Source organism: Quercus robur, chromosome 9, assembly GCF_932294415.1.
Source record: "Quercus robur chromosome 9, dhQueRobu3.1, whole genome shotgun sequence".
NCBI lineage: Eukaryota > Viridiplantae > Streptophyta > Magnoliopsida > Fagales > Fagaceae > Quercus > Quercus robur.
The window spans coordinates 42,062,203-42,206,381 of NC_065542.1; the positions used below are offsets into that span (position 1 = coordinate 42,062,203).

At 36.5% G+C, this 144,179-nt stretch overlaps 4 protein-coding genes across 15 annotated transcripts in view; all 4 read left to right on the top strand.

Moving 5' to 3' along the window:
* The first annotated feature begins 57,185 nt into the window (after positions 1 to 57,185).
* On the top strand, positions 57,186 to 97,836 carry LOC126698470 (putative E3 ubiquitin-protein ligase XBAT35). Of its 6 annotated transcripts, XM_050395719.1 has the most exons (10): positions 57,186 to 57,418; positions 58,546 to 58,660; positions 58,958 to 59,038; positions 59,162 to 59,250; positions 59,356 to 59,447; positions 59,681 to 59,762; positions 61,299 to 61,401; positions 62,317 to 62,402; positions 63,311 to 63,449; positions 63,490 to 63,739. In XM_050395719.1, exons 1-10 carry the CDS (start codon positions 57,296 to 57,298, stop codon positions 63,627 to 63,629), a joined length of 1,050 nt encoding a protein of 349 aa, XP_050251676.1. In that variant the 5' UTR covers positions 57,186 to 57,295; the 3' UTR covers positions 63,630 to 63,739. The 6 variants fall into 6 exon arrangements, with proteins under 6 accessions (XP_050251676.1, XP_050251678.1, XP_050251677.1 ...); XM_050395721.1 differs by lacking the exons at positions 63,311 to 63,449; positions 63,490 to 63,739 and adding an exon at positions 65,175 to 65,538; XM_050395720.1 differs by having other exon boundaries at positions 63,311 to 63,739.
* On the top strand, positions 84,899 to 116,415 carry LOC126698469 (putative E3 ubiquitin-protein ligase XBAT34). 2 transcript variants are annotated; one of them, XM_050395716.1, is made up of 9 exons: positions 84,899 to 85,057; positions 108,435 to 108,549; positions 108,850 to 108,930; positions 109,030 to 109,118; positions 109,221 to 109,306; positions 109,542 to 109,623; positions 112,021 to 112,123; positions 113,123 to 113,208; positions 115,522 to 116,415. In XM_050395716.1, exons 2-9 carry the CDS (start codon positions 108,477 to 108,479, stop codon positions 116,233 to 116,235), a joined length of 1,314 nt encoding a protein of 437 aa, XP_050251673.1. In that variant the 5' UTR covers positions 84,899 to 85,057; positions 108,435 to 108,476; the 3' UTR covers positions 116,236 to 116,415. The 2 variants fall into 2 exon arrangements, with proteins under 2 accessions (XP_050251673.1, XP_050251672.1); XM_050395715.1 differs by lacking the exon at positions 84,899 to 85,057 and adding an exon at positions 106,725 to 107,080.
* A 6,682-nt stretch (positions 116,416 to 123,097) lies between these two features.
* LOC126698468 (U-box domain-containing protein 3) lies at positions 123,098 to 129,353 on the top strand. 4 transcript variants are annotated; one of them, XM_050395712.1, is made up of 6 exons: positions 123,101 to 123,299; positions 124,785 to 125,003; positions 125,516 to 125,801; positions 126,321 to 126,437; positions 126,600 to 128,504; positions 128,828 to 129,353. In XM_050395712.1, exons 3-6 carry the CDS (start codon positions 125,526 to 125,528, stop codon positions 128,891 to 128,893), a joined length of 2,364 nt encoding a protein of 787 aa, XP_050251669.1. In that variant the 5' UTR covers positions 123,101 to 123,299; positions 124,785 to 125,003; positions 125,516 to 125,525; the 3' UTR covers positions 128,894 to 129,353. The 4 variants fall into 4 exon arrangements, with proteins under 4 accessions (XP_050251671.1, XP_050251668.1, XP_050251669.1 ...); XM_050395713.1 differs by having other exon boundaries at positions 125,521 to 125,801; XM_050395714.1 differs by lacking the exon at positions 124,785 to 125,003 and having other exon boundaries at positions 123,098 to 123,299.
* A 13,393-nt stretch (positions 129,354 to 142,746) lies between these two features.
* LOC126698472 (uncharacterized) overlaps positions 142,747 to 144,179 on the top strand; it is a 4,967-nt gene continuing 3,534 nt past the window's right edge. For all 3 annotated transcript variants that reach the window (XM_050395725.1, XM_050395726.1, XM_050395727.1), the window contains exons 1-3: positions 142,747 to 143,137; positions 143,812 to 143,860; positions 144,168 to 144,179. The exon at positions 144,168 to 144,179 is cut by the window's right edge and continues 86 nt beyond it. In XM_050395725.1, the coding sequence (XP_050251682.1) occupies positions 143,075 to 143,137; positions 143,812 to 143,860; positions 144,168 to 144,179 (124 nt within the window). In that variant the 5' untranslated portion in view covers positions 142,747 to 143,074. The remainder of the gene's footprint in view (positions 143,138 to 143,811; positions 143,861 to 144,167) is intronic.

Sequence of the window (144,179 nt, forward strand, 5' to 3'; positions counted from 1 at the left end):
AAGGCTCACATTCCCGGACCAAGCATTGGTGTATCTCAAATTCTAAGTGATGAAGCTGTAGAAATTGATCGTTTCACTTCAATACCGGATGATACTCCACAACCTTCTTCTCAAGCACAAGCAAGAGCACCCGACCACCTTGATTTTTACTTGGAAGGGTTGAAGAGTTGCATGCCATGTTGACTTCACATATGACTACTCCACGAAGCAGTTCACATACCTTCAAGGCCAAATCACTGCCCTTTCTTTTCAGATTCAAGACACGGTGGAGAAATCAGAATCGGAGTCCGACACATTTTAGGACCTTTGGCCATTCCGGTCAAAAATGGGGAGTATATTAGCTTGAGGGGAGTACAGCCTAAGGGGGAATAGTAACATCATTGGTTTATTTTGGTGGCTTTTTTTTTTATTTTTTATTTTTTTTAGTTTTTGTTATTTATAGTGCTTTATTTAAAGCTTTAAGTTATGAGAGACCAGGAACTTAGGTACTCTCAAAACAAGAGATTCGGGTACTTTAAGGCACCTCTCTTTTGGGTAAGTGGTGTGGAATCGCCACTTATTTTTTTATACAAAAAAATAAGAAAAAATAAATACAATTACATATTTAGAATATGTCAAATGTCATTGATTGAATAAAAAAAAGCACAATTTGGTTGATTAACCTTACAGGGCTTTAGTCCTAGTTACAAATCTATGCCCAAAAAAAAAAAAAAAAAAAATACAAAACTTTGATCCTAGTTACATTCTACCAAAATTAAAGATAAAGCACTAGTCTACCTATCCAAAATTCTAAGTTCGGGGGCTAGGTTACAGAATGGGAAAGTGTTAGGCACCCATTCTGCCTAGATGGAGTCTGGTCTTGTAGACTCTAATGACCATTATATACCATTTTTGTACGATTTTGAATGATATGTTATAATACACATGACAAACACTTGATAAAGATTAATTTAAACAAATTTGTCTTATGGATATGTCCTCTTTTAAAAACAAATCAGATTTGTCTTGAAAATTAAAAAATGAGACTTTATTTGTAAAAATCAGATTTATTTTTGTAAAGGAAAAGAAATGAGATTTGATTAAGAAAAATCAGATCTGGTTTTTTTGTAAATTTAAGAAAATGAGACTCGATTTGTAAAAATCTGATCTGTTTTCTTAAAGAATAATTAAAAAAAAAAAGAGAGATTTTGTTAAAAAGAATCAGATTTGTTTTGAAAAGTTAAAAAAAAAAATGAGATTTGATTTGTAAAAATTAGATATGTTTTTAGAAGTAAATAAATAAGACTTTTAAAAGAGGATTCACATTTATGAGACAAACTTACTATGTATTTGGTATCAGAGCCATATGACGTTTTCATCTCCTTTGATTAGTATACTTGGATTATTGTCTTGATTAGTATGCTTTGTGATTTATAGTTGCCACAATACATGGATCCTCTGTACTAATCACATCAAGACACTAGACTATATAATCAACTAGAACACTATGGAGTTTGTTTCTAGTGAACCAAAGAAGCTAGTTTTCCATAATCACCTTGTGGACCCTTTAGCCAGAGTTGGTAGTGTTGTCCTGTTAGGTTTGTGGAAAAGAAATCTTTCTATCAAAAACCATTATGGCTAATACATCTTTTGTAGAGATTGATAACTTTAAATTCCCTTTTGATCCTTCCCTTCGTAGATCCACAGCAAATAGACTAGACTATTTATATGAAATCTCCCATGTACCTAAAGATAGTAAAATCCCTATTACTGATTTCCCCATTGTAAATACTTACACTATATTTAATAAACCCCAGTTTTCTCTAAAAAAAAAACCATAAAAAAAAAATTGGCACTTCTCAACCTTCTACTGTAAAAGAATATGTCCAAGCCTCAAAATTTGACCAGTTCAATATTCCAGCAAATGATGGTGAAAACTTCATTACTCTTTTCCTCCCTAGGGAATTTGTCAACCCATGGCAAAAGCAAGGGTACGCTCATCTCCACTTTGGTGCTGTAAGGTTGGCATTAAACTCCCATGGAAGAAAGGGACTCCCTGTAGTCTCCAGAATGGCACTCCTTGACTCTAGATTTTTGGAGTATCAACATGCAATTATAGGAATTGTCCAAATAATTTTGAATGCTGGAACTGTTTTTGTCACATTTTCCCAAATTTCAATATACCTTTAAAAGATCCCCATCTTTGTGATGCTCTCAAAGTTCAAGTCCAAATTACTGGAGCTTCTCAAGTACAAAATACTTATGTAGACACACTCCATTACCAACTTGATTATAGGCTCCAAAATCATGCCTTTGATATGGCAGTTCCAGAAATGGCTCAAACTGATGATGCATTCCTTATTCAAGTTGACTCGGGATTAACTCTAATGTGTGCATTTGTCCCTAGACTACTTACAAGGGACCAGATGATTTCCCTTTTCCCAGAATCATGGATCACGAAGGTTGAGTCACTTCACCAAGTAGTCCAGCCGATCCAGTCTTACAATCCTTTCTTTATCAGGAAAGAAAATGGAGAAGTGAAGACAAGATTCTTGAAGGCCCCACCAGAAAAGAAGGATGTAACAGTCTTTCCAACCTAGATGGTAATGCTGCAACCCGTACCACATGTTGCTGAAAAATGTCTAGTAATTAAAGCATTTTGTGAAGATGGAAAACCTTGTTATGAAGGAAAATCATCCTCTGGCCATATATGGTGGGATATTTGTGATTGTGATGAATGCAAAGAAGAATCAATTGATGATGATGATCAACCAAGAAGAAGAAAGAAAAAATCGCCCCAACAAAGCTTGAAAGAGAGATATGAAGCAGGAGATCCTGAAGTAGATCTCTTGGGAGAACCTTCTAGAAAATTTGACTATTGTGTCTTTTAACCCAAAACCAGAAAGCAGAAACTTTAATCTCCTCCTCCATGCAAAGAAACCAAGCCAAAACAAGATAATAACCATGAGCCTAAACCTACATTAATCCCATACTTCCAGAATATCCTCTCCTAATTACATAAATATCATCTTGGTCCTTTCATACAAACCCAAACACAAAAACCTTTACCCTGCTACATGTTTGATAGAACTTCACCCTCTTATGCTCAAGATTTTCCTCCATTAGCAAACTTTGAACACCCCCAAGCCAACACAAAACATGTTTGGAAAATCAAAACTCTTGTTGGAACCAATTCAAATGGAACTCAAAAACAAGTTTCGTCAGCAGAAGTAGCTTTAAATTGGCAAGCAGAAAATGTTGTGGCCCAAAACCAAGCTCTTTTAGAGATTCTTGACAATTAGCAAAAATTGGTAGAAGTAGTGACATAGACATTTTCATCATCCGAATCTCTTACCAATGACTTGAAGAAGAAAATTAAGAAAGTAGAACAAAAGCTTGCAACAATCACATCCACAATCAAAGATATGTCAGTTTCCATCCCCCTTTTGGGATAGAAAGAAAAAGAAAGAAAACATCTGTTGACACAACTCCAGTTTATAGAGAAATCCCAGAAGACAGAAAAATAAGCTTGCCCAATGTTTGTCTATACCCCTCACCAATCCAAACAATCATTGTATAAAGATCTGTCTATACCCTTAACCTCTTCATTTTTATTCAACTCCACAAGTCAAAACTTCTAGCCCTTAACCACAATACACCCTGATCATAACCCTTTCAAGAGCAGTGGAATCCTTCCAGCCATAACATATCCACTACAATCCAAAACAGAGTCTCAAAGCCAATCACAAATTAAACCCTCCCCTGACAAATACCCACTATCCCAGCCCCTAGACCTAATCATTGGTGTATCCTCAAAACCTCCAGATATGAACATGTTGACCATAGACCCTGATCCTCCGAACTCGATTTCATCTTTTCTAAAGGCCATCACTTTAGAAGACTTAAATACCCCACCTGTGCTCCAAATCATTGCTGATACTAATTTGGATCTTTTTGACCTTGGTCTTGATGGTATATTTATGTATCAACAAGATGACCAACCAATAGTAGAAGAAGATGATGTTCTTCATCCTCCACCTCCACCACCAATCTTTCCACCTCCACCTTTTGTCCCTGACAACCAGACTCGTCTCACTTATTCATCAATGACAGATTTGAAGCATTTATTCACCATTGATAATGCTCCTCCTTCCAAGTGGCATGAAATTTTTTTTTGACATGTACTCATGGTGCACTGCAGAACTTCATGTTTCAAATTTCACAGTTGCCCAAGTAATTGCTATATTCATTGCAAGGCTTACAGGAAGAATAAGAGAAGGGTGGATTTCCCTAGGAGAATTTCGGCAAAGGCATGCAACCCAATCTCAAACACTAGAAGATTTCTTTACAATCATTCATAATGAATTCCTTGGAGCTCCAACACATTATACAGAGGTTGCACAAGAAGAATTTCTTGCCATGAAATGTTGTTCATTTGAAAGGCAAGATTTAGAAAGACACTTTGATCACATGTTAAGGCGATTTTATACCATCAATGGCATGGATGATGTGAATATCAAGTGGACCTTCCTCAATTCTCTTCCAAAACCATTGGGAGACGAAACCCTTTGAATGATGAATATCCAAAGAATAACTTTGAACCAAGCCTCATTGGGAGAAATTTATCAACATATGCTTATTGCCCTTGAAAAGCTCTGTAATCAAAGGAAATTCTTTTCAGAAATGGGGAAGATTCACAATAAACTCAAGGATGGCTGCAAGAGGAAAGATTTACAAATAAAATGCCCTGAAAAAATTTGTGATTGTTCGGGAAAAAAAAGAAAAAGAAACCACTTCAAGAAGTATTCTTTAAAAAAAAAAATACCATGCAGAACCAAATAAAAAGTTTCTCAGGAAAAAGAAATGGAGAATCCTCAAGAAAAAGCAATTCATAGGAAAGACTTCCAAAGTCTGCTTTGTATGCAGAAAACCAGGACATTTGGCAAAAAATTGCTAAAGAGAGAAAAGGCAACAAAGCTCCTTGAGCAAGCCCAGATTCATGCAAAAGACACTCCTTTCTCTGATGTAGAATCACTTGATCTTATGATATCTTTTAATTCGACGGTCCGATTCAAGAATTGGACATATCGTTGTGACCGTTAGAATTTCAAGATCATTTTTATGATATGCAATGAATGAATTAATGCATGTAATGCAACCGTAAATTTTGGGTATATGAATGGTCACTCTAGCCATCTTCCAAGATTAAATTATGGGTGCAAAATCGAGTGTCTACAGAATGCCCCTCATTGACAAAGCTTGGAAAGTGAATGTCAATGTAAAACAAAGACATTGATTTTAGCAGCCATGATTTAATCTAGGTTGACTTTTCAAAGATTATCTAGCCCTAGAACCTAAAACCTTGGAGCATAGAACTAGTGTTTTATTGTTTTTAAAAAATGAAAACTATGAATACTTGACCTACTTGACAACTAATAAACTTGAATTGAATCTTGAAATCTAAGGTGACTGAGAGGCTTCTTTATCTCAATCTAGAACTGTGGTGACCAAGGGGCTTCTCTACCTTGATCTGAATGGGAGGTAACCAAGAGGTTTCTCTATCTTGGAACCTAGGGCTATTGAGAGGCTTCTCTATCTCAATCTTGAACTATGACAACCAAGGGGTTTCTCTACCTTGATCTGAATGGGGGGTAACCAAGAGGCTTCTCTATCTTGGAACTTGGGGCGATTGAGAGGCTTTTCTATCTTAGTCTTGAACTATGACGACTAAGGGGCTTCTCTACTTTGATCTGAATGGGAGGTAACCAAAAGGCTTCTCTATCTTGAAACTTGAGGTGATTGAGAGGTTTCTCTATCTCAATCTTGAATTGTGATGACCAAAAGGCTTCTCTACCTTGATTTGAATGGGAGGTAACCAAGAGGCTTCTCTATCTTGGAACCTGGGGCGATTGAGAGGCTTCTGTATCTCAATCTAGAACTATGGCGACCAATGGGTTTCTCTACCTTGAACTGAATGGGAGGTAACCAAGAGGCTGCTCTATCTTGGAACCTGGGGTGATTGAGAGGCTTCTCTATCTCAATCTTGAACTGTGACGACCAAGGGGCTTCTCTACCATGATCTAAATGGGAGGTAACCAAGAGGTTTCTCTATCTTGGAACCTGGGGCGATTGAGAGGCTTTTCTATCTTAATCTTGAATTGTGATGACCAAGGGGCTTCTCTACCTTGATCTGAATGGGAGGTAACCAAGAGGCTTCCCTATCTTGGAACTTGGGTGATTGAGAGGCTTTTCTATGATAGGGCAAAAATGTATTGACCCTTTGCAAATTAATTAATTATCCAAGTTAATCAATTAGACACAATTACATGCAATGGCGTGGTAGCACAAACAAATCACCAACTAAACTAAATGCAGTGGAAATTAAATTTGACATGGTGATTTGTTTACAAATGGGGAAAACCACCAAGACAAAAACCCCACCGTGTGATATTAAGGTCACCACTTCCAAGAATCCACTATTATCAATCACAAGCGGTTATAAGTAAAAGGAATACCAGTACCCAATACCAACTTACAGTTGAACTCTTACCCCAATACCCAATTGGACTTATATTGTAGCGGCAATCTCTTTGTTCAATGCACAAATCCAGTATGTGACTAACCAATGATGCACGGATCCCAGTACATTACTAACACACCAACTTTAGGAAGATTGTTGGCTACAAAGTTCTTCAGTTTATCAACAGTGAAGATCAAGAAGCTCCTTGGTCACAAAACCCTTAGCGTAAAGACGCAGTAGCTTCTACACAGAATATGATGAATTAGGGCAATTTTTGCCTCCGGTCACAATATTTATGGATTATTCTTTTGCAACACCTTGCATCACCTTGTGACAACTCTTAAAATAATCCTTATATATGTTTAGGGTTATGAGAAAAGAAACCCTAAACAAATACTTAAGGATATGCATGTAATCAGATCTGGAAAACTTGATTTCGTAATTCTCAACAGGTACAGCTTGTGTCGAGCTTCAGCAGTAATTCTCGATAGAAAGGATTTTGTTGAGACTTCTGTTGAGGTTTAATGAATAACACTTCCTTCACTTGTTTCTTGGTCAGAGTTGCATGGCTTTAATACGAAACTTGAACACTTTTCTTGAAGTACTAAACCCATACTAAATCTACCCAATTACAAGTAAAGTGCGTTTTGTCAAAGGATTAGCCAATTACATAATTATGTCCTTAACAATCTCCCTATTTGGCAATCCATGACAAAACCACGACAAAAAAATGAATCATGAGAGGAGTCTTAAATCACTAAACTCATAATCACTTGTTGAAATACAAAATAAATCTAACCCTAACATAAACTCTTGAAAAACTTTGCAAGAAGAGAGTTCATGGCATGGTAGACTTTCACAACTTGTCTTTCTGAAACACTTAAACAAAACTCATCAAGGCATCGTGTGTGAAACAGAAATACAGATTGCATACATAAAGAAAAATGTGTATAAAGGGAGAAAAGAAACAACACATAGAGATAGGTGAATAAAAACATACATCATCATATATATGAAAAGAGAAGTACAATGTATGTCATAAATAAATGGTCACAAGACCAGTATATAAAAGGTTAATGTAAAGAAAGAAAAGATAAATACATGTAAACCTCATTACTTCCCTCAAGATCTATAAACACTCCCCCTAACAAAAAATGTCCTATACTAACTCTCCCCCTAAGTACAAGACTATTCTCAAACCTAAAACTACTCCCCCTTTTTGTCACGAATGACAAAGGGTAAGTCACTAAAAGGTCGTCATCTCGCCATCACTAGAAGAGCTAGCATCATCCTCATCATCATCACCAGCATCACCATCATCATTAGTCGAAGCCTCTAGAGAAGGAGATGAAGAAGCAGCGAAACCACCAAGAAGAGCCTATCAACGGGCGATGCAACCAACTCGGGTTTTTATTTGACACATCTCATCGGTGAGATAGTCAAGACTACCACTAAAGTCAGCCTTCATCCACTGAAACTGCGCCATGATGGCCTCCATTGTCACATTAGCTGCCGAAGAAGAAGGAGTAAAGGTGGAAGGAGCCGAAGAAGAGGGAGGAACAGCAGAAGTCGCAGGATCATCCATCTCCACACGTGGCCACTTCGGTAGAAGCTAGGCCTCGCTCTGTCGAATGGAACCAATGCTGATGGCACCCATGGTGGTGAAGTAAAGAGAATCAGGAATAGGAATGGAGAAGTGTCGGAGGATACGCGTGATAGCCGAAGGAAAGATGAGCTTATCACATGTAGTCGTATCCTGATACACATCGAGGGTAAACGTGATGAAGTGAGAAAGGAAGTCAATAGAGAGGTCCTCAAGAAGAGACAAAAGAAAACGAGCACGAGGCTCAGTGATAGGGTTATAGTGAGACAATGGTGTAAAAGTAAATGTCATCACCATATTAAGGAACCTTAGGCCTTTGACAAAGCCCGAGCATAGGGTGTTTTGCTTACCATCCCATATGGAAAGTGTCTCACAAAAGTGAGACAGAAGCTCGTCTCTGGACACAATTCGAAGATGCTCACGACCGAGGTAGTTAGGATGCATTACCCTCAAAATGTGTACTACCTCAGATATAAGATCTAGGGTAAGTACGATACGTGTACCTCGGAATGTCATGGCAAAACGAGGTACAAAGCTATCGATACCGTGTATATTGGAGTAAAACTTCTGTATAAACACAATGGGACACCTTATGGGTCTCTCAAGTAGAGATTCCCAACCTTAAGTCCGAATGACAGAGGGGAGAGGAGTGTTGGAAAAGTCCGACAGGATAACTTGGCACTTCAAATGAATGCCACATTTTTGAAAGTTCTCAAAGAAGTCCTTTTGGGCCTTTTCATCATGGAACCGAAAGTGGAGGGGAGGGATAGGATCAAAAGAAGGAGACCCGAAACCAAGAGGATTCCAAGCCAGAGTGGATTTACGCGCTTTGGGTGCCATGACATGGTTTATCCGAGAGAGAGAGAGAGAGAGAGAGAGAGAGAGAGAGAGAGAGAGAGAGAGAGAAGAAAAAGAACACATCACAACCAGAAACAAAGAATAGGAAGGAAAAGATACGTATGCATGAAATATGTACGAACATGTGACGTGCAAAATTTTAAAAAGCATCGTGGGTACAAACCCAATCCAAACCAACAAGCACACAATCTAAAATGCTACAATGCAATAAGAATGCAATGCATGAGCATATAACATCAAATCAACAACACCCAACCCAAAAATTTCACAATAATCTCAAAAACCCCAAAAATTTTCCAAAAACCCAAAACCTAGGTCTAAAATGCATGAAGGCATGTAAAATGAGGGTTTAAGAACACATACCAAGTGATTGAGGCTTGATCTAGGTCGAATATCACGTGGGTAGAGAGATTTTAGTGAGAAAAGAGTGTTTGGGGCGAGAGAGAAAAGATTTAGTCGAGAGAGAAATGAAAAAGTGAAATTTGATACACGCCTCAGCTTTAAATATAAAATGCAGCTCGATGGATCGAAGTATCTATCGAGATCTGTCTGGCACTAAATCTCGACAAAAATGAATCTGTCGAGGATCTGTCGATGACAAAACTCACCTCAATGGATCGAGAATCTTTCGAGAATCTATCAGGCAGACAGAGAGCTCAGAAATTTGGCTCGATGGATCGAAGAAGCTGTTGAGAATCGATCGAGGAAAAACCCAGAAATCTCGATGGATCGAGATTCTGTCAAGATCTTTTGAGAAAAGGAGAAAGAAGGGCTCAATAGAAGAGAATCTGTCAAGCTTGAAGAAAGAAGGCTTTTCAAAGAAGGGAAAAACACATAGAGATGAATGCAACAAGCAAGCTACTTAACAAAGAGCCAATCAACATGTTAAGCTCTCAAAACATCTCTTTACAAATATGCAAAGCATTCATAGATCCAAAACACACGCACACTAAACATGTCTAACCAATTTTATATTTCAAGAACAAGTTAAGACAGTTTAGTAATCATATATTAACACATGTATTCCTTGTGATGATCAAATCAAATTGTACCTGCACATGTATTAAAAGTAGCAAAGAGTTTGCGTGTTGTGTATGAAACATAGCAAGAGTGCATAAGTGTCTCATATTATGAAGATTTGAAATATGAGAAAATCAAATACACTCACACACAATCATAACTGGTAGATGAGGACTATCATCTTCGAGATACATCCTATAACTACCACATCTCCTAGAAACATGCTTGCAACCATATTTAAAAGCAATTTGATTCTTTTTGCTTTTATTTTTCTTTGCATATTTTCTTTTTGAACAAATCATGTATGAGCATATAAGAGAGAGAAGAAGTACCCAATTCTGTAAGCCAAAACATCACAATTTTGCTATACCAAAGCACACAGATGTTATTCATGATTGGCGGGCTTTAGTGGTGAGATAGTTATTTATGCATTTCTCTTAGGATTTTCTAGTCCTTCCCATAAAAAAGAGTGATTTAAGTGTTAAGTATAGAAGGTTACTTAATTGTACTCATCACAAACACGAGCCACAAAGTTTACTTGCTTAGTTGTGCATTAAGATGCTCATCTAAGCTACAAAAGATACAAAGTTTAGAAAACTTTGTTTCAATGGCCATTCAAGGTACACAAGTACCAATATACACATACACACACTGTTTTTGTATTTTTCTGATTTTTCAATTTTTTATTTTTTATTTTTATTAAAAGAAAAATAAACAAAAATTGAAAAACAACCAAACAAAAACATAAAGAAACACACAAAGCATAAAACTAGACTGACTCAAAACAAGAAAGCAAAACACACAAGTAATGCATAACCATAAGGAGAGAGAGAAAAAGTGATTGAATCACCTTAAGCCTTTTTCCTTCCACACTTTGAAGAACCTTTCCTTTGCGTGAACCTTTGATCTAGAGGTAAGGGGGAAGAATTGAAACCGTTCAAGTTCGAAAGGAACATGAGGGCCTTGAGAAGATCTCCAAGAGGGGCAAGAGATGATGGAAACTGACTTTGGTTTCCGAACGAGAGCATACTATTGCTCTGTTGAGTGGCTAACCACTTATAGCAATTTGGATGAGTATGCCCTGAAGCTCCACAGTGATGACAGAAATGCGGCTTCTTTTGTTGAGACTTTTTGTTGTTTTCCCTTTTTGTCCTAGGGTTTCTAGCCTCTTTCTTTTAAATCTTAGGGGGTGCTTCTAAAATAGATTTGCCTTTATCTAAGTTCTCACTAGCTATTTCAGTTTTAGTTTCATCATTCTTAGAATTAGCATTATCAGCAGGTGAGACAAAAACAGTTGTACTAGATGAGGCAATATTAGGAGAATAGAAATCATACCCTAAACTGGTTTTATCAAAAGCATCTTTTTGAAAACTTAGCATCTCATCGAGTTTTGCACTGGAAGTCCTCTCTAATTGAGCTCTAACTTGGAATAGTTCCGCTTCAAGCTTCTTTGTCCTCTCAGCAAGGAAGTTGTTCTCGAATCACAAAACTCCAATTGTTTGATTTGCTTCATCAACCTTTGTAGAGAGCTCCTTTCAATCTAGCTCCATATCACTTAGCTTCTTGGTGTTCAACCTATACAGTTTTTTATGCTTCTCGGAAATCTTGTACAACTTAGTATAGGTTGTATGGATGTCATCTTGATCGTCCATTTTCTCAAATTTTGATTCCACCAAGTCTTCTTCTTCATCTACTGCTTCTACGATCCCCTCAGTAGGATCCACTGTGGCAATGAAGGCACTTAAGATTCCCTTGTCATCACTGTATCTGACTCAATCTCAGACTCGGTGTCACTCAAGGTAGCAGGAAGAGCCTTGCTTTTCCAAATAGACTTGAGATATGTTGGACATTCTTGTTTCATGTGTCCAAAACCTTGACATCCAAAGCACTTTGGTCCGGAGGGAATAGTGTACTGACCATCATCCTTAGCATCCTTCTTTCCTCTGTCTTAGCTTTTGAATTGAGAAGAACTAGATTGTTTGTGTAAGTTCAAAAACGTGTACAAAAACACTTTTGAACGTTTAGACCCCCAAAAACCAATTTAATCAACACACGCAATATGTTAAACAATAGTGTGCGGAAACTTAACATATGCTATAACATGGTATTGATTAAACAACTATCTAAGCCACAACAAAATAAACCACAGCAGATAATGTAAAGGCAGAGATAGAGAGGAAGGAAGATGCAAACACAGCGATAACACCAGATATGTTATCGAAGAGGAAACCGAAGACCTCGGCGAAAAACCTCTCCGCCGCCCTCCAAGCGGTAATCAATCCACTAGAAAATACAGTTGGGATACAAGGACAGCAATAGACCCTCCAAGCCTAATCTACCCAATGCACCTAAGCCCTCCAAGCTTCTTGCTCCAACGAGGTTGCGCCGAACCTTTTTCTTTTCTAGCTTTCCGGATTCCGCTACTTCACCGTAGCATCAACCAATGAATATTGGCTCCTTCCTAACTGCTTCCCAGAACTCCAAACGTCTGTCTCACAGAGATGATAATGGTGAGAACCAGGTTTGGTATAAAGGCCTCTCAAGGATTTGACAATGGAGAGGAAGAGAGTGAGGGATTTTGATGAGACTCTAAGGTAGAGATTGTGGGTAAAACAATCTGGTTTTTCTTTAGGGTTTCTCTCTCAAAATTCTCTCTGGAAGCTCTCTTTCAATCGTGGGTTAAAAGGGTATTTATACTGAAGAGGAGTGGAATGCGAAACGTCAGGTTTTTCCAAAACAGGGGTGGCTCGCGGCTTGACCTCGCGGCTTGACTAAGTCGCGAGTTCCAGTCGCGAGTTAACCGTATGGCCAGTTGTCCTGTTTTGTCCTGTAGTGATCCAGCTAGCATGACTGTTCATCTTCCAGCATGCTTGGCACGTGTGCATCTTCTGGCGGGTTGAAGCCGCGAGTCCAGTCGCGAGTCCCAGCCGCGACACTCTGTTTTCTTGCACACTCTTGAGCAATCTTCACACTATCTCACTCACTACCCTTACAACAATCCCACCTAAATACAGGGTTACTAAATGCTGAATTACAAGCAAATTTGGCACGGAATAAAGCCAATTAGATGGTTGAATAAATTCAACCTTACAGTTTGCAGTCCTTATCAAATCCTTTCGCATTGGCATTATTCATGAACTTCTTGTACTACCTAGTGATGTAGGATTTCATCTTGGAATCTTCATCATCTAAAGACTCATCAGTTTCGTTACTTTTGGCCTTTAGTGCCGTGCTCTTACTTTTGCTTCCTTTCCCAATTCTAGTCAAACCTAATTCATAGGTTTGCAAGTTGCCAACTAGCTCCATTAAAGGAATTTTGCCAGTGTTCTTTGATTCTTCAATGGCAGTGATCTTGGCATGGAATCCTCAAGTAGAGATCTGAGCACCTTTTTCACAATCTTGGGTTTGGGAATCTGTTTTCCAAGATTAAATGTTGAGTTGACTATGTCCTTCAGCTTTGCATAGAACTCATTGAATGACTCATTCTCCTCCATCTTGATCTCCTCAAAGCTTGTAGTAAGCCTTTGGAGCTTAGAATCCTTGATGGCTTTAGTTCCTTCATAGGTAGTTTGAAGAATGGTCCATGCTTCCTTAGAAGTTTCAGTTGAGGATATTTTCTTGAACTCCTCATTAGTCATCGCACCAAATAGGGCATTCAACGCTCTGCTGTTGAAATTTGCCGCTTTGGTCTTAGCCTCATCCCCGTTAGCTGGCGCTTCCTTTGGCTTAGTCCAACCAATCTCCACAGCTTGCCACACCTTCTCATCTAAAGGCTACAAGAAAGCTCTCATGCGTACTTTACAGTATGCATAGTTAGTGTCATCAAATAAAGGAGGTATAATAAGAGATTGTACTCTATCCATGACGAACAGGGGTCAATGGATCACACAGCAAAGATTAAACTTAATCAGAGTGTGCTTGCTCTAATACCACTTTTTGGGTTAAAATGAATTGACCCCTTACAAATTAATTAATGACCCAAGTTAATTAATTAGGTTCAATTATATGTAATGGTGTGGTAGCACAAACAAATCATCAACTAAACTAAATGCAACGGAAATTAAATTTGACACGGTGATTTGTTTATGAATGGGGAAAACCACCAAGGTAAAAACCCCACCGGATGATTTTAAGGTCACCACTCCTAAGAATCCACTATTATCAATTACAAGCAGTTACAAGTAAAAGGAATCCCAGTACCCAATACCAACCTACAGTTGAAACCTTACCCCAATACCCAATTGGATTTGCATTATAGCGGCAATTTCTCCGTTCAATGCACGAATCCCAGTACGTGACTAACCAATGATGCATAGATCCCAGTACGTGACTAACACACCAACTTTAGGAAGATTGTTGGCTGAAAAGTTCTTCAGTTCATCAACAGTGAAGATCATGAAGTTTTTTGGTCACAAAACCCTTAGTGTAAAGACATAGTAGCTTCTATGGAGAATTTAATGAATTAGAGCAATTTTTGCCTCTGGTTACAATATGCATGGATTATTCTTTTACAACACCATACTTCACCTTGTGACAGCTCTTAAAATAATCCTTATATATGTCTAGGATTGTGAGAAAGAAACCCTACACAAATACTCAAGGATGTGCGAGTAATCAGTTCTGGAAAACTTGATTTCGTAATTCTCGACAGATACAACTTGTGTCAAGCTTCTGTCAGGCTTCAACAGTAATTCTCAATAGAAAGGATTCTGTCGAGACTTTCGTTGAGCTTTAATGAACAACACTTTCTTCACTTGTTTCTTGGTCTGATTTGCATGACTTCAATACTAAATTTGAACACTTGTTTCTTGAAATACTAAACCCATCCTAGATCTACCTAATTACAAGTAAAGTGCATTTTGTCAAAGGATTAGCCATTTACATAATTATGTCCCTAACACTCTATCTCAATTTTGAACTATGACGACCAAGGGGCTTCTCTACCTTGATCTGAATGGGAGGTAACCAAGAGGCTTCTCTATCTCAATCTTGAACTGTGACGACCAAGGGGCTTCTCTACCTTGATCTGAATGGGAGGTAACCAAGAGGCTTCTCTATCTTGGAACCTGGGGTTTTGCCTGCAAAAAAGCAAAATTAGGGATTAGATTTTAAATGATGGGTGCCCTATTGTTCGACTATTTTGAGATGTGTGATTTTCCTTTCTCTCTTTTTCTTTGACTTGAATTTCCTCTTTAGAAGGAAAACCTTGATTGATTTTTGTAGTCTTTGAAAAAAAAAATTCATCTTAAAAAAAAAAAAACAAAATAAAAACAAAACAATTTTTTTTTGGGTGAGTTGACTCAGCAATCAGGAGTGTTTAAAAAAAGGGGGAATGAATTTTCGGCCCCCTTTTGTGCTTGTTTCCATCATTTTTTTTTCACTTCCCCTTCTTCACTCTCTCTTCTTCCTCCATTGTTACTATTCACAAGCTTCTTCCACTTGCATTTTCTTCTTTCTCACACCATTTCTTCCTTAGAAAATCACTTCCTTAGACTTCTAAACTTGCTTTCATTCATTTCCCTTAATATCTCTTCAAATCTTTGTGTTCCTGACCACCTTTGCAACAAACCCATTTTCTTGAAACCCATCTCCACTTCTCCATTTTTTGCATCTTCAATGGTATCTTCTAAGGGACCAACTTTTCTTACTTTCAATGGGAAGAAATATCATCCATCCCTTGAATGGAATGAGGAAGAGGGGCTCCTTCAAGACCCTAAGACCTATGCTCCACACTCCAAAAAGGACTTCAAGGTGAGCACATTTTTTCTTTGTTGGCAAATTTGTTGATTTCATGTTTTGTTGAGAGCTTGATGGTAGGACATTGTCATTTTTTTGTTGTTTGTTCTTGTTGAAATTTTGAACATTGTATGATTTGGTTGGAAATCCTTGTGTGATCATGTTGTGCTCTTTGTTTTGGGGCATTTTTGAATTGTTGAGTTATTTGGTATCATGAAATTTGGACAATGTTGATGAACCATGACGTTTGGCATTGTATGTAGCTTGTGGTATTGTTGAATGAATTTTGACTTGAATGTTGTGGATATTGGAATCATGAGAATTTGATGTGTGGGCTTGATTGAACAAACTCATTTTTTATGAGTGTGGGATTTTGTTAGGATGTGTAGGTCTTATTTCATGAGCATGGAAATTTTTATGGGTATGGGTATGGAAAATTTTTGTGGTGGTATGGATTTTTTTTTTTTTTTTTTTTTTTTTTTTTTGTGTTGGACATGAGATTTTTTGGACACAGAATTTTTTTGACATGGGATTTTGGAATGAGTATTTTGGGACATGGTGTTTTGTGAACATCTCAATGATTGGCTAAACTTTGTTTTACAGAGCCTCAAGAGTCAAGGTAGCCTCTAGATGTTGAAAGGCATGTGGGAGATATTATCCCTGGACATTAAGAACATCATTAATGAAGCCGGCTTCTAGACCTTTTTCCAAGCTCTCTTGGATCATGATACCAATGAGTATAAGGACCTCCAATTACTCTTTGCTTTGTCAGAGCGATTTTGGGACACTACTTGCACTTTCCATTTTCCAGGCATTGGTGACACCCTATGACTTCTTAGCCATTACTGGCTTAAAATTGGGTGGTGAAAGAATTAAAGTTAATGATTTCATCACCTCAGCAGAGATTAAAAGTCTTTTGGGTGTGATGCCTTCAAAAATTAGGAGCAAAAATGTATCCTTGATGTGGCTGTACACTAATATTGAGAGCTGTAAGATTGTAGCAACTGGCACTTGTATGTTCATGCTTCTCTTCATTGGAACTCTCTTATGTCCAGACTTAGGTAGTACTGTGAGCTTGAGCTATTTATGGAGTCTGAGGGATATTGGTCAAATCAAACATTATGATTGGGGTGGCATGGCTTACGCAACCCTTTTGCACTTCATGACTCAACTTTCTCGCATAGCCTCTCAAGCTTGGAGGTACACCATTTTTTTGGTAGGTGAGGTTTTGAATCTTTGGTTATGTGTGTTTTGGAAGGTTATTTTGGTTGTGGTGTCGTTAATGATGTGTTGATTTTTTCAGGTCTAGATGTATGAATATTTTTGAGTTGGCCCTTAAGTTTTAGAAGACGTTGGTGACATGTATCCAAGGTTTCTTCGTTGGTTGCCTAAGTACCATTTGTCAACGCCTCCTAAGCGTTCTTTGCAAGTTTGGCGTATGGTGATTGATAACTTGATTGCCGATGATGTGAGTTTTTTTTTTTTTTTTTTTTGGTTCTAAGGGTTTTGCGTTTGGTTGAGAGTTTTTTGTATTGTGTTGTGTTGTATTATGTGTGTGTGTGTGTGTGTGTGTTTTTTTTTTTTTTTTTTTTTTTTTTTTTTGTGGTTTGGCTTCCTTTCATTCTAGGTTTTTTTGTGATTTTCAGATGTCTTTAGATCCTTGGCTTGGCTTTGAGGAGCGTGCTGAGTGTGAATGGGCTTAAGAGTTGAACGGCTGTCAAGTACTATTTGAGTGTGGCCATGGGAGATATTGGTATCTTGGTGACCGGGTGTTGGCTCAAGTTCGACATATGTACCCTCCTGAGACGATTCCAGTTCATCCTTGTCCCTCCATCAGGTTGGTAGAGCTCTTAGCTAATGAAGCAATTGCTCGTGCCCGAGTCGGCCATGTTGTTTCTAGGACACCAGGAGACTATCTTGAATTTGTCCAGACTCAATTGCATGGTTGTTTAGCTAGCATTCCTATTACCTCGGTAACTTTCTTTCCTCCCAAAGTCAATTTGCATCTCATATTGCATCTCTTATATTCTTTGTTTCAACTCTTGCAAAAATATATGCATGTTGCACTTTTAGGCTTCATCATCTGAAGAAGAGGAGAGTCCCTCTCTTAACCATGCTGACGGCTCTTCTAGTTCTTTCATGGAGACATATCCTCATTTTTCCGCATGACAATATGAAGTGATGAACCTTGATAGGTCATACAGCTCTGTGAATTTAGATCAGCCAGAGTATACCTTAAATGTCCCCTGGAATGACCCGGTATATTCCTGAATCCTTTAGTCTTCTGTCCTCATGTTTGCTCATTGAATTATTTTGAACTTGTGGATTTGTGCTTCAGGTCGGTGTCGATCTTGTGGAAGAAAGCATACAGATGATTGGAGGTTTGCAGCTTGTGGCACACAATCTTCTCAATTTGTGCTCAATGAAATGAAGTGGGTAAAAATGCTTCTTCCTTAATGCTCTTTGATAGGCCACAAACTGAATGACCCCTTGCGATAGAAATTAATTAATTAATTAGCCAAGTTATTAATTAATCAATTTATCATGCAAACGCGTGGTAGCACAAACAAATCACCAATAAACTAATTATGCAGTTGAAAATAAATAACATAGTGATTTGTTTATGAATGGGGAAAACTTAACGGCAAAAACCCCACCGGGTGATTTTCAGGTCACCACTCCCGAAACTCCACTATTATCACAACAAGCGGTTACAAGTAAAGGAATCTCAAGTACCTTACCAACCTACAGTTGAACCTTTACCCTAATACCCAATTGGACTTGTTCTGTAGTGACAGTTCCCCTTTCAAATGCACGACTCCCAAGTACGTGACTAACCAATTGGGCGGATCCCAGTTCGCGACTTCAATCACCAACTAAGAAAGTTGTTGGTTGCAAAGTTCTTCAGTTCATCCACACAATGAAGATCAAGAAGATGCTTGGTCACAAAACCCTATGGTGCACATACACAGCAACTCAAGAGAAAGAGATGAACTAGGGCAAGAACTTCGTCTCTGGTCACAATTTGCTTGAACAGAGTTTGCTCAAAGCTTGTGTAACTTGTGAACTGTTTGATGGCCCTTAAAACAATCCTTTTATATGTCTAGGGTTAGGAGAAAAGAAGGCCTAAAGACATATTCACGAATCCCAAGAAAATCATATTTGAATTCTAAAAATCTTAAAACTCGACAGATAGAAGGTGTCGAGAAGCTGTCGAGCAGGTGTTGAGCACACCGAATCTAGAACAGCTTTCTTAAGCTCGATAGATACAGCTATCGAGCTAGCTGTCGAGCTTTAATGAATTTGCACTATCAACTTGTTTTCTTGGACAGACTTGAAGGCTTCAACACTTGATCTTGAAACATGGTTTCTTGAAGTATTTAAACACATCCTAAATCTACCCAAATACAAGTAAAGTGCGTTTTGTCAAAGGATAAGCCAATTACATAAAATCATGATATATGTTCTTAACATGTGAAACACATATGTCCTAACACTCTTTGTTTAAATCTCCATGATAATGGATCTAACACTTGTCTTTGTTGATTTTTCAGAACAAACGAATAGAAATGGCCGATGTCAACACAAGATCCTTGTAGGAGAGGATAAAAAATCTTGAACTTCAAAACCAACAACAAGAATCTTGATTTTATGCAAGTCAAGTAGGAGACACTGAAGGTGGCTCCTCCAGGGGTGGGTCTAGGAGATCTTCCCACAGGCGGACGCAAAGTCCAAATGATGCTTGACTTGTATCTTAATTTTCCTGCAAGGATAAGAAAAAGTGTTCCTTAGAGAATTTGTATTAATTTCAACTGTTAGCTCTTTATCTTTGGATTGTTCTTAATCTTGCTGAAACTCAGATGAGACAAGTTTAGAATTCACTTGATGAAGTGTTGTAGTAAACAATTTGAACTTCTTTGATCACCTTTGATGTGATTTATACTAAATGAGGCAAGGCCGAATGCCCCTAGTTTAGAAACCTTATGCATGATGACCTTTTATTTTTTGAAAAGGGTTTCTTTCTTTCTTTCTTTCTTTTATTTCTTTTTTTTTTTAAAAGGGGTGAGTGATTTTTACTTGTTCCAGAGTGAGGGGATAAGGCATAGTTGAATGCCCCTAGTTTAGAGTATAGATGTATGACTTCGGAAAATCTTGATTTGGTTAATTTTCTTTTCTTTTTTTTTTTGAAACAAGTGACGCAAGTGATTTATTTTAAAAAACAAATGGACAAGGCATGCCTAAATGCCCCAGTGTGACAATCCATGCAAATTTTGAGAAACTTTATTGCACAACTTTTTTTTTTTTTTTTGAGTGAAAAATAGAAGTACCCGAAAACACAAAACAGGGTAATTGGGCCATGGTTGAGCTGGGTGTTAATCGGCACTCTTAAAGTGCCGACTGGCACTTTGGGGTGCTGCCAGGAGCACCCAATTTTGTCCCGATTCCTCTCGTTTTTCCCATACATTTTTTGTGTTTTTGAGCTTTTTTGAAAAATATTTTCTCCATTTGGGTCTATGAAAGACTTTCCCAGCTAACTACAAACTCTTGAAACCTATTTAAACCTGGTTAGGGACTGAGGTAGTTGCCTTAGCATTTCACTTGCAAACAAATCTCTGAATCAAAGTTATCAAGAAACAACAATCACATGCAAGAGTTATATATGGCTAATAATCATAATTTTCCTTGTTCAACCATTCATGAGATCAATAGATGGGTTCATAGTTTTGATTTTAGCACTAAGACCAATTTTATAGCCTACAAACTAGAGGGAATCAAGGCTTTGAGGAATGACAAGATCAAGTGGGATTTTCTCCTTGCCGTCGTGAAGTTCTGGGATATTGAAGACCACGTGTTCCAGTTTAAAACTATTGAACTTTGTCCTATAATTAAAGAATTTTCAGCTATTCTAGGTTATGATCCCAGCAAAAAATCTGTAGCAGTTTCTTGTGATCCCAAACATAGGGAGATTTTATCTAGTGCTTTAGGACTTTCTACTTCAATTACCAGTAGCGTGATTGAAGGTCACATGGTGAATTTTCATGTAGTTGTTTCAAGACTAATTAACAAATGTACTCATGGGTTGATTGATAACATGTAGAAAAATTTTGGCTTAACTCTTTGCTTCGTGGGAGAATTTTTGCTTTGCTTTGGGAGGCCTAGTTTTGTGGATGCTCGAGCCTAGGCTTTATGAGTCAAGTTAAGGATGGTGACAATCCTGCTTCTCTGATCTTGGCGGAAACTCTCTTAAGGCTGGACTCTATATTTCTTAGTGGAGAGTCATAACACTTTCTTAGGAGTCCCTTAACTTTGCAAATATGGTTGATGGAAAGACTGGACATGATTGCCACACCTACTGCTGCTGATTATGGTCCTAGCAATTTCCTCAGAAGGACTGTCCTTTAAACCGAGTGTCAAACTGAAAGCAGTTGGGTGAAATTTTTGAACAAGAAATCTAGTATCTCAATTCGATGGAATTGTTATTGGTGGAACTGCCCACCCCCTTTGTTGTGATCCCCAGGATCAGATCACATCTTCATAGTTGGATTACTAAGGGCTACTTTCTATAAGGCTGATAGACTCTTGAGACAATTCCAATATGAGAAAGGAATGCCTAGTGGAAAAGGAATAAAACCTTTAACTCCTATGGACACAAATCCTACTTCTACAAGGAAAATGTTGTTGGGCTTGGAGATGGCATACCAAGTGGATCAATCTTTTGTCCAACTCTTTCACTCCAAGACCTAAGGCCGCTTGTAACTCCATAATGCAAGCCTCATATTCAGTGGCATTACAGGAAAGTTAAGCCTACTAGAGAATGGGGTGTGTGTCCCTTTTGGAGAAATTAGGAGAACTCCAATGCCACTTCCATTTTGATTAGTTGCCCCATCAAAATACATCTTCCATGGTTCTAACTCTATCCCCATAATATCCTCATTCAGAAAGTCTCCTTGGATTTCTTCAGCTTCTTCAGGTGAACAGTAGGCCAAGTGATCAGCAATTGCTCTTCCCTTCACATACTTTTGAGTCACATATTTAATATCAAATTTTGACAAAAGCAGAACCCATTTTGCTGTCTTCCCATCTTGCACAAGCTTTTCCATCAAGTATTTCAAAAGGTCCATTCTTTCAATCAGCAAGACCTTAAAAGCAAGCATATAATGTCTGAGTTTGCGGGTTGCCTATACAAGTGCTACACATGTCTTCTCAAGTGGTGAATACTTCTCTTCATAAGCCAACATCTTGCTAATGTAATAAATCACATTCTCCTTCCTAGACTCCTTTAGGTATTGAGCAAGCAAATCTCCCATCACTATATCTGTAGTTGTGAGATACAACAATACTGGCTTTTCAGGTACCGGTGAAACCAATATTGGTGGCTTCATCAGATAATTCTTAATCTTCTTAAAAGCTTCTTGACATTGTTCATTCCATATTGTGGGAACTTCTTTCTTGAGCAGTCAGAACAGTGGCTCACATGTCATGGTGAGCTGAGCTATGAACCTGTTGATGTATTGTATCCTCCCTAAAAACCCTTGGATCTCCTTCTCTATCCTGGGAGGCTTCATCTCCATGATTGCTTTGATTTTGTTAGGATCTACTTCAATTCCCCTTTGACTTACCATAAACCCCAACAGTTTTCCAGATGTTACGCCAAAAGTGCACTTCTTTGGATTCAACTGTAACTTATAGAATTGGATTCTTTCAAAGAACTTCCGTAAAGCTGGTATGTACCTTTCACAGCCTTCGGACTTCACTATCATGTCATTAACATAAACTTCTACTTCTTTATGGATCAAATCATGCAAAAGAGTAGTGGCTGCATGTTGGTAAGTAGCACTAGCATTCTTAAGGCCAAATGGCATAACCTTGTAGCAATACATCCCCCGTGGAGTAATGAAGGAGGTCTTCTCCATATCTTCCGGAGCCATCTTTATCTTATTGTATCCCAAAAAACCATCCATAAATGATAGCAAGGCATGTCCTACCGTGTTATCGACCAAGATATAAATGTGAGGCAAGGGAAAATCATCTTTCGAGCTAGCCTAATTAAGATCTCGGAAATCTACACACATTCTCACTTTCCCATCCTTCTTTGGCACTGGAACCACATTAGCTAACCATTCTAGGTAGTTAACCACCTTCAAAAATCCCACATTATACTATTTCTCAACTTCTTCCTTGATCTTAATAGTCCATTCTGGCTTCATTCTTCTCAACTTTTGCTTGACCAGCTTCATGGTTGGATTTGTTGAAATGTAGTGTTGTACTATATTTGTGTCAATGCTAGGCATGTCTTTGTATGGCCATGCAAATACCTCTTTGAATTCTATCAATAAGAACAATAACAGACTCAATAGGGATAGAAACAATGTTTTTGGTAGGAGTGATTAGCCCAACATTCTTGATCTTCTCCACAGAGTCTTCCATAGGGTGGGCGGCTCCTTCCCATGCCCAATTCTTCAACTCGGTTATGGTTTCAACAATGGTGGGTGGCTCCCAATGAGTTCCTTCTTCCCTCAACATTAGTACCATGCAATCTTCATCCATATAATTCGTGTCTTCACCATCAATCTCCATATCTGTGGGCTTGTCAGTCACATAAGCATCCAGACGCTCTATACTGTCCATCCACTCACCAAATAGATCTTGCTTTCCTTTGTTACTTTGGTGGATGTATTGGGGGAGGTATTCTGACTTATTCCCTTCCACCTTCCCATCTTCATCTTCAAGATTCTCTAGTGTCAAGTTTTTGAAATCACTGATCATCAGCTTTCTGTCTAGGGTGACCAATCTAGCATCTAGGTCATCTTCTTCCTCAGTGTATGGGGTTAGTGAGCCAAATTCTAAATTGTGGAATGACCCTAACTCAGGAATTTCTCTACCATGCTTGTCATATCGAGGACCGGACCTTGAACTAACATCAGTAATGCAGCTCCAATCCGAGGGCCGCCCATAGAGGTAATCATCATAATCTATATCATCAGCCTCTTCATCTTCAACGTCCACCTCATCTCCTACAGCTTCCAGCACATTTTCTAGCTCATTTTCTTCACTTTCAGCACCATTCTCCATATCTATAGGTTCAGCTTCAACATCATCCTCTATATCTCCATCATAGCAGTCCACGTCATCATCAAAGTGGTCTTCGTAGAAAGGTCTTACATCTTCCTCCTCTCCATCACTAGGGGGTTCACTCCAATCATTGCCATTATATTAGCTATCATAGTATTCACTATTGTTGCTTTCATTATCACTGTTCTTATCATCCTTACTATTTCCATTGTCATTGCTGCTACTATCACTACTATTATCACTCTTGCTGTTGCTACCTTCATCATCATCACTAAGGGCTTCTCCCCTTTCCTCATCTTCATCACTTGTTCTTGCTTCATATGGGCTCTTCAATGCATGTTGGCAAGCCTCCCAGTACTCTTCTTATTTTATATTGCAAATGGCATCTCTTAGAAGTGTAGTCATTACATCAAGATCCATATAATCAGCCCAATCAGTAGGGACCCAATTTGTGTCTCCCTTCTTCAACTCTGGAAGCTTGTTGTTACAATCAAATAATAGCTTAAATCTAGGCACCATTGTTCTTGACTTAGGATCGAATCTCGGTTCATGGAATCCCCAATAGCGTTGACTATCTCCAGCTTTGACAAATTTTCCATTCAATGTGGGAGTATAGGGCTTTAGGGGTTCTGGGGGACAAGGAAGTCCCTTTGCCTTGGCCTTTGCATGGGCCATTCTTCTCACCTCCATCTCTAGCAAGTCATCATTAGTGGGCTTATAACCTAGCCCAAAATGAGGTGTGACGGTAGGAATTATTGGGACTTGAGCAGTTGCCTTCTTCATAGTCTTCCCTAAGTTCATTCTCGAAAGGTAATTCATTCTTCTCATCATTGTCACCACATTATTGTTGCTATAGGGAGCAAAGTCCATGAGGATCTTCTCCACATCTTATTCTCTTCTTCCAAAACTAGGCTTCTTAATTTTAAAGCCATCCAAGGACAATGGCTCATTTTCAGAATCAATACCAAAAATGGGCTTTGGTATGGTCAAAGTATCGCCATATATGGTAACTATGGCTCCTTTATGTGGAAATCGAACCTTTTGGTATAGGGATGAAGGTACAGCCTCTGTATCATGGATCCATGGTCGCCCAAGGAGCATATTTAAGCACAAGGATATACTTAGGACTTGAAATTCCTCATTCTTGATCATTGGCCCTATAGTGAGCTCCAATGTCTCGGTTCCTAAGACCTTTCTTCTACTATTGTCATATGCCCTCACATGCTGATTAGTCGGCACAAAATTTTCAATACTTAGGCCCAAGCAACTTGCAATCTTTAAAGGACACACATTTAAGGCACTTCCATCATCAATTAGAACCATTGGAATCCTTTTCCCTTTGGCATCTACAGTAATGTGCAATGGATCATTATGATGCTTCCCCTTGTTCATTAAATCTTTGTCAAAGTAGGAAATAGTGAGTCCCTACTTATAGACCCAATCATGGCATTCAAATCTTGAGGAGTAGTAGTTATGGGAACTTGGATTTGATTAAGAAGGTCTACCAAATTCTGGTGGTGCTTGTATGAAGCCATGAGTAAACCCCATAAAGATATATTGGCTTGTGTCTTCTATAGTTGCTTGAGGACCTCATCCTCTTCAGTGGGTGATTGTTGGGTAGATTTGTTCATGGCTTCTATTGGGTTGTCTGTCTCCAGTTGTGGAGGTTTGAAGTGTCTCCCCATTTTGTGATGTGGACAATTTTTGATAGATCATTTAGATCAGTATCTTGGGGTTTGAAGTGTCTTCCCTCGTATGTGGGTGATGGGTTGTTTGATTGGGGTTTAAAGTGCTTCCCCCCATATGTAGCTGTTGGGTTGTTTGACTGGGGTTCGAAGTGTCTCCCCCTATATGTCGGTGCTTGGTAACTCGCTTGGGGTTTGAAGTGTCTCCCACCATTTGTGGATGTTTGAAGTTTTTGTAACATCTTCACTCCATATATCATACCTTGCAGTGGATGTCATAACCATCAACTCTTCCCATGTCATCATAAAGCACTTGGGTATGTCATAAATCAACTCAGACGGGTCCTTTTCTCCTTCCTCTTCAATCATCAAGCAATTAATCCTCGGTCCTCTCCCAAAATTGTGGTTAGACAAGGGGTTATTAGTGATGCTAGGCCTTGTAGGCGGTGTAATCACCTTAGTGTCTATTAGATCTTGAATTGCATAACGAAGACCAAAACATTTTTCAGTGTCGTGGCTAGGGCTTTGATGGTAGGCATATCTCTTACTCACATTAAATCTTGCAAGGAATGGGTTTGGGATTGATCTTGGATCTAAGGGTTTTAGCAACCCCTTTCCTTTTAGTTTTTCAAACACTTGACTTACGGGCATATATAACTCATGAAATTCCCTCCTAGGCCTTAGAGGTGGCCCTTGTGATATTGGCATGGGGGTAATAGGGGTAATAAGTTGGTAAGGATCATTTTTGTATATATTAGAAACTTCCGCAGTTTTAGAACTAGATCCTAAATTCTTTTTAAACTTTGGTGGGTCCTCATTCTTTATAGTGCCATTAATTATTGCATCCTCAATTTGGGTTCCAGCAGCAATCAAAGCTTTAAAATTAGTAAAATATATAGCAAACAAATACTTATGGTATACAGGCAATAAGTTTTTTACAACCATGGTTAATTGTTCTTCTTCACTTGGCCTATTCATCATCTATGCAGCTTTGGACCTCCACTTGGTAATGAAGGTAGAGAAAGATTCTTTCGGCTCTTGCTTAGTGGTCTCCAAATCCCTCCTCATCACATCCACTTCTATGTTGTACTTGTAGTGATTGTGAAACTCATGGCAAATGTCCTCCCAACTCCTTGCTCTAGCATCATCTAAGTTGAGGAACCACCTAAGAGTAGCACCAGTCAAGGTATTTTGAAACATTTGAGCAAGTAGTTCTTCGGTTGCTCCTAGGGGCTGCATGGCCCTTATGTACATCTTCAAATGGGACTTTGGATAGCCAATCCCATCGAACTTGTCCAAGGTTGGCATCTTAAACTTGGGAGGCAATCTGACATTTGGGAAAAGTGAGAGTGATTGGTAGTCCATAAGGTCTTCCATCTTGCAAGCTCTTTTGATCATCTATTCCACCTTGTTTATCCTCTTATTGACCTTCTTCTCTGCCTCCATGGTTGGGGAATTATGATCAGTCTTGTTCTCCTCTTGGCCACCCTTCAGTTTCGGCTACTTGCCAAAAATTTTATCTTTGCACAATGGTGTGTTGTTGCAAGCAACCAAAAATAAAACCTATACTCCTAAAAATATATGTAGTGGTGTGAGTAAGGATCGTTCCCATGGAGAGTATCTAGCCTAGTTTTATGCTACGTGAACAAGGATGAGGGGGGGGGTGTTTTGAGTATAAGGCAAAGAATTTTAAGAAAAACAATTAAGGAACAATTTAAATCAAAGTATCAAAATCAATCAAAAGAACAAACCTTGGTCTAAGTCAATATCCACCATCGGAATTTTACAACTGATCATCGATGCAAGTATATATCAATTCACACTTTGAATATTCACCATTGGAACTATTTTCCTATCTCTCCTTAGTCGCAGTTAATTAGAAAACAAGTGATCTAATAAACCCTAACTACTAAACAACACAAGACAAGCACTAAAGGTTTAATCTAGTAGCAGCCTTAAGAATTAGAGAGATTGATGAAGCTAAACAACACAAGCACAAGCGGTTGCATTTAACATAGTTGAGTGTTCTTCCTAAGATCTAATAATTTATGATGCAGAAAATCATTAAATCTTGGTTGCTTCACAAATTAAAGAGATTAAACAATTACAGATTTGATATCTAACCTAGTAGTAGATTGCAACGAATAATAAACTAGTAGGCCTCCTAATAATTAAACGAGACAATCATGAAAATAGGCATAGAAGAACATCCGATATTCAAAGCATAAATTTAACAAAAAAAACAAATTAGATCTCACAGTTTTATTGATTCCGAGGCTTCAGTTTCCTTCGACCAAGTATAAAAGTTTAGCCAAGTAGAGCCATGATGAAAACTTGAAGGATAAATTAGAGAAGAGGGGAGAGAGAGGCATGTGTGTCCAATCTGATTTCTCCTCCCCCTTTTACACGTTAATTCCCCCTTTCCCAAGCCTACAAAATCTCCTAAAAATATTCTAAATAATAATATCCAAATCTAACTAATTAAGGAAAAATACTAAAAATAAAACAAAGTCCTAATATAATTAGGAAAGTGGTGTTTTTTCAGCTTAAATTTTCGTGCACCAGATCTGGAAGTTTCTGAAAATAAATCGCATCAGATCCGCATATTAGAATTTCGGGCAAAGGAACATTCCAGAACGTCAGCAGTGCAGGTGCAGCAACTTCAAGCCCGATTTTGACCTTGATGCGGCCCATATCTCTCAAAACTCAAAAAATGAAAGCTGTAGATTTTTTTCTTGGCGTTCCACATCATCTTGAATCATCTCAATCGGAGCTCTGATGAGAGAGTTATGCCCAGATTACGAAGCAATGTCAAAGCTGTCTAGAATCGCCCAATTAACTACGTTTCACACTTAATGCCTCCATTTGCATCCTAAATCAAAATATAAGAATAATGAGTACATTTAGGCTCCAAATAAGTATAAAATACTAAACATTAAGGGAGAAAAATATGACAATTTGCATTCTTATCACACAATTAGGTGATAGGACCATTTAGTGTATGCATGAATGCCCGTGTAGGGTTGTAACCCCTTAGGGATAGGGTATGATCTAGCATGTACAAGCAACAAGGTTGCTTTCCCTAGGGGTTTAATAATGGATGTTGTGTGAATAGGATAGAAAGAACCTAGAGTAGAGCACAATTTCTTTGACGTAAACAAAAAGGGCGCACCTGTTACAAGACATTTTCCCCAGACCTCTAGTCGTATGAGGGTATCCTTTCCTAGACTCGGATGTTCACACTTTGGGCTTCACCTAGTCTTGATGGGCTCTAGTTTAATCTAGTCCTCACAGGTTTGACATAACTAGGCCAACTGTATGCAAAGGCTTAACTAGTAGGCTATTCCTATCCTAGGGTACTCAATCACCATACTCGTCTCTTCATGGAAGTTGTGGGGTAGGAAGGATCGAGGAAGGATCTAGAAGTGCCTACAACATCAGTCCCAAATCTAACTATGGGTAACATTGCTGATGTTTTCGTCTGGGCATCTGTAAATGGGGCTAATGAAATCCCCAAGGAGATGTGACTATGCCAGCAATACAGAGCCCAAGTTCAACTCAAAAAGGGTGTATATGTCTTGCAATCCTTAATGAAGGGGAAAGACTTTTCCAAAGTACAGTAGATATATATATATATATATATATATATATATAAATGAAAGTGGATAAAGGGGTAGCGGAAATTAAATTTTGCTACCCTATGTTTGCATTGAAGGAAAGTTGTAAAGCATGTGAGGAAAGCGGTAAAGCATGTGAGGAAAGTGGAAAAGCCCCATGTAAAAATACCTCAAAGCCTCCTTTTTCAGGAAAAAGGATTTTGGAATTTTTTTTTTTTTTTTCTCTTTTGAAAATAGTCTACTAGGATATAGTAAAAGCCTTTTTCAAAAGGAAAGCCCTGGAGGCCAATGCCAATTTCTATGTTTTTGAAAGCTAATGTCCAAAGATTATGGTTTTATCAAAAGCTCTAAAGGCTAAACTCTCATCGATCCTTAGTGGAGTCGCCAGTTTGTTGACGCCCAGCCTCGAAAAGTGGTAGCGAAAAAACCACCGCCGTTGTTCCACCACTCGTCGTGGGGACGCTCCCACGCACACGGGGGGCCTGTTGGAGGCCCTTCCCAATTGAATGATGCTGCAAGTGTGCATGTGTGTGGTGTGTGGCGTGGTTTGCGCAGGGCTTCGGGTGCTCTCTCTCTCGGTGGAGGAAGGTAGGTCTACCTTAGTGTTATGGCAGGAATCTAGGCCAAATTTTAAGGGATTACCAAAGGTAAGTGGAGTCGCCACCGATCATTGGGTTTTTCTAAGGTGTGATTGGTCACCTGTTTCTAGTTGATTTTATTACCAATCCTAGGCTAAGAAAAAGGGCATTTTTCCTAATCTAATTTGGATGGAAAAAAAATCTTGATTCTTAGGTCTAGAAGTTTGGTTACGTGTGGGGAAGATGTTAGGCACTCTACAATGCCTGTCCAAAGACAGTCCTTTGTTTTGATAAAACCTTAGGTTATGTTTGGTAACAATTTTTGTTTTATATTTTCAAAAACTTGTTTTTGAGAATATAAATAAAAAACAATTTTCTTGTATTTTTGAAATCAAAAACATGTTTGGTTAGTTGAAATTAAATAGATAGTTTTTTGAAGAAAAAAAATAGAAAATACTAAAATATATTGTTATTAAGATTTGAACTCTAATGCTAACTCATTAAATGAGTTAGATTCATTAAATTAAATGCGTGTTTTCATTGACTTTTGAAAATTAGAAATTGAAAACAACCTTTTGCATGTTTTCAGTTTCCATCACAAATTGAGTTTTGAGAATAGTTTTTGTTTTCTATATATTTTGGGTTGCCAAAAAAAAAATTTAGTTTTAAAAATAGAAAATTGTTTTTGAAAACATAAAATAAGGGGAAAAAATAGTTACCAAACATACCTTTAATTTTCGAAGATTGCCAGTGAAGACATGATTTTGGCATTGGCTTTTGGGGTTTTGCATGCATGGGGGCTTTGAGGTTTGGCTTTTGAATGGGTGTGGTCCCAATCTATGCTTTCCTAAGGCATTCGAGCAAAGTGCCAGATTTCCACAGTGAAAATCTGGCGACAGGTCACCTTACTTTTGCGGCAGAGATTAGGCATCGCTTGCCTTAAATGACACGGACTGTGACAATCACACCAAAAAGGGCGAGCAGATATATATATACATACATCATGCACAATGCTAGCACACAGAGCGGGAAAGTAAATGCCTACATCCTTAGAGCATGGCCCAAAATTTAGGTGCTGGAAAATAAACAGGGGTTGCCATACTCTAGAGATGAGGACGAATGGTACACAGCATGATATACCTAATACAACCCATCTAAGAGGGAAAGGGAGGAGGAAGGAAGGGATTTTAAAGAGTACAAAACCAAATGGGAGGGCTAGACCCCTAAACCTATGGAACATAACCACTTGGCTTATATCCACATTCTTGCATCCTTGCCCTTTTTGCTTACGCTTGGAGACTGTGCCCTAGCTCCATGCGTCCTCGCTCCATGTGTGTACATGCAAAGGCAGAGACAAGAAATCAGCAAACAAGCAATGAAAAGAAAGAGATGTGTAGATAAGGCGCAATGGTTATAAAGCAAACAAGCGTACAAGCGAAGGCAAACAAGCAAGAAAGTAAACAAAAGGTGGTGTCCACAGGGGATAAATGTAGGTTTGGATTGGATGTCCATTGCTTCATTGTGTTGAAGCATGGACAACACACTAGCAAGCAAGACTCATGCATGGACATGTAAGCAAGCGTGTAAAAATGCATAGAAAGGCAACAGGTGGCACAAGCAAGCATGATAAGCATATCATTGCACAGAGCGAAAAAGGGGAAAAGTATGCATGAAGCAACCGGCATCATGGTGATGCATCCCAAAAGGTTACATTTAAACAAGGCCTCATGGGCGTCAGATGTAATCACACAACCATAAACCCACTAAGGGCATCAAGAGTGGCAAAGCTTAGAAAAAGAGAGGCTAGTACAAGCATAAAACATAAACGTAAGCAAGCATAGACATGCAAATAAGGATGATCCAAACCCTTTGATGTGGGCCAAGGTGTATGGACAGTGACAAAGACCATAAGGTCTAGATCAGGTTCAAACTAATAGGCCAAAACACAAGAAAGAAAGACAAAGCGACAAAAGGGCTACAATAGCACATGGCATGACAAACATAGCCTAGATCTAGGCGTACAAACATGGCATGGAGCGCACAAGCACATGGAAGATAACATAAAGTATGTAGAGAATATAGATCCAAGCACACAAGCATGTGGAAACATATATCTAGACATCTAGGCATAGAAACATGCATATAAACGTGTAAAAGCTTAACACATAATCATGGAAGAACATGGATCCAAGCATATAAGCATGTGAAGACCAAGATCTAACCATATAGCATGGAAATAAACACATGAAACACATAGATCCAAGCAAGGCATAGCCAACAACATCATACAAGCATATGAGCATGTAACCCTAACGTCGACCTAGAACAAAAAGAGGCACAAAACATTGGAAAACATGGCATAAAGCCTAAAGCATGTAGATCTGAACATTTAAGCATGTAAGGATGTAGAACTAAGCATGAAACATGGAAAAAAACATAAAAGCAAAGAGATTTAAGCTAGAAACACAAATAATGCAAGAAACATGCTAGGGAAAGCTATAAATCATGTTATTAAGGCAAAAGAGCAAAATAAATACTACGAAAAGATTTATAAGGTTAGGGGTGTGGATGGTAGCTAAAAAAGCTTCATCCACACCCCTAAGCCCCAAATCCCAAGTGTAGAACCAAGGAAAAGATGATTGGGTATAAGAACAATACCTTGCACTTTTGGTGAAGAGAGAAGAATCAAAAAGCTTTGATGTGTTTTTGGGTGTTTGGAAGAGAGAAAAATGTGTAGAAAAACCAGGTAGAGAGCAAAACTTAGCAAAAAAAAAAAAAAAAAAACATGGTCTCCCCATCTAAGAATTGCCTAAGGCTATTTATAGCCCTAGCACACTTTTCAAGGCGGCAGCCCTACAGCCTCAAACCTCCTTTGATCAGGTTGATCTTGACACCCTTGGAAAGATCTTGACTTCTTAATTCTAAAAAGGTATGGACCTTGAAAATCCAACGGTCGGATCGAAAGTTATGGCTCTCGAAAGTTAGTAGTGCATTGATCGATGTGTCATCCCGGTTTTCGTGATATCTCGGCCATCCTAACTCCGATTTCGACCCATGATCAGTCGTTGGAATGAGAATTTGATAATCTTCGTAATGGCGTTGGTTTCAACCCATTTTGACAACTAGATCAAAATTAGGGTTTTTGGGCCCACCCAAGATCAACTTCGGGTCAAACTTAATCAAAGTTGTTAAAAATATCCGAGAAGCTCGGGTTTGATGTAAAACTATGAAAAATGTTATTTTGTGAGGATTTTGACCTTATTTGACCTTCGGTCAAACCTAGGGTTGACCAAGGGCATTTTAGTCATTTTAGTTGAAAAAGGCATTTCGGGTGCTCCGATGTCCGAACGGGTTACGCCACGTCATTCTGGAAGTTCTTGCAGCCACATGGAGAGAAAATAATATTTTTAGATTTTTTAGGGTCTGGTGCGCAAATCGAGGGCGGACAAAATTCGGTATCAACAATGGTCAAGACAACTCAAGAAGAATGCAGAAGGGAAACCAAGGTAAAGGAGAAAATAAGGAACAAATCATTGGAGATGTTATGGAAATGTTGAAAAACATTTCATTATGCCTAGCTTCATCCTAAGGTTTGAAAGTTATGTCAGTCGTGCCCTTCCTTTTAAGGACCTCATCCAAAACACTCCTACAGTGTGGGTGAAGAAGAGTATTCATGCATGATTACTCATTATGTCCATGCATTAATACTTCCAATGTATTAGGGTCATAGTTTCATGCATCATGGCATATACATTCTTCTAGAGTTGTTGCTTTGTTCCAACATGTTTCTTTTATAGGTCTTTGTTTTGGTTTACCTTATTTTTGTTGATCTTACTTTATTGCATTTTTTAGTGTGTTGAAAAATTTAAAAACTCATAAAAAGTATAAAATCCAAAAAGTTCGATCGCTTGTGTTATGTATATCACATGTTAAAGTTTGGCCTAGTATCTCCATACTAATGGCATAGTGCATTTACGAGTTTAGCTTGTTATGTATGCACATTTTTAAGTGTGTACGAAATCTAGAAATCTACGTTTGATTGTTGTAAATAGATCTTCAAGCTTGTCATGAATGATTAGTTAATAGTCTTGTTTGATCTTGATACATGCGTAGACTTGTGCCTATATATCTCTTCACATTTATTTTTATGTCAAAAGCTCTACAAATGTTAATCTCTAAAAGAGAAAGAGTTGAAAAAGCCTTGCTTTGAAAACTAGTTTGACTAGGAAAAGGTGGAGCAAATATGTTTTCAAATGTATGATGCCAAAGCCAAAGGCTTATTCGTCAGAGAAATATAAAAAATTTCATGGCATCGCTTCTCAAAAAACAATTGAGTTGTATAGAACAAAAAGTATGAAAAATGGAAGCCAAACGAAAAATTTTCAATCAATTGTAAACACGTTGGTGGGGGGTCATATATGTTCAATTCCACTAGTGAGATAGGTCGCTTGACTTTGTGCTAGTTGTGTATGTAAGGTCGAATTTATTCAACCATCTAATTGGCTTTATTCCGTGCCAAATTTGCTTGTAATTCAGCATTTAGTAACCCTGTATTTAGGTGGGATTGTTGTAAGGGTAGTGAGTGAGATAGTGTGAAGATTGCTCAAGAGTGTGCAAGAAAACAGAGTGTCGCGGCTGGGACTCGCGGCTTCAACCCGCCAGAAGATGCACACGTGCCAAGCATGCTGGAAGATGAACAGTCATGCTAGCTGGAGCACTACAGGACAAAACAGGACAACTGGCCATACGGTTAACTCGCGACTGGAACTCGCGACTTGGTCAAGCCGCGAGGTCAAGCTGCGAGCCACCCCTGTTTTGAAAAAACCTGACGTTTCGCATTCCTCTTCACTCCAGTATAAATACCCTTTTAACCCACGATTGAAAGAGAGCTTCCAGAGAGAATTTTGAGAGAGAAACCCTAAAGAAAAACCAGATTGTTTCACCCACAATCTCTACCTTAGAGTCTCATCAAAATCCCTCACTCTCTTCCTCTCCATTGTCAAATCCTTGAGAGGCCATTATACCAAACCTGGTTCTCACCATTATCATCTCTGTGAGACAGTCGTTTGGAGTTCTGGGAAGCAGTTAGGAAGGAGCCAATATTCATTGGTTGATGCTACGGTGTAGTAGCGGAATCCGGAAAGCTAGAAAAGAAAAAGGTTCGGCGCAACCTCGTTGGAGCAAGAAGCTTGGAGGGCTTAGGTGCATTGGGTAGATTAGGCTTGGAGGGTCTATTGCTGTCCTTGTATCCCAACTGTATTTTCTAGTGGATTGATTACCGCTTGGAGGGCGGCGGAGAGGTTTTTCGCCGAGGTCTTCGGTTTCCTCTTCGATAACATATCTGGTGTTATCGCTATGTTTGCATCTTCCTTCCTCTCTATCTCTGCCTTTACATTATCTTCTGTGGTTTATTTTGTTGTGGCTTAGATAGTTGTTTAATCAATTCCATATTATAGCATATGTTAAGTTTCCGCACACTACTTGTTTAACATATTGCTTGTGTTGATTAAATTGGTTTTTGGGGGTCTAAACGTTCAAAAGTGTTTTTGTACACGTTTTTGAACTTTCAATTGGTATCAGAGCAGGTACACTTGTTGTGGTTTAAATACCTAAGTGTGATCCTTGACCCCTTGTGTTTATTTGCCATGGATTGTGCTTTGTATGACTCTTTGCATGATTTGGTTGGTGATGATTGTAATATGCCACGTGTTTGTGAAAATGCCTCTATGAGTGTTAATCCTCATAAGGGTGATGACATGTTATTTGAATCCATGGGTGTTGTTGACAAACTCTTGAAGAAAAATGCTAAGAAGTTTCAAAAGAATTTGAGCAAGTTATTTTGTGAAAAGGATGATTTGATTGCTAAGCTCAATGAATCCAACAAATTGGTTGAGAAATATAAAAAACTTGCTGAAATTTCTCTTGAAAAGCTGAAAGAGTTTGAATGTTTGAATATGGACTTGGATGCTAAACTTATTTTGTCTAACAAACTTGTTGATGATCTTAAATGTGAAAATGAATCTCTTAAGATGCATGCCAAGTGTTTGATTGTTGAACCCATTGATAAAATGGATGATAATATGTGTTGCAATCATGTTGTGGTACCCGATCTTGTGCCTAATGTGTATTCTACCTCTAAGGACAAATCGGTGTACGTTCCTCCACACAAAAGAAATCAAAATGTGGAGAGAAAGACTGTTAAGTCAAAGCCTCTGTTTAGGTCTCAACCTAAGGCTTTGGATGGATCTAAGTTTGTTCCAACTTGCCACCATTGTGGTGTGATTGGTCATATAAGACCTCAATGTCATAAGTTGAAGATGGAACAAAATCATATTGCTAGATCCCTTCCCAAAAGGCCTAGTGGACCTAAACACATTGTGTGTCACCATTGTGGTACCTTTGGTCATCTAAGACCTCAATGCTCTAAGTTTCATGCTTTTAAAAGAATCAAAAGAAAAGAAAAACTTGAGCTTCTTGGAAGTTGTGCTAAAAAGGATAAACCGGATGTTAGTGATAATAGCATGTTGTTAAAGAAAGTGTTTAATGCTCTTAACTCCTTGTCTATGTGCATCTCCGGTTCTCATTCTTCCAACCCTCGTCTCACTTCTCATGAGACACTCATTCCAAACAATTGTTCTGTTTGGATGAGGAAGGGTTCCTATGGTTGAGCTTTTGTTCCTTTGGTCCTTGATCTAATTCTTTCGATCTTTGTAGGACCCTTCATGCATTAGATGCTTCATTGTCATGCATTTGTGCATCATGCATATCTTTATATGCATTGTTTTGTTTTTTGTTTTGATCTTACTTTTATGTCTTTGGTTTGTGTGTGTAAAAATCCAAAACCACATAAAAAGTAGAAAATCAAAAAGTTTGATCGACGTTGTTGAGTTTTGTCTCAAGACTTGTTTTGCCTTGTACCTTTGTGCTAATGGCTTTGTGCATTTTCGAGCATTGCTTGTTTCTTTGCACTCATATCACTGTGGGAGAAATCTTGAAATCTATGTGATTGTTGTAAATAGATCTTCAAACTTGTCATGAATGATTAATGAATGGTTATGTTGATCTTGAAACTTGCATAGACTTGTGTCTATATATCTTCCCACTCTTTATTTTTGTTTTTGCTAAGAAGAGCTCACCAAATGTAAATCTCCAAATGAAAAGAGATATTGAGCTGCAAAAGCCTGTCGCACATTCTAGTATTCGACTAGGAAAAAGGGTAAGCGACCTTATATTAAAGAGAATGTTTATTCAAAAAGCCAAAGGCTTGTTCATTAAAGTGAAATATCAAATATCACTCTCACAATGAGAGGTGATTGTCTCAAGAGATCAAAATGATCAAATGTTATGGAGTCAAATGTAAAGCTCCAAAATATGTTATCAAGTTTTGTGGGAGGTTATATATACATATTTCTATAATTGAGATGGATCACTTGATCTAGTGCTAATTGTGTATGCCTTGGTTGAATTGATCATTGAAGCTTCACATTAGACTAAGGACTATCTCATTGTTGATATCCACACACAACACACAAGTTTATGTTCAATAAATGCCATATTCATTTGTGTGATTGTACTTGATGAAATGTGTTTTCACATGCTCAATCTTTGTTAATTCAAGCGCAAAAAGATTTTTGAGTGTTTTAGGTGTTTTTGGAAAGTTTTTTGTTAAAAAATCTGAAAATTTTCAAGAATCCCAGTTTTGCCCTTTTTTGGCGACTCAGTCGCGGGTAAGTCAAGTCGCGAGACTCAGTCGCGTCTTCGCGGGTCATTTTTGGCAACTTGTTCGCGAGTGGAAGGTCCAGTCGCGAGAGTTACTCAGAGATTTTGGCGGCTCAGCTCGCGACTCTCTCGCGGGTAGACCCTCCAATCGCGAAAAACACTTAGAAAATTTTTCAAAATTTTGTCTTTGAGTGTTTTGGCGGCTTGCCCTGGCGACTTAACTCAGTCGCGAAAATCGCGTGTTTTGCATATTGAGGGTTATTTTCAAAGTTGTTTTCCAAAATTTTTTCATTTTTCCCTCCTGCATCATTCTCTTTGTTCTTACCTTCATCTCTTACCCTCGTTTCTCCTTGACCCTTTGTCTATTCCTGACAAAAAGGGGGAGAGTATACTCTAAAGAGTATGTCGGAGTGTTTTGTCATTTCTATATGACTCTTGTGCACATCCTTAGGGGGAGAAATTCTATTTCTCATGCACATTTGTAGGGGGAGAGATATTCCATAGGGGAGATGCATATACCAAGGGGGAGAAGACATTGTGTTAACTAGAAAACCTTGTTCTGTTTGTTTTCTTGTTGGCTTTATGGTGCTTTGTGTTATGCTTTGGTGTTCTCATTGCATCATGTTTGTGCTTTGGACAAGCATATATCCCTATGTTATTATGCTTCATTGAATGCATGTTCAGATGATCATTTGCTACTTGTTATACTTGTCATTTATTACTTGCTTTACCTTGAGGGTCTAATGTGTTTTGTGCAAGTGTTTCAGGGTACAAGTATATATATGTTCCAAGTGCATCACAGCTTCTCATCACTTTGAAGGGGAGAACCTTTATGCACTTTTAGCTTATATTGTTTAAGTTTTTATTCAGTAATTTTGTTTGTACCCATATGCTTCTGTAAGCTTTTAGGGTTTATTGTTTTATGCATAGTTTGTAGGCCTTGTGGTATGTACCATGCTTAAGTGCAGCCTTTATGCTATGTTGAAATCAGTACTTTAATCTAAATGTTCTGCATTGTGATTGTTGTACTGTCACTCTTGTGCCCTTGTAGGATTGTTCCTAGATGCATATGCCTTGTGTGCTATACATTGGTTGAGTGTTGAGCATACAAGTGTCTTGCCTTGTGCTTGTTAACTTGTATGTCCTTGTGTTCATTCCAAGTGTGAATGAACACTGTGATCACTACTTTATGGTGTTCACTTGGTTGATCAAGCCATGATTTGTTTATTAACTCCATCTTTGCTTGATCTCATATTGCCTGTTTCATATGCATTTATAATTTTCTGCTTACAATGATCATGATGTATTGTTGTGTTTCAGGAGTTTATGTTCATATGATTCAAGTGCTTCACAGCTTCTAAAGTTAGGTGTGAGTGAGTTTTGATCAACTGTTCCCAACTCACATGTTAAGTCTAGAGTCTGTTTTAGGGTTTTGTCACAGAATAGCCAAAGGGGGAGATTGTAAGGTTGAATTTATTCAACCATCTAATTGGCTTTATTCCGTGCCAAATTTGCTTGTAATTCAGCATTTAGTAACCCTGTATTTAGGTGGGATTGTTGTAAGGGTAGTGAGTGAGATAGTGTGAAGATTGCTCAAGAGTGTGCAAGAAAACAGAGTGTCGCGGCTGGGACTCGCGGCTTCAACCCGCCAGAAGATGCACACGTGCCAAGCATGCTGGAAGATGAACAGTCATGCTAGCTGGAGCACTACAGGACAAAACAGGACAACTGGCCATACGGTTAACTCGCGACTGGAACTCGCGACTTGGTCAAGCCGCGAGGTCAAGCCGCGAGCCACCCCTGTTTTGGAAAAACCTGACGTTTCGCATTCCTCTTCACTCCAGTATAAATACCCTTTTAACCCACGATTGAAAGAGAGCTTCCAGAGAGAATTTTGAGAGAGAAACCCTAAAGAAAAATCAGATTGTTTCACCCACAATCTCTACCTTAGAGTCTCATCAAAATCCCTCACTCTCTTCCTCTCCATTGTCAAATCCTTGAGAGGCCATTATACCAAACCTGGTTCTCACCATTATCATCTCTGTGAGACAGTCGTTTGGAGTTCTGGGAAGCAGTTAGGAAGGAGCCAATATTCATTGGTTGATGCTACGGTGTAGTAGCGGAATCCGGAAAGCTAGAAAAGAAAAAGGTTCGGCGCAACCTCGTTGGAGCAAGAAGCTTGGAGGGCTTAGGTGCATTGGGTAGATTAGGCTTGGAGGGTCTATTGCTGTCCTTGTATCCCAACTGTATTTTCTAGTGGATTGATTACCGCTTGGAGGGCGGCGGAGAGGTTTTTCGCCGAGGTCTTCGGTTTCCTCTTCGATAACATATCTGGTGTTATCGCTGTGTTTGCATCTTCCTTCCTCTCTATCTCTGCCTTTACATTATCTGCTGTGGTTTATTTTGTTGTGGCTTAGATAGTTGTTTAATCAATTCCATATTATAGCATATGTTAAGTTTCCGCACACTACTTGTTTAACATATTGCTTGTGTTGATTAAATTGGTTTTTGGGGGTCTAAACGTTCAAAAGTGTTTTTGTACACGTTTTTGAACTTTCAGTGTATGACTTGATTGAATTGATCATTGAAGCTTCATTCTAGACTATGGACTAGTTCATACTTGATTCACACACACAACACACAAGATTAATGTTCAATGAATGCCAATTTCATTTGTGTGATTGTACATGTTCAAATGTGATTTGTGTATACTCAATTGCTTGATGATCAAACCCAAAAATATTTTTGAGTATTTTATTTGTTATTGAAAGTGTTTTTGTGTATCACTTTTGTGTTTTAAGAGTTTTTCCAAGAAGCCAAAACTGTTTTGTTGAAAAACTCCTTCAGAGGTGATAAGACAAAAATGTATTGACCCATTGCAAATTAATTAATTAGGTTCAATTACATGCAATGGCGTTGTAGCACAAACAAATCACCTAAATGCAGTGGAAATTAAATTTGACACGGTGATTTGTTTAAGGTCACCAGGTGATATTAAGGTCACCACTTCCAAGAATCCACTAATCAATAATCATGCGATTACAAGTAAAATGAATCTTACCAACTACCCTTGGCCTATCCCAAATTACCAACGTACAATTGAATCTTCACTCCAATAACCAATTGGACTTGATCTTGTAGTGGTACTATTTCCGTTTAATGCACGACTCCCAGTATGTGACTAACCAATGATGCACGAATCCCAATACGTGACTAACTCTAGCAACTTGAAGAAGGTTGTTGGCTACAAAGTTCTTTACTTCATGCACAATGAAGATCAAGAAGCTCCTTGGTTACAAAACCCTTTGGTGTAAAAACGTGGTAGCTTCTTTCAGAGAGAATAAGGCACTAGGTCACTTAATGCATGTGCTATGGCCTTTAAAATAATCCTTAAATGTCTAGGGTTCTAAGAAAAGAAACCCTACACAAATATATAAGAATCTGCATGCAATTAGATCTGAAAAGTCTGATTTCGTAATTCTTAATAGAAATAGCTTGTGTCAAGCTTATGTCGATCTTCAAAATTAATTCTCAGTAGAAAGGATTTTGTTGAGACTTCTGTTGAGCTTTAGTGAACATCTCTTTCTTCTCTTGTTTCTTGGTCAAATCTTCATGGCTTTAACACTTAACTTGAACTCTTATTTCTTAAAGTACTAAATCCATCCTAGATCTACCAAATTATAAGTAAAGTGCATTTTGTCAAATGATTAGCTAATTACATAAAATATGTCCTTAACAATCTCCCATTTTGGCAATCCGTGACAAAACCACAACAAAACAAATAATCATGAGAGAAGTCTTAAAATCACTAAACTCATAACCACTTGTTGTATTACAAAATAAATCTATCCCTACTACAAACTCTTGAAAAACTTTGCAAGAAGAGAGTTCATGGCAAGATAGACTTTCACAACCTGTCTTTCTAAAACACTTAAACAAAACTCATCAAGGCATCATGTGTGAAACAAAAACAACACATGTAAAGGTAGGTTAAGAGAAACATATATCATCATTATATATGAAAATAAGTACAATGTATGTAAATATAATGGTCACAAAACCAATGTACAGGAGGCTAATGTAATAAAAGAAGAAAATACATAAAGTCTTCACTATATCCCTCAAAAACCATGAACACTCCCCTTATCAAAAAATGTCCTATACTAACTCTCCCCCTAAGTACAAGACTACTCTCAAAACCAAAACAACTCCCCCTTTTTGTCACGAATGACAAAGGGCAAGTCACTGAGAGGTCATCATCTCGTCATCACCAGAAGAGCTAGCATCCTCATCATTGTCCTCAGAAGGAGAAGCTGCGGGACGCTCTGGAGAAGGAGAGGGAGCAAAACCAGCCATGCAAGCCTATCGGTGAGCAATGCGACCTACTCGGGTGTTCATCTAACACGGATCATTAGTGAGATAGTTTGGATGACCATCAAATTTAGCCTGCATCCTTTAGAGCTGCTCCATGATGGCCTCAAGGGTCATACCACCAGTTGCGGAGGTAGAAAGGGTTGAAGAAGACGGAGCCGAAGATGGTGGAGTTGCAAGAGCTGCAGGATCGGTTGTCTCAACATGTGGCCGCTTCGACTGCAAGAGCCTCACTCTACCGGACAAAACCAGCACTGATGGCACCCATGACAATAAAGAGAGGAGAGAGAGGAATAGGAATGGAGAAATGCTGAAAGGTCTGCGTGATAGCCGAAGGAAAGATGGGCTTATCACAAGTAGCGGTATCCTGATAGACATCAATAACAGATGTGATGAAATGAGAGGGAAAATCAATGGTAAGATCCTCCATCAAAGAAAGAAGAAAACGAACACGCAGCTCAATGATGGAGTTATAGTGAGCCAATGGTGTGAGAGTGAATATCATCACCACGTTAAGGAATCTCGGGCCTTTTGCAAAACCCAAGCATGGAGTGTTTAGCTTACCACCCTATATGGAAGGAGTCCCACAAAAATGGGAGATGAGTTCATCTCTAAACACGATTCGAAGATGATTACAACCAGGGTATTCAGGATGCGCTACCCTAGGGACTCGTAGTACCTCAACAACAAGATTTGGGGTAACTACTATACGGGTACCTCTGAATCGCGTAGCAAATTGAGGCACAGAGGTATCAATGCCATGTATGTTGGACTAGAACTCCTGTATAAACATAATGGGACAACACACGAGTTTCTCACATAGAGATTCCCATCCTTGAGTCCGAATGACATCAAGTAGCGAAGTGTCGGAGAAATTTGATAGAATGACCTGGCATTCCGAATGAACACCACGGGCCTAGAAGTTCTCAAAAAAGTTCGTCTTGGCCTTCTTATCACGGAAACGGATGTGAGATGGAACAGAAGGAAGAGATGAAGAGGATGACCTGGAACCTTGAAGAGGGTTTCGAGCCGGAATGGATTTTCTCTGTTTGGGTGCCATCGAGAGGTTCTTTGAGAGAGAGAGAGAGAAAGAGAGAGAAGATAGAACAGAAACACAATCTCAGACCATAAAAGGAGAAAAAGAGAAGTACGTATGCATGAAAAGTGCATGAACATGTGACATGAAAATTTAAGAGCATCATGGGTAAAACCCAATCCAAACCGAACAACACTCACATCAATAATAAAGCACACATCTAACAAATGTATGAAACATTGTTATAATGCTAATGGAATGCAATGCATGATCATATAGCAACAACATCATAACATCCAACCCAAAAATTTCAAGAGAAACTCAAAAACCCCAAAATTTTTGAAAAAGCCCCAAAACCTAGGTCTAAATGCATGAAATGCATGAAAAGAAAGAGGATTAGAACACTTACCAAGTGTTTGGAGCAAGATCTAGGCCGAAAAATACTTGGGTGTGAAGATTTTAGTGAAAGTGAAGAGTTTGGGTCGAGAGAGAGAGTGAAAAAAGAAATCTGAATCGCGCGCCTTTAAATAAAAAATGCAGCTCGATGGATTGAAGTTTCTGTCAAGGATCTATTGAGCTTTAAATCTCGACAGAAGTGAATATGTCGAGGTGCTATCAAGGATCTGTCGACAGCAAAAGAAAGGTCTCGATGGATCTAGAATCTGTCGAGAATCTATCGAGCAGACAAATAGCAAAGAAAATTTGGCTCAATGGATCGAAGAAGCTGTCGAGCTTCTATCGAGATGAAACCCATAATTCTCTTTAGATTGAGAAATTGTTGAACTTCTATCAAGAAGTGATCCAGAAATCTCATCGGATCGAAGATCTGTCAAGATTCTATCGAGAAGGCAGAGAGTACAGGAAAATTCCTCGATGGATTGAAAATCTGTCGAGGTTTCTATTAAGGTTAAAGAAAGAAGCTCGATAGAAATGGAATCTGTCGAGGATTTGTCAAGAAGCTATCAAGCTTGAAGAAAATGAGTTTTTCAATGAGGAAAAACACAAGGAGATAAAAGCACCAAGCAAGCAACTTAACCAAAGATCCAATCAACATGTTAAGCTCTCAAAACATCTCTCAGCATATATGCAAGGCATTCATACATCCAACACACACACACACACAAAACAAGTCTAACCAATTTTTATTTCAAAAACAAGTTAAGACAGTTTAGTGAGCATTTATCAATATATGTATTTCTTGTGATGGCCAAATCACATTGTACTTGCACATGTATCAAGAGTAGTAAAGAATTTACGTGTTGTGTGTGAAACATAGCAAGAGTGCATAAGTGTCTCATATTATGAAGATTTGAGACATGAGAAAAATCAAATTCACTCACACACAATCATAACTGGTTGATGGGGACTATCACCTTCGAGGTACATCTTATAACTCCCACATCTCCTAGAAACACGCTTACAACCATATTAAAAGCATTTTAATCTTTTTGCTTTTATTTTTTTCTTTGCAATTTTTTTTAAGCATAGCATGCATAGGCATATAAGGGAGAGAAGAAATATCCATTTATGTAAGCTAAAACATCCCAATTTTGTTGTGCATAAGTACACAGATGTTATTCATGATTGGTGGATTTTAGTGGTGAAATGGTTATTTATGCATTTCTTTTAGGATTTTCTAGTCCTTCCCATAAAAAAGAGTGATCTGAGCATGAGATATAAGAGATCATCTTAATCGTACTCATCACAAACATGATCCACAAAGCTCACTTGCTTAGTTGTGCATTGAGATGCTCATCTAAGCTACAAGAGATACAAAGTTAAGAAATTTTGTTTCAAAGGCCATCCAAGGTACACAAGTACCAAAATACAAAACACACGCTATTTTTGTATTTTTATGATTTTTTCAATTTTTTTAATTATTTTTATGAAAAACAAATAAAGCAAAACTGAAAACAATCAAAACCAAATCATGAAAGAAAACACACAAAGCATAAAACTAGATGCATATGCCTGAGGAGGAGAGTGAGAGAAAGAGATCACTCCAAGGAGATTGCACCAATGTTTTGGTGTAGAAATTCAAACCGTTTGCTATCCAAGGGCTTAGTGAATAAGTCCACCTTTTGATCATCAATATGAATGAATTCAAGGGTGAAAGTGCCATTGTCAACAAGTTCACGAATGAAATAATGTCTAATCTCTATGTGTTTAGTTCGAGAATGTTGAACATGATTTTTAGAGATATTGATGGCATTGGTATTGTCACAATAAATGGTGAGATGTTCTTGATGAATACCATAATCAGAGAGAAGTTTTTGCATCCATAGAAGTTGGGTACAGTAGCTACCAACAGCAATATATTCAACCTCAGCAGTAGACAAAGAGATGGAATTTTGCTTCTTACTCATCCAGGAGATGAGATTATTACCTACATAGAAATAACCCCCTGATGTGCTCTTTCTATCATCTGCATTCCCAGCCCAGTCGACATCAAAATATCCAGCTAGGACATCATTTGTGTCCTTACTGTACCACACCCCGAAATCAACAGTGGACTTATTTTATGTTTCTTTTTAAAACAATCATATGAGACTCTTTGGGATTAGCCTGATATCTAGCACACACTCCTACATTGTAACTTATGTTAGGTCTACTAGCAATAAGGTACAAAAACTACCTATCATGATTCTATAGAGAGAAGGATCAACACTTTTTCCTAACAAGTCTACAGTGAGTTTAACATTTGGGCTCATAGGAGTTCTAACGGAACTAGCAAATTCCAAACCAAACTTTTTCACACGATTTTTGGCATATTTAGATTGAGAGATGAATATACATGATTCTTGCTATCGAATCTGTAGCCCAAGAAAGTGAGTAAATTCTCTAATCATGCTCATCTCGAATTCAACTTGCATTAGCTTTGAGAAGGTGTGAGCAAGATCATCCTTTGTGGAACCAAAGATAATATCATCAATGTAGACTTGTGCTATTATCAATTCTCCATCCTCCCTTTTGATGAAGAGCGTTTGATCAGCTTGTCCCCTTATGACTCCATGTGAGATCAAGTATTGTGTAAGCCGGTCATACCAAGCTCTAGGTGCTTGCTTCAGTCCATATAAAGCCTTCTTAAGGTACAACACATGATCTGGATAGTGTAGATCAATGAAACCTTTAGGCTGAGCAACATAGACATCTTCTTTCAGGAATCCGTTCAGAAAAGCTGTCTTTACATCCATTTGGTATAGCTTGAATTTCAAGTGACAAGCTAGGGCTAGAAGAACTCGAATGGATTCCATTCTAGCTATTGGAGCAAAGGACTCATCAAAATCCACTCCTTCCACTTGGGAATATCCTTACGCCACAAATCGTGCTTTGTTGCGGATCACATTTCCTTCCTCATCTGTGTTGTTGTGAAATATCCACTTTGTGCCTATGATGTGCTCTCCTTCTGGTCTAGGTACCAAGGTCTAGACATCGTTTCTTTGAAACTGGAGCAATTCATCATGCATGGCTTCTGCCTAGCTCTCATCTTAGAGGGCCTCCTCTACCTTCGTGGGCTCAACTTGCAACAAGTAGCAAGAATAAGATACAAAGTTAGAAACACACTTATCAACTGTACGCTTTCTTAGTGTCAGTTCATTCATGTTTCCAACAATGACTTCTAGAGGATGGTTTAATTTGATTTTGGAAGATGGTCCTTTTCCTTTAGCAGATTCTGGCTTCGGAGATAAGGATTTCTCCATAGGGGCTTTTGCGGTAGATGGGGAGTTTGAAGTATCTGAGACTTCTGCAACACTTGGAGTACTCGATGTACTAAGGGATGAAGGTTCCTTAGCCAACTCTTCATGATTGACTTATGGATCTGAGGTAAAAGTCATCTTGGGTATCTCCTTAACACTTCTAGATAGATCTGATGAAGATGCTTCATCAACAACAACATTGACTGTTTCCATAACCTTCATAGTTCTTTTGTTGAAAACCCTATAGGCTTTGCTTGTAAAGGAGTATCCCAAAAACATCCCTTTATCACTTCGGGAGTCAAACTTTCCCACATTCTCTCTATCTTTGAGAATGAAGCAAGTACTTCCAAATATCTCGAAATACTTCACATTTGGCTTTCTTCCTTTCCACATCTCAGAAGGAGTCTTCTTTGTGCCAGGTCTAAAGTATACCCTATTAACTGTATGATATGTTGTGTTGACTGCTTTTCCCCATAGATTTCTGGCAACATCCTTGTTGTGCAGCATGGCTCTGGCCATCTCTTGAATAAATATGTTTTTCCTTTCTACCACACCATTTTGTTGAGGAGTAATGGGAGTGAAAAATTCTTGAGATGTATCGGTCTTAGTGTATAATGTCTCCATGTAAGAGTTTTCGAATTCTTTACCATGGTCACTGTGAATTCGATCAATCTTCATACCTTTCTCATTTTGCAATCTCGTATATAGTGCTTCAATATGCTCAGGAGCTTCAGACTTGGATCTGAGAAGAACTACCCAAGGGAATCTAATGAAGTCATCTACAACAACCATGATGTATCTCTTTCCTCCAAAAGATTCTGTCCTAGTCAGACCCATGAGATCAATGTGTAGAAGTTCTAGAGGTCTAGATGTGGCTAAAGTCTGAGTACTAGGATGTTTGGCTTTTTTCAGTTTCCCGAATTGACATGGATCACACACAACATTGCTTGTTCTGCTGAGCTTTGGCATTCCTAGAATTGTTTCATGCTTGGACACAATTGACAGATGCTTGTAACTAGCATGTCCCATCCTTTGGTGCCACAATTCTTCATTAGGCAATTGAATACTATTGCACACAATATCTGTATCAGGTACCAAACCGTAGCGGTTGTCCAAAGGGCGAATCCCACTTATGAGATGCTTTCCGGATTCATTTTGTACTATGCACTTCCTTTTGGAGAATAGTATCGTGAAGTCTTGATCACAAATTTGACTTATGCTCAGTAAATTTACTCTCAGACCTTCTACATACAATACATTAGTAATGTTAGGCAGTCTAGACAAGGAGATAGTTCCTTTTCCTTTTATTTGTGATTTGTTGCCATCACCAAAAGTAACATTACCACCCTTCTTAGATTCAAAAACCTTAAAGAGAGAGTGGTCTCCAGTCATATGCCTTGAGCATCCACTGTCAAAATACCATAAACAAGTGTCCATTACTTTGAATGCCGATTTCAACATAAAGCATAATTCATGCTTATTTTAGAGATCACTTGGAATGGTTCTCTCCTTCAATTGCCATCTTCTTGTAAGACCTTTGATTTTCACCTTTCTTCGATGAAAACCTCTACATATGTGCAATCTGAGACAGTCTAGTCTTTTCTAGGTTACACTAAGATCCTCTTCAATAATTAATAAAAGAGCTTTCAAATAACTTTTAGACTTGCATTTTCTAAAACACTTAAGCAAACAAAGGTTAGAAAAGCAAGATGTATTTGAAACATAAGATCTTTTCTTACTAATTAATGCCATGACAATAGGGATCAATGGATCTCACAGCAATGATTAAAACCTAATTAGAGTATGCCTGCTCTGATACCACTTGATAGGGCAAAAATGTATTGACCCCTTGCAAATTAATTAATTACCCTAGTTAATTAATTAATTACATGCAATGGCATGATAGCACAAAAAAATCACCAACTAAACTAAATGCAATGGAAATTAAATTTGACATGGTAATTTGTTTACAAATGGGGAAAATCACCAAGGCAAAAACCCCACCGGGTGATATTAAAGTCACTACTCCCAAGAATCCACTAATCAATAACCAAGCGATTACAAGTAAAAGGAATCTTACCAACTACCCTTGGCCTATCCCAAATTACCAACTGACAGTTAAATCTTCACTCCAATACCCAATTGGACTTGATCTTGTACTGGCACTCTTTCCGTTTAATGCACAAATCCCAGTACATGACTAACCAATGATGCATGGATCCCAGTACATGACTAACCAATGATGCATGGATCCCAATACGTGACTAACTCTAGCAACTTGAAGAAGATTGTTGGCTACAAAGTTCTTCACTTCATGCACAATGAAGATCAAGAAGCTCATTGGTTATAAAACCCTTTGGCGTAAAAACGCAATAGCTTCTTTCAGAGAGAATAAGGCACTAGGTCACTCAATGCATGTCTAGGGTTGTAAGAAAAGAAACCTTACACAAATATACAAGAATCTGCATGCAACCAGATCTGAAATGTCTGATTTCATAATTCTTGACAGAAACAACTTGCGTTGAGCTTCAACATTAATTCTTGATAGAAAGGATTCTATTGAGATTAGGGGTGGCAAAGTAAGCCCAAACCCATTTGCCCACCCAAACCCACCAACTCTAATTGAACCTAAACCTACCCAATTATTAGTTTGGTTGAATGGGCATCAACCCAATTAGACCCAGTGATTATTGGGGTTTAACTAAAAATTCATTGAGCTCCATTTAACCTAAAAACAATGTACCCAAATTCAACCCAACTCTTCCCATAAATTTTTTTTTTAAAAAAAAAACCCTTAGATGTTTCAGTGTTTCAGGGTTTTCATTTTCCTTCATTTTCTCGGCCTCCAAACACTTCTCTCTCTCTCTCTCTCTCTCTCTCTCTCTCTCTCTAGAACAAATGGAATCCATTGGAGTACTCATACTTATCTCGATAAACTCGTACTTGAGCAAAAGCTATGGCTGCTTCAAATCAGATTCAGAGCTCGAAAATCTCAAAGAGAGAGAGAGAGAGAGAGAGAGAGAAAGAAAGAAAGAGTTATGGCTGCTTCAAGAGTATCGTCGTGCATAACAATGGCTGCGGTGGCAGCGGCGTCCTTGTCCACGCTCTCCAACCGTGCCTAGGCCAACGGTCCCTTTAATTCCTATCCTTTCTCTTCATCTTCATCTTCGTCTCTGTCTCCTGAAGGAGACCAAACCTTGAAATCCAAGTCAGATAAGAAAGCCTAGGCCGAAGACTCCTCCAGAAGCTCTGATTTCGATCCCGAATCACTGGAATGAGGCGCCAAAGCTCTTCACGAAATTGACAACTCCCCCTACTCTAAACAAGTTTTTTTTTTTCATTTTTATATAATGAATTTGATTTTTCCTTATGCTTTGTTTGGTTGCCGAGAAAACATGGGAAAATGAAACGAAATTTGATCAATTGAGAGACCATGTGTATATGCCCAACAAAATGTAGCAATAAGATATTAATCCTTTCTTTTTTTGCTTCGAATTTTTTTTTCACTACTTGATATATCAAATGGCTTATTTAAAGTTAATATGGACTAGAAAATTTTCTTATTAATATGGCTTTGGGCAAGTTTTTCAACTAATGAGAAAGCATGAAGATGTTCGCCTTAAGGAGTTGGCTTCAGAGAAGCTTCCTTCTTCTCTATTTATTTCCTGAGAAAATGACAGTCTTTTATTTCTTTTTTACAATTTTGATTCTTTTATGATATGGAACTTAAAATTAATCCTCTTTGTTTTTATACTTGTAGTTGTGAATTTCATATTGTATAATTTTGATAATTGGGTAATTTGGTAAGTTGGGGTTTACCCATAATAATTGGGATGGGTTGGATTTGGGTTAGAAGCAATTAGTTAAATGGGTTTTAATAGGTAAATGGGTTTTATATACCCAACCCAATTATACCCGCCCCAAACCCACCTAAACCCACCCATTTGACACCCCTAGTCGAGACTTCTGTCGAGCTTTAGTGAAGCGCTTTCTTCACTTGTTTCTTGGTAAAATCTTCATGGCTTTAACACTTGACTTGAACTCTTGTTTCTTGAAGTACTAAACCCATCCTAGATCTATCCAATTACAAGTAAAGTGCATTTTCTCAAAGGATTAGCTAATTACATAAAATATGTCCTTTGTTAGGACATATTTGTTTCACATGTTAAGAACATATGTCATGATTTTATGTAATTGGTTTATCCTTTGACAAAACGCACTTTACTTGTATTTGGGTAGATTTAGGATATGTTTAAATACTTCAAGAAACCATGTTTCAAGATCAAGTGTTGAAGTCTTCAAGTCTGTCCAAGAAAACAAGCTAAAAGTGCAGAATTACTAAATCTTGACAGCTAGCATGTGTCGAGGTTTAAGGAAGTTGTTCAGCCTGTGTGCTCGACAGCTGCTCGACACCTCCTATCTGTCGAAGTTTAAGAATTTCAGAATTCTGATCTAATTTTCTTGGAATCCGTGAATGTGTCTTTGGGCTTTCTTTTCTCCCAACCCTGGACATATAAAAGGATTGTTTAAAGGGCCATCAAAGAGTTCACAAGTTGCACAAGCATTGAGAAAACTCCGTTCAACCAAATTGTGATCGAAGATGAAGTTCTTGCCCTAGTTCATCTCTTTCTCTTGAAAAAGTTGCTATATGCACCGTAGGGTTTTATGACCAAGCATCTTCTTGATCTTCATCATGTGGATGAACTAAAGAACTTTGCAGCCAACAACCTTCTTAGTTGGTGATTGAAGTCACGTACTGGGATCCGCGCAATTGGTTAGTCACGTACTTGGGAGCTGTGCATCGAAAGGGGAACTGTCACTACAGAACAAGTCTAATTGGGTATTGGGGTAAGGGTTCAACTGTAGGTTGGTAAGTTACTTAGGATTCCTTTACTTGTAACTGCTTGTTGTGATAATAATGGAATTTCGAGAGTGGTGACCTGAAAATCACCCAGTGGGGTTTTTGCCATTAGGTTTTCCCCATTCGTAAACAAATCATCGTGTTATTTATTTTCCACTGCATAATTAGTTTATTGGTGATTTGTTTGTGCTATCATGCGCTTTGTATGCTAATTTGATTAATTAATAAACTTGGTTAATTAATTAATTAATTTATCACAAGGGGTCAATTCGTTTTTGGCCTATCATCCATAACAAGAGGCATTTTTGCGAGTAAGTCACGAGTAAGTCATCTTGCAGCCTATTCGTGAAAATGAGGAAGTTAATTTTTATTTCTTCCAAAATTTTACACAGAGAGTTTCACAACTCCCTCACGACTCCTTCACGAGATATAACTTCCCGCGAAACTAGCCCTGTACATTTGAGGCATTTCACAAGTACTTTGTGAGTAGCATACCCATGAAACGAGCGGATTTTCAATTTTTAAAGGCCAAAGAGTGACAGTTTTTCAAAAACTTCATTTTTACCACATCCGCGCCTTTCTCAACCCAAAACACCATTTTCTCCAAAATTTCAACCACAACTCAAGGGATTTCAACTCTAAGACTCATCTAAGGAATGTTTTAACACTTTTTAATTTGTAAATCCTTGGATTAAGCCTTAGATTTTAGGATTTCTAGGGTTGGGGTTATTTTGAAAGTGGTTGGGAAAATTTCATTTCCATGCCAAATCTTTTAATTTTTTTTTATTGGGCTGTGTTCCATTGTGTTTGTTTGTGTTTGTGTTGGCCCCAAGTGGCAATTTTAACATGTATTTAGGCAAGTTTTTCATATGTTCATGCATTGTTTATCATACATGTTTTGTGCGTGCACTCTTAAGTGTTTGATAAAATGCCTCTATGGTATTTTTTCACTCTTTTGGGCTCCGATGAGTACCAATTTTTGGGGATTATCGTGATTATGCATACTTGACATGTTTTGATCATTGGTTGTGTGTTTTACACATTTTGCCTCATGAGTGCTTTGTCATGCATTGCTTATGCATCTCACATGCACACCACAAGTACACTTGATGCATACACTCTATCACTTGACATGTTTTGCATTCACTCATGCTATATAAGTCTTTTTAGGACCTTAGCACTTAGAACATGTTCTTATGTATATGTTTTCTTATTTATTTCCATTTTAGAACAATTTGTTCGGGTTTATGGACTAACTTGTATCTAATCAAGTTTGTTACCATGTTTGTTTTTGTTTTGTTTGCTTGTGTGTTATTTTGTAGATGTCTCCTCGTAAGTTAACAGCGAAGAAAATAGCAAAGCATCCTCACTACTTCCCAGATTCATTTAGAAACGATTATGCTAACATGGCATACATTGATCATTACAAGAACGCTTTGATCATCTTGGAAAGGAGGGTGGACATTGAGTCCTTAAAGGACACATTCATTTTGAAAGTGTTCAAGGAAAGGACATGGAGCAAATTGATGAATCCCATGGGTGATGTCTATGATTGCATCATAAGGGAGTTCTTTGCTAATGCTTTTTTGGAATGTGACCACATCAACTGTTGGGTAAGAGGGAGAGAGTTCACAATCTCAAGAGACTCAATTCAAGAGTTGCTAGAGATTCGACTGACGACTTCGGACACCTCTCTACACTATGATGAGAGGAAAGAGAAACTTAAGCCTTTCGTGCAAGTTCTTAGAGGTCAACTCAAGAAGAAGGCCTTGCACACAATTGAGTTTTCTCTGGAGATGCGAGCTTCGGCCTATATCATGATCTTCAACCTTTATCCGATGAAGAATTTGATAACCTTGTCGGGGCCAAGGACCGTCTTCCTACATGATCTCTTTACTCACAAAGAGATTGATATTTGTGGTCAAATCTACCATCTCTTCGTCAAGTGCATTAAGAAGAGAAAGTCAAGGCTAACTCTACCATTCCCAAGCCTTGTCATGTCTCTAATATCAAGGGCAAGGGTGAAGATTCCAAGTGGTCTTCCGGTCATGCAAAGGGAAGAGCCTATTAGTGAGCAAACTATTATTTGGAGTAAAGCTCACATTCCTGGACAAAGCACCGGTGTATCTCAAATTCCAAGAGATGAAGCTGCAGAAATTGATCGTTTCACTTCAATACCGGAGGATACTCCACAGCCTTCTTCTCAAGTACAAGCAAAAGTACCCGACCGCCTTGATTTTTTACTTGGAAGGGTTGAAGAGTTGCATACCATGTTGGCTTCACATATCGACAACTCCATGAGGTAGTTCACATACCTTGAAGGCTAAATCACTGCCCTTTCTCAGATTCAAGACATGGTGGAGAAATCAGAATCGGAGTCCGACACATTTTAGGACCATTGGCCATTCCAGTAAAAAAGGGGGAGTAGATTAGCTTGAGGGGGAGTACAACCTAAAGGGGAGTAGTAACACCATAGGTTCATTTTAGTGGCTTTTGTTTTAATTTTATAGTTTTTGCTATTTACTATGCTTTATTTAAAGCTATCAAGTACTTTAGTTTAAAACATAGTTTTCTTTAGTACTTTATGTATCTTGGTTTTTATAGCAGTTTCTTGATGCTTATAGTTGTCTATTGCTTCTCGTCTTAGTTTCTTTAATGCATCATGTGGTATGTTGGACATGCAATTGATTTTAGCATTGCTCTTAATTGCATTGCATGTTTGGATGATCATTTACTAGTTAACTTTCATTGTGGTCATTTCCTAATGATTGTTCATGTTTGATCAAGTTATGCTTTATGTTTTACGTCTCATGTGGTATTTTGATCGCAATATACTTGTTCTTTATACATGCCTTATGTTCTACTTGTCTCATGCTTAATGAAGTTTATTTTTTATGTGCAAGTGTTTCATGATACAAGTGTATATGGTTCAAGTGCTTCACAGCTTTTAGATTTAGGTGTGAGTGAGTTTTGCCTATGTTCCCAAACTCACGTTTAAGTCTAGAGTCTATTTAGGGGTTTTGTCATGGAATAGCCAAAGGGGGAGATTGTAGAGTTGTGATTTCCAACTAACTTGTGTTGGCTTTAATTTTGTGGTAAATTTGATTGTAAATTTTTCAATTATTTTCCCTGTATGTTTGTGGGTTTATTTGTAAGGGATGAGTGTGAGAGATCGGTGAAGAATTAAGCTTCAAAAGGTGAATCAATGCAATTTACGACTAGCTTGTAAGCAACTCGCAAGAAGCAACCCGCAAAAAGGCCACCTATGAAGCACATGACTAGAAGCTGAAGAGTCATGCCAGGCTATCAAGTTCGTGAGTATTTCGCGAGAAAGGCCATCCCGCGAAGTACTCGCAAAACATTCTATTTGGCAAAAATTTAAATTACTTTACCAAATTCTTTACCCACACTATAAATATCATCATTACCCACGAATTGTAAGGAGTGCTTTTCAAATAGAAAACCATAGCAAATACACTTGAGAGTTAGAGATTGTTATGCCTACAATCATCTACACATTTCCTTGTGGTTTTCATCAACTCCTACCTCTCCATCTTTAGATCCTTAAGAGGTTGTTAGCCCAAACACTTACCAAACTCATTCTGAGTGTTAAGTGAGATTTTGGTGTTGCTGGGAAGCATTGGAAGGAGCCATTTATTGGCAGATGTAATCGGGTTGAATTGCGAGATCTAGAAAGCTAGAGAAGATAAGACTTCGAGAAGTCCATTGGTAGAAAAAGCTTGGAGGGCTCAAGTACATGGGATAGACTAGGCTTAGAAGGTCTTTTGTTATTTGTGTACTCCAATTTTATTCTCTGGTGGATTGATTTCGACTTGGAGGGTCACGGAGAGGTTTTTCGTCGAGTTTTTCGGTTTCCTCTTCGATAACACTTTTTGGTGTTATCTTGTGTTTGCATCTCTCTTCCGTACTCTTTAAACTTTCATTTTATTGTTGATTATGGATGAATATGGCTTAGGGTAGTATTATCGGTTCGTTGCGCTCATTTACTCTTATTCCACACTTATTTTAAGTTAGAGTAAAAGCAATCTAGCCGTAATTTTTAATTGGAGGTCTAAACAAGCTCTTGTGTTTTAGCACAAATCTAAGCTTTCACGTGTGTCCAACTTCTCTTTCCAACTTCTCTCCTTGTAATGTAACTTTGTGAGTAGGCTTTTGAATAATACAATTGATCAATTTCTTCTTTATCTTTATATAAGAGGCATATGAGTGTATAGTGTAGTACAAGACATATGAGTATAGTACAAGTATATATGTAATACAATATAAGAAATAAGTGGGCCTAGACCCCAATGGATTATACATGTTAACATAAGTATATCTCTCTTAGTAAGTTGTAATCTACATTATTCACTTCGTTAAAAAAAAAAAGGCTAAATAACAAATTGAACATTCTAATTTTGCCTAAAATTCAATTTAGTCATCTAACTCACTTTCATACAATTTAGTTATTTAACTTTTAAGTTTGTTTAATTCAATCGTCCTATTAGTCTCTGTCAAATTTGAACGGTTAAGGACCTTCAAAATGATGTAGTTTTGTATTGAACAAAGTTGAGAGTTAATGGTGCAATTCTAACGAAGAGTAACAGGTGACTGAATAGAACAAAATTGAAAGTTAGATGACTAAATTGAATTTTAAACAAAGTTAAAGGGTGTAATTTGTTATATATATATATATATATATAACTTTCAATTTGAGAAAATATTATATTAAGAATATTGGAAGCTTGAAGCTTTGCAATGGTGAGTGCTGAGTAGTTATTGGTTAGAAACATTAAAAATTTGCAACCTCAACCTTTAGGGTATGTTTGGTTGTAGGTCGAATAGGGTTGATGGAAAATAAAAGAAATAAAATGAGTTTGTGTGTTGTTTGGTAAGAAGGGGAAAAATAAATTTGGTAGGATCCAGACATTTTTGACCCAGTCCCATAAAAAATCTGTCTCTCTAAAATGGAGAGAAAACAGGCATGATTGTGCCTATTGTTGGTGAATGACAAAATTGCCACCAACCACTTTTTGTCATTTTCTTCCTTTTGCTTCTCCGTTTCGTTTCTATTTTTTTTTTTTCTTTGTATAAAGGTCTTCCCGTTCTTGCGCATAGTACGTTGGTTTTAGTTTTTTTTTTTTTTTTTTTTTTTTTAATCCTTTTGGCATTTTCTTATTTTATATATAAAAATAATAATTTGAAGTGTCCATTCAAAAAAAAATTTAATTAAAAAATGTGTTACTTTTTGTTTATAAATAAACAAAAATAAGGACATAATGGTAAATTTATATTAACTTTATTTTCCATCTTTTCATTTTTTTTCTCTCAACCAAACAAAAAAATATTTCTATGCCTTCACTTTTCTATCCCTCCAACTAAACACAAACAAAGGAAAACTAAATCTTTTTTATTCTCTCACATTTTCATTCTCGCATAATTTTCTATCCTTCCACTTTTTTATCTCCTGCTTTAGTGTCTATTTGGGAACAACTTATTTAATTGAAACTGAAATATATTTGCTGAAATTAAAGTAGATAAAACTAAAATGTAGCTAAAATAGTACAATAAAACTCATGAATAGTACCAAAAAGGTACAATGAAACTCACAAATAGTAACAAAAATAAACTGAACAGAAAAAATAAATAAATAAATAAATAAAAAGTTAATTTTTTAACCTCTACCCAACACACACTTATTAGTAAAAATAAAAATGTGGTAAAAAAAGGCTATTGGACGAAAGCATTGATCAAAAAGCAAAGTCACTTCATCGTTCTTTCACTACGAAGTTACTGAAACATAGCTTAGTGCTGAGTGAGAGAGCGTATGATTCAAAAGCAAAACCCTTTTATTCTTTTCTTTTTTTTTTCTTCTGTCTTGAGAATCTTTGTTGCTTTGTTGTCTCTCTCATTTTCCTTCTGTTTTTCTTAGTCTTGAATTATGGGCCAAAATCTTGAAGCCATGAACAAACCACGCCCCAGAGCAGAGTTGCTCTATGAACTGGCCAGCACTGGAAACATCGTAGCCATTAAAGCTCTTCGCGAACAAGGTGTTAGCCTTGAGGTAAACCTCACAATGCTCCTCATCGTCTCCACTTAAAAAAAAATAAAATAAAAAAATAAAAAAAAACTATTTAGACCTTCAAATTTACATACTATTCTTGATATTTTATATGTTTGGGACATCCTAGCAAAAGTAATGGGTTTTCACATTGTAATTGGGAATTAAGTGTACAAAAATAAAGGTCATTATAATTAACCAACATTTTGTGTAACAATAAATCAAGAATAAAAAAATTTATCAACTCAGGACAAGCTTTCATCTGGGTCCTTTTTTTTTTTTTGGTGGTAGTTATCAATATTGTTACACTAAAAGCTTAAGCATAGGTATTGTCAATAGCCTTGTAGCTCAGTGACATTGTCTGGTCTCCTTTACGAGGTGAACCAAGGTTCAAATTCTCCTCTATCCCAATTATCATATCAATTGAATTATAAAACGAAGAAGTAGCTAAATCCTAGTTATTAGAAATGGACTGGATATAATATAATGAATATTGATCACATAACTTCGATGCCAAAGTGTGCTATACTCCGTAGGAAGCTTCTTCTATTGAAAATATGGTCTTTCAAAGACTCATATTCACCCATGTCCAGCACTTATTTCTTAGGGAGTGCATCATCTACCCGTAATGAAATAAGAAATTATTCATTAGCTTGGGGGTTACTATTTTTTTTCTTTCACTTATAGACCAAATTATGATCCAAATGGTCCACTTCATGACTGAAGCAATGATAGCTCTGCATGACAAATCTGGAACTTGGGATTTCTGTGTTGTGATAATCTGAGAGATTGAAAAGGCCACTCCTGTCGATTTGATAGGCAACGTTGCTTTGGCCTTTTCATTATTTACTTATCTTCCTCCATTCATAAGAAACTAAGTTGAGACCGTATCTAGTGTATTTCCTCTATGTCAATTACAAAGAAGTGACATCATTCGCTTTGACATTGATAAGAACGAAATGGTGGAAGTTATGTATTATCTTTTCTCAAATTGAATACTTTGTACGTCAAGTATAATGCTTGATAATTTGGTGTGAAGCTGTATACGATTGCTCTATGTGTGTGTGTGTTTACATGGAGACTTGAGTTTTTTTTTTTTTTTTTTTTTTTTTTTTTTTTTTTGGTTACAGTGGGCTGATAGAGAAGGAAAGACCCCCCTCATTGTGGCGTGCATGAATCACGAATTGTTTGATGTTGCCAAAACTCTGATTGAATTGGGTGCCAATATCAATGCTTACAGTCCTGGTATGCTTATGAAAGTACTTACATTATTCAATGGGTCATTGGTTATTATTTTATAAATGGTAGTTGCTATTTGGCTATGTCATTTTTAAAAGTCAGTTATCTCGTTGCATAACATATACAAGGCTATTCATGTTTAATTTGATTCATATTTGAATTATAAACCAGTAATGATTAATTTATATTAATGCTACCAATAACAGAGAAAGGTAATAAGTTAAGCTTGTATGGAAGTTTAGCCAATAATACTACTATGAACATGTAAGTTGATTTCAATCTTCTTTATTATTTTTGTAATAGGGCGTCATGCGGGTACTCCTTTACATCATGCAGCAAAAAGAGGCTTGGCACAGTCTGTTAAGTTACTTCTTTCCCATGGAGGTTTGTAATAAACTAGTAATGTGGGTTATGTCTTTGTTGCTGTAATAAACCTATAAATTATCTACTAGTGTAACAATTATTTGTTGCAAATTGAAAGACCTAGTCTATTGATTCATGTTTTAGCAAAAGCTCTGGTGAGGGACGATGATTCTCAAACTCCACTTGATGTTGCTAGAATAAACGGGCATACCGGTATTGTTCGTGAGATTGAGGTATGCTTGACAGATGTAGAAGTAAAAAATTACTCAAAAGTTTTCTATCTGTATCTGTATGGTTTCATATGGTTAAAGTTTTACTTTTTATTTGTTGCATTTTAGAAAAGCATTTGCTATTTCTCTGGCTGGCTGCGGGAATTTTATGGTCCAGGCTTTCTTGAAGCATTAATGCCTCAACTGTTATCAAGAGAAATGTGTGTATAGTGTTCATTTTTTATTTATTGTTAATTCATTTCATGTTATGCTCATAGAATCATTTTTCTTGTAAAAACAATGTTATGTCATTAATATTCCAGCACCACTGGGACTTTGCCAATGCAAATTATAGATTCAAAATCTACTCTTACTTTCAAAGGGAAATTTGAAGTGTTCTGTTATTATAAACAATGCATATACATATGCACTGATTAGAGTTCATTACTTGCAGTTGGGTTGTTGTTATACCTTGGGGTTCCAGTAATTCTACAATGCCTCGCAAAATGGAGCTCTTCATTTATCCTGATTTGCAGGTACAGCAGAACGTAATTGGGGAGCTTTTTGGTAGTATTATGACCTGAATTTCATTGTTTGTTGAAATATATTGTCTTTTTTGTTGCCAAAACCTGTTATGAAATTGTATGATGATGAAAGAGATTACCACAGTGTGGCTAGCATGATCCCATGTATGGCTTAAAAAGTAGAAGTGTAGTATGATCCTAAGTATTGATAATTCTGTTGACATTCCCTCCTCAAATTGGAGCATAGATGTCCCTTTTGCCTTTCTTGCATGCAATGATAACTGTGAGCATGTGTCTTAGCCTTTCTTTCTAGGTATTCACTTGGTCACTTAGTTGCTCACCTGTTTGTACTTAAAAGGCATGAATTAAATTGAAAATGTTCTATGATAGAAGAAACTAAGAAAGGCTTCTTATCTATTTGCCTTATTAGTCCCTTTTCTTTTTTTAATCTCTTTATTCTATTTTTGTGTCATTTAGGGAGATTTTTTATGGAAAATATTTTTTTATTGGTAAGTAACACACACACTCTGTCGGTCTTGAATGCATGACTTTACCCTTCTTATTATTAAGGGAGGAGGAAATGTCATTTGAGCTAGAGCTCATTGGCAAGTTTTGATGGGAAATCTTGTCTACCATACACATCTCCCTCATCCCTTTATTTTTATTTTTATTTAAAATAAGCAATATTCCTTAATTTCATTTAAACTTAAATTAACTTTTTGGGTAAAGGAAAGGTGGGCTTTGATGGATGGTTTACTCAATTCAGTCTTTGTTCAGTTGCCCAGTCCTCCTCAAGATAGATACCAATAACTATGACGGCATCATGTATTCATACTTATTGTCATTGAAAATGTTGCTATCTATCAGTTATGAGAGAAAAGTCCTGATTTAAGGATCCAATACAACATGCTTATAGGTTCATCTCATGTGTAAAAATTCATGTCCCAAAATGGTCCCTTTCCACTTTTTAATAGTTCCCTTTAAGTAGATAATGACAGTGTTAGTTGAACTAGCATTATCCACCAACGTAGTGAAAATGCCATCAATATTCCTATAGCAGAGAAGGATGAAGCACAAAGATAATTACCCATTCTCATGCCATGTGGCAGTGCCAAAGAACCACATAAATAAGTGAGAAATTTATTTCTGCAGCAACAATAATTAATCAGCCACCAGCCATCAACAGGACTGCTGAGTGTGGCTGTACCAACTCAAACACTACAATTTGGATCCAAGTAAGATTTTTAGAAACCAAATGATGCATTTAAGAAGTAGTTTAAGATCCTTATGGAGGGGAAAATCCTCACTGGGAAAACCATGATGAGCTAGCAAAGCCCCTCTCTGGTGGAAAATCTCGAAAATTTGTTGAGCCATCATTACAACAACCTCAAATACTGGTTGGCTAGAAGCTGAACTTGTAGATTATTTCCTTCTAAGAGTTGCGTAATATGTCTTATGGTTTGTTCTTCAAATTATAGGAACTGTCTTACACTTTCATATGCTACTGTCATTTATTTGTTTCAAACTGTAATTTTGATCAATGAACAGACAGCACAGCCTCGTACAGTTATTGCTCTTTGGAAGGCCAAAATTGAGGAACCCAAGTTTCAGCAAAAGGATCCGGAACTCATTATATTTGACCAGCCTACTAGTAATTTCTTGCTGATGAAACTATTTTCTCTGGATCATTTATAATGGAAATATTTTTTACATAAATAATTAATTTATGTGGACCCTGAAGATTCTCTATTTTTAATGATTTTCTTGTGATATAAATGCTATTATCATGATGTCTTAGTCTAAAACTTTTTTGCTTTCTTTTATGGAGTGGGGGATACCTATCTTTTTAGTAGATATTTTGTAAACATAGAACTGAAGCAAACGGTGCTGTAGTCTTGTGACCTGGTTTGCTCTTAGCATGCCTACCTGCACGGAGAAATGGAACTTTTGAATACTGAATTGGCTGTTTTTATCATTGAAGTGATAATAATCATGTAAGTAGCATGTCACCTCTATAGTGCAGGTAGCAATATCTTAAACCTGGCATACCTTTAAAAGTGAATGTGTCTAACCATTTATTTTGGCATTCTGATGTTCTCACTTTCGTTTTTATTTTTTTACTTTAAATTATTATCATTAAAAATAAATAAGTTGTACTTGGTATCTGCACATGGACACATTTTTGCGCCTCAGAAAAGTGAGAAGCAATATGGTTCCAAAGTTTTAATAAACAATTTTCATACATCTTTACACAAATGTTTAATGTTCTTGTAGACTCTTGCTTTTATAGCTTCCTTTTGTCATTAATTTAATTTAATGAGAAAGGGACATCATGATGGGCTCATTTAGCAACTCTAAATTGATAGAACTGCTCCAGTTAAATTTTTACTTTTTTGAGTTTGTCCCTAAATGATCAATAGTTGAGACTGTGACAACTAAAATATTAACAGTCAGGGCATGTGCTACTGAGCACGGTTTATGCTTCTTGTTTTGAAACAGCATATACTTAATGTCTGTTCCCCTTTCTGAGCTTTTCTTGTCTATTGATCATATCTTTCTTTATCAGGAACTCGGAATACACTTACATCTCCCTTTGAGGGTGATAAACAGCAACTTCAACAACTTTATAGTGCATGCATAGGAATTCCTCAGGTAAATCATCATAAACTGTTCACAGATTGTAGTTCGACTCACTAGTACATGCATGTTGCCTGTATTTTCACATGTCGCACATGATAGTTACATAGGCTTTTGAACTCTGTTGGTATGGATGACCGCTTACAGAAATTGAAACCATGTGCCTCAGTCCTCGCTCTCGATAAAATGTATTCATATTTTCATCAGCAACATGGTGCCTTATGAAGGATAATTTGTCCTGTATACTACCAGGAATATGGTTATTTGTTTTAAGGATTTTTTTTTACCAAGACAAGCAATGATTGCATGATCATGTGGATTTTTAATTAACAAATAGGAATACATGATGGAGTATGTTTAAACATCCTCTTCTAAAACATATTAATGACAGATTAATTTGAATGCAAATTGCTCTCAGTTTTAATTATGAGACAATCTACTTGCACGTTAATAGTAGCTAGTTTTAGGTGAGGATGTTGAATTGATCGTAGATCAGTCAATTGGGTGGGATGGAGGCTTGCCTAAGCTCATCCCAAATAAGTGTCTGCTCATCAAGCTCATCCCAGCCCAAATTCAATTCTAAAGTTTACAGCTTCTGAGCTCAGCCCATTTTGTTTGGGCAAGCTTCTGGCTGAGTTTGGACTGGCCTGTGATTAATACCACTAAAACTTAAGAGCACTAGCAATAGTGGTGTTAAATAGCTATTTTTAGCATCACTAAAACTCAAAATGTACTCTGCAATAGTGGAGCTAAAACAATATTTTTTTTGCTACATAGCTATAGTGCACAACCTAATTTTTTTTTTTTTTTTAATTTTGCATTCACACTACTTTTTTTTATCTTTTATTCTTTATGCATTTCATTTTCCTTTCTCCGTGTGTCTCTCCTCACTGCCTCTCCATCTCTTCTTTCTTCCTCCACAGACCCATTGCCGATCTGCACGAGCCCAGCTGCCACAGACTCATCGCCGCCGAGCTAACCCATTTCAGCCTCTCTTCTCTATTTTCGTCGATTTGGCTTGTGTTTCGGCTTTGTGTTTTGGGCTGTACTTGTGTTTCGGGCCTTTCAGCTTTGTGTTTCGGGCTGTACTTGTGTTTCGGGCCTTTCAGCTTTGTGTTTCGGGCTTTTTTCGGCTTTGTGTTTCGGGCTGTGCTTAGGTTGTGCTGGGTTTTTGTTTTGGGCATGGGTTTCGGTTTGGGTGTGCTGATTTTTTGGCTTTCTCTTTTTGCTCTATTTCACTAGTTTTGATGGGCACGGCGGGATTGTGTTTGTGCAGTGATTTTTATGGGTTTGATGGTGGTTGTGGTTGTGTGTTGGTGGTTGAATGAAATATTATTTTATTGTAGTGTTTATATTATTTTATTGTATTAAAAGCTAAAATAAAACCACTGCGGTAGGATGTGAGAAGGTAAAATAGATAAAGTGACTTTTTGTAGTGCTAAACAGCTAAAAATTTGGCCCTACTGCTGTGGATACTCTAAGATAGATTTAATTCATGAAGTAATTTTAGCAAGGTATTTTGACCCCCAAGACATATGAGTTTGTATTATGTGTCTTGACAAGCAAAAATCTTTTTTGTGATTAATTTATTTAAGGACCATTTTTTGCATGTGTCCTAGAAGTCTTCCATAGACTCCAGTGTTAGACTCCGTTGGTTGAAAAAAGACTTCGAAAAAAACTGTAGTTCCATCTAACTTTCAGCCTTGTATTATTGATCACATTGTTGTAAACATGTCCAATTTGAAAGGGCCTAGTGATGGGGAACCATGTTTCAGTAATACTGGCGCTCCTCAACGAGCATTGTGGAACACATAAATGGTTGCCTTTGAATAGATACCATCATGAAATAAAAAAGAAAAAAGAAGATAAAGACGTTTAAGCACTCTTCCCACACTTCGACAAAGTAAGGACCTTCACTTGCATAGTAGAAATCAAGGAATGCTGTTAGCTTAAAGCATTACAATCAATATCAAGCACCTTGTCAAAATTTGGCAAAGAGAGTGGGATCTTTAATCACCTTTTTCTTGATGATTTCAAAGTTCTTGTCAACTTTATTTGCCTACTTGAACTCCTTTGATGAACCACTGATAGGACGATACAAGACCATGAAAACTTTGAATGTCATAAAATGATTTTGGCGTAGGCCAGCTTGTGATTGATTCAGTTTTTGCTTGGTTCTATTTTTATCCCCTTGTTGGAAATGAAATAGTCCAAAAATACAAGGCGGCGGTAGAGAAGTGGCACTACTTCAAGTTGCTGAACAACTCTTGTTCCTTTAAAAGTTTGAATACTTATTGAAGGGGCACTAATTGTAGATTTTCCTTTAAAGAACATAACAGTTACCATATTATGCACAGCTAGGATCATATTGAAGTTTGCATCTCAATTATCTTCCTGTAAGTAGAAATCTTGAACGCATTGTTTTACTTTCAATTATCAAATTCACCTTTGGTTTAGAAGTTCTAAAAACTTCAGGATTTTCTTGATTTAGAACTGTGGAAGAGGTTCTCCATGAGGGGAAATTAGGCTTTGGAAGAGCCTGAAAAGCTAGTCATCCTTGCAAATGCGTCAAATGATGGATTAAATTTGAAAAGTTATCTGGTATCTTGTGCTTTCTTAATGTATATTTCCAAAAGAGTTGTGAGTGATATTAAAGGAAAGCAGGCTTCAATTGGATCTTGGAAAGGATGAAGAAAAATAAAAGGAAATCATTGAATTGCTGAGTTTCACTAAACATTTCATGAGATTACCACTTGTGTGTTATTACTAAACTCTTCATTTTTCAAGTTACTGAAAGCCATGGCAGTACTGGAGGTCCAGCACATTCAAATCATGAGGAAGAAGAAGAAGAAGAAGCTCCAACGGCTAATCCTATCAAAACGGTGTCGTGTATAAGGCTGGGAAAACATAAAGGAAAATTAAAACAAAATGTCACCGTTTCTCATTAAAAGGAACGGTGACGTTTTGGTGTGTTTGTAATATTATTAAACTGTCAGTTGGTTAGTTCTGGTAGTGCACGTGTGTGGCAGTTATCAATCTCCCTCGTCCTCTCTCTCTCTCAGTCTGTATGTATAAATATAGGTTGTGGCCTCCATTGTTATTGTATTGTGAAATGTATTCAATGAGATAATTCTTGAAGAATTTTTCAGCTTCTTTTCTCTGTTTTTCTTCTCAAAGTTTCTGTGATAGAAATTATAGATTTGAGAGAAGTTTTCAGTTACGCCTCCCCCAGTGCCTACCCAAACCTCAACTCCAGAAGCTGCACCTCAAACTGATGAGAGTGGCACTTATAATGGGTGTGGTGTACCTGACTCTGGCCCAGTTGGCAATCCAACTCAACATGCCCAAACCAGTGATAACATTTCCCCATCTGCTCCACCTCTTCCTGAGGATTTGGATGGAGCTTCTGTAACAAATGATATGAAAGATGAGGGCAGTTCTTCCTCATGTGCGATATGTTTTGAAGCTCCAATAGAGGGAGCTTGCATTCCCTGTGGCCACATGGCGGTTGCATGGCTTGTTTGAATGAGATCAAAGCCAAGAAAGGGGTTTGCCCTGTATGCCGAGGCAAGCTAAATCGGGTTGTCAAGCTTTATGCCGTCTGATAGGTGAATAGATTATGATTGGAGCTGGCCAGGTGGGATTGATTCAAGGTTTTCACATATTCATCTTAATATATGTGGATTTATCATGAGCTTGTAGCATGAATTTAATGAGGCTATGTATATAAATATGTACAGGGCAACAGGGCCATTGTTGGGCAGTCTGCATGGTTATAAGACAAGGCAGAGTTTTTATTTATTTATTTATTTTGTGAGTTTGTAACATCCATTTAATGGGGCACTGTGGATATAAGTGTAAGCCACAAGACCCATGCTGCGAATGTACGGTATAGCTAGGGAGGAACTTCCCCATACTACAACAAGCAGCGAACGTAGGCCTAAATTTTATTGCGCTAAAGTTAATTTATTAAATAAAGTTTTTCTACCTTAAAGAGGTCAGGGTGGGGACGGGTTCTACTTGCCCGGCCCTGCCTCGCCTTGAAAATATATATAATTTAGAGTTTTATATTCATACTTTAGTTATAACTAGTCAATACGTGGAAATATATAACTATTATGTAATGAAGTGGAATATATAAAAAGTGTTGAGAGCCATTTGTGAAAGCTCAGGCAGACAGAAAGAAAGCCCAATAATAAGGGCAACAAAGAATTTATAAAATAGATGGTAAAAAACCATTAGCCCAAGCGGCAGGAATAATGGATCACAGGCCCAACAAATAAACGAATGGGTCTTGAAGAAGTAAGCAGGTTCAAAGAAGCCAGGAAAAAAAGAAATAGCATCCCATGGGCAGTGTATGAGGTAGAAAAGCGAGAAAGGGCCACCGCAGGCCCAAGACAATGCAAACTAAGAGCGTAAGGGGTTTATGACAGGCCCATGAACCCCAAGGATGAGAATAAGGTTATTGAGCCGGGAAAGCCCAATGAAGTTAGTAAAAAGCCCATGGGAGTGTGGAATTAAGCAAACAAGCCAAGGAAGCCCAAAGAAAGTGATTGGGCCATGGATGCCCAAAGGGACATAGGAGCCCATAAGTAAAAGTAAAACAGTGCCCATGACAGACCACTGAGAAAAGGAATAAACAGCTGGTCTAAAAGAGGTCCAACAGGATTAAGTTATTACGGCAGGAATAACAGTTCAACGTTCCAAGAAATAAAGAAAATCAAGAGTGGATCAAAGAAATGTAAGGCCCATCATCAGACAAAGCCCAGCTCTTGAATGGAGCGGGAAACCAAAGAAAAGCCCACATAAAAGGTCAAAAAACACAGACGGAGAGTCTCCAGATCACGGCAGACGCATGAGCAGTAGGCAGACTCTTGGACATATCTGAAAGGAAAGCACGCGCAAGGCCCAGGCACCACCAGCCTGTATCCAGCCAATATAGGACGTGGTGGGGCCATGGGCCAAAGGTAAGAGGTAAAGGGAGTATGGTTTGGTGGTGGGAAGAGGGGAAAAGATCTATTTTACGGCTCCTGCCCAAGCCCTTTTGGAAGGTACGTCCTGCTGGGATGACAGACCACCCAAAAGATGCAAGTTTGAGGGGGAACCGTTGGGTGCATGCCTTGAGAATAGAGAGAGAAAGCATTTATACCGTGGCAGGAAAGAAGTGTTACGGTAGACTGAGGAACGAAACAAACCTGCCTTTGTCTGGCAATCGCATAGACTTAGTGGTCGGCAAGTACGCTCAGACCAGACAAAGGCGGTTAAGGGGCAAAGTGGTAAAACATTGGTCACGACAGGCACTATAAAAGGGCCCTTGCCGTGCCCTGAAAGGGCGATCGAAAAACAGAGCATTCACGGAGTAAAAAGAAGAAAAAAAAAAAGATAAGAAAGAAAACAGAGAAGAAAAGAGAGAAAATTAAGGAAAAATGAAAGGTAATACAGTGGGCATGCACCAATAGATTGGTTTCCCTCTCTCCCCCTTCAAATCCTGCTCTCTTCCAAAACGTAACAAGGACTCCTTTTGGGCAATAACCATTCAAGTCCGACTCCCTCAAAGCCATTAATCCCCACAGCAGGATCTTTTCCTGGGAGATTATTTGCATTGAGAAGAGGTGTTCTCCCCTCTTTGGCTTTGCTTTAGCAGACTAAATTTAAAACTTGATTTATGCTCATTCTTGATTAGTTCATATTATTTTCTTTCTCCTTTACTTTCTCTGTGAATGACATTATCACAATTGTAATCATGTTTTATAAGTAGGGATTACATAGCCATTTATTTAAATAGTCAGGATACTCTATTTTGGTTATTGTTATTATATCTGCCTGTCATAACTCATCTGAAACAGTTCTACTTGCCGTAAGTCTACTCCTGGCAGACAAGGCATAAGTTTGTGCACAAACCGGCCCAAGTTGAGTTACAATTGGACCGGCCTCAACTCCCTTACTCAAAAAACATTCGGGCCCATTACCGCAGAAGGCAGCCCAGCCCAACGCACAATACGCACAAAAGGCCCCTGCAAAAAGTAACAATTGTTAAAAGTATTATTTATTTTTCTAAAATATTTCTACAAGTATTTTTTTTTTTTTATCTCTACAAATTATAAATTATCATACTATTATTTTTTGTATGTTTGATTAATATTTTTTTTAAGGAGAACTATATTTTTCTAACTTCTGTTGTAGTGTGTTATATTTGATACAACTAAACTTCATAAATTTCAAATTTATTATTCGAATTTCTCAACTCTTAAGGAATAATGAGATTATCATAATAATATAAATTCATCACAAAATTACAACGTTATCTTAACAAAATTAAGATGAAATAAAATGAATAAAAGATAGACTTTATAATAATTTATCACTCAAAAAATTGGTAGACATTTTCAAATTCACAGTCATGTAAATTATGTTTTGATATAAACTCAAATTTCTATTTAGGGGTGTGCATGGGTTGGGTCAGGTCGGATTAAGGGGATTTTTTACCTAATCCACCATGGTGGGTCAAAAAAAAAGTCAACTCATCACATAAGTCCAACCCAACCCACATGGGTTAGGTTGGGTCGGGTTGAACCCATGGGTTGGACAATTTTTTATTATTATTATTATTATTATTAAATTGAGCAGAAAAAAATATATCGCACTTGCCACTTGAGTTAATAAATAAAATATACATTAATATATAAACTAATATTCCAACTTAGTTGTAAAACAAAATATGTATAAGTATTCAACTGAGTTGATAAAAAAAATATAAATGAATTAGTATCCTAATTCACTTATAAACAAAATATACATGAGTTCCTTACTCAGTTATAAAAAAAATATATCTAAAATTTTAAATTTTTTTATTAATTATATAATATATTTAAATATATATTAAAAGAATTAATATAATTTTATATTGTATATGATAGTAGGAACCGAGGAAGTGCCATACAGCTAGTTTTTTAAAAAAAATTATTAAATATACAATATATTTTAAACATATATTAAAATATGGGTGGGTCAGGTCGGGTTTGGCGGGTTGTAATTTTATGACTCAAACCCAACCCGACCCGCTATAAAAAAAAATAAAAAAAAAAATAAAAAAATTGTAACCCAACTCAACCCACCAAGCCCTAAAAACGGGTTGGGTCGGGTTTGGTAGGTTGGCGAGTTGGATGCAAACCCCAATTCCTATTTTCCTAAAAACTAAGTATAAGCTTTATGTCAGTGAACTCTTTTCAATTAGTTTAGGTGCTAGGGCTTTTCAAATTGTTCTTCTATCATTGAGGTTTTTTTTTTTTTCTTCTGCTCTTTAAATTGTCCCATGAGTTATTTTTTCTTTGATGTTGTTTGTTGTTTTTTCTTATGTTTACCATCATGAACACAATGTATTTTCTTTCATTTTTTATTTCATCATGATTAATGTTACTCTTATTACCTAAAAAATAAATAATAAAAAAACTAAGTATTAACCCAAATCAAAATTCAAGCAAAACTATATAAAAAGGGAGAGTGAAGACTTTGTATTGGGAAATTAAAAAAACACAATACCAAAACACATTTAAAATAAAATAATAAAAAACCATCAATCTTAAATAGAATTATAAGAAAGAAAAAAAAAATCTACAAGAAAGGAGAGAGAGAGAGAGAGAGAGGGAGAGAGAACTTAAGATTTTTTGTGGGGAAAATATGAATTGAATGGAAGAAATGATATTGAATTTATACAAAATAAAATAGGAAGAAGAATAGTCAATATATAAGAAAGAGAAAATGATGAAGAAAGTGTAACAATAAAGTGAGAAAAGGTAAGGAGAGAGGGGAAAGGTTGAAGGAAGTGTAATAGTAAACGTGGACTAATAGGGAGAATAGTAGTAGTTTTTTTTTTTGTTTTTTTTATTTATTTTTTAGAATAGAGAGAATAAAAGTTTAGAAAGAGAAAATAAGGTAGAAAATAAGTGGATGATGTGGACGTTGATGTGACTTAATAAGAGTGTAGTAACAATAAATGCTATACTTCAATTTTTAGATATACTAGTCGTTAACCCATGCGATGCACAAGAATAGCTACTGAATGAGTTTCAAGAAAAAAAAAAAAAAAAAAAAACCATTATTTTTGAGTTGGAGCAGTAACTAGTAAGCAAAAATGTATGAAATTAAAAAAAGAAAATGATATTGAAAGAAATAGCACAAATTTTTTTTTGAATCCCAAAATTTTATTAGTTAGGCAGAAAAAAGTAATGTTATTATTATTATTTTTTATTTTTTATGAAAAATTAATGTTGTTTTATTTATTAGTTTGTGTTGTATGTATAGGTATATATAATATAGGTTGTAATATATATGCCAAAAAGTGCATATTGGGCGAAAATGTGTATATTGAATGAAAAATATGTCTATTGATCGGAAAAGTGTCTATTGGGCAGAAAAGTGCCTACTAAAAGGTGTCTATTGGGCGGAAAAGTGCCTACTAAAAGGTGTCTATTGAAAGGTCATAACCCTTCATATTGGATATACAAAAAGGTGTATATTGATCGAAAAGATGCCTATTGGCCAAAAATGTGCCTACCAAAAGGTGTCTATTGAAAAGTCATAACCTTTCATATTGGATATACAAAAAGGTGTCTATTGATCGAAAATATGCCTATTAGCCAAAAATGTATCTACCAAAAGGTGTCTATTGAAATGTCATAACTTTTCATATTAGATATACAAAAAGGTGCCTATTGATCGAAAAGATGCCTATTGGCTAAAAATGTGCCCACTAAAAGGTGTCTATTGAATGATCATAACCTTTCATATTGGATATACCAAAATGTGCCTATTGACCGAAAATATGTCTATTGAATAAAAATACGCCTATTGAATAAAAATGTACCTATTGACCGACAAAGGTGCCTATTAAAAAATAAAAAAGTTACAAATGTTCAATATTTTAAAATATATATGTGGGATTAATTTATGTAACCACAATAAGGAGCAATCAACAATCGTTTCAATCTTATATTATCTATATTTATATCATATATATATATATATATATATAAATAGATAGATGTACATTTTTTATTTTCATTTTAAAAATATTTAGTACTTTCATGGTCGTCATTTTCATTTATATTTCAAATAATTTATCTCTTCAATATTGAAGTTGATGGTGTTATGAAATAGACCAACTCCTGAAACTCGTCCATATGGCTCGTCCTAAGGAAGAGTTGACTAGCTTAGATCATGTTCGTCCAAGGATGAGCTTGTCCGTCCGTGAAGTAGGTTGGACGAGCACCTTGCATCCTAAACGTAATCCTTGAATACATACTCAGGACGACCTCTATTTTCCTGTCAAGCTACAAAACCGTTTCCTCAATAAGCAGTTATGGAAAACAGAGGCCAAATAAGGTAACTTCCTTGACAATTATGGAAGTCACCTCCGAGTCTTCCGAACTCCACAACAGTAGGAGAAGTAACTGCCTCAGACAAGCATTATATAAGGGCTCTTCTACAGGAAGGTAAGGCATTCAGACATTTCCATACAAATTGGAATTCCGAAAATACTAACTTTACCATCGGAGGATTCTTGGCTGGTCTTCCTCAGTCTCCTCTGATTTTGTGTTCATCTTTTCAGGATATTCCAAGAAACACAAAGATCATCAACGCCCAAGACATTCAGCCTTACTGATTTCCTTGTGTTCATCAGTTGGCGTCGTCTATGGAAAAGTTTTGTTAGATTTTATCTGAGTTCTACAATTCCTTTCTCTGACAAAAATGCTGCAATGGTTCGGACTAGATCGAGGGCTACCAGCCCAGGCCATCAAGAAAGTAGGGATGCTTCTAGTCATCCCCATCGCGATCGTCAATCTGCACCTACCATGTAACCATCCTCTATTCAACATGTGCAATCCATGGCAGCCGCTATGGTAAAGTTAACTCGTCAGAACCAAGAACTGACAAGGGAGATTAATCTTAGGAGGCAACGGCATGAGGCATATGGGGAAGAACAAGACCAGAGCTAGGGAGATGGAAGAAATGCTGTGCTTGAAAGTCAATCAAGGGGCACCACATCAAGAAGGGTGCCACACTTGGAGAGAGAGATCGACCAGATGAGGAAGGTTATGGATGAGATGAGGGAGTACATGAGAAGAACAAATCCTGTAGAGGACCTAGTTCATTGCACAGATTCCCCTTTCATGGCTTCCATCAATGGTCACCCCTTGCTTCCAAAATTCAAGATGCCTTCCTTGGATTCGTATGATGAAGCACGTAACCCATTTGATCACATTGCTACTTTTAAGACTACAATGCACCTTCAGGGGGTCCCAGATGAAATTATGTGTAGAGCCTTCCCTACCACCCTCAAAGGTCCAGCACGAGTGTGGTTCAGTAAAATACCCCTGAATTCGGTAAGTTCTTTTGAAGAATTGAGTAAGTTGTTTGTTAATAACTTCATTGGGGGACAGAGACACAAGCGTTCTTCGTCCAGCCTGTTGACCATAGGACAGGGGGAGAATGAAAGTCTACTGTCCTTTATCACTCGTTTCAAAAGGGAAGCCTTGATGGTGAATGAGGTGGATGATAAGCTACTATTGGCAACCTTTCACAACGGGGTTAATTCTGATTTATTCATCCACAAGCTTTATAAGAAGGAGCCTCAATCCATGGCTGAACTCGTCCATTCAGCCCAAAACTTTATGAATGTAGAAGACGCGATCATAGCCAAGAAGAGGAAAAGAGTTGAAAGAATGGAAGCAAACCCCATGCGCCACTCCAAGCAAGGCCCTCGTCCTAAAAAGGGACAGACGGAAGATAAAAAAGATCGGGATTGTAAGAGGGCTGGTCCTTCAGCACAGAGTCAACAATACATGCCACTGAACATACCGCTCGAACAGGTCCTTATGCAAATCAAGGACGATCCTTCCTTGAAATGGTCGGAGAAAATAAAGGGAGATTCCAATAAGTGCAATAGAAACAAGTATTGCCACTTCCATAGAGACCATGGGCACGACACAGGCAAATGTTACGATCTAAAACACCAGATTGAAAATCTTATAAGAGAAGGAAAGCTGAGAAATTTCCTTGGACGAGAGCATAAGGATGAGAAGTTGAAAGGGAAGGTAGAAGAGTCGTCGTGCCCCCCGCTTGGATAGATAAGAGTTATTATAGGAGGAAGTTCAGCCGGTCAGTCGTCCATGTCCAAGAAGACGTATCTGAAAGTAGTGCAGAATGTTCAACTCTCTGGACGATCTCCAAGGATGATGACCACGGACGAGCAAGCAATCACATTCACGGACGCGAACGCTAAAAGAGTTCACCACCCCCATGATGATGCCATCGTTATTACTTTGCTTATTGCTGATTATACAACTAGAGAGGTGTTGGTGGACAATGGAAGTTTAGTAGATATTTTATATTACCCTGCCTTTCAGCAAATGAGGCTCAAACGAGACCAACTTTGTCTAGTAAACTCGCCCTTGGTAGGATTCGATGGAATGAAGGTGCAGCTCGTAGGCACTGTCACTTTACCTATCGTGGTGGGAGCATATCCACAACAGGTAGCCAGAGACGTGAATTTCTTAGTGGTAGATTGTTCATCTTCCTACAATGCCATAATTGGAAGACCAACTTTAAATAGTTGAAAAGTAGTTACGTCTACTTACCACCTGTCAGTCAAATTTCCAACGAAGCATGGGATAGGACAAGTGCAGGGAAATCAGTTGGCAACAAGAGAATGCTACCTGGCCATGTTGGCCATGGACAAGCAAGTTCAAACGATGAGTATTGAAGAAAAGAGAATGGTGGCTAAACCCATTGAAGTGTTGGAAGATATTTCTTTAGACGAGAAAAACCCTGAGAGGTGCACCAGGGTTGGAGCAAATTTAGAAGAGAAGATTAAGAAATATCTCGTCCGTTTCCTGAGGAAAAGTATTGATGTGTTTGTTTGGAGTCATGAGGACATGCCGGGTATAGACCCTAGTGTCATTACCCACCGTCTAAATGTGTATCCTTCCTCTAAGCCTATACGACAGAAGAAAATGGTGTTTGCTCCCAGTGGCGATTCCAAGAATTTTTCTCAGGGTGTTCCTTAAGAAGTATAAATTACACAATCTATAAAATTATTGGATACGTGGTTTTCTTATCAAATATTTGTCTTTAATTCTAGCAAAAGAATAAACAATAAACTATAAATTTATTTGAAATATTAATAAAATTATTAATTATTGTTTTTTAGTTGTTTCATTAATTTGTTTGTCTTTTATAAACTATAATTTGTTCATTTGTTGCATTGTTATTTCATTAATTATAAAATTATTAATTATTGTTTAGCCTAATATAATTTAATTTATTTGTCTTTTATAATGTATTGGTTAATTAAATTATTAATTATTGTTATTTAGTTGCTTCATTATTTTTCTTTACTAACTAGTAGCACACACCGTGCAGTAACATACACCCCATGTGCGGCTCAACCCGCTGCCAAGTGGGTAACATAATTTAATTTTGTCTGTATTTGGTCAGTTAGACTAACCCCCTAGTGGGTACCAAGAGTCATTACAAGAAGTAATTCTTAGGTATTCCCAGAGCACGGAGAATGGTGCTCCCTTCTCTCGCATTTATAGTGGGGTCCGTTCATTAAATCCATGGTGGGGTCTACCATGAATGTGAAAGGAGGGAGCACCATTTCACTATACTCCGGGACTACCTAAGAATTTTTCCATTACAAGAGCCAATTAGATAAATTCACAAATCATAATTCACTAAAAGACAAACTCACCAACAGACAAGAGTCACTACAAGAGCCAATTCACATATTACAGTATACTAAAAGACAAACTCACCAACGCAATAAAGTTAAAACAGGGGCAAATTTAGTAAAGTTATAATTTATAAAGTAAAGCTAAAGCTGTAAAGCCAATTTATTGAATTTAAGTTCGAAGAGAAAGAGAGAATCAGATAAAGAGAGAAAGAGTCTCAGACCACAGAAACCCAAAGAGGCAAAGATGTAAGAGAGAAAAAGAGTGTAAAGAACTGAAATACCTTGAGGGAGGCCTGAGGGGCGGCGCTGCAGCAGCAACACGTGAGGCGAGGAAGGCGGAAGGACTCGAGGGTCGAGGCCAAGCGTTGATCGGATCGGACCGATCTCTGATGCCCGATGTGGCTGTGCTCGCGCAAGGAAGGTGGAAGGACTCGAGGCGCTGTCGCGCTTGCACCGATGTGCTTCTGGTTTAGTGCTTCTGGTTCATCACGCTCGCGCCAATGAGGGTTTTTCTTTAGGTTAGGTTTCTAATATCAGTTGTTGCTTTACCATTTGATAAAATCGGCTGAGCGTATTAGGTTTTGGTTTGTATTTTTTTTTTTTTTTTTTTTAAAGAATCTGTGGGTTTGCTTTACAATCTGTTGGGTTTTTCTTTAGGTTGGGTTTTTTTTTTTAGGTTGGGTTTGCTTTACCATCTGTTATTTAGGATTGATGTTGGGCTTTTTTTTTTTCCTTGGGTGGGCTTGCTCTGTTACAATTTTTTTTTTTTTTTTTTTTTTTTTTTTTTTTTTTTTTTTTTCAGATTTTAGTTCAAAATTTTTAGCAATAAAAAATCTGAGGGTATTCCTAATTTTTTCTGAGGGTGTTCCTAATTTTTTTTTTTAAGAGTAGGCAAATAAAAAATTTTAAAATATTATATATAAATTTTTTTTTTTCAAGTCAGGGTGGTCCTGGGACCACCTTGGCATGAATGTAGCGCCGCCCCTATTTGCTCCCGAGAGAGACAATGCTATTAAAGAAGAGGTGCAGAAGTTTACTGTACCAAAGTTCATTTGAGAAGTTTATTATCCAGACTGGTTGGCCAATGTAGTAATGGTTAAGAAGGCAAACGATAAGTGGAGAATGTGTGTAGACTTTACCGATCTGAATAAGGCTTTCCCCAAGGACAGCTACCCATTGCCACGCATTGACCAATTGGTAGATTCCACTGCGGGTCACAAGCTGCTTAGCTTTATGGATGCTTTCTCCGAATACAATCAAATAAGGATGGACGACGCAGATCAAGAAAAGACATCCTTTGTTACAAGTCAAGGCTTATTCTGTTATAAGGTGATGCCCTTCGGTTTTAAGAATGCTGGGGCAACATATCAGAGGTTGGTTAACCACATGTTTCATCTGCAAATTGGGCGGAATGTAGAAGTCTACGTAGATGACATGCTGGTGAAAAGTTAGGACGAGGGACAGCATCTGGACGACCTGTAGGAAATGTTTAACACACTTAGGCAGTATAACATGAGGTTGAACCCTAGCAAATGTGTTTTCGGAGTGTCATCCGGGAAATTCCTGGGGTTTATGGTTTCACATAGGGGGATTGAAGCAAATCTAGACAAGATCCAAGCGATACTGAACATGGAACCTCCATGAAATATCAAAGAAGTCCAGTCTCTTACTAGACGAGTTGCTGCCCTCAACAAGTTTGTCTCTAAAGCTACTGATAAATGTTTGCCATTTTTTAAGATACTTAAAAAGGCATTTGAATGCACGAATGAGTGTCAAAAAGCCTTTCAAGACTTGAAAATCTACCTCATTACGGCTCCTTTACTAAGTCCATCTGTGTTGGGAGAGGAGTTGTATTTGTACTTAGCAGTTACCCCACATGTCGTTAGTTCAGCATTGATAAGGGAGGAAGGAAAAGTGCAAAAGCCCGTATACTATACAAGCAGAGCACTAAGGGGAGCGGAAGGACGATATCCGCTAATAGAGAAGCTAGCTTTTGCATTGATAACGGCTTCCAGGAAGCTAAGGCATTACTTCCAAGCTCATGTCATCAATGTCATGACCGATCATCCGCTCAAGAAAGCAATGAACAAGCTAGAAGCTGCAGGACGACTAATCCAATGGGTTGTCGAGCTTAGTGAATTTGACATCAGATATCAACCAAGGCATGCAATAAAAGCTCAAGCCCTCACAGATTTCATTGCAGAGTTCACTCCGAGTTATGAAGACTTAAGCGAGGTGGAGAATAGAAAGAAATGGATCGTCCATGTGGATGGATCATCTACACAGCATGCAGGAGGAATAGGAGTTGTTTTACTATCCCCGGAGGGAGATAAATTGAAGTACAAGGTTCGTCTGCAGTATCAAACAACCAAAAATGAAGCTGAGTATGAAGCCCTTCTTAAAAGGTTGGAGTTGGCTAAATCTGTGGAAGCAGAATTGATACTCGTCCTGGGAGACTCTCAGCTAGTCATAGGCCAAGTAAATGGGACATGTGAAGCCAAAGAAGAACGAATGAAGAAGTACCTTAATAAGGTGGTACGCCTTGTAAAGAAGTTTAAGGAAGCTGATTTCATTCAAATCTTGAGAGAAGAAAATATGGAAGCAGATACTTTAGCAAAAGAATCCTCAGCGAGCGAAGTAATGGACGAGTTTGATGAAATTCAATACCTACCCAGCATAGACTTTCCAGAGGTGCAGCAGATAGAGGGTGAAGAAAATTGGATGACTCCAATACTATCTTACTTGAAGGACGAAAAGCTTCCAAAAGGAAAAGATGAGGCTAGGAAGCTCAGAGACAGATCAACCAAATACGTCCTCATGAACAAGGTACTATACAAAAGGGGTTTTTCACAACCTTATTTGAGGTGTTTAGCTTCGGATGAGGCCAACTATGTATTGAGGGAGGTTTATGAAGGAGCATGTGGCAACCACTCAGGAGCTAGATCACTTGTCCACAAAGTCGTCCGCGTAGGCTACTACTAGCCTAATCTGCAAGCTGATGCCAAGACATATGTCAAGATCTGCGATCTTTAGTAACATCCCCAGACAACCATCAGAATATCTCACACCGATGATGGCCCCATGGCCTTTCGCATAATGGGGGTTAGACATCTTGGGTCCCTTTCCACTTGGGATGAGGCAGATGAAATTTCTGGTGGTGGATATTGATTATTTCACCAAATGGGTAGAAGCAGAACCCTTAGCAAGTATCACGCAACAAAATGTCAAGAGCTTCGTCTGGAAGAACATTGTGTGCAAGTTTGGGGTGCCCAGAGTATTAGTGTCTGACAATGAATGACAATTTGACAATGCACTTTTCAGGGACTTCTGTGAACACTTCGAAATTCAAAATCATTATTCCTTGCCCGCCCATCCCCAAGCAAACGGTCAGGCCGAAGTTACAAACCGATCCTTGTTGAAAATCATCAAGACTCGGCTTAAAGGGGCAAAGGGAGTATGGCCAGATGAGCTACCAAGTGTTCTATAGGCGTACAGGACGACGATGAGAACCCCTACAGGGGAAACTCCTTTCAAGCTAACCTATGGAAGCGAAGCAGTCATAGCTGCAGAAGTGCACATGGCTAATCATAGGGTGACGATGTATCAGGATAAGGATAACGAGGAGCAACTCCGTTTAAACCTCGATCTAATAGACGAGGTAAGGACGGACGCAAAACATAGGACAGCAAGGTACAAAAACCTAATGGCTAGGCCATATGATGCAATGGTGAAGCCAAGGTGATTCAACATAGGAGACCTCGTCCTAAAAAAGGTTTCTTTGGCAACCAAGAACCTGGCTCATGGGAAACTGGGACCTAATTGGGAAGGACCTTACAAAGTTATCAATTGCAAAAAGCAAGGATCCTACTACTTGGAAACTTTGGACGGGAGGAAGTTGGAACACCCTTGGCATGTTGAACACCTAAGAAGGTATTACCAGTAAAGTCCTAGTCTAGACGAGCATTACCTAAGACGAGCAGCTAAAAGTTTGTTTCAAAGTCTGTTTAAATATAAACTGTGCATGTGTTAATTTCCTAAAATTATACTAGTCTTTAAAGTTGTGTGTCGTGAGCTATGGACAAGATTATGGAGTTGTATTTATTAATTCCCTAAAGGCATTAGTTTCTAAGCACATGCCTCACCTATAAACAATGTTTATGCTATATACATAATGTTGTGTGAATTTTTAGTATTTATATTGTTTTTATTCAAAATAATCAACAAGAAGGCTAAAAGCCCAAGACAAGTAAAGTCTCTGGACGCGGAGATGTAACGTCTATAAGCTTCCCCAAAGGTAAAGCAAGGAAAAACAAGGCGTATTCGTCCAGATAATGGACGAAGTAAAGCCTTTAATACATCAGTCCTACCCATGGACGAGGAAATGCATACATGAATATTTCATGTCAAGCAAGACGCCAACTATAACAATCCAATTATTTGGACGAGAAAAAAGTTAGACTTATGGATGGAATGTAAAACTAGCTACCAAGTCTAAAGAAAGAATAAAGCTGAGGAAAAAAGTATTGTCATCCCTAAAAGATGAGCTATACTTATAAAATAACTCGCAAAATTCAGAAGGATGAATGAATACAACTTCTATCATGGACGAGTCAAGAGTGAAACCAATTGTTAAAAAAAAAAAAAAAAAAATTGTCCACACAATGATAGAAAGGAAACAAACATTCATAGTCCAAAAAACCCTAGTTAAAATAAAAAGCCCAAAAGGCAGTTGTTTAGAAGCCCGTCCTAAAAGCATGGACGAGATAAAATGTACTTGGGTTACAATAAAAAGATCCAAAACAATGGATCAAACCAAAAGAAAAAGAAATACCAAGTATAATCTAAATACAGAGGTCTCGTCTTATGAAGAAGGGGCATTGGAATTTGGGTTGTCCTGAAGTGGCTGGGTAGTAGCGTCATCTTCCACATTGACGTCCTCAGAGCTAGTTTGAAGGAAAGAACTGGTAGCAGCAACCAGGTTGAGTTTAATGGAACTAAAGTCCACTTCAGGGAAGTTTTCCATAGCATCCATTCTAAAATCCTCAAACCCCGCTGTATAATTGGCGTCCAGAAAATCAGTGTATTGCTTGGACGCCTTGAACTCAGTCATTGCATCTTCTTTAGCCTTGGAAAGAAGAGTACTCAGCTCGTTGTTCTTTTTCTGTAGATGATCAAGACGAGTATCATTTTCCACTACATTAGTTTTTAACTCCTCAATTAAGTTTTGTAGCTCCGTTGTCTTCTCCTTAGCCTTGGCAACTACCCCAGCCCACTTCTTAGATTCTTCTTTCACCTCCTGAATCCTCGTCTCTAACAAGATCCTCGTTTTGTCCAATCCTGTGGCCTGCCTGGATGCTGCAATAAATTTTGACATAGCCTAAAAAAAAAAAGAGAGAGAGAGAGATGAAAAATGGATGAATGAAAATGAAAGAGATGAAAATATATATAATTATATCTTTTAGCAAAGACGAGGAAAAAATGTGATTGCTTACCTTAAAAAGATCATGAACACCAGAATGTTCAAAATCCTTTAAGGACATGTCATAGCAAGTATTTATGTCCTCGTCTAAAACAGCTTTCTGAAAACGCTCCCAAGCTAGGTCTTCATTTTCAATAATATTTGAAGGGACCCATTGAGAAGGCTGGGATGTGGCAGGCACAGTCGTCTTGGGCAGAGGAGACTTGGACGAGGTGGTCTTAATTAGAGTGGACGAGTCCACGTCATATATTTTGACGGGCGGTTGAGACAAGGGAAGGTTGGGCTTGACTGTTTGGGATGACCCATGCTTGGCCTTTTTGCCTCGTTGGCTGGGGAGATTTCCCAAATCCAGATTTTTAGACAAAGATCTCTTTTTGTCCCCAGCCAAAGGACGAGCTTAAGACTGAGTCTCAGGACGATTCTCTTCACCTACAACTTCTTTCTCCTTGTTTTCTTTCATTGTTGACATTCCTAAAGCAAAAAACAATAACAATAAGTGATGAATTATAAATAGATCAAGAAGTATGACAGGATGTTCAAAATGACCACTGGATAGAAACTTACTTCTTCGCACTGTGACCTCGTGGGCAATAGCCTCGTCTGACGGTTCAAGACCTAGTCCCCACTTGGCAAGACGTCGTAGGGTAACCAAAGAATGAAAATCCCTATCAATGTAAAAACGAGCCCTATTGACGCGATCATAGTGAAATTTACTTAAGGGAGGTCGTTTAACACCTATAAAGCAGATAATAAACAAAGGTTAAAAACAAATAAAAAATAAGATAAAAGAAAGAGAAAGGTGAAAAAGGGAAGGGACGTACCTTCAAGACGAAGGTTCCCTAAGTCCCCAGAATATGGGGCAAAAGGGTCCCTGCCAATGACCACAGGGTTCCCTGCCCAAAAACTGGAGACAAAGATAAACTCTGTCTTCCAATTCCTGTCAGACGAGGCCAGGGACTTGATTAATCTACAATCTTTACCCCTAGCTGTGAATTGGTAAAAGCCAAGGGATTGATTTATCTCTGAAGGTTTATAACAAAAGAGGAACTCGTCCACAGTAAGAGGACGGTCCCCTCCAAATACTTCCCTCCACAAAATTTGCATAGAGATAACTAATCTCCACGCATTAGGGTTGAATTGAAATATACCTAAACCTAACCTAACCAATAACTCTCTAGCAAATGCTTTCAATGGTAACCTAAAACCCCCCAAGAAATAAGCCTCATAGACACCTACCCTAAAACGGGGATTGCAGCACCATTCTCCACGGATGGGCAACCTAGGGTTAAGCTCATCCGGAATCTGGTACCATGCCCTAAGATTGTTAAGCCTTTGCTCACTCGTTTTGGAATGAATACCTACTGCACAACTATAAACAGTCTCCTTTTCGTCCAAAGGACTAGACGGAGGGACACTAGACGAGGTGCCAGCTTGGGAACCAGAGACTTTCCTAAGTTGTTCTTGGATAACTTCTAAAGGAAGCCCAAGGATACCAGAGGTATACCCCTCGTCCGTAGAACTCTCCTCATTACTATGGCTACTGTTACTAGAACCACTATCACTGGTTGTATCATAATACTCGTCTATAGCTTTCTTTGTACTATTGCTAGACGAAGAAATAACAGTTTCAGACATTTTTTGGAAACCAAAAACCTAAAGATGAGAAGGAAAATTTCAGAAATGTAAAGGGCAGAGGAGGAATTCCACTATTTATAGACATCTAACCTGGGTATTCGAAACGACACAACCAACCAAGATATGACACGTGGCTTACCCCTTGAAAAAATAAATCGACGAAACAGGTCACCAATAAAATAACGACACGTGGCACATCTAACTGTAGACTTTAAATATGTATGTCCAGGGAAATGATGCCAAGCTACACATTCCCTTAGACGATCCATATAGACGAAGGGGCAACTAATGGTGTTATGAAATAGACCAACTCCTGAAACTCGTCCATATGGCTTGTCCTAAGGAAGAGTTGACTAGCCTAGATCATGTTCGTCCAAGGATAAGCTCGTCCGTTCGTGAAGTAGGTTGGACGAGCACTTTGCGTCCTGAATGTAATCTTTGAATACATACTCAAGACGACCTCTGTTTTCCTGTCAAGCTACAAAACCGTTTCCCCAGTAAACGGTTGTGGAAAACAGAGGCCAAATAAGGTAACTTCCTTGACAGTTATGGAAGTTACCTCCGAGTCTTCCGAACTCCACAATGGTAGGAGAAGTAACTGCCTCAGACAAGCACTATATAAGGGCTCTTCTACAGGAAGGTAAGGCATTCAGACGTTTCCATACAAATTGGAATTCCGAAAATACTAACTTTACCATCGAAGGATTCTTGGCCGGTCTTCCCCGGTCTCCTCTAATTTTGTGTTCATCTTTTCAGGATATTCCAAGTAACACAGAGATCAGCAACGCCCGAGACATTCAGCCTTACTGATTTCCTTGTGTTCATCAGAAGTCATCTCATTAAAATTAAGGGTAAATTACAAAGCTAATTCCTATCCTTTACACCATATCTCAATTTGGTCTCTAACCTTTTAATTGTGTCAATTTGATCCTTAACCTTTTAGTGCCGTGTCAATTTAGTCCCTGCCGTTATCTTTTGGATGAAAATTATTAATGTGGCAAACGACACAAATAAAAAATTATTTTTTTTTGCCACATCAACAGACACTTGTATCTCCATGTCATTTAAAAAAAAATCAAATTAAATCTAAAACACGTGACAACCAAAATCCCTAACTCATCATTATCTCTTCTCCCTCTCTCTCTCGTTAGTTAGACTCACCACCCATCTCCATCTCTTCTCCCTCATCCTCAAGATCTGAACTTACAAACAGCAATGAGGACGACGATGCTTCTATCTTCTGGTGGCACCAAGTCTCTCAATTTTGGCAAAAGCACAAACCTATAGACAACCACAACCTCAAGGCACAACAAGAATATGCATTGACTGGTGCTCCCTCTTAATACTAACTTTAGCCGTAGCATTGGATCTGGTTATTGGGGCCTTTAAAAGTAGATTGTTTAAAGCTGAAACAGCCCAAGCCTTTCTCAAGGTATTGCTGATGGTATTCCTTTGCTCAGTAGAGTTTCTTGGTAGGTAGTATCTCAATTACAATCTTCCTGTTCAAGAGCTTTTGTTGTCGTTCTAAAGACTCTTGCTGCATTTTCTTGCTTAGGTGTATAGAAGTATATACCATATCTATACTGTGTCCCCACATCATTTCCCGACACACCAAGGAGTTTATTGTTAGCATCTGTAAAGTGATAAGGCCGTGAAACAAATGTGTGTGCAACAAGGTTAAATCAACAAAGCATCTGTTTTGAATATGGAAGTAGTGTGACTTTTTAGACTTATCATATGGGCATGAAAAATTGAGAGACCATAAAAGTAATAATCTTAGAGATTTTGGATGGTGAGTTTGGTGACTAAGAAGAGAGAGGGGGAGAAGAGACAGAGATGAGGTAGAGATTTTGGATTTTAGGGATTTTGATTTTCAAGTGTTTCAATATTTCAGATTTAACTTGGTCTATTTTTTCTGATGTGGCGGTACAGGTGTCTATTGATGTGACAAAAAAAATAATTTTTTATTTGGGCCGTTTACCACATTAGCAATTTCCATTCAAGATTAACTGTAGGGACTAAATTAACACGGTATTGAAAGGTTAGGGACCAAATTGACACAATTTAAAATTAAGGAATCAAATTGAGATATGGTATAAAAGGTAGGGACTAACTTTGTAATTTACCCTAAAATTAATAAAACATTTGACTTATTTGGGACCCAAATTTTTTATTTTTATTTTTTATTATTTTTTTTTTTATACAAGATAGAATTCTACTCTAGACTAATCTAAGTGTATATGTGTGTGAAGCTCCCTCCTGGAGACTTGAACCCCGACCTTTGCTCCCCACACCCCACAAACAATTATACTTGTGGAGTGACCATTGCACTAAGGGTGTGCGGTGGTATTTGGGACCCAACTTATCTCACTCTCACTCCACAGGGTTTTTTCTAACCCGAAAATGAGATGGGGCGAGTACTTATGACATGATCCGCCCCATTGCCATCTATTGTAAAATTGTGAATATGTAATCACAAATATCCACTTTGATTAAAAAAAAAAAAAAAAAAAAGGAGTTTGATGAATATTGGGAAGTTTCCTGTCAAAAACATCCGAAACAGAGTCAGACAGAACATTCCTTCTCTGCTAAGTTTCCGAGACACAAGCCAAAACCCTCTTATTTGAATTCAGAGAATTACAATTTTGCACTGTATTTTCACTCTTTTCCTCTTTTTGGCTTCAGAATATCTCTATCATTTCTTGTTATTATGGGCCAAATTCTTGAACCCAACGACCCCGAGCCGAGTTGCTCCATGAACTGGTCAGAACTGGAAATGTGGAAGCCATTAAAGCTCTTTGCAGAGAAGGTGCTAGCCTTGAGGTAAACCTCACAATGCTCCTCGACCCCCCCTTTTTTTTTTTTTGGTTTAATTGTTTATGTTTCCAAAAACATCAACTTTACATCTTATTCTTGATTTTTGATATTTTTGGGACATCCTGGCGTAATGGGTTTTCGTTGTTTATTGCTTATTGGGATTTATGTGTATAAAAAAGGTTTATAACCAACCATTTGTGTGCAAGAATAAATCGATTATCATAAAAATTATCAACTCAGGACAAGCTTTCATATTGATATTGGGTCTATTCTGTGTAGTTATTAATGCGAGAAATGCTCACAAAATTTTTATAACAAATTTTAAGGAGCAGGTTGTTATTTATTAATATTGATGGCTAAAAAAGTCATTTGAGTGGTTGGTTCAAATTAGAACCAATAATTACTTATTACTTAAGATTTGTTATGTAAATGTTGTTTACATAGCACTTCTCAATTAATATTGATACAGTAAAAGCTTAATTGTGTGTTTGGGTTCCACGTCTGTTGCGTTGCGTTTCTGAAGCTGCGTTTTTGTTCTTTTTTTTTTTTTTTTTTTCACGCGTTTTGGAGTAATGCGGTTACTGTTCATTTAACAGTAACTGCAAATGTTGACTTTCACAGTGAACAGTGTATACGTGCATTGTTCACGGACCCACAAATTATACTTTTCAGCAACTTTTTCATTAAAAATGGGTCCCACGGTACTATTCACACATTTAAAAATTATTTTGCTACAATATTTTCAGTTTTCAGTTTTCAGTTTCAGCAAAATAAGTTCTATCCAAACAGACCGTCTAGTTATTGTCAAGAGCCCCCCAGATCAGTGGCATTGCATGGTCTCCTTTCATGACAATTAAATTATAAAATAAATAGATAAAGAAAAGCTTAAGCCTAGTTATTGGAAATGGACTGGAATATGATGAATATCAATCACATAACCTTGATACCAAATTGCACTATAATTTGTAGTAAACTTCTTCTATGGAAAATATGGTCTTTTAAGGACTCATATTCACCCGCGTCCAACACGTAGTAATAAAATAAGAAATGTGATGAGAGAATGAAATATGTACTTAGGGATAACCATTTTCTCCCTCTCACATATCGATCAAAATATGATTCCAATGGTCCACTTCACGACTGTCATGCCTTGACTACTGTTGTCACATTCCATGACTGAAGCAATGATAGCACCACATGACCATTCTGGATCTTGGGATCTCTTTGTTGAGATAGTTTGAGAGATTGAAAAGGTGCTTAATGAAAAGGCCACTCCTGTTGATTTGAATCATTTGATAGACTACATTTTATTTTTTGAATAACTTGATAGGCTACTCACCTATCAAAAATTAAAAGACCTATCAAAAATAAATTGATAGGCTACTTTGCTTTCAGCTTCCCATTATTTAGACCTCTTCCTCCATTCTTAAGAACATAAGTTGAGACGATATCAAGTGCATTTCCTCTATGTCAATCACGAAGAAGTGATGTCTTAATTTTGTCTTCTCAAACTGAATACTTCTTATGTCAAATCTAATGCTTGATAATTTGGTGCAAGGCTGTATACAATTGCTCTCCTGTGTGTTTTCATTGAGACTGAGTTCTTTTTTGTTACAGTGGATTGACAGAGAAGGAAAGACCCCCCTCATCGTGGCGTGCATGAATCATGAATTGTTTGATATTGCCAAAACTCTAATTGAATTGGGTGCCAATGTCAATGCTTATCGTCCCGGTATGCTTTTGAAAGCACTTACATTGTCCAATGGGTTATTGGTTATTATGTTACAAATGATAGTTGCTATTTGGCTATGGGTCATATTTTGAAAGCTTATCTTATTGCATAACACATACAAGGCTATTCATGTTTAATTTGATTAAACTTTGATACATAAATCAGTAATGATTTATTTATAATAATACTACTAATAACCGAAAAAGGTAATAACACCCCTAGGTTTTTTTGTGATTAAAAAATGTAGTAATCCCAATTATAATAGATGCAAATTATTAACCTTTACCCAAAAAAAAAAAAAAAAAAATAGAAGAGCTTTTGAGCACGAGCTCACGCTCTGAGGCTAGCTAGTGTTAATAATTTACTAAATTTAAGGATATGGATGGGAAGTTATAGTAATAGTTTTTTAATAAGTGTTTTTTTTAATTCAAAATAAATAAGAAGATATTTGAAGAAAAAGAAGAAAAAAGAAAAAAAAAGAAGAAGCAAACAAACGTGAGATCTTGGAGCAAGGAAAGCAAATTCTATTAAAAAAAATTGAAAACGTTTAACCAAGAGAGTGGTCCTATTTATCACCAAAAAAATGTGGTCCTATTTTATTGGCAATGTTTTAGTAGGAGTTAAAATGAGTAGTTTTATCAAATTATCTTTTAGTTTTGTCTCTACTTAAATATAGGAAAATAGGGGTATTTTAGGAAAAAAAAACCAGTTTAAACAAAGGAAACCTCTTAAATAGTAGTATAGACTCTTCTATTTTTTGGATAAAAATTAATAATATGCATTTATTATAATTTGGGATTTCTACTTTTTTCAATCACAAAAAAAAAAAAAAAAAAAAAAATGAATACGTGGGATGAGTTTTGTAGATTGGAGAAGTTTTAAAACTAATAAAAGAGTGATCCTATTTTGTAGGGAGTTAGAAAGTAGAAGTAGGAATTTAAATTAACATAAAAGTAGGAGTTTATTAGAAGCAGGAAGGCGTAGAAATTTATTATTTTTATCAATTTACTATTTTAACTCATTTTTTAAGTTTTAGGTAGGGGCATTTTTTACTGTAAAAAAACCAATAACTAACTTTCTTTTGCTAATAAACTATTTTAACCCCATTTTTAAGTTGTTGGTTAATTAATTTAGGGGTATTTTTGACAAGGAAAAAAATAATAACTAACTTTCTGAATCCTCTTAATATATACAGATAATAAAGTAGAAGACACTTGGCATTACATGGAAGGTATGGTAGTCAATTGGATTGCTAGAAATAACCCATCGCTCCTTAGCTTTGTGAGGTAGTTATGGGTTAGAAATTAATTACAATCCATGCCTTCAAATTTGGTATTCATCTCCTACGTGACAACACACTTGATTTTTATACATTGTAATATTCTGATTGGGCTTGTTGTCCTCTTACTTGTCGCTCCATGATGGTTATGGAGTTTTCTTTCTCGCTCAAGTATAGAGGCAGAGTATCGAGCTATGCTTACTGCCACTCTTGAAGTCACTTGGATCTCCTTTAAAATACGTGACCTTGGTATCCCTTTACGTACTCTGGCTACTCTCTTTTGTGACAACATCAGTACCTTATACAAGTCGGTTAGCCTGGTTTTTCATGCACATACTAAGTTTGCTCAAGGTGATCGTGTCACTAAGTTTGTTTGTACCTCTCATCAGCTTGATGATGTTTACTAAGCCACTTCCTTGTGATCGATTTCAAACTCTTCTGTCCAAGTTGGGACTTTTTTCTCCCTAATAAGTCAGCAATACACAAAAACAAAAGGATAACAGAACAATAAATATGAAAATCACACAAAATCCTCCTACCGCTACTCAAAATTAGCACCAAATTCGGCTCTTCTACTGTTACTCATGGAAAATTATTAAATACTCCAAGAGTACAATAAATGTGTATTCTTCTCTCTCATATAAATTATGTGTCTCATCATGAATTTAATTAGTAGGACTTACAATTATGTGAGAAGGAAGACTATGCATTTATAGTATTCCGAAAATATTCAATAATTACCCGTTACTCAATATCAACTACTAATTTGGCTCCAAGAGAAAATCACTTGGCTCATAATTACATATTTTGAATTATTTTGAAAATTCTCTTATATACATACACTAAACAAATATGTATATATAAAAAAAAAAAATATATATATATATATATATATAAAAGAGGCAGATGGGTACAAGTATATCTGTAATGCAATATAAGAATTAAGTGGGCCTAGACTCCAATGGACTATACATGTTAACATAAGTATATCTTTCTTAGTTATAAGTTGTAATTTACATTATTCACTTCGTTAAAAAAAGAAAGGCTAAATTACAAATTGAACCTTCTAACTTTGCCTAAAATTCAATTTAGTCATTTAACTCACTTTCATACAATTTAGTTATTTAACTTTCAACTTTGTTCAATTCATATTCCATTAGTCTCCATCAAATTTGAACAGTTAAGAACCTTTAAAACAATATAGTCTTGTATTGAACAAAGTTGAGAGTTAATGGTGCAATTTTGACGAAGAGTAATCGGGTAACTAAATTGAACAAAATTGAAAATTAAACAACTTAATTGGATTTTAAGCAAAGTTAAAAAGTGTAATCTGTGATATATACGCAACTTTCCATTTGAAAAAAATATAATATTAAGAATATTAAAAACTTCCTTTGGAAAAAGGAATACGTTAAGGAGTTATAAACTTTTTTACAATTTGTTTTACAATGTGGTGAGTGCGGAGTAGTTATTGGTAAGAACCATAAAGCATTGATCAAAAAGCAAAGTCACTGAACATTCCTTCAATACGAAGTTACTGAAGTCTGAAACACAGCTTTTTTTTTTTTTTTTGGATGTAGAACTGAAACACAGCTTAGTGCTGAGTGAGAGAGTGTGTGATTCAAAAGCAAAACCCTTTTATTAAAGAATCCATAGACTCTGTCTTTGGTCTTTTTTTTTTTCTTCTGTCTTGAGAATCTTTGTGGGTTTGTTGACTCATAAATTCAAGACTCTGTCATTTTCCTTCTGTTTTTCTTAGTCTTGAATTATGGGCCAAAATCTTGAAGCCATGAACAAACCACGCCCTAGAGCAGAGTTGCTCTATGAACTGGTCAGCACTGGAAACGTCGTAGCCATTAAAGCTCTTTGCGAAGAAGGTGTTAGCCTTGAGGTAAACCTCACAATGCTCCTCATCCTCTCCACTTAAAAAAAAAAAAAAACTATTTAGACCTTCAAATTTACATACTATTCTTGATATTTTATATGTTTGGGACATCCTAGCAAAAGTAATGGGTTTTCACATTGTAATTGGGAATTAAGTGTACAAAAATAAAGGTCATTATAATTAACCAACATTTTGTGTAACAATAAATCAAGAATAAAAAAGTTTATCAACTCAGGACAAGCTTTCATCTGGGTCTTTTTTTTTTTTTTTGGTGGTAGTTATCAATATTGTTACACTAAAAGCTTCAGTATAGGTATTTTCAAGAGCCTTGTAGCTCAGTGGCATTGTCTGGTCTCCTTTACAAGGTGAACCAAGGTTCAAATCCTCCTCTATCCCAATTATTATATCAATTGAATTATAAAACGAAGAAGTAGTTAAATCCTAGTTATTAGAAATGGACTGGATATAATATAACGAATATCCATCACATAACTTCGATGCCAAATTGTGCTATACTCCGTAGGAAGCTTCTTCAATTGAAATAAGAAATGTGGTGAGAGAACTATTTATCAGCTTGGGGGTTACCATTTTTTTTCTTTCGCTTATCGACCAAATTATGATCCAGATGGTCCACTTCATGACTGAAGCAATGATAGCTCTGCGTGACAAATCTGGAACTCGGGATTTCTGTCTTGTGATAATCTGAGAGATTGAAAAGGTGCTTAATGAAAAGGTCACTCCTGTCAATTTGATTGGCAACGTTGCTTTGACCTTTTCATTATTTAGTTATCTTCCTCCATTCATAAGACACTAAGTTGAGACCGTATCTAGTGTATTTCCTCTATGTCAATTACAAAGAAGTGACATCATTCTCTTTGACATTGATAAGAAAGAAATGGTGGAAGTTATGTATTATCTTTTCTCAAATTGAATACTTCATACGTCAGGTATAATGCTTGATAATTTGGTGTGAAGCTGTATATGATTGCTCTATGTGTGTGTGTTTACATGGAGACTTGAGTTTTTTTTTTTTTTTTGGTTACAGTGGGCTGATAGAGAAGGAAAGACCCCCCTCATTGTGGCGTGCATGAATCGCGAATTGTTTGATGTTGCCAAAACTCTGATTGAATTGGGTGCCAATATCAATGCTTACAGTCCTGGTATGCTTATGAAAGTACTTACATTATCCAATGGGTCATTGGTTATTATTTTATAAATGGTAGTTGCTATTTGGCTATGTCATTTTTAAAAGTCAGTTATCTCGTTGCATAACATATACAAGGCTATTCATGTTTAATTTGATTCATATTTGAATTGTAAACCAGTAATGATTAATTTATATTAATGCTACCAATAACAGAGAAAGGTAATAAGTTAAGCTTGTATGGAAGTTTAGCCAATAATACTACTATGAACATGTAAGTTGATTTCAATCTTCTTCATTATTTTTGTAATAGGGCGTCATGCGGGTACTCCTTTACATCATGCAGCAAAAAGAGGCTTGGCACAGTCTGTTAAGTTACTTCTTTCCCATGGAGGTTTGTCATAAACTAGTAATATGGGTTATGTCTTTGTTGCTGTAATAAACCTATAAATTATCTACTAGTGTAACAATTATTTGTCGCAAATTGAAAGACCTAGTCTATTGATTCATGTTTTAGCAAATGCTCTGGTGAGGGACGATGATTCTCAAACTCCACTTGATGTTGCTAGAATAAATGGGCATGCCAGTGTTGTTCGTGAGATTGAGGTATGCTTGACAGATGTAGAAGTAAAAAATTACTCAAAATTTTTCTATCTGTATCTTTATGGTTTCATAAGGTTAAAGTTTTACTTTTTATTTGTTGCATTTTAGAAAAGTATTTGCTATTTCTCTGGCTGGCTGCGGGAATTTTATGGTCCAGGCTTTCTTGAAGCATTAACGCCCCAACTGTTATCAAGAGAAATGTTTGTATAGCGTTCATTTTTTATTTATTGTTAATTCATTTCATGTTATGCTCTTTGCACAGAATCATTTTTCTTGTAAAAACAATGTTATGTCATTAATATTCCAGCACCACTGGAACTTTGCCAATGCAAATTATAGATTCAAAATCTACTCTTAATTTCAAAGGGAAATTTGAAGTGTTCTGTTATTATAAACAATGCATATACATATGCACTGATTAGAGTTCATTACTTGCAGTTGGGTTGTTGTTATACCTTGGGGTTCCAGTAATTCTACAACGCCTCGCAAAATGGAGCTCTTCATTTATCCTGATTTGCAGGTACGGCAGAACGTAATTGGGGAGCTTTTTGGTAGTATTATGACCTGAATTTCATTGTTTGTTGAAATATATTGTCTTTTTTGTTGCCAAAACCTGTTATGAAATTGTATGATGATGAGAGAGACTACCACAATGTGGCTAGCATGATCCCAAGTATGGCTTAAAAAGTAGAAGTGTAGTATGATCCCAAGTATTGATAATTCTGACATTCCCTCCTCAAATAGGAGCATAGATGTCCCTTTTGCCTTTCTTGCATGCAAAGATAACTGTGAGCATGTTTCTTAGCCTTTCTTTCTAGGTATTCACTTGGTTACTTAGTTGCTCACCTGTTTGTACTTAAAAGGCATGAATTAAATTGAAAATGTTCTATGATAGAAGAAACTAAGAAAGGCTTCCTATCTTTTTGCCTTATTAGTCCCTTTTCTTTTTTAATCTCTTTATTCTATTTTTGTGTCATTTAGTGAGATTTTTGATGGAAAATATTTTTTTTATTGGTAAGTAACACACACACACCCTGTGGGTCTTGAACGCATGACTTTACCCTCATTATTAAGGGAGGAGGAAATGTCATTTGAGCTAGAGCTCACTGGCAAGTTTTGATGGAAAATCTTGTCTACCATACACATCTCCCTCATCCCTTTATTTATATTTATATTTTAAATAAGCAATATTCCTTAATTTCCTTTAAATTTAAATTAACTTTTTGGGTAAAGGAAAGGTGGGCTTTGATGGATGGTTTACTCAATTCAGTCTTTGTTCAGTTGCCCAGTCCTCCTCCTCAAGATAGATACCAATAACTATGACGGCGTCATGTATTCGTACTTATTGTCATTGAAAATGTTGCTATCTATCAGTTATGAGAGAAAAGTCCTGATTTAAGGATCCAATACAACATGCTTATAGGTTCATCTCATGTGTAAAAATTCATGTCCCAAAATGGTCCCTTTCCACTTCTTAATAGTTCCCTTTAAGTAGATAATGACGGTGTTATTTGAACTAGCATTATCCACCATCGTAGTGAAAACGCCATCAATATTCCTATGGCAGAGAAAGATGAAGCACAATGATAAGTACCCATTCTCATGCCATGTGGCAGTGCCAAAGAACCACATAAATAAGTGAGAAATTTATTGCTGCAGCAACAATAATCAATCAGCCACCAGCCATCAACAGGACTGCTGAGTGTGGCTATAGCAACTCAAACACTACAATTTGGATCCAAGTAAGATTTTTAGAAACCAAATGATGCATTTAAGAAGTAGTTTAAGATCCTTATAGAGGGGGAAATCCTCACTGGGAAAACCATGATGAGCTAGCAAAGCTCCTTTCTGGTGGAAAATCTCGAAAATTTGTTGAGCCATCATTACAACAACCTCAAATACCGGTTGGCTAGAAGCTGAACTTGTAGATTATTTCCTTCTAAGAGTTGTGTAATATGTCTTATGGTTTGTTCTTCAAATTATAGGAACTGTCTTACACATTCATATGCTACTGTCATTTATTTGTTTCAAACTGTAATTTTGATCAATGAACAGAAAGCACGGCCTCGTACAGTTATTGCTCTTTGGAAGGCCAAAATTGAGGAACCCAAGTTTCAGCAAAAGGATCCAGCAGTCATTATATTTGACCAGCCTACTAGTAATTTCTTGCCAATGAAACTATTATCTTTGGATCATTTATAATGGAAATATTTTTTACATAAATAATTAATTTATGTGGACCCTGAAGAATCTCTATTTGTCATGATTTTCTTGTGATATAAATGCTATTATCATGATGTCTTAGTCTGAAACTTTTTTGCTTTCTTTTATGGAGTGGGGGATACCTATCTTTTTAGTAGATATTTTGTAAACATAGAACTGAAGCAAACAGTGTTGTAGCCTCGTGACCTGGTTTGCTCTTAGCATGCCTACCTGTATGGAGAAATGGAACTTTTGAATACTGAATTGGCTGTTTTTATCTTTGAAGTGATAATAATCATGTAAGTAGCATGTCACCTCTATAGTGCAGGTAGCAATATCTTAAACCTGGCATACCTTTAAAAGTGAATGTGTCTAACCATTTAGGGGCTGTTTGGTAGGATGTTTTGAACAATAGTTTTCAATGTTTAAACAATATTACACGTATTTTCATACACTTTTTCACCCATACATATTTCCAAAAAATACAAACAACGTTATTAGAACAACATTACAAAACGGCCCCTTATTTTGGCATTCTGATTGTCTCACTTTCATTTTTATTTTTTTACTTTAAATTATTATCATTAAAAATAAATAAGTTGTACTTGGTATCTGCACATGGACACATTTTTGCGCCTCAAAAAAGTTAGAAGCCATATGGTTCCAAAGTTTTAATAAACAATTTTCATACATGTTTACACAAATGTTTAATGTTCTTTTAGACTCTTGCTTTTATAGCCTCCTTTTGTCATTAATTTAATTTAATGAGAAAGGGATATCATGATGGGCTTATTTAGCGACTCTAAATTGATAGAACTGCTCCAGTTAAATTTTTACTTTTTTGAGTTTGTCCCTAAATGATCAATAGTTGAGACTGTGACAACTAAAATATGAACAGTCAGAGGGCATGTGCTACTGAGCACAGTTTATGCGTCTTGTTTTGAAACAGCATATACTTAATGTCTGTTCTCCTTTCTGAGCTTTTCTTGTCTATTGATCATATCTTTCTTTATCAGGAACTCGGAATATGCTTACATCTCCCCTTGAGGGTGATAAACAGCAACTTCAACAACTTTATAATGCATGCATGGGAATTCCTCAGGTAAATCATCATAAACTGTTCACAGATTGTAGTTCCACTAACTAGTACATGCATGTTGCCTGTATTTTCACATGTTGCACATGATAGTTACATAGGCTTTTGAATTCTGTTGGTTTGGATGACTGCTTACAGAAATTGAAACCATGTGCTGCCTCAGTCCTCACTCTCGATAAAATGTATTCATATTTTCATCAGCAACATGGTGCCTTATGAAGGATAATTTGACCTGTATACTACATGGAATATGGTTATTTCTTTTAAGGATTTTTTTTTTACCAAGACAAGCAATTATTGAATGATCATGTGGATTTTTAATTAACAAATAGGAATACATGATGGAGTAAGTTTAAACATCCTCTTCTAAAACATATTAATGACAGATTAATTTGAATGCAAATTGCTCTCAGTTTTAATTATGAGACAATCTACTTGCACATTAACAGTAGCTACTTTTAGGTAAGGATGTTGAATTGATCATAGATCAATCAATTGGGTGGGATGGAGGCTTGCCTAAGCTCGTCCCAAATAAGTGTCTGCTCATCAAGCTCATCCCAGCCCAAATTCAATTCTAAAGTGTACAGCTTCTGAGCTCAGCCCATTTTGTTTGGGCAAGCTTCTGGCTGAGTTTGGGCTGGCCTGTGATTAATACCACTAAAACTTAAGATAGATTTAATTCATGAAGTAATTTTAGCAAGGTATTTTGACCCCCAAGACATATGGGTTTGTATTATGTGTTTTGACAAGGAAAAATCTTTTTTGTGATTAATTTATTTAAGGACCATTTATTGCATGTGTCCTAGAAGTCTTCCATAGACTCCAGTGTTTGACTCCATTATTTGAAAAAAGACTTCCGAAAAAAACTATAGTTCCATCTACTTTCAGCCTTGTATTATTGATCACATTGTTGTAAACATGTCCAATTTGATAGGGCCCAGTGATGGGGAAAAATGTTTCAGTAATACTGGCGCTCCTCAACGAGCATTGTGGAACACATAAATGGTTGCCTTTGAATAGATACTATCATGAAATAAAAAAGGAAAAAAAGAAAAAAGAAGATAAAGACATTTATCTTCTCATTCTTCGACAAAGTAAGGACCTTCACTTGCATAGTAGAAATCAAGGAATGCTGTTAGCTTAAAGCATTACAATCAATATCAAGCACCTTGTCAAAATTTGGCAAAGAGAGAGTGGGATCTTTAATCACCTTTTTCTTGATGATTTCAAAGTTCTTGTCAACTTTATTTGCCTACTTGAACTCCTTTCAAGTATTTGGTGATAGAGGTAATGATGGTGCTGAATCCTTTGATGAACCACTGATAGGACGATACAAGACCATGAAAACTTTGAATGTCATAAAATGATTTTGGCGTAGGCCAGCTTGTGATTGATTCGGTTTTTGCTTGGTTCTATTTTTATCCCCTTGTTAGAAACAAAATAGTCCAAAAATGCAAGGCCACGGTAGAGAAGTGGCACTACTTCAAGTTGCTGAACAACTTTTGTTCCTTTAAAAGTTTGAATACTTATTGAAGTGGCACTAATTGTAGATGTTCCTTTAAAGAACATAGCAGTTACCAATACCATAGTGTGGCATTTGAGTCCTTTTGTTTGTATCTATAGAATCTATTATGCACAGCTAGGATCATATTGAAGTTTGCATCTCAATTATCTTCCTGTAAGTAGAAATCTTGAACACATTGTTTTACTTTCAATTGTCAAATTCTCCTTTGGTTTAGAAGTTCTAAAAACTTCAGTATTTTCTTGATTTAGAACTGTGGAAGAGGTCCATGAGGGGAAATTAGGGTTTGGAAGAGCCTGAAAAGCTAGTCATCCTTGCAAATGCGTGAAATAATGGATTAAATTTGAAAAGTTATCTGGTATCTTGTGCTTTCTCAATGTATATTTCCAAAAGAGTTGTGAGTGATATTAAAGGAAAGCAGGCTTCAATTGGATCTTGGAAAGGATGAAGAAAAATAAAAGGAAATCATTGAATTGCTGAGTTTCGCTAAACATTTCATGAGATTACCACTTGTGTGTTATTACTAAACTCTTCATTTTTCAGGTTACGCCTCCCCCAGTGCCTACCCAAACCTCAACTCTAGAAGCTGCACCTCAAACTGATGAGAGTGGCACCTATAATGGGTGGGGTGTACCTGATTCTGGGCCAGTTGGCAATCCAGCTCAGCATGCCCAAACCAGTGATAAGGTGTCCCCATCTGCTCCACCTATTCCTGAGGATTTGGATGGAGCTTCTGTAACAAATGATGTGAAAGGTGAGGGCAGTTCTTCCTCATGTGCGATATGTTTTGATGCTCCAATAGAGGGAGCTTGCCTCCCCTGTGGCCACATGGCGGGTTGCATGGCTTGTTTGAATGAGATCAAAGCCAAGAAAGGGGATTGCCCTGTATGCCGAGGCAAGATAAATTGTGTTGTCAGGCTTTATGCCGTCTGATAGGTGAATAGCTTATGATTGGAGCTGGCCTGCAGGTGGGATTGATTCAAGATTTTCACATATTCATCTTAATATATGTGGATTTATCATGAGCTTGTAGCATAAATTTAATGAGGCTATGTATATAAATATGTACGGGGCAACAGGGCCATTGTTGGGCAGTCTGCTTGGTTACAAAACAAGGCAGAGTTTTTTTTTTTTTTTGGTGAGCTTGTAACATGCATTTAATGGGGAACTCTGGATATAAGTGTAAGCCACAAGACCCATGTTGCGAATGTACTGTATAGCTAGGGAGGAAGTTCCCATACTACAAGAAGTGAACGTAGGCCGAAATTTTATTGCGCTAAAGTTAATTTATTAAATAAAGTTTTTCTACCTTAAAGAGGTCAGGGTGTGGACTGGTTCTACTTGCCCGGCCATGCCTTGCTTTGAAAATAGTTTATTTGGTACGTGTATTTAAATAACAATTTTCAGTTTTTTTGAAAGTATGTGTGGGTAAAAAAGTATATTGAAATACGTGTAATGTTGTTTAAATACTGAAAACATGTGTTTAAATTTGCGTACCAAACTGGGCCATATATTCATATTTTAGTTATAACTAGTCGCAATGTGTGAAAATATATAACTATTATGTAATAGGATGTAATATATAAAAAGTAACAATTGCTACAAGTATTATTTATTTTTTTTAAATATTTCTATGAGTATTTTTCATTCTTTTATCTCTACAAATTATAAATATATCTGTAGGGACACGATTTGCGTTGGACCACGGTAGGGTTGGGTTCGCACGTAAATGGACCCGTGCAATATCATTTGTAGAGAGTGGGGTCGAAAGGCTAAGTCATGTTTACTCGGCTGTGGTTTTGTTAAGTTTTTCCTGCATGATTTAGAGGTGTTCACCCCTTTGGTCCTCTCCTTTCTGGAAGGTCCTCTTTTTAGGTTGCAAATTTTCCTTTTATATTAGCATGCATTCAATTTCCTTCGTCCACGTGTAGGGTCGAACTTTCCTAGCCTGACACTTGTCCCATCAGTTTAAGACCTGAGTTGTTGGGAGTGGTTGAGTAGGCTAAAGAAACACGACTCTGTGAGAGGCAAAGCTCCGTCTAGGGCAGGTAGTTTGGGCAGCCTTTCCTAGATATTTTAGATTTCTTACAAGATTATCCCTATGCCGCTTTTACCCCTTTCCTTAGTGTAGCTCTGGGCTAGCCGAGGGCTGTACCCTCCTCGGCGGTTTCTATGGCCCATTGGTGCTTTGCGTTTATTGGGCTGGGACTATTATCCTCTTCGGCCTGGGCCTTAAGTATTCCTATGAATAGGTGGATCTGGCCCATCTGTTGTCGGGCCCCACAATAGCCCCTCAAAACCCTGCTATCCAACTCCTCGGTTGGAAAGGTGGGTTTTGATGATACCGAGACTCTATTGCGGCTCATTAAGTTCGGCCCTTAATCAACGTCTGCGACTTTTCATCTCCCCAAGGAATGCGCCGGTCTACGAGGTATTTCCCTTGACTTACGCGTGATGCGTTTATTCCGTTTGGTTAGCCGTAGTGCGCTTTTAATGTCTTCCTTTTACGAGGCCTCTTAAATCTAGCGGTTATGGATAGCTTGGAGAAACGAAACGGTTTTGCATTTACTAGCAGATTTCTTAGAGGATCGGAGCGTGTCACGTACCCTCGTCTTTTTCCCTACATAAAGAGAGAAGATAAGAAGGTGATTCTCTCATATGCGAATCCCTTAGACCCTTCTCAAAATCCACTTCTTCCCTCTGGTTATTCCTCAGTCGATAACACGTCCCCCATAGTGATCAAGCATGAATGAATCCCTCCTTTCCCAGAAACACCATACCTTAACGAAACTTGAGATGGCTCGGTCGGGGCAAGGGTGGTGGAGACTCAAGGTTTGTCTCCCCACTCTTTTAGCCAAAATCCGAAGCAGGGGCTCGTCACATCCTATTTCCGGTGTGGCCGAGTCAAAAACCTCCCTTGTCATCTCCATCTGCTCTCTCATGAGCATACCTAATATGGCTCCCCTTTTCCCTCTTTTGCTCCTTTTACTTTCTTTTCATTGCTTCCCTCATCTTCTCCTCCTTCCCGCTCATGTCTTCCATCTTCTTTTTCCCTTACTTTTTTCAGCAACAAGAGCTTGCTGCAGTGCTTCCATGTGTTCCAATTCTTCTTCCTTGTCCTTCATTATTTTTGTATAAGGATCTTCTCCTGATGTGAACAGTACTGAGGCATAGATTTCAGAAAGACTTTGAAGGCGAATTCAGAAGACACCTGATGGTTTAATTATTTGCGTTACGGATGTTGTTACTGTTTTAGCAGTTCATTTTTTGTATTGGCTCATTTAAGCCCTTCCTTGTAGGTTGTAACAATTTTTCATATTAATAAAAGTGATTGTTACTCTATTTCGTATGTCTTGTTTATATACTTGTTTTTGGGTATGGTTCTTTTGGCACATCACCTCGTGAATGAGTGTACTCCCCGTATGTGCTTTCTCTCAGCGCTACTTAGGGCAGGAGCCCCTTGAAACACGATTCAACTCGTTCTAATTCGTTCTAACTTACCTATACTACCAGGCATAATAATAATTGACAATAAGTTAAATTCAGGAAACTAACCTAGGTATCGGTTGAACGTCCCGTGATATGTGCGGGAATGCTGTCCGAGAAACGATGAACTCCAAATAATTCATTGAAGGGGGTGACTGAGCATCGAGCGACTTTGATTATGTTTTTAGAAACATGTTACTCCATTTCATATCGGCCCTTTTGGTGTTGAGGGTCCGAGACTTGTATGCTTCCCTTTAAGTAGTTGGTTTCCCCAGAGGCTTGGGTCCGAGGACCATGCAAGGCCTTGGTTCTGTCCAAAACTTGTATTCTTCTTTTTAAGTAGTTGGTTTCCTCAGAGGCTTGAGTCCGAGGACCATGCAAGGCCTTGGTTCTGTCCAAAACTTGTATTCTTCTTTTTAAGTAGTTGGTTTCCCCAGAGGCTTGGGTCCGAGGACCATGCAAGGCCTTGGTTCTGTCCAAAACTTGTATGATTCTTTTTAAGTAGTTGGTTTCCCCAGAGGCTTGGGTCCGAGGACCATGCAAGGCCTTGGTTCTGTCCAAAACTTGTATTCTTCTTTTTAAGTAGTTGGTTTCCCCAGAGGCTTGGGTCCGAGGACCATGCAAGGCCTTGGTTCTGTCCAAAACTTGTATTCTTCTTTTTAAGTAGTTGGTTTCCCCAGAGGCTTGGGTCCGAGGACCATGCAAGGCCTTGGTTCTGTCCAAAACTTGTATTCTTCTTTTTAAGTAGTTGGTTTCCCCAGAGGCTTGAGTCCGAGGACCATGCAAGGCCTTGGTTCTGTCCAAAACTTGTATTCTTCTTTTTAAGTAGTTGGTTTCCCTAGAGGCTTGAGTCCGAGGACCATGCAAGGCCTTGGTTCTGTCCAAAACTTGTATTCTTCTTTTTAAGTAGTTGGTTTCCCCAGAGGCTTGGGTCCGAGGACCATGCAAGGCCTTGGTTCTGTCCAAAACTTGTATTCTTCTTTTTAAGTAGTTGGTTTCCCCAGAGGCTTGGGTCCGAGGACCATGCAAGGCCTTGGTTCTGTCCAAAACTTGTATTCTTCTTTTTAAGTAGTTGGTTTCCCCAGAGGCTTGAGTCTGAGGACCATGCAAGGCCTTGGTTCTGTCCAAAACTTGTATTCTTCTTTTTAAGTAGTTGGTTTCCCCAGAGGCTTGGGTCCGAGGACCATGCAAGGCCTTGGTTCTGTCCAAAACTTGTATGATTCTTTTTAAGTAGTTGGTTTCCCCAGAGGCTTGGGTCCGAGGACCATGCAAGGCCTTGGTTCTGTCCAAAACTTGTATTCTTCTTTTTAAGTAGTTGGTTTCCCCAGAGGCTTGAGTCCGAGGACCATGCAAGGCCTTGGTTCTGTCCAAAACTTGTATTCTTCTTTTTAAGTAGTTGGTTTCCCCAGAGGCTTAGGTCCGAGGACCATGCAAGGCCTTGGTTCTGTCCAAAACTTGTATTCTTCTTTTTAAGTAGTTGGTTTCCCCAGAGGCTTGAGTCCGAGGACCATGCAAGGCCTTGGTTCTGTCCAAAACTTGTATTCTTCTTTTTAAGTAGTTGGTTTCCCCAGAGGCTTGAGTCCGAGGACCATGCAAGGCCTTGGTTCTGTCCAAAACTTGTATTCTTCTTTTTAAGTAGTTGGTTTCCCCAGAGGCTTGGGTCCGAGGACCATGCAAGGCCTTGGTTCTGTCCAAAACTTGTATTCTTCTTTTTAAGTAGTTGGTTTCCCCAGAGGCTTGGGTCCGAGGACCATGCAAGGCCTTGGTTCTGTCCAAAACTTGTATTCTTCTTTTTAAGTAGTTGGTTTCCCCAGAGGCTTGAGTCCGAGGACCATGCAAGGCCTTGGTTCTGTCCAAAACTTGTATTCTTCTTTTTAAGTAGTTGGTTTCCCCAGAGGCTTGGGTCCGAGGACCATGCAAGGCCTTGGTTCTGTCCAAAACTTGTATGATTCTTTTTAAGTAGTTGGTTTCCCCAGAGGCTTGGGTCCGAGGACCATGCAAGGCCTTGGTTCTGTCCAAAACTTGTATGATTCTTTTTAAGTAGTTGGTTTCCCCAGAGGCTTGAGTCCGAGGACCATGCAAGGCCTTGGTTCTGTCCAAAACTTGTATTCTTCTTTTTAAGTAGTTGGTTTCCCCAGAGGCTTGAGTCCGAGGACCATGCAAGGCCTTGGTTCTGTCCAAAACTTGTATTCTTCTTTTTAAGTAGTTGGTTTCCCCAGAGGCTTGGGTCCGAGGACCATGCAAGGCCTTGGTTCTGTCCAAAACTTGTATTCTTCTTTTTAAGTAGTTGGTTTCCCCAGAGGCTTGGGTCCGAGGACCATGCAAGGCCTTGGTTCTGTCCAAAACTTGTATTCTTCTTTTTAAGTAGTTGGTTTCCCCAGAGGCTTGAGTCCGAGGACCATGCAAGGCCTTGGTTCTGTCCAAAACTTGTATTCTTCTTTTTAAGTAGTTGGTTTCCCCAGAGGCTTGAGTCCGAGGACCATGCAAGGCCTTGGTTCTGTCCAAAACTTGTATTCTTCTTTTTAAGTAGTTGGTTTCCCCAGAGGCTTGGGTCCGAGGACCATGCAAGGCCTTGGTTCTGTCCAAAACTTGTATTCTTCTTTTTAAGTAGTTGGTTTCCCCAGAGGCTTGAGTCCGAGGACCATGCAAGGCCTTGGTTCTGTCCAAAACTTGTATTCTTCTTTTTAAGTAGTTGGTTTCCCCAGAGGCTTGGGTCCGGGGACCATGCAAGGCCTTGGTTCTGTCCAAAACTTGTATTCTTCTTTTTAAGTAGTTGGTTTCCTGAAGGTTTAGCTCCTCAAATAAGGTGGGGGGAGCTGGCTTGGTGTTTGAAGCCCCTAAGCTTGTCCATGTCGTTGACAACGCGGAACGTAGCCCCTAGCAAGAGCTTATGTTGGAGTATCAGCAATATGTCGCCGGTGATATAGGCACCTTCATAGCCCCTTGTTCGAGAGAAGCTCAACTTCGCCACCGCTCGAGCTAACATGCAAGCCTCCCCACAGACGGCGCCAATTGTAGGGACACGATTTGCGTTGGACCACGGTAGGGTTGGGTTCGCACGTAAATGGACCCGTGCAATATCATTTGTAGAGAGTGGGGTCGAAAGGCTAAGTCATGTTTACTCGGCTGTGGTTTTGTTAAGTTTTTCCTGCATGATTTAGAGGTGTTCACCCCTTTGGTCCTCTCCTTTCTGGAAGGTCCTCTTTTTAGGTTGCAAATTTTCCTTTTATATTAGCATGCATTCAATTTCCTTCGTCCACGTGTAGGGTCGAACTTTCCTAGCCTGACACTTGTCCCATCAGTTTAAGACCTGAGTTGTTGGGAGTGGTTGAGTAGGCTAAAGAAACACGACTCTGTGAGAGGCAAAGCTCCGTCTAGGGCAGGTAGTTTGGGCAGCCTTTCCTAGATATTTTAGATTTCTTACAAGATTATCCCTATGCCGCTTTTACCCCTTTCCTTAGTGTAGCTCTGGGCTAGCCGAAGGCTGTACCCTCCTCGGCGGTTTCTATGGCCCATTGGTGCTTTGCGTTTATTGGGCTGGGACTATTATCCTCTTCGGCCTGGGCCTTAAGTATTCCTGTGAATAGGTGGATCTGGCCCATCTGTTGTCGGGCCCCACAATATCATACTATTATTTTTTGTATTTTTGATTAATATTTTTTTTTAAGGAGAACTATATTTTTCTAACTTCTGTTGTAGTGTGTTATATTTGATATACAACTAAACTTTATAAATTTCAAATTTATTATTTGAATTTCTCATCTCTTAAGGAATAAGGAAATTATCATAATAATATAAATTCATCACAAAATTACAATGTTATCTTAACCAAAATTAAGATGAAATAAAAGGAATAAAAGATATACTTTATAATAATTTATCACTCAAAAAATTGGTAGACATTTTTAAATTCACAGACATGTAAATTATGTTTTGATATAAACTCAAATTCCTATTTAGGGATGTGCATGGGTAGGGTTGGGATGGGTTAAGGGGATCTCTTAACCCAACCCATCATGGTGGGTCAAAAAAAATTCAACCCAACCCAACCCATCACATAAGTCCAACCTAACCCACATGGGTTGGGTTGGGTCAAATTGAACCCATGGGTTGGACAATTTTTTTTATTACTATTATTATTAAATTGAGCAGAAAAAAATATATCACACTTGCCACCTGAGTTGATAAACAAAATATACATTAATGTATAAACTAATATTCCAACTTAGTTGTAAACAAAATATGTATAAGTATTCAACTAAGTTGATAAACAAAACATAAATGAATTAGTATCCTAATTCACTTATAAACAAAATATACATGAGTTCTTTAATCAGTTATAAACAAAATATATCTAAAATTTTAATTTTTTTTATTAATTATATAATATATTTAAATATATATTAAAAGAACTAATAGAATTTTATATTATATATGATAGTAGGAATCGAAGAAGTGCTATACAACTAGTTTTTTTTTTAATTTATTAAATATATAATATATTTTAAACATATATTAAAATATGGGTGGGTCAGGTCGGATTTGGCGGGTTTGTAATTTTATGATCCAAATCCAACCCGGCCCGCTATAAAAAAAATTTTGTAACCCAACCTAACCCACCAAGCCCTAAAAATCGACCTAACCCGTCGGGTTGGGTCGGGTCGGGTTTGGCAGGTTAGCGGGTTGGCTGCACACCCTTATTCCTATTTTCCTAAAAATTAAGTATAAGCTTTATGCCAGCAAACTCTTTTCAATTAGTTTAGGTGCTAGGGTTTTTCAAATTGTTCTTCTATCATTGAGTTTTTTTCTTCTACTCTTTAAATTGTCCCTTGAGTTATTTTTTCTTTGATGTTGTTTGTTGTTTTTTCTTATGTTCACCGTCATGAACACAATGTATTTTCTTTCATTTTTTTTTCATCACGATTAATGTTACTCTTATTACCTATAAAAAAGAAAAAGAAAAAAAAACTAAGTATTAACCCAAATCAAAATTCAAGCAAAGCTATATAAAAAGGGAGAGTGAAGACTTTATATTGGGAAATTAAAAAAACACAATACCAAAACACATATTTTAAAAAAAAAAAAAAAAAAAAAACCATCAATCTTAAATAGAATTATAAGAAAGAAAAAAAAAATCTACAAGAGAGAGAGAGAGAGAGAGAGAGAAAACTTAAGATTTTTTGTGGGGAAAATATGAATTGAATGGAAGAAATAATATTGAATTTATACAAAATAAAATAGGAAGAAGAATAGTCAAAATATAAGAAAGAGAAAATGATGAAGAAAGTGTAACAATAAAGTGAGAGTAGTGGGAAGATAAAGAGGTAAAATAGAGAGCAGTGAGGAAACAAAAATGTAAGGAGGGAGGGGAAAGGATGAAAGAAGTGTAATAGTAAATGTGGACTAATAGGGAGAAGAGTATTTTTTTTTTTTTTTTTTTAGAATAGAGAGAATAAATGTTTAGAAAGAGAAAATAAGGTAGAAAATAAGCGGATGATGTGGACGCTGATGTGACTCAATAAGAGTGTAGTAACAATAAATGCTATACTTCAATTTTTAGATATACTAGTCGTTAACCCATGCGATGCACAAGAATAACCACTGAATGAGTTTCAAGGAAAAAAAAAACAAAAAACCATTATTTTTGAGTTGGAGCAGTAAGCAAAAATGTATGAAATTAAAAAAAAAAATGATATTGAAAGAAATAGCATAATTTTCTTTTTGAATCCCAAAATTTTATTAGTTAGACAGAAAAAAGTAATGTTATTATTATTATTTATATATTTTTTGAAAAAGTAATGTTGTTTTATTTATTAGTTTGTGTTGTATGTATAGATATATATAATATATGTTGTAATATATATGCCAAAAAGTGCTTATTGGGCAAAAATGTGTATATTAAATGAAAAATTTGTCTATTGATCGGAAAGGTGTCTATTGGGTGGAAAAGTGCTTACTAAAAGGTGTCTATTGAAATGTCATAACCTTTCATATTGGATATACAAAAAAGTGTCTATTGATCGAAAAGATACCTATTGGCCAAAAATGTGTCTAACAAAAGGTGTTTATTGAAAAGTCATAACCATTTATATTGGATATACAAAAATGTGTCTATTGATCGAAAAGATGCCTATTGGCAAAAATATGTCCACCAAAAGGTGTCTATTGAAATGTCATAACTTTTCATATTAGATATGCAAAAAGGTGCTTATTGATCAAAAAGATGCCTATTGGCTAAAAATGTGCCCACTAAAATGTGTCTATTGAATAAAAATACGCCTATTGAATAAAAATGTGGCTATTGATCGAAAAAGGTGCCTATTAAAAAATGAAAAGTTACAGATGTTCGATATTGTATAATATATATATGTGGGATTAATTTATGTAACCACAATAAAGAGCAATCATCATTCATTTCAATCTTATATTATATATATATATATAGATAGATAGATAGATGTATATTTTTTATTGTTATTTTAAAAATATTTAGTACTTTCATGGCCGTCATTTTCATTTATATTTCAAATAATTTATCTCTTCAATATTGAAGTCACCTCATTAAAATTAATAAAACATTTTCGACTTATTTGGGACCCAACTTATCTCACTCTCGCTCCACAGGGTTTTTTCTAACCCGAAAATGAGATGGGGCGAGTACTTATGACACGATCCGCCCCGTTGCCATCTGTTGTAAAATTGTGAATATGTAATCACAAATATCCACTTTGATTAAAAAAGCAAAAAGAAAAAAAAGGAAGGAGTTTGATGAATAATGGGAAGTTTCCTGTCAAAAACATCCGAAACAGAGTCAGACAAAACATTCCTTCTCTGCTAAGTTTCCGAGACACAAGCCAATATCCCCTTATTTGAATTCAGAGAATTACAATTTTGCACTCTATTTTCACTCTTTTCCTTTTTCTTAGCTTCAGAATATCTCTATCATTTCTTGTTATTATGGGCCAAATTCTTGAACCCATGAGCCAACAACGACCCCGAGCCGAGTTGCTCCATGAACTGGTCAGAACTGGAAATGTGGAAGCCATTAAAGCACTTTGCAGAGAAGGTGCTAGCCTTGAGGTAAACCTCACAATGCTCCTCGACCCCCTTTTTTTTTTTTTTTTGGTTTAATTGTTTATGTTTCCAAAAACATCAACTTTACATCTTATTCTTGTTTTTTGATATTTTTGGGACATCCTAGCGTAATGGGTTTTCGTTGTTTATTGCTTATTGGGATTTATGTGTATAAAAAAGGTTTATAACCAACCATTTCTGTGCAAGAATAAATCGGTTATCATAAAAATTATCAACTCAGGACAAGCTTTCATATTGATATTGGTTCTATTTTGTGTAGTTATTAACAAGAGAAATGCTATGTAAACAACATTTTCACAACACTTTTATATCATAACAAATTTGAAGCGACAGGTTGTTACTTGCCGTTATTAGTGGCTAAAAAAGTCATTTGAGTGGTTGGTTCAAATTAGAACCAATAACAACAACTTACTTCCTAGGATTTGTTGTGAAAGTATTGTGAAAATATTGTTTACATAGCACTTCTCAATCAATTTTGATACAGTAAAAGCTTAAGCCTAGTTATTGTCAAGAGCCCTGTAGCTCATAGGCATTGCCTCGTCTCCTTTTATGACAATTAAATTACAAAATAAATAGATAAAAAAAAGCTTAAGCCTAGTTATTGGAAATGGACTGGAATATGATGAATATCAATCACATAACCTTGATACCAAATTGCACTATAATTTGTAGTAAACTTCTTCTTTTGAAAATATGGTCTTTTAAAGACTCATATTCACTCACCTCCAACACGTATTTTGTAGGGAGTGCATCATCTACCCGTAATAAAATAGGAAATGTGATGAGAGAATGATTTATGTACTTGGGGATAACCATTTTCTCTCTCTCACATATTGATCAAAATATGATTCCAATGGTCCACTTCACGACCGTCATGCCTTGACTACTGTTGTCACATTCCATGACCGAAGCAATGATAGCACCACATGACCATTCTGGATCTTGGGATCTCTTTGTTGAGATAGTCTGAGAGATTGAAAAGGTGCTTAATGAAAAGGTCACGCCTGTTGATTTGATAGACTACATTTTATTTTTTGGATAAATTGATAGGCTGCTCACCTGTCAAAAATTAAAAGACCTATAAAAAATAAATTGATAGGCTACTTTGCTTTCAGCTTCCCATTATTTAGACCTCTTCCTCCATTCTTAAGAACATAAGTTGAGACGATATCAAGTGCATTTCCTCTATGTCAATCACGAAGAAGTGATGTCTTAATTTTGTCTTCTCAAACTGAATACTTCTTATGTCAAATCTAATGCTTGATAATTTGGTGCAAGGCTGTATACAATTGCTTTCCCGTGTGTGTTTTCATCGAGACTGAGTTCTTTTTTGTTACAGTGGATTGACAGCGAAGGAAAGACCCCCCTCATCGTGGCGTGCATGAATCATGACTTGTTTGATATTGCCAAAACTCTAATTGAATTGGGTGCCAATGTCAATGCTTATCGTCCTGGTATGCTTGTGAAAGTACTTACATTGTCCAATGGGTTATTGGTTATTATGTTACAAATGATAGTTGCTATTTGGCTATGGGTTATGTTTTGTTAGTCAGTCATCTTGTTGCATAACACATACAAAGCTATTCATGTTTAATTTGATTAAACTTTGAGACATAAATCAGTAATGATTTATTTATAATAATACTACTAATAACTGAAAAGGGTAATAAGTTAAGCTTGTATTGCAGTTTAACCAGTAATACTACTATGAACATGCAAGTTGAATTCAATCTTCTTCATTATTTTTGTAATAGGGCGTCATGCGGGTACTCCTTTACATCATGCAGCGAAAAGAGGCTTGGAACAGTCTGTTAAGTTGCTTCTTTCCCATGGAGGTTTGTCATAAACTATTAATTTGGGTTATGTCTTTGTTGCTGTAATAAGAATTATTTTGTCACAAGTTGAAAGACCTAGTCTATTGATTTATGTTTCAGCAAATGCTCTAGTGAGGAATGATGATTGTCAAACTCCACTTGATGTAGCTAGAGTAAAGGGGCATACTAATGTTGTTCGTGCAATTGAGGTATGCTTGACAAATGTAGAAGTCAAAAATTACTCAAAAAGTTTCTATCTTATCTGTATTGTTTAATATGGTTAATCATTTACTTTATTTTTTGCATTTTAGAATCATATTTGCTATTTCTCTGGCTGGCTGCGGGAATTTTATGGTCCTGGCATTCTTGAAGCATTAGTACCTCTGACAAGAAAAATGTTCGTATAACGTTCAATTTCTTTATTGTTAATTAATTTCATGTTATGCTCTTTGGATAGAATCATTTTTCTCGTAAAAAGAATGATCTGTCATTAACATTTCTGTACCATTGGGACAATTCTAATGCAAGATATAGATCCAAACTCTACTATTACTGTTCAAGGGAAATTTGAAGTGTTCTATTATTAGAAACAATGATATACAAATGTGCTGATTTGAGTTCATTACTTACAGTTGGGTTGTCGTTATACCTTGTGGTTCCAGTAATTCTCCAATGCCTCGCAAAATGGAGCTTGTCATTTATCCTACTTTGCAGGTATAACAGTACATATTTGTTGAGCTTTTGTTAGCGTTAATTATGACCTGAATTTCTTTGGTTGTTGAAATATATTTGTCTTTTTGGTTGCGATAACCTGTTATGAAATTGTATGATGAGAAAAATGGAATGAGAGACTACCACAGAGTGTGGCTGACACCTCTATATACGTTACAGCTTAAAAAGTAGAAGTGCAGTGTGACTTTGCGTAATTGATGATTCTGTTGACATTCCCACTCACACTGGAGCATAGATGTTCTTTTTGCCTTGCTTGTTTTAAATTTTGAAAACTAATTCTTGATTAACACCTTAGCATGCAAATATAACCTTGGGTCAAAGAGTGTGTGAGAGTGTGCATTCTTGTACACGTTGTGTGCATGTGTATTAGCCTTTCTTTCTTGGCATTCACATGGTCACTTAAATTGTGTTTGTACTTAAAAGGCATGAATTAAATAGAAAATGTTCTATAATAGAAGAATCTAAGAGGGCTTCTTATCGTTTTTCCTTTTTAATCCCTTTTTTTATTTATTTATAGATAATCAAAGTTTATTAATGAAGAGAAAGGAGGCAGTGTGTTCACGATGGGTTGTGTTCATAATGGTGAACCCACTGCACTTGTAACAAATACAAACAAATCAAAGAGAAAAACTAACAGACATAAGGAAATCAGAAATGGAAATACATTGTGTGAACCCCTAAATACGAGACCATTTAAACAGAGTCCCAACTAGCATAGACCTCAAGAGATCAATAGGTCTCTCAATATCTTCAAAAATACGGGTGTTGCATTCTTGCCAAATTAATCACATAATGCAGGCTTTGTTTTTGTGTCATTTAGGAAGAGTTTTGATGGAAGATAATTTTTTTATCGGCACACACACACCCTGTGGGTCTTGAACATACAACTTTACCAGTTTACCCTCCATCCCATTATTAAAAGAGGAGGAAGTGCCATTTTAGTTAGAGCTCATTGGCAAGTTTTGATGGTAAATCTTGTCTACCACAATCATCTCCCTCATCCTTTAGTTTTCTTTTCTTTTCTCTTTTTTTTTTTTTTTTTTTTTTTTTTTTTTTTTTTCAATTTTTAACATTTCTTAATTTTCTTTAAATTAAAGACATCTTTCTTACAACACTTTTTGGGTAAAGGAATGGCAGGGCTTTGAGGGATGGTTATACAATTTAGTCTTTGTTCAGCTGCTTGGTACCTCTCTTCTCCTTAGGATGGATACCAATAGCAGGAGTTTTGAAGAAACTGAAAGTTCTATGCCTGATTTTAAGTTCTTTTTTAGAACTTTATTAGATTGGCTGTCAGCCATGAGGAACCTCTCTTTATTTTCTATTATTGACTTGTTAGATTTATGCAGTTTTTGTAACTGATTGTTTATCCCAGTATATGCCCTGTATACTTGGGTGACTCATTTATCGTATTAATATAATCTTATTACTTATCTTTTATTCATACATATTGTCATTGCAAATGTCAGTATCTATCAGTAATGAGAGAAAAGTGCTGATTTAAGGATCCAGATGGCAAGTGGGTTTGCTACGGCAGGCTTATAGGTTCATGTACTTTTACACTGCATTTACCATGTGAATCCACATGTAGTGCATTGGTTGAGTGTATCTTAATTGCAGGGATTAAATCTAGACTTCTTAAGCTTTGTAGAGGTAGTGTAAGTGACAACACAAGTGGATTAATGTGACTGAATGATTGAGTACTACACACGCACAACAAAACATAAAAATATGAATAATAAGAAAAATTACTTAAGAGAAAATTTAATTTTTTGTAAAGCTTATGAGCCTTCGCTCTTCAGATTCTCTGTCTGGATACTAGTGTAACATGTCTGTCCATAATTTGGTAATTCAAATTCACTATAAACTTAGTTGGATATGGTTTTCCCATTGAGGATATCCTCTCTATAAGAATTTTAAACCACTTCTTAAATGTACCATTTGGTTTCTACAAGTTTTAGTTGGATCCAAATTGTAGTGTTTGAGTTGTTACTGCCACACACAGCGGTCCTGTTGTTGGCTGGTGGCTGATTGATTATCATTGCTGCAGCAATAACTTTCTCAGTTATTCATGTGGTTCTTTGGCAACTCTGCATTGACCACATGGCATGAGAAGTAGGATTGGGTACTTATCACTGTGCTTCATTCTTCTCTGCTATATGTTAGCAAACCCCCTGTCTAGTGTAAAATCTGCCAAAATTTGTTGAGCCACCAGTACAGCATCCTCAAATACAGGTTGCCCAGAAGCTGAACTTGTAGAGTATTTCCTTCTAAGATTTGTGTAATATGACTCATAGTTTGTATGTATATAGAAACTGTCTTTCACTTTCATATGCTACTCCCATTTATTTGTTTTAAACTGTAATTTTGATCACTGAACAGGATGCACAGCCTCGTACAGTTATTGCTCTTTGGAAGGCCAAAATTGAGGAACCCAAATTTCAGCAAATGGATCCAGCACTCACTATATTTAACGAGCCTACTAGTAATTTCTTGCCAATGAAACTATTATCTACAGATTATTTTTAATGGCAATATGTGTTAAATAAATAATTAAATTTGTGTGGACCCCAAAGAATCTCTATTTATCATGAGTTTTCTCGGGATGTCAAGACCATTTTCATGATGTCTTAGTCTGAAACTTTGGCGGTGGGAGAGGGGGGGAAGGGAGATTATAATTTACATGATACCTAAAATCCCTGTTTCTTTTTGGTAGATATTTTGTATTGATTTTATAAGGATAATTTATTGTTTTGGCATGTATTTTTCAAACAAGGTACCAACAAAATAAGCTAAAAGGTGGTCCTTTGTGCTCTCCAAATCCTCAAACATACTCCTTGTGTGTTTTTTAAGCCATTCCTATTACTTTATTACATATATGAATTATGCACAGCTGCCATTATATTTGAGGATAGCTTAACATTTAGAACTGAAGCAAATCAGTGTTTTAGCCTTGTGACCTGGTTTGCTCTTAGCAAGCCTACCTCACCAAGAAATGGAACTTTTAAATATTGAATTGGCAGTTTTCTCCTTAAAGCAATAATAATCATGCAAGTAGCGTGTCACCTCTCTAGTGCAGTTACCAGTATCTTAAACCTGGCTTACCTTTCTAGGTGAATGTATCTAACCACTGATTTTGGCATTCTGATGGTCTCACTTTCTCTTTTGATTTTTTATTTTCAATTAATATCATTATAAATAAATAAGCTCTACTTGGTATGGGTACATAGACACATTTGTGCTTCTCAGGAAGTGAGAAGCGATAAGGATCCAAAGTTCATTTAGCAACTCTAAATCTATAGAATATCTCCAGTTGAATTTTTCCCTAAATGATCATTAGTTGAGACTGCAACAACTAAAATATGATTAGTCAAAGAGCATGTTCATCTGAACACAGTTTACTATTGTTTTGTAACTGCATATACTTAATGTCTGTTCTCCTTTTTGAGATTTTCTTGTCTATTGTTCATATCTTTCTTATCAGGAACTCGTTATAAGCTTGCATCTGCCCTTGATTGTGATAAACAGCAACTTCAACGGCTTTATGGTGCATGCTTAGGAATTCCTCCGGTAAATTATCATAAACTGTTCACAGATTTTAGTTCCCCTCTCTGGTACATGAACATTACCTTTATTCACGCTTTGAGCGTGATAGGTACATAAGTTTTTGAACTCTGTTGGTATGGGTACTGCCTACAGAAATTGAAACCATGTGACTCATCACTTGATAAAATGTATGCTTTTGTTCATCAGCAACATGGTGACTTGTGAAGTATAATTTTTCCTTTATACTACAAGAAATATGGTTATTTCTTTTGGGGCATTTTCTTTAAACCAAGACAAGCATATATTTCATGATCATGTGGATTTTGAATCAACAAAATAGGAATACATAATGGAATAGTTTTAACATCCCCTTCTACGACATATTAGTGACATTAATTTGAATGCTGGAAATTGCTACCAGTTTTAATTATGAGGCAATCTGCTTGTACATTAACAGTAGCTAGTTTTAGGTAAGGATGTTGAATTGCTTATAGATCAGTCAATTCGGTGGTATGGAGGCTGTCTAAGCTCTTCCTAAATAAATGTTTGCTCATCAGGCTCATCCCTGCCCAAATTAAATTCTATAGTGTACAGCCTGAGCTCCATTTTGTTTGGGCAAGCTTGAGGCTGAGTTTGGGCTTGCCAGTAATTAATACCACTAAAATTTAAGATAGATTTAATTCATAAAGTAATTTTAGTGCAGTCTTTTGACCCTCAAGCCATGTGGGTTTGTATTATGTGTCTTCACAAGAAAAAATCCTTTTTGTGCTTTCCTCATTTAAGGGCCAATTTATTGCATGTGTCAGACTCCGTTGGTTGAAAAAAGACTTGTCCTCAAGTCCTACATCTTTTTATTCGAACAAAACTATAGTTCCATCAAACTTTCAGCCTTGTATTGATCACATTGTTCAACTGTCCAATTTGAAAGGACCCAATGATGGGGAGCCAAGTTTCAATAATATTGGTGGTCTCAACGAGCATTGTGAGCACATAAATGGTTGCCATTAAAAAGATACTATCTTGCAATATTGGAAAAAAAAAATGAGGTCCTTTGAGCACTCTTCCCATACCTTGGCAAAGTAAGGACCTTCTTGGTACAACTTCTACAAAATTTCGAAGCCCAAAACCTTCACTTGGATAGTAGAAAGCAAAGAATGCTGTTGGCTTAAAGCATCACAATCTATCTCAAACACCTTGTCAAAATTTGGCAAAGGGAGAATAGGAGCCTTAATCACCCTTTTCATGATGATTGCAAAGCTGTCTTCAACTTCATTTGTCCACTTGAAAATTCCTCCCTTCAAGTATTTCGTGATAGAAGTAATAATTGTGCTGAATCATCTGATGAACCATTGATAGGACAATGCAAGACACCACCACACACCTTTGGTGTAATGGTCACTCCACAAGTACAAGTTCTTGTAGGGAGGGTGGGGGGGGGGGTTGGGGGTTCAAGTCTCCAAGAGGGAGTTTTACACACCTATTCACTTTGATTAAGCTAGAGTAGAATCTATTTTAGATTAAAAAAAAAAAAAAAAAGATAGGATGATGCAAGACCATGAGAACTTTGAATGTCATGAAATGACTTTGGTGTAGGCCAGCTTATGATTGCTTGGATCTATTTTTGACCCCTTGTTAGAAAATAGTCCAAAATTAGAAGGCTACAGTAAAGAAGTGGCACTACTTCAAGTTGCTGAATAACCCTTTTTTTTAAATTTATTTTATTTTATTTATTAAATTTAAGTTTTGAATACTTATTGAAGTAGCACTACTTATTGAGGATTATTCTTTAAAGACCATAGCAGTTACCATAGTGTGGCATTTGAGTCCCTTTGTTTGTATCTATCAAAGCTGTTATGCACAGCTGGGATTATATTGAAGTCTGCATCTCAGATTCTCAATCATCTTCCTGTAATACTAAGTAGAAATCTCAAACGCATTGTTTTACTTTCGTTTATCAAATTCACTTTTGGTTTAGGGGTTCTAAAACTTCAGGATTTTCTTGATTTAGAACTGTGGAAGAGATTCTCATTTTGGGGAAATTATGCTTTGGAAGAGCCAGAAAAGCTAGTCTCCCTTGCAAATGCGTCAAATAATTTATTAAATTTGAAAATTTGTCTTGTATCTTGTGCTTTCTTAATGTTTAATTTGAAAAGAGTCGTCATTGATATCAAAGGAATGTAGGAATGTAAATGGAAGCATAAAGATATTTGAGAAAGGAACCTAAGCTGTTCAATGATTTCATCTTCTTTTTCTTCATCCTTTCCAAGATCTAATTGAAGGCTAAACATTTCTTGAGATTACCACTTGTGTCTTATTATTAAGCGCTTCAATTTTCAGGTTATTCCTCCCCCGGTTAATACCCTAAACTCAACTCCAGAATCTGCCCCTCAAACTGCTGCAGAAGCTGTTGAATTGGCTATGGCAATAAACGCCTCCATTCTGTCCGCTTCATTGGATAGACCCTCACTTCCTCCAAATACTCACCAGAGCTCTGAATCAATCAACACAAATGGTAGGGGAAATTCTGCTGAGAGTGGCAGTTATAAAGGGTGGGGCCCTGCTGTAGGAACCACAAATTCAGGTGCAAGCAGCAGTCAAGGGATGGACACAAATCCAAAAGAAGACTACAATGGCTGGGGTGTACCTGATTCTAGGCCAGTTAGTGATCCAACTCAGCATGCTCAAGCCATTGGTAACACTTCTCCCATTGTTTCCAGTAACAATGGAATTGCTGCATCAGTTCCATCTGCTCCACCTATTCCTGAGGTTTTGGATGAAGGGCCAATCCATTATCCATCCATTGATTTCAGTCCAGTGGACTGGTCTGTTCCAGCCAGAGAGGATGGAACTTCTGTAACAAATGATGTGAAAGATGAGGACACTTCTTCCTCATGTGTGATATGTTTTGAAGCTCCAATAGAGGGAGCCTGCATCCCCTGTGGCCATATGGCTGGTTGCATGTCTTGTTTGAATGAGATCAAAGCCAAGAAAGGGGCTTGCCCTGTATGCCGAGCCAAGATAAATCAGGTCGTTAGGCTTTATGCCGTATGATAATAAGTGAATGGATCATGATGGAGCTGGCCAATTTTCATATTTTATCATAATATGTTGTTGATTTATGAGCTTGTAACATAAATTTAATCAGGCTATGGATATAATTGTACAGGGCAACAAGGCCATTGTTGGCATATTTTATTTATTATTAATAAATTAAAATTTATTTTTAAGATAGTTAGATATGTAGCTCGAACCTCCTCTCTCCTTTGTCCCCAAGCAATTTGTGCATGGGAGGATTACTAGTGGTGAGACTGTCCCAGCAAAAAAAAAAAAAAAAAAAGAAAAAAAGGTGGTGAAAACTGAAACCCATCCTTTCTTTTTGTTTTTTTTCTTTGTTTGGTAGAGGTTACTGCAATTAGAGAGTCCGTAGGAGCCATGTGACAGTAAAATGTGTTGCCTTTCTGAACTGGCATAAGTGGTGTCGGTGGCAATGCAATCTCTCACTTTGGACCTCTAGAATCAAGGGAAGTTCACCCCTATATCTGCTCAGACATGAGACAACTCTCTCTCTTTACGCGCACACACAAAACTGTTTATAAAAACTACAAAAAACTGTATCTGTTTTCTTGTTTTCCAACCTCGGAAATATTACTGTGCTACAATAGCGAGAAATGGTATGCAGCTATCCAATGTTAGAATTATTCTTTGGCCACAACATAGGAAATGAGGGTTACAATGTCCTTGCAAATGATTATTTGAAACTTGAACGTTGGTTGAAGATATAGAATTCCATTCCTCGAGAAAGTGAGTTTGACACAAGACAGATGAAGCAACTAGACATTTTCATATGGTGTCTGATTTTTGACTTCAAAATGAGGTAAGGGACCATCCTAAAGGCCAAATGTGTACTGGATTTTTGATGATGTGTGAGTGTGATCATAGCAAAAGAGCCCACAATTATAACATCAATGACCCTACGTTCCATTTACATGAAACCAGATGGTGAAACCACCACATGGCGTGCTTCAGAAAATCTCACTATAATCTTCAAGTTGTCTTAACCTTGCCACAATACTTTGCATGAGTATAGTTTCTGTACCATGTCATATATAGTATTTTACTACTGTTCGTGACTTTTCTCAGCCTAAAAAGTCTAACTGAGCTTGGAGAGTGGGTTCCTGATTAGATTTCCAAGACTTTTTTAGCCTTAACCTTGTCTCCAAAGTTTCATCCCCATGTGGGGAACAAATCCTAAATGAATCTGTCCTTTGAATGAGCAACATAGCGTACAAGGCAAATTTTGTTGTGAAATATGAAATTTATTAGATCAAGAAGAAAGGGGTATTGTTTACGTTGTAGGATAGGGTATTACTTGTTGACCTAGGTCATAAAAGATTTGAGCTGTTTAAGGTTAAAGTTGCAAGCATGTGTTTATGAGAGTAATTTTTTTTTTTTATCAACTATTTGACATTTTTTTTGTTGTGATTTGAGTAATATTACTTTCATGAAGATCTACTATTGACATCACAGTCATTATACATCAATCATAACATGCTATGTTAACAGTTATAAAAAAAGTTGTGTCACTATATTTATTGTGACCGGAAATGCAATGAGAAGCAAACAAGTTAAAGAGTCACAGTTTTTTTTTTTTTTCACAATGATATTTCGATTGCTAGGGCAATTGTGTCTAGATCTCAATCTTAACGACCTACACAATTGTGTCTATTACTCAGCCAAAAAAAAAAAAAAAAAAAAAGGAAAAAGAAAACTTATGTCTAGATCTACTGCTCAATCTTATCCTTTGCTTTATTTTGCCGAAAAAGTTTGGAGCCTCATACCCCAGAAAAGAAAGCCCCTCTCCTCCCTCCCCTCCCAAAAAAAGTACAGCACTTTAATGATTCAGCTGCTTTACATAAATGAAAATTGTAGGTGTGCCTACATAGTGTGATATGGGTATCATGATGCAACTGGCCAGTGGGGACTAGCAAGATTTAAGCTGGCAATGGATCAGCATTACTAAAATTAGTAGAAAGAGTTGGTGGTAATTAAGTTGACGTAAGACAAGGAAATAATTTTGTGCTCAAATATTGTGTAGAGATTGTCATAAATAAAACTTCTATGACTTCATCTTTGCCAATTCTTAATACCCTCTCAAGTGTAGCTGTCCAATGTGAAACATAAGCTCTATAAAAGGTGTAAAGTTTTGGGTGGTTCACTGGTTATATTAGAGAGAATATTGGACCAAGTACTATGCCTTTATTAGAGTTGGATCAATTATGTCATTATGGGGAAGACTATCCAAATTATCATAGTGATTTGGACTTTTGAGCTGAATGATTGGGACCTCAGTTTGCCACCTCAGCTAAATTATGGATTTGACATAACATTTTTAGTTTCTCCCTACCAGCAAACACAAATTGTCTAGATTTTTGTCGAAGCTGTTTAACTGAACTGAAAGACTCAGCAAGGTCTGGTTTCTCCACCTTGGCTGAAATTGTTTTCAGAAGCATTTATTATCTGTTTATTTCGATGGTAAATGTTTCAAAGTTGTTAAGTAGGGCCTGAGAATCTTGATTATGTCAATGATTACTTGTGTAGTGAATACTCGTTGTTATCCTTGCAGCTTGCAATTTGTCAGAATCCATAATAATTAGGTCCACCAATATAGCGTGGTTTGGAAGCTGGACTCATATAAGTCAACTAGTTAAAGATATTCGAAGAGATGTGGGAAGGGTTACCCATGCCATAGAATTTCATATAGGAACATTACTACTGATCAAGTGGTGAAAACTGTAAGAATTAGGATGGTCTGTAATTTTGAAAATCAAGGGTCATAATGTGATAGTCCAGGCTCTAATGCAAACATATATGGTTTGGTTTTCTTATATGAGTAACCATAGTATACTACACATTTTATGTATAAATCTTATAAATCTTACAAACTAATATCTTATAAATCTTACAAACTAATGTATGACCAATCATTAAAAAAATTATTTAACATTTATTTATTGTACTATTAGAATTTAGATTCTACCAACCACATTTATTGTCATGATAAATTAAAAATCTTTTGTATTAATTAATAATAATTTAGTGTTTTTGTTCTTATATTGATAAACCAAGGGTGCAATTCAAATTTCAATGGTCTTGGGTTGTACTCAAAAGATACTGTAATTGGAAAAGCTTGAAATATTGCTCCTTTGGTAACTCATTTAGACCATTTTTTTGGGCAAATTACATTGATACCCCTAGGTATAGCAAAACTAGACTTGCAATAACCGATTTTCCAAAATTGCCCTACACCTCGTCGAAGGAACCTTGAGGGTGTTAGTGTAAAAAACCCTTCTTGAAAATTGACAAATAGCGAACTTTATTGGAGAAAAATTGTGGTTTCAAACTCTCAAACACTCTCTTTGGGATCACAAGATTAGTGGGTAAAAAACTAGAGTTTATCTATGAAGCACTAGAAGAAAAAGTACAAGGTTTTCTCTTTGAATAGCATAGTGTAGCATAGTGTATGGCAATTTATTCTCATCATTAACATAATTTAAAGATGAGTGTTAATAAGTGCACAATTAGGTTTTAAAGAAACAACACAAATTAGGTCATAACAAAAAGCAGGAAACAAACTTTGTTATTATCGCTCGAGCAAGGGACAAGCAAAGTCTTGAGTTCTTTTATTGTTTCATTTTTGCAAAACTCACTTTTGTTTGAGTGAGACTCCAATTCACTTGAGTAAAATTCATTTCTCTTGAGTGAAATTCTTCATAAATCAATTATTCGTTGATGGTATTCAAGGCAGCTCTAAAACAAAATTTTATGATAAAAAAAAAAAAATCAAATCATGGTATTTAATTACACTCAATATCATGGAATGCAACACTAAAATTTTAACACATTTATTTTTTCTTTTTTGGTGAAAAGAAATAATTTGAACCATATCTCTCTCTCTCTCCATAAAAAGAAAAAAAAAAAAGAAAAAGAAAAGAATTATATAGCACCTTCCATGCTAATTCTTATATTTCCTCAACAATTGCACAAGTTAATCAATTTCTTAAGATGAGCCTATCTGTTTGTTGGGCTGGGTAATGGTAAGTTGATAACTCATTGCTTTTCAAGTAATTGAAATAATAGCATGGCAATATGGATCCTTGTGAAAAGAAGATGCTATATATGAACGAATAGGAATTGAGAGTTGTTGGATAAATCTTGTTTGACCTCTCTTGATTATTATCAAGGTGGCACCCAACCAATACATGCGGTTAATTAGAGTTCATTGAGTGAAAGTTAAGTAGAAGAGTGACAAATATTATCATATTATTGTGACCATTGGTAATTGACCCTATGCACTGAATTGACCAAATCATCATGTGGTGGAATATTTTTCACTTGACTAGTAAACCAACAGTCCTTGGTAAAGACCAAGACTTTAGTTGCAACTTGCCCTGAAAAGGCTGAAATGCAAGTGATTTTCCTTCCAGGATGGCCTTGGAAACTTAGAATATACCCCCAAAGAAAACACTATTTTTGGCTTGTTTGCCTTATCTTTTTTCGAACATTGTTAAAAATGATGTTGGGGTGTTTGTCTTTTTCTTCTGAATTTGTTGAGAGTTAATGTTTTTGTAATCATAAGTGTCCAAAAAGTGGTTAGTTCTTGTCTTAGGGTGACTAACCTGTGGTCGAAATTAAATTTATTTTTTGTGATTAGAGTATATCCTATTATCTTTTGACTGATCATTTTTCCTTCTTTGCTTTAACATTGTTTAGGAGGGGTCAGCTGACTTTTTAAAGTTGGATCATTTTCTAGTTTGTTTTGCTATTCTTTAAACACTATCATCATATCTTCTTAAAATAACGCATGAATTGCAGTTTCTTTTAATTAATTGACTCATAGTTTTTTTTTTTTTTTTTGAGGATAATTAACTCATAGTTAAACCTGAAAACTTATGGAAGTGTATACTTTCTTTTTTATTTTTTTTATTTAGGGGGGCCCCGGAAAGTGTGGCAAAGCAATTTGTAGAAGATGAAATTTTAGAGAATGACCTGTTTATATACAATTGTTAATTAATCATTTGATTACTATTGGGTTTAGCTAATATCTAACAATCATTATGCAACATGAATTGGAATCTTTAGCAGAACTTAATGGATTATTAAAAGAGTGATGGGGTTATATCATATATGGACCTGATTGTAGGTTGCAAAATTTTGCATATGGTGTAAATGTGAGATGGAATTCAGATATGTCAGGTTAGTCTCCAATAAAATTGAATCTAAAAAAAATAAAAGGTTATATATATATATATATATATATATATAATTCAATCCATCTTATATATATATAATTCAATCCATCTTTGCTTATGTTAATGACTCAATTGGTCCAGTACATGGGTTAGGTACTATATCCTTTCATATTGGCTGAAGACTAAGTGACACCTATTCTCTATAGAGTCTAGACTAGACCCCAACAAGGTGGAAGAGATTGTTGCGTGTTATATATCAATATATCGTATGTATCTTTTCGTGGTAAGGAAAAATAAAAACTTTTTTTTTTTTTTTTTTTAAAGATAAAGAAATAGACCATTTATACAAATCCTAGGAAGGATGGATGGCAAGAGGGCATGTAGAATAATATAAATTATAAATTGCATATGTATGGAAAGGATATCTATATACACATTCAGGGTCAGATGAGATGGGTTGGATCGAGTTAGCAAAACTTGTCCACATCTTATCATCTTTTTTAGGTAAAGAAAACCAAATTGAAAGAATGGATCAAATAGGGTGAAGAAATTTTACCATCCCTGGAACAAGGGACAGAAGAGAGACATCCCTCAAAAAGGAAAAAAGAAAAAGAAAAAGAATAATAAAGAAAAATCTCTTTTTTTATTTTTTATTATTTATGAGAAAAGAGAAATCTCTTAAAAAAGAAGAAGAAGCATGAAATGCTAATTTAGGGAAAAAGTGAAAGGATATTTTAGTTAGAGAGTAACAAATGGTATTTCCCTGTAATATTTTGAGAGTAACATTTTCTCGAAAATTGAAAAAATTGTCAATACTTTTTCAATTCCCGAAATTTTTTTTTCCCAAAAATAGTTAATTATTATGTACTTGAAGAACACATTAGCAAAATTCATATATATATATATATATATAAAGGACTTTGTTAACAGGTACCGGCCAACACTTGTTAATGAATTAGCTATGGTTCATTTATGATCTATCACAAATTCCAATGCATAGAAAATTGGCAAAATTTTACTTTTTAGCTATGGTTTACCACAAAATAATTTGACTTTCTTCATTTAAATTGATACACATTTAATAAATATTAATTATTTTCCACATCCTTAAAAAAAAACTTGAATAATTTATTTTAAATTTTATCACATTAACGGATGCTGTACAGCACCCGTTAACAGTACCCATAAAGAAATGTTAAAGAATGTCCCAAGTACATTGGATTATGAGTTATTTTTAGAAATATTTTATGAGAAAATAATAAAATAATTAATTTTGTTGACAATTTTTTATATTTCCTATAAAAATGACGTTAAAACTTTCCTAATATAGTTTAATAAGTTTATTAACTGCTTTCCATCAAAATGATGTTAAAACTTTCATAATATAATTTATTAATAATTGTTCTAAAAACACCCGTTAACATGACCTATTAAAAAAAAAAAATCGGACTTCTTATTACACATTTGCCTCAAATTTAATCATAGGATCCCTAAATACCAAATCCCATTTTATGGTCTCCCCTTTCTCTTATGACAATTCCCACTATTCATTATTAATGTATAATGTTCTTAATTAAATCTTCTCCCACAAAACCCAACAAATCTGTAACTACATTGGCCCCACCAAATACCTTTTTTTAATTTTTCCCCTAATTTTTTAATTTCAGTTCCCTGCTCTCTCTCTCTCTCTCTCTCTCATGCAGCTTTGTAAAGAAAGCAGGGCATGAGGGCTTGTACTTGTTATCAAAGATTCATCTTTTATCAGTCACAAAAAATTAAAAGGTTTCTATGTTCAAGTTTCAAGCTCTGGGGTTCATCAAGATCTGTTTTTGCTTGAACCTGCAAGCTTAACCCACATGCATCAAGGTATGCTTCAATTCAAACCTTCCTGGTTTTTGTTTATAAAATGTTGGGTTTTTATTTTTATTTTTTTTCATAAATTTATGAATGGTTTGTGAAATATTTTAATGGGTTGGAGATAAAATGAGCTGGGGTTTCCATTTTTATATTGGGTTTAAGCTTTGGAGTTCTTCCTGGTCTCTGTGTGAAATACTGAAATTTTGGGGGGTGTGATTAGAGAAAGTGGGTCTGATAATATTGACACTCGGAGAAATGTTTGTTTCTTTGAGGTTGGTTTTTATTTACAATGTTGTTTTAACTGTTTGGAGCAATAATTGTTTTGGTTTAGCAAATTTGCATATCCTTTGGTTTGTTTCTGAAAGAACTAGGAAGTAGAATATTTTTAATATTTGGAATCTATTATTCATATGAATGGGGGATTCTGTTCAACCTATCTAAATAGATGTATTAGGCTTAGTTGAGTTGTGGTTCTTGTGTTCACAGGTAACATGAATAGTCTCAAGATTTATAGAATTCTCTTCCCCACCGAAGCTTTTCTCACCTACTAAAGAGAGTGTGAAAAAAAATTTCAGTAAAAGCTTTAAAGGGCTTTTCTTGAGGGAGCAAGCGGTGTGGAATTTGTAATCCTCAGGAAATGGTTCTTTTCTTATTTTCTGAATTTGTAAAAACAGTTGGAGACTTTTTTTTGCAAACAAGAATAAACTATAAAGATAGTAATGGTCATTTTGAGTTTCCTCATTTTGTGTGCAAAAAGATCAACATGGAAAATAGCAGAAAATGACCCAATAAGTTTGTTCTTCTAATTAGAGATGGAAAATTTTCATATAAGATGTTCTTAGTCTCATGTCCCTGGGGTGCTGTACTTCAGCCCTGTTGGTTAAAAGGCATTCTGTCATGCTCACAAGTCAAGAAGCTGAACTTCTAGGAATTTTCTGTTCCTGCGCAAAAAACTTTATGTTGCTGTATGTCTTTCTGAGTGTATTCAAGCAAGATGAGTATTGATTATAACGCTACATGCTTGCTTCCATGGTTCTACCGTTAAAAAGGGAGGCATGTGATTTGGCAGTTACATCTAGTTTTGTACAAGTTTGTGATGCCTTTTCTTGAATATCGATAATCAGTTCAAAAGCAGCCTACAATGATCAATAGCATGTGGTTACTGGTCAGGATGCCTCCAAATGCAGCATAATGCCTAGCACTAGATATTACCTTAGTTGGCATCAGGGTTGAGGGAGCTCTGGAAAAGCTTTCTTAAGTAAATAATTGTACAACTTCAGCTCGTGTGATGACCTGAATGTCTGGACATGGTAGCTGGATTTGGAGCCCATTGCAGAGACAATTGCCACATGAACATATAAGAGTTGCACATGTTATTGTAGCCTCTTTAAAAGGAAAGAGTTTTGATTTGTTTTAGGCTTTTAGATGCAAGTTCCACTTGAGGTATTCTGTTAGATGCATGGCTTACCGGCTTTTTTGACTCTGTGCCTGCAGGCTATTTACTACATTGCCCAGTTCTGTAGGCTCCCCTATGTCCCAAATTGGCTACAGGGTTATTGTCCTTGGGGACCAGCTTTTCTTCATCATTCTCCAGATCCTTGTGGGGACTATATACTGGCTATTCCACCAAGATAGGAATCTCCTATTACTTTCAGTTCCCCTTCAGGCTGCTTTTGTTAGAGAGACTCTTTATCCCATTTCCCGTTGTGTATGGTAGGCATCTGTCAACTATTGCACCAAATCTCACGTTTAGAAATACTTACATAGTGAAAATAGATAGTGATTCTTTGATTACTTTTTCTTATTTCATATTACAGTTACTTGAACTGCCAGGAAATTAGCTGCTTCAAGTTCTGTTTTTCTTTTTCCTTAATGGTTCTGCACCTCTATAAAATATTCTTTAGCTCCTGTTCCATGTATAAGGGTAATTACTTGTTGTTTAGGGTTTCATTTTTATCTTTTCGAAGGGAGAATGATATAGCATGACATGTTGGTTACTAGTCTAAGAAATTCTTCAAGCTCTAGAGTCTAGAATAGGTAACAAGTGGATATTTATCCTAAAGAATCAGCAAACCCCTTGTTATAAGTTATAACAATGAAAACCTAGTTATTGTTAAAGGGAACTCTTATGATTGTAAACTACTTTCATCAAGATATTCTAACAATAATTTATCTTCATAAACTTTTCTGTTTTCATTTTTTAATTTTGTTATATGTTTTATCAGAACAGGTCAGATGGACACATCATCGGTAAAATGTCTTATCAACAGCATTTCTCGATTCATTCTTCTAGTATCATGCCAGACAATGAAAGCAATGCCTATTCAGAAGGATTACAGAGATCTAGTTGGTGCATTAAAGCTTTTGAAAGCAGTGCTTGATGAAGTTGTTGATTACAAAATTCCTTCAGATGAAATTCTCTGTAAAGAGTGTGAAGAATTGGATACGGCTATCAATGAGACTAGGGAGTTCATGGAAAATTGGTCTCCAAAAATGAGCAAACTATGCAGTGTAAGTAACATCTTATTAACTTATTTTCCCAGTGGATCAATTTTTATCATCCCCTGCCTCCCTAAAAACAAATTCTGTGAACGGAATTACTTTTGTGCACCTTATTTATTATTATTATTATTTTTTTTTGGTGAGATTCATTTGGTGTTATTCAACAGCAATAGTATTATTAATATATCTAGTTCTTATTTGTGAAACTTTATTTCTGGCACATGTTTAATGAATGTCATCTAGTAATTTCCTGAAATTACATGATCATTTCTTTGAATTAGGAGAAATCATAGGGAACAGAAGAAAACTTGAATCTTACAACGGCAGTTGCATTAGACTGCAAAATGCAAACTTATTTCTTTCCTTTTGCTTCTGGAAATCAAGTGGAGAACATAAAGTATTTTGTCTTTTGGGAGTTCTGTGTGTGGGTTTTTAGGGGAAAAAAAGGGTTTTTGGGGGGGGGGGGGGGGGGTGGTAACTTTCTATATGTACTTGTTTTAATTATTATTTGTTGTGTTATATCTCCAGGTTCTGTGGAGTGAGCCATTGCTGATGAAAATTCGGAGCTCATCAATCGATATTTGTCACATATTGTGTAGATTATTACAGTCATCTTCGTCTACTATAAGTTTAAGTAATGTGCAGGTATAATGTCCGCCGCATATATTGTTTTCTATGTGAATTCAGTTTTACTGGTGGCAAACTTTCTCTTCTGTATTCAGTTTTACTGGCTTTAGATAGCTATCACTCTACTAGTTGTCTGGTCATTTAAGGCAATTGTCAGACTGATTCCTGGTACTCTTTCAGAATTGTATGCAGGAGCTTCAATGTTTGAAGCAGGAAAGAGTAACGGAATATATAGAAGAGGCTATTATAAGTCAAAGAGATAATATTGTTCCCTGCACCAAACATCTCCTGAAGATTATTGAATTTCTTAATTTGACACCAAACCAGGAACTACTGAAAGAAAGTATTTGTGTGGAAAAAGAGAGAATAAATGCCCAAGTCAATAAAGCGAAAGGGGAACTAGATCAAATCTACCAAATTGTGAATCTTGTCTCCCACATTCGTAATTGCATGGTGAAAATTCAGCGCTTTGAAGCAAGAAGTGGTGTCCCAATCCCTTCATACTTCCGCTGCCCTCTATCGTCAGAACTTATGTTGGATCCTGTGATCGTGGCTTCTGGTCAAACCTATGAGAGGTCTTCCATCCAAAAGTGGCTTGATCATGGACTGACTATTTGCCCAAAGACTCGTCAAACACTCACACACACAAATCTTATTCCCAATTATACTGTAAAAGCCATGATATCAAATTGGTGTGAAGAAAACAATATAAAAACTTACAACTCTGAGCGCACTGAGTTTGTTTCAGTGCCATCCCTATCAGATCATGCATCTCCTCAAGATTTAATCCGCACAGATAGTTCCCCTTTTTCTTTACACAACAGCAATTCGATGTCAAGATCATCTCATGAAGTTGGAAATGGATTTGAAAAGCAAAAGAATGATGCCTCTTCTAGATTAAATGGGAAAAATTCCAATGGATTCCAAAGCCGGGAGACAGAAAAGTTTTACCATCCATCCCCTGAACAATCATACATCCATAGCAGGAGTGAATCAGCATCAAGTGCCATTTCCAGTGTTGATTATATGCCACCAGTGTCAGATGAGGTGCCAAGAATATCGAGCAAGCGTGAAAACGTGAATGAGCTGTCTGGTGAAATCACAACTGAATGTCTTGATACTTCTCCTCAATGTAAAGAACCAGGATTTCCCTCTTGGTTACCTGGAAAGAAATTTGACAACTTGAAAATAGAAGTTGAAGTAGCAGGTAACATAAACCATAATTACTTAAGAGCAAACTCACTCCCATTTTCAGACTCAGGATCTGATGAGGTGACCTCAGCTTCCCATGTCAAGAAATTGATTGAAGACCTTAAGAGTCAGTCCAATGAAGTGCAAACTACAGCTGCAGAAGAATTGCGGCTTCTTGCAAAACACAACATGGAGAATCGTGTCATTATAGGCCAGTGTGGGGCTATTGCACCTTTGGTCTCACTTCTTTCTTCAGAAATGAAGCGAACACAAGAGCATGCTGTGACAGCCCTTTTAAATTTATCAATTAATGAAAACAATAAGGCCATGATTGCAGAAGCGGGTGCTATAGAACCACTTATCCATGTTCTGAAAACAGGAAATGATGGAGCCAAAGAGAATTCTGCAGCAACTCTATTCAGTCTCTCTGTACTAGAAGAATACAAGGTGAAAATAGGTCGTTCTGGTGCAGTTAAAGCATTGGTGGATCTTCTACACTTGGGAACTCTTCGAGGGAAGAAAGATGCTGCTACAGCTTTGTTTAACCTATCAATTCTTCATGAAAATAAGGCTCGTATAGTTCAAGCAGGTGCTGTAAAGTATCTTGTTAAGTTGATGGACCCTGCTACAGGGATGGTTGACAAAGCTGTTGCTCTTCTAGCAAACCTGTCAACAATTGGGGAGGGACGTTTGGCAATTGGGCGGGAAGAGGGTATTCCATTACTAGTTGAGATTGTTGAATCGGGATCTCAGAGAGGAAAGGAAAATGCTGCTTCTGTACTGTTGCAACTGTGTCTCAACAGTTCCAAGTATTGTACCCTGGTTCTGCAAGAAGGAGCTGTCCCTCCCTTGGTTGCCTTATCACAGTCTGGCACACCAAGGGCAAAGGAAAAGGTAAACAGCTTATTCTAACACTGGCTGCCCATCTTTTTCTTTTCAGTCTGGTCAGCTGCTTTCCAGTCAGTGTGCCATTATACCATGCAGTTGGTGTCCTTCAACCAGTAAAAGGAAATAAAAAGCATTACAAGTTAATTATGAGAAGGTTCATTTTTGTTTGAGTGAAAAGCCTTCCCATCCCCACCCAAATATTTTCAGTTCCTGTCCTCCTAGTGACTATGTCTTTGATACAAGATGTGTGCCCAAGTTCCATGAGTGTGTGAGATTGACCTAAATGTGTGGAAAAAAGATAATAATATATTTTGTTTTCTATTATGCAGGCACAACAGCTTCTTAGTCACTTCCGGAATCAGCGAGAAGGGGCCACAGGCAAGGGAAAATCATGAAGAGAAATTTTCTTGGTTTCTTGCTGCTTTTTACCTTTGGCTCTTATCTCCTCCTTGTCAATTGCTCTTCTTCGACATATTCCTTTAGGGCTCTTTCTTCATACATTCTTTAGCTCTCAATTATATCCATTTGCATCATAGTCTTGAAATTTTCTTTTCCTCCATTATGGTGGGTAGTGATGGATTTCTTATTAAGTGCAAAATGGGATTGGATTGTAAACTTAGGACTGTAGTTTCCCTGAGAACATAGCTTGGCCAAGTATAAAATCTAGTCACTACAGTGTTTATCCTGTTTTTTGGTCCTCATTAGTGTTTTGTACATAAATTGTATATATCCTACAGTATTTATGCTCTATATAGGTCCTTGTAATCTGCTGTAGAATCATAGTATTGATTTTTGCTATTTGTTGCACCAAAGTTCTAGTAATAATGTACCTTTTCTCCTCTTTTACTCAAGCAAGCACTTGGCCGGAAGACAATACTCCCAACATAAGGGCAGGCATTTATGAGCATGAGATCAATATTGGGTAGTGTTGCTCGGAAATTATTACTTCATTTATTGTGGTAGTGTACATCAATGTCGTGCTTCATTGTATGTTGTTTATCCTGAATAGGTAGAACTTAACAAAATTTTGTGATAAACTAGTACACGGTTGTAGAATGTGATTTTGGTCTGGTAAATGTTTGTGATGCTCTAGGCTCTAGTGGAGTCATGATGCTGTGATGAAGATTCTGAAAAGTGTGAAGATAAGTGGCATCCTGTTAAGGCTTCCAGAAGTGGCTTTGATATCTCACACCTTTTCTTTGTTGACGGTTTAGTGATATTTCCTAAGTTAGATAAGAAGAATTGCCATTATGTGAAGGAAGTTGATTAATTTTGTTAGTTTTTGGCCAAAAGGTTAACCAAGGAAAATGTGGAGTCTTCTTCTTGCCAAATGTGAATCAATCCCTTAGAGAGCACCTGTGTAATATTTTTGGGTTTTATTCAATCCCAAATCTGGGAAGTACTTGGTTCCCTAGCAAATTTGTGAGATCCTCAATCCAAGATCTGAGCTTCATTATGGATCCAGTATAGGGTAGGTTTGCATGGTGGAAAGCCCATCTACTTTCCTTTGCTAGTAGGATGGTACTCAACTACTCATTAATGCTACCCCAACAGCTATTCCAACTTATGTGATGTAGTGGGCTGGTTTGAAAACCAGGCTCTTTGACAATCTGGACAGAGTCAGTAGGAACTTCTTGCGGGTTAGGAGTATGATTATCAAAATCGCGATCTAGATCGTAGGATCGCACGATTTTACGATTTCATCTCAATAAAATGTTTAGGATCGCACTAAGATCATAAAAATTGTAGGATCGTACGTAGGATCGTAGGGGATCCTACCAAAAACAAAAAAATTTGGTTTTTTTATTTTTATTTTTTATTTTTTATTTTTTATTTTTATATATATGGGATAAATTTTTTGTTTTGATGAAGTTTTAAGGGTTTTTATATTTTCATGTTGTGATGGTATAACTTTTATTTTATTTTTATAAAATTATGTTAACCTAAACAAATGTTTTCTAATTTCTAGTTCACTTGTAATCAAAATGAATGAATGATTCATCATTTCTAAAGGAAGAATTTGATGTTGGCTTTACTGCCTTTTAAGTTATAATGTTATTAAATTTTTTTTATCAATATACTAATTTGTGTTCTAATATTACTAAATTTTTTTTTTATATATAATTTTACCAATTATGCTTGTATTTGTATATTGATTGATTGATTTTTTTGAGCATGCACTTTAATTGTTCCTAAGTGGTATAACTTAAATAATTGAGTGTGAAATTGTATCTTAATGTCTTTTGTAACTCTAGTATACAAATATATAATGTCTAAATAGATGATGAAATGAATGATGATGATTAGGAATTTAGGATGGTGGTTATAAGAATCTTAGAATGAGAATAATTAAATGTTCACTTCACTTTAATATTTATCTTGCTTTTTGGATTTCATATTGTAGTTAGCTAGTTTCCATTTGCTAACTTATTTTGGATATCAAACTTGGAACTTAGAACTTGGAAAATATTTTTCATATGTTTTGATAAATATTTTGGTATTCGGTTGCTAATTAAACATTTATTGAACTTTATAAATACATTGGGTCAAAACTTAAATATACTTGTTTTGTTAATATAGACTTAGCGATGTATGACATGCATCATATGATGCAAATCTTAGTTTTTTTATGGATGAATTTAAAATTTACGTGATTATTCAACATACAAAGTCATTATCAATGTGTTTTTTTGCTTTAAATATGAAAATATATAGGATTTTACGATTCACGATCCGATCTTACGACTTACAATCTCACCTACCTTCAATGATCATACGTAGGATCTCGATTTTGACAACCTTGGTTAGGAGGATGGTCTCAGCTTACACTCAGTTATGTGGGTTCAAGAGTTGACTAGTGTATACTTGATTCCTAGGGGCAAAGGTAAGTACAAGGGTGGGGGGCATTAGTCTACAAAAATAAGAATTGGCCCCCTCAAATATTTGAATTAGTCCAATGATACTCTTAAAAAAAATAATTGGTTTAATAGTTATAAGGATATAACTTTATTTTTCGCAATTTTATTTTTTGTTGTAAAATGCGCTTTTATATCTGTTAAATATTTGATAAAATTTGGTATCAAACATGTTTGAATCTATCTTTTTCAACTCGTTATGTGGCGATTAACAAGTCATTGATTCATTAAAAAAATCTTGTCACTAAAACTACACATGAAATGTGTCTTTAGTTGCCATATAATAAGTTAAAGCAAGATAGTTTTAAATATGTTTTTGATCATTTATGTTTTTGAGAATTTCATTAGTTGAATTGAAAGATTTTTTACTTACTTTAATATAAAATTTGATAATTTGTATTTAAAATGAAACTTTTTAACAATGAAAATGGAAAAATTGAATTTTATTTTATGAAAAATCACCATCAAACATAATTTTGATTGAAAATACTAAACTCTTTTTTTTTTTTTGGTGTGTATATATATAACTTATCAAATAAAAAAGTGTGTGTATATATAATAAAAAAGTATGCATGTATATATATATATATATATATATATATGTGTGTGTGTGTGTGTGTGTGGGACTTGTCTTGATAGATATATTAGTGTTGCAATTTGGCCCCCCAACAAAAATTCTTGGCTTCACCCTGTTGATTCCTAATAGATTAGCTTCTGCACAGGGCAGTAGGTTACCTTGCTCCCAAACTTGGAGTGCAATGAAGAAAGGTATTGACATTTTCTCAAAGGAATCCAATGGTTTATTGGAAGCCAAAGTAATCTCAAGTTTTGGAATGATAAATGGCTCACTCTGAGGTTCCTTAAGGGACCCAATTCAGGGACCCTTGAGTAGAGAGGATGAGGTTTGCTAGTGAAGGAAAGTGATATCCATTTTGGGTGGATTTGGAGATAGATTTCTTTTGACATTCCCGCATAGCTTGCTACTGGAAATCAAGCAAACCCTTTTCACATTTTGAAGATAGACTATCATGGGCGTTATCTAGTAGTGGAAATTTTGTTCTCAAGAGGACCTATAAGCTTGCTAAATGTCAGAATGTCAACAAGATTTAAATCCTCCTTCTGGATGTGCTATCAAGAAAACATATTGGTGAAAGAATTGCTAGAGAAGATTAGGACTCTGTGTGCAGTGTAGCTCCTTTCTTGATTTTTATTTTATGTCATGGTGATATATCAAATCTCTCTCACAAGGGAGTGAGCGGATAGCAAATACTTCCTCCTTGCTCCGCTGCTAACGTGGAATATGGCTCATTGTAGGGCAACCTTAGATTAGTAAGTAGTGGCGGCTCGGGTTTGAGGCTATTAGAGGAACATTGGTGTTGCAACTAGTGTAGCAGCAAAGCTTTGCATTTGAGGTATGAACTATTAATCCACAAAAGCCTAAACTTAGAAACAGTGAACATTGAAATTGAAGCCAAAGTTGTAGTAGATGTGTTTTCTTTATCTGATGAAATTAATTTGTGCCTCTCTTGTTGATGAGTGCAGGCAGTTGATAAATCAAAATTGGCAAGTATGGTTGAACACCACTACAGAGAAGCGAATAGTTATGGGGATGTGTTAGCAAGAAGTGGCTCAAATCAAGCATAGGATTTAGAGTTGTTCCCATTTTTTTTTTTTTTTTTAGGAACAACCCAACTCAGGCTGAAAATATATAACTAAACCAAGTCTTTTACAACATAATTCAAAATGTTTGGAGGAACAACCTCACCCCAAACTCTTTACTGGAAAGAGAACCTAGCATCCTTAGCTAATGCATGAGCAACATAATTACCCAGCCGCCTCACATGGATGATAGAGTAGGATTGGAAATAACCCCCTATAGATGCAAAGTCTTTTACCAAGTGTCTAGCCAACGCATTTGAAGCCTTCCCTGCCTGCAAACTCTTCACCACGAGGTCTGCATCTCCTTCAAAGCACACCTTGCGAAAGCTGAGTTCCCGGGCAAAGAGAGCAGCTCTGCGGGCCGCAAACATTTCCAAGATCTCCACAGATGTTGGCATGAGAACTTTCTCGAACAGAGCAACTAGCACCTGCCCCTTATTGCTGCGAATAACCACCCCAATACAGCCCTCCTCCTCCCCAAACACCGCCTCGTCGAAATTCGCTCTCATTGATCCCACAGGTGGAGGCTGCCATTGTACCGATCCAGCCCTTGACTGAGGTTCTTTCTGTTGCTTCCCCTATTGAAACTCATCTAACAGAGCCGTGGCTGATTGGGCAAGCTTCGAGAGTGGTTGGGCTGGTTCATTGAGTCTTTGTTTATTTCTTCTGACCCAGATCAGCCACACAGTCATGGCAAACTCCTCCAAGCTTTTTCCTTCCTCTTTTATGATGCTAACCAGATCGCACAGTGATATGACGCACGGGAATTTTCTCCTAACCTCTACAAAAGATTGCTCTCACCCTTCTCGGAGATTTTCACATCTCCATATGGCATGTAGCACGTCTTCTTCCCTGCACTTGCACTGTTCACACAGAGGGTTATCCAGCACTTTCTGCCTCTGTAAGTTCACCTTAGTTGGGAACGCATTTGAGCAAGCTCGCCAAAGGAACACCCTGACCTTGTTTGGGACTTTCAGCCGCCAAATGCTCTTCCAAAACCGCTTCACCTCATCAGCATTGGAGCTTGATGGTGCGGCCTTCATTTCAGACTCACACAACAATTGATAACCCGTTTTTACTAAGTAAGCGCCTGACTTGCACCTTGGCCAAGTAACACTATCCTCCTAGTCCGTGACAGGTATTGGAATGCTCTTGATTCTTTGTGCTTCAAATGGCAAAAAAAGGGCTTCCACTAGTTGGTCATTCCAACCCTCACCCCTAGTTGCCAACAGTTTTGCTGCTTCCCAATTTGAGGCAACCCCATTCTTTGGAGAAAGAATACAAGCCGAGTCTCCTCCAGGCAGCCACCTATCTCCGTAGATGTTAATCTTCCTTCTGTTTCCCACACTCCAAAGCAAACCGATTTGGACAAGATTTCTAGCTTTTGCAATGCTTTGCCAAGCATAAGATCCGGAGGCAACCTTTGCATCAAAAATTGACCTGCTTGGAAAGTATTTCGCACTAAAAACTGGATAAAAGAGAGAAGACTGATCCACAAGTAGTCTCCACACTTGCTTTGCTAGCATAGCCTCATTAAAATTTTCCAAATCTTTAAAGCCCATACCCCCCAAGGCCTTTGGTTTGCACAAAGTTTCCCAATTCTTCCAATGGATCCTTCGTTGATCTCCCCTTTGCCCCCACCAAAATTTCCTAATTATCATCTCAATATCATTTAATAATCCGGATGGGAGTTTGAAACAACTCATCGCAAAAGTGGAAATAGCTTGAACTACCACTTTTAACAGCACCTCGCTACCCGCTTGCGAAAGGAGCTTTTCCTTCCATCCTTGCAACTTGCTCCACACTCTCTCCTTAATGAAATTGAGACTCACCTTTTTATTTCTCCCAACCACCGCTGGAAGCCCAAGGTACTTTTCGTATTCTCGCACTTCACTTACTCCCAAGATATTAAGAATTTATAATTTCCTCTCCTCCGGGGTGGACTTGCTAAAAAACACAGAAGTTTTTCCTCTATTCAACTTTGCCCTGAGGCTTGCTCATATAAACTCAAAATATGTTGGATAGCATCCAAGTCACTCATTGTAGCACGGCAAAAAAGTAGAGTGTTGTCTGCAAAGAAAAGTGGGTGATTTTTGGGCCATTTTTGCAAAGAGAGAAGCCCCTAATAGCTTCGGACCTAGCTGCCTGTTGCAATTGACAATTTAGAGATTCAGAACAAATTAGGAATAGGTACCTATTTAGAGTTGTTCTTAGATCCTCCTACAGAGATAAATATCCGTTTTAATTCGGATCATGCTAGCTTGCATATTAAGTATTAACAGGCTTTATCTTGTTCATAAAAAAATAAAAAATAAAATAAAATTGCTTTATCTTGATACTGCTAACTATTTAATACCTATGAAGTTCCTTAATTACCAAGAAAAAAAAAAAGAAAAAGAAAAGAGTTTTGATCATTTTTTTTGTATAGAAAATTTCCTTTGCTAAATAAGAGGGCTAAAATGATTGGTTTTATTGTCAATAACTTGGTTTCTTCTATGATCTACTAGACTTTAGTAGGTATAAATAATAAATCTGAATTCAATATGAGCTCCTATTGGAGAAATAGGTAAAATATATACAAGCTTGTATCACTCGAAGGGAAAATTATTAGGTACTCCTGGAGTACCATAAATACGTATGTGGATGATATTTTTCAGAATTTACTGTAGATTTTAAGTGGGGGCCTAGAATTAAGTCAAGGCAATAATTTTTGCAATATAAATCCGATATATTCGTTACTGTATTTTTGATTTTATGAGTATTTAAGCTGCTTTGGAAAGTATTGGAGTGGACTTGGACTTTCACCTATAAATTTTTCATCTAATCCTCTCTTTCATAATTACTAAAAAAATACCTAATATATTTCAATTTCTTTTTTGTTTTTGGTTTTGTTATATTTTGTCATATTTTTTTTCAATTATTTTATTAATATTTTGTCCATATAAATGATCGATTTATTGGCTAATATATTTCTAAATGTTACCTTAACATATATCACTATCATTTCTTAGCATTGATATATCACAAATTTATAACTTCCATAATAAGGCTTTAACGATTTTAAAACCTATTGTGGCGGTTTATAACCACAGGTCCTGAAATTGTTTATTTTTTAATTTTTTATAGCAAGTCTAGTATTTGGTGTACCTATTGCGGCAGTTCTAAACCACCGCAATAGGATAGAATTTGTGATACTTACATTGAAAAACCGCCGCTATAGACCTCTAAACCGCCGAGATTAACCATACTTGTCGTGGCACTTACAAAAGCGCTGTTAAAGGCCTGGGTGTATAGTGACAGTTTCTAAAAGTGCCATAATAGATGAGCTATAGAAGCGGTTTTAGAAACTCCCGAGAAATAAATCCTTCTATAAACCTTATTTTTTATGGTGTCTTGACAATATCTCAAACTATGGATACATATAGAATTGTAGTATATTCTCATATTTATATCGTCACAAAAAAAAAAACCATTTGAAATTATTTCCATAGGAAGAGTTTCTATTATTTATTTCTTCCAAATTGTGATCATAAGAAGAATGAGATTTCCTTTTGGTTAGGAAATAGTTGGAATTTATAAACCTTCTTTTTTTTCCCTTCTCTTTTTGGGGTGGGTCACTGGAATAATTTGGAATAGTATATCTATTTTTTTAAGACGCAAATTGGGTGGGATTATCAGAATAATTTGGAATAATATTTATCTTTTCAACACAAACTTAGTCCACAACATTGTTGACAGGGCCCAATCCTAGAACTTTTTTCCCCTTATTGTGAAAGCCCAAAAAGCACAACAAATTCAATTTTGGTATGATTACAAAATGTGTTATCAGAGTTCTGCTGTTTTGAAACTACAGAGACAACAAATCTTCAAGTGGTCCTGAAATAATCGAGAGATCGGTTTGGCAGTGGGTGTCTCAATTTGTAGCTTTGAACCATTGTGAAGATGGAGGTTGGACGAGCAATTGTAGCAATAGCTTGGAGCTTAGATGCAAGGCAAATTACATGGCTTGGAGGACTTATTACACTATGACAAACATGGCCTATGGTGACATAAATTAGTTCGGTTGTAACACAACTTCTTTATAGTGGATTTGACAAACTGGGCTAGGCCATACAATGTTTTTCCCTATTGGATTTTCACTTTGTAAACAATTTCTCATCTTCTGAGTGTGATTGTTCTTATTGTGATTGGTTTTACTGTTTTATTCCTGTTGCAATTGAACTTGTCTAAGTAATTACTTGGACTTGATATTAATAAATTGTTAAAATTGGTGCAAAGTATATATACAGGTCTAAACGTGGATTTTTGCAAAAGAAGCGTAATTTTGATTTACTTAAGATCGAAAGAACTTCAACTATATTTTTTTTTTTTATGAACAAAAAACTTCAACTATATGTACCATGAAAGTGTCATGTTCAATATCCGTTGATTTTGTTACACCTTTTGATTTTGTTGATCTTTTATTTTTGATTATCACCTTTTGATGGTTGTTATACCGTTTGATACAGTGCTCCGTACAATAGTTAGTCAATAAAAGACATCAGGGTACAGGGAAGCCCCATGGGTTGCTGTTGCTTTACAAAATGTGTTATCCGATTACAATTTTTATTATTGCATTTGATACAGTGCTCCGTACAATAGTTATTCATGCACCCACGAAAGATAATGGACCTTTCAAATTTTTCTTTAATTTTTTTTTTATTTTTATTTATAAATTAATTTTATAACGCTATACTCTTTACCTAATCCTATGAGTCCTCACTGACATAAGTGAATACAAAATAGACATGACTTGTGTCCAATGGAAGTTTCCACCGAATATGTTAGATGATGGACACTTCCACCATCTAACGTACACTACAAGAAAAACAGGCAGTTGCGGCGCACCTATTGCGGCGGGTGCGAAAACCGCCGCTATATGTCGCCTATTGCGGCGCATTTTTGGCCCGCCGCTATATATGAGATCTATTGCGGCGTTTTTTGTGACCGCCGCTATAGGTAGGGTTTTTTGCGGCGTCCTATAGCGGCGGGACATAAAACCGCCGCAATAGACCTGTTTTAGCGGCAGTAACAGAGCTATAGCGGCGCTCCAAAAACCCCGCCGCAATAGGGGTCCTTTTTGCGGCGGGTTGGACCGCCGCAACAGACCTTTAAATTTCCAAGCCCCAAAATTTGTCTCTTTTTTTTCGCCTTCCTACTTAAAGATCAAATGGTAAATTACATCCGATTGGCATGAAAATTGGCATACATGTTAAGAACATATAGAAAATGTGATCCAACGGTTGGATTTTCAAAATATGAATTCAACAATAAGTTATTGGTTAGTGTAACATTTTTTTAAAGTTACATCAAGTGTAACTTGAACCTAACCCTATATTTCTTAATTCAATGTGAATTTTGACAAATATACCGTTAGATTACATTATCTTCATATATTTTTTATACTTACAAAATTTCAAAGTGATCAAAGATTAATAGTCATGTCATTAATCAATTGTTTAAATTCAAGTTTTTGTAGTTTAAAATAACGCATAAAATATGAGTTTAAAGATCAAATGGTAAATTACATTTGATTGGCATGAAAATTTGCATGCATATTAAGAACATATAGAAAATGTGATCCACTGGTTGGATTTTCAAAATATGAATTCAACAATAAGTTATTGGTTGGTGTAACATTTTTTAGAGTTAAATCACGTGTAATTTGAACCCAACACTATATTTCTTAATTCGATGTGAATTTTGACAAATCTACCATTAGATTATATTATCTTCATATATTTTTCATGCTTACAAAATTTCAAGGTGATCAAAGATTAAAAGTCATGTCATCAATCAATTGTTTAAATTCAAGTTCTTGTAGTTTAAAATAACGCATAAAAGATGAGTTTAAAGATCAAATGGTAAATTACATCCGATTGGCATGAAAATTGGCATGCATGTTAAGAACATATAGAAAATGTAATCCAACGGTTGGATTTTCAAAATATGAATTCAACAATAAGTTATTGTTTAGTGTAACATTTTTTAGAGTTACATCAAGTGTAACTTGAATCCAACTACACATTTTTTAATTCGATGTGAATTTTGACAAATCTACCGTTAGATTACATTATCTTCATATATTTTTCATTCTTAAGAAATTTCAAGGTGATCAAAGATTAATAGCCATGCCATCAATCAATTGTTTAAATTCAAGTTTTTGTAGTTTAAAATAACGCATAAAAGATGAGTTTAAAGATCAAATGGTAAATTACGTATGATTGACATGAAAATTGGCATGCATGTTAAGAATATATATAAAATGTAATCCAACGGTTGGATTTTTAAAATATGAATTCAACAATAAGTTATTGGTTGGTGTAACATTTTTTAGAGTTATATCACGTGTAACTTGAATCCAACCCTATATTTCTTAATTCGATGTGAATTTTGACAAATCTACCGTTAGATTACATTATCTTCATATATTTTTCATTCTTAAGAAATTTCAAGGTGATCAAAGATTAATAGTCATGTCATCAATCAATTGTTTAAATTCAAGTTTTTGTAGTTTAAAATAACGCATAAAAGATGAGTTTAAAGATCAAATGGTAAATTACGTATGATTGACATGAAAATTGGCATGCATGTTAATAATATATAGAAAATGTAATCCAACGGTTTGATTTTTAAAATATGAATTCAACAATAAGTTATTGATTGGTGTAACATTTTTTAGAGTTATATCACGTGTAACTTGAATCCAACCCTATATTTCTTAATTCGATGTGAATTTTGACAAATCTACCGTTAGATTACATTATCTTCATATATTATTCATGCTTACAAAATTTCAAGATGATTAAATATTAATAGTCATGTCATCAATCAATTGTTTAAATTCAAGTTCTTGTAATTTAAAATAATGCATAAAAGATGAGTTTAAAGATCAAATGGTAAATTACATCCGATTGGCATGAAAATTGGCATGCATGTTAAAAACATATAGAAAATATGATCCAACGGTTGGATTTTCAAAATATGAATTGAACAATAAGTTATTGGTTAGTGTAACATTTTTTAGAATTACATCAAGTGTAACTTGAACCCAACCCCACATTTTTGAATTCGATGTGAATTTTAACAAATTTACCATTAGATTACATTATCTTCATATATTTTTCATGCTAAAAAAATTTCAAGGTGATCAAAGATTAATAGTCATGTCATCAATCAATTGTTTAAATTCATGTTTTCGTAATTTAAAATAATGCATAAAAGATGAGTTTAGAGATCAAAGGGTAAATTACATCCGATTGGCAAGAAAATTGGCATGCATGTTAAAAACAAATAGAAAATGTGATCCAACGGTTGGATTTTCAAAATATGAATTCAACAATAAGTTATTGGTTGGTGTGACTTTTTTAGAGTTACATCAAGTGTAACTTGAACCCAATCCTATATTTCTTATTTCGATGTGAATTTTGACAAATATACCGTTAGATTACATTATCTTCATATATTTTTAATGCTTACAAAATTTTAAGGTGATCAAAGATTAATAGCCACGTCATCGATCAATTGTTTAAATTTAAGTTTTTGTAGTTTAAAATAGCTTATAAAAGATGAGTTTAAAAATCAAATGGTAAATTACATCCAATTGGAAAGAAAATTAGCATGCATGTTAAGAACATATAGAACATGTAATCCAACGGTTAGATTTTCAAAATATGAATTCAATAATAAGTTATTGGTTGGTGTAACATTTTTTTGAGTTACATTAGGTGTAACTTGAACCCAACCCTATATTTATTAATTCAATGTGAATTTTGACAAATTTACCGTTAGATTACATTATTTTCATATATTTCTCATGCTTACAAAATTTCATGGTGATCAAAGATTAATAGCCGCGTCATTAATCAATTGTTTAAATTTAAGTTTTTGTAGTTTAAAATAACGCATAAAAGATGAGTTTAAAGATCAAATGGTAAATTACATCTGATTGGCATGAAAATTAGCATGCATGTTTAGAACATATAGAACATGTAATCAAACGGTTGGATTTTGAAAATATGAATTCAATAATAAGTTATTGGTTAGTGTAATATTCAATAATATGTTATTGACCATGTCATTTTCTAAATCCAACCGTTTGATTGTGACCATAATTTATCAGAATTAACTTTTCATTACACTCTTCAAATCCAACGGTTAGATTTCAAATTTAAGAATGGCATGTGATGGATATGTGTTATGTACTTATATGGTTATGTTTACTCAATCTGACCATCCAATTAGTCATATTATTTTTTTAAAAAGTAAACAAAGTTAGTCACATTTTTAAATTCTTACATAAATTTAATAATAGCTATGATATTTTTTTTTAAATTTTTAATAAGATAGAACGTGTGATAATTTTTGTTGTGTGATATATATATTTTGAGAAAGTTGTGTGGTGAATTTTATTGAGTATATGTGATTGTTTTTTGTTTTTAAATTTTATTTCATAGCTCATTAATAAAATGACCAAGTAACTTCACCAAATTGCAGATTTTTTTTTATAATTTTTTTAAATAAATTTTTTTTTTGTTTTTATCTTTTTCTCCTATAATTTCTAAGTTGATAAAAATATTAATTTAACTACAATCTAAACTCTTCATCTAAACATTTTTTTTATTTAAATTATATTATTACGTGTAATTATATGTCGTAACATTAATATATTTTAAGCCAATGTCAATCGTGTGTACCTTTTTTTTTTCTTTTTTTGTTGAGTTAAACCACTTGTGTACTTTGTGATCTAAAATATGTGACCTTTTTTTTTTTAAATGTAAATAAAAAAAGTACATTAATATAAATGTACTTTTTTTTTTTTTTTTTTACATTTATGGGGGTAAGTTGGCCTTTTTTTTTTTTATATTAATTATTAAATTATATTTTACAAATTTGTAGTACTAAATTATATTTTATTAATTTGAAGTATTATATTATATTTTATTAATTGAAAGTATTAAATTATATTGGAATTATTATATTATTATTATTATATTTTTTTTGTGAGGCAACTCATCACTTAACGCATTTAGACTTAGGAAAAAAAAAAAACAACAACAAAACAAAACAAAGGAAGAAAATGAAAAATCATGCCCAGTACCAATACAAAAAAAAAAAAAAATTCTTCTTTAAAAAATTAAAATATCCAATTTTAGGACTAAATTTTAGGACTAAGAATAATTATTACGTTAAGAATTTAAACTTCTTTTATCAATTTTTTTTTCATCATTTTTGAATTAAAGGTAATAACAAAGTTGCCATCCCAAATGGGTTGATTGAAACATCTGGTATTAAATTACGTTCTTATCAAAAAAGTATCAGAAATAAAACAAAAAGAAAAAAAAAGAGCATGTCACGCCTAGGAAAGAAAAAGAAAAAACAAAAGGAGAAAACAAAGGAGGATTAGCACAAAAAAATAATAATAAATAAATAAAGAATTAGAATTTAAAAAAAAAAGGATCAATGGATGAAAACAATACACCATGAAAGATCAACGGATAAAAACAAAAGAGGATAAGCACAAAAAAATAATAAATAAATAAAGAATTAGAATTAAAAAAAAAAAAAAAAGGATCAATGGATAAAAACAATACACCAAGAAAGATCAACGGATAAAAACAAAAGGTAAAAGTTAGGGTTTTTTTTACCCTATCACATTTTCAGCCGCCTCACTCTCTCTTCCTCATCCTCACCTTCGGTTCTCTCTCTCCCTCACAGCTCAAATCTTCACACACACACACACAGAAGAGAGAGAGAGAGAGAGAGAGAGAGAGAGAAAGAGGTCCAGCGGTCAAAGAATTCATCGTCTTCGTCGCTTGCACCGTCGCCAGCTGTACCCCTCCCTCCCAACGCCAGTCCGTCCAGCACGAAGGTCTCCCGATCTCTTCATTTTCTTTCTATTAGGTTTTTTCTTGGAATTGGAATTCCCTCGCAATATATAACAGATCCTCTCGCAACTCGCAAATGGCGGAAGAGATTGAAACGATGTCGTCGTCTCTCTCCGAAGACACTCTCTCGCAATCTCAGGTTCCCTTCTCTTCTCTTCTCTTCTCTTGTACATTTTCTATTTTTTATATATATAATTTCAGGGGGTTTCTCTCTCATGATTTATTCGTAATATTTTTTTATTTTTTTACCGAATCATTGTATTCCTTTAACTTCTCATTACGAAGTTGGGTTTCATCTTTGAAATTTGAAAGAACAATTTGAGACCCTTTAATCATTTTTAATTTTTTTTTTATTTAATCTCATTTTGTTTCAAAAAAAAAAAATTCAATGCTATTTGACGTTTGAATGAATATGATGAAGGTTGGATGCGAAATTAGTAATGATAAAATTTGTTAGGTTGAAGGACATTCAGAATAATAGATAGATATATATATATATATATATATATTAACTTTTTGATGATATTTTTTGATAGTTGGATTTGGGGGATTTGTTGAACCCTGGATGGATGGATATGTTGGAAATGCAAACCAATTGAGCTAAAAGTTTTTTTTTTTTTTTTTTGGGTAAGAAAAGATAAATAATAATAATAATTTGGAAATAATGCTCAATTCAGCTCAGCTCTATAGATGGGATGGTTTAAAACACTTAGTATGCACATACATTATTATTACATTGGTGGCATTCCTATCTATCTTAAATTAAATGACTTCACACTCACAGTGGGGTTTGGTTTGGTTTTGTAATCTCAGGCTCCTGCTCCTGCTCCTGCATTATCCAGTTTTCCAGCTTTCTCAAATGGTGATTTTAGATGATTATGATTTTGGATTTATTTGCATGCGGTGAAATTGAATTTCCAAGAATACCTTTCGATTCCAAATTTCTATGCTCCAATTCTATTATACCGAACACACACACACACACACCATAAACCTGGTTCTTTTGAAATTGAATTATGGAAATGCTCTTATGCTTTGCGTGTTAGAAAGTAGCATGCATAATTTATCTTCATTTGTTTATCAAGATTTTTTGGGACATTCCTTTCCTTCTTGGTTTTTTGTATTGTTATTGTTAATGACCATTTTCTTTGTTTTTTTGTATTTAATAGAGTACAAGGTGC

Bases quoted from the DNA above. Each gene is read 5' to 3' on its own strand.
- LOC126698470 (XM_050395718.1), top strand. From the start codon at position 57,296: ATGGGCCAAAATCTTGAAGCCATGAACAAACCACGCCCCAGAGCAGAG. The intron at 57,419-90,992 runs GTAAACCTCACA...TTTTGGTTACAG, and splicing joins AACAAGGTGTTAGCCTTGAG to TGGGCTGATAGAGAAGGAAA. The intron at 91,698-91,802 runs GTATGCTTGACA...GTTGCATTTTAG, and splicing joins GTGTTGTTCGTGAGATTGAG to AAAAGTATTTGCTATTTCTC.
- LOC126698469 (XM_050395715.1), top strand. From the start codon at position 106,958: ATGGGCCAAATTCTTGAACCCATGAGCCAACAACGACCCCGAGCCGAG. The intron at 109,307-109,541 runs GTTCGTATAACG...CATTACTTACAG, and splicing joins GTACCTCTGACAAGAAAAAT to TTGGGTTGTCGTTATACCTT. The intron at 109,624-112,020 runs GTATAACAGTAC...ATCACTGAACAG, and splicing joins TCATTTATCCTACTTTGCAG to GATGCACAGCCTCGTACAGT.
- LOC126698468 (XM_050395711.1), top strand. The intron at 126,438-126,599 runs GTATAATGTCCG...GTACTCTTTCAG, and splicing joins TAAGTTTAAGTAATGTGCAG to AATTGTATGCAGGAGCTTCA. The intron at 128,505-128,827 runs GTAAACAGCTTA...TCTATTATGCAG, and splicing joins CACCAAGGGCAAAGGAAAAG to GCACAACAGCTTCTTAGTCA.